Raw genomic sequence first — 144,179 nt, 5'->3', positions numbered from 1 at the left:
AATACACAGTGCAGTCACCATCATTCTTAGAAGAGAAAATTCAATTAAATCATCAAACATATACTTTGGACTCATGCAATGATCAATGCTCAGAAAGGGAGAGGACAGAGAGAAAAGAACATCTGCAAATAGCGCGAAAATATATTTACCAAGAATGGTATGAAGACCAACCCGAATCCAAAGGGCTGCTAAGGGTCCCCCGGGATAGATCAGGCGACAAACACAACAAGACAGGATAGATGACCTCTCTAGAATACCTACGATTGGGTAGCACTCCTCTCTGACTCTCTCTTCCTCCTCGAGATTCTTCCACGATCTTATCTAACCCAATTAAATTAGGCTGGAAGGTTCTGCATTCGGTTCTTCATCAGCATCTCTACCAGAAACAGCACTTCCCGCAGCAAAAGCATCCCAACTTGTGCTTCTGCAAATCTTCATCGGACAAACTAATTAAAGCTATCTCAATTATACCTTTTGTTCTTCATGTACCACCCACTAAAGTTTCAATATCGTAATAATACGAATTTTAATTGGTCAGGCAAAGGGGAAGATCATCACACCATGCTTACATGTCATTTAATTCAGTAATCCCATTGGTCGCAAACCCATCCCCTTAATTTTTATTCACAATTTTATTTCCCACCCGCATTCATGTCTCATTTGCAACAACATTGTATACAGTCTAAATACAAGACCACATTTGTTGAACTTTTCACCGTCCGTTCTCAGGCTGGGACACTTCGCGGCCTTGGCTTTTATTCAACATCTGAGTCATCACTCCAGGTTAACTTTCAGTGCCCATGCGCGATCGTAACATGACTCAGCTTACTTCCCACCAACCAACACCACCGACACAGCCGCCCGCAACCTCAGGAAATGGATCAACAACTGCACCTACACTCTCGCTCAATCAAAAATCCCTCAAACAGATGCACCAACAGAAAGGCCAGCTGGTTCACCACCAAACTCCAGTAATCCAAGCGGACTTGCCGAAGACTCGAGAAAAATCGGCGCCATGAACAGACACCGGACAACCTTGCAGCCCTCAGGAACACCAGCCGCGTGCACCAACTAATTTGAGCCACCAAAAGGACCTCCTTCAAGGAACACATCGACAACAACGCACACAACAGCAAAGAGCGGTCCAATATTGTGAAGGAACTCTCCAACCCCAACTCCAGCTCCAACGACATCCCGCCTATGCGAGACAGCAAGACCTATGCGACTCCCTACCCACCTTCTTTCGTCGTAAGATCGCAGACTCACCACTCCCCGTCTCACCAACCTCCTGCACCCACGTCAACGATAACACCAGCATCAAAACCATGAACACCATCCACTCCGGCTCACCATCCGACCCCTGCCCTCACCACATCTTCAACAAAGCAAACCGCATCTTCGCACCCAAACTCCCGAAGATCATCAACAGCTCCTTCGAGAACGCCACCTTCCTGGAATGCTGGAAGCACGCCGAGATCAACGCCCTACTCAAGAAACCCACAGCAGACCCAAAGGATCTCAAGAACTTCCAGCCCATCTCCCTGCTCCGGTTCCCGGCGAAAGTCATTGAGAAGATAGTCAACAGGCAACTGACCCACTTCCTCGAGAACAACATATGTGACCCGTCCCAATCCGGATTCCGCACCAATCCCAGCACCGAAAACGCCCTCATAGCTGCCACCAACATCAGGACCCTACTGGACAACGGTGAAACCACGGCCCTCATCCTCCTGGAATGCTCGGCCACCTTCAAAACCATCTGCCACCACACCCTGCGTACTCACCTCCACGATGCAGGGATCCACAACAAAGTCCTGGACTGGATCACCTCCTTCCTCACCGACAGAACCCAGAGGGTCCGTCTCCCCCATTCCGTCCTGAAGCCACCAAGATCACCTGCGGTGCACCTCAAGGATCAGCCCAACCCTTTTCAATGTCCACAGGGCACCTCTCGCAAACATCGTCCAATCGCACAACCTCAACATAGTCTCCTACGTAGACGACGCCCATCTGATCCTCTCACTCACCAAGGACCCCACCACCGCCAAAACCAACCTTCACAAAGGAATGAAGGCTGTCGCTGAATGGATGAAGAACAGTTGCCTGAAACTAAACTCAGACAAGACAGAGGTCCTCATCCTCGGCACCATCCCTCCCGCGAGGGACAACTCTTGGTGGCCAGCTGCTCTGGGAGCCGCACCAACACCCACTGACCACGCACGCAGCCTGGGATTCATCCTGGACTCATCGCTTTCAATGACCCAGCAAGTGAACACCGTCTCCTCCTCCTCCAGCATCAACACCCTCTGCATGCTTCACAAGATCTACAGATGTATCCCCACCGGAACCAGAAGGACGGTCACCCAGGCCCTCATCAGCAGCAGACTGCTAGATTACGGCAACACCCTCTACACAGGAACCATGGCCAAACTCCAGAAAAGATTACAACGCACTCAGAACGCCTCCACACGCCTCATCCTCGACATCCTCCACCATCCCCCACCACACCCACATCACAGCCCACCCAAGAGACCTGCACTGGCTCCCAGTCAACACGAGGAACATCTTCAAGCTCCTCACCCACGCTCACAAAACACTCCACAACGCTGGAAAAGCATACCTCAACAAATGACTCACCTTCTACACCCGAACCGCCAGCTTCGCTCCGCTGACCTCACCCTAGCCACCACTCCACGCATCCACAGGACGACCACCGGCAGCAGATCTTTTTCCTACCTCACCGCCAAGACGGAACATCCTCCCCACCTAGCTGTGACAGACCCAGGACCTGCTAACCTTCAACAGTAGCTGCAACCCCGCCTCCCCCCTCCGCGCCTTGAGACCCTCACAGGTGATTAGTGCACTCTACAAATGCTCGATTGATTGATTGACTTCAGTTACACAAGAGTCCCAAATACGCATCTCTCCCAGCAACAGCACCTGCCGCAGCAACAGCATCCCAACTCGTGCTTCTGCAAATCTTCATCTGACTAACTAAAGTGATCTCAATTATACCTTTCATTCTTCATGTACCACCCACTAAAGTTTCAATATAGTAAAAATATGAATTCTAATTGGTCAGGCAAAGGGGAAGATCTTCACACCATGCTTACATGTCATTTAATTCAGTAATCCCATTGTTCGCAAACCCATCCCCTTAACTTTTATTCACAATCTTATTTCCCACCCGCATTCATGTCTTATTTGCCACAAAATTGTAAACAGTCTAAATACAAGTCCACATTCATTAAACTTTGCACCTTCCGTTCTCAGGCTAGGATACTTTGCGACCTTGCTTTTATTCAACCTCCGAGTCATCACTCCGGGTTAACTTTCAGTGCCCATGCGCGGTTGTTACATGACTCAAAATAAATGATTTCACTGTATACCACCCACCTCTACTCTATCCCAGTTTATTTATTAGATTCATCCCCGAGTTAGTTTTAGTTAAAACCACTCGATTTAGTTCAAGCAAACAGATGCCATGCACGCGAGTCTTCGTGGCTCCATTTTAGTACCTTCTGCTCATGCGCAAGAATTTCCCTCCAAGCTTTAGCTCTTCATACTGCATAGATGCAGTTCAGGTGTTTGTTAAGCACGACTACTCACCGGGTCTCAAGGCGCTGGGGGGGTGGGATCACAGGTTCCAGTCCATAAAGGAGGGAGTCTGTCAAAGAGCCAGGTTTTGAGGTTTCTTGCGAAGATGGGGAGCGATGTTATCTGCCTGAGGTGGAGCGGAAGGTCATTCCAGGTTCTGGCCGCGCGGAAGGAAAAGGAGTGGCCTCCCGATCTGGTCTTTCTGATGAGGGGGACCACATCGTAGGAGAGCTGGGCTGGTCGTAGGGTCCTTTAGGGTGCGTGGAATTTGAGTCAACTGTTCAGGTATGCTAGTCCGGTGTCATGGAGGGCCATGTGAGCGTGTGTTAACATCTTGAAGGGGACTCTATCTTCGATGGTGAGCCAGTGGAGTGTGTACAGGTGCTGGGAGATGTGGCAGTGTCTTGGCAAGTTGAGGACCAGTGTTAGGTTCATTGGATAGGGGGGAGGATGAGTTGGGTGTCGTCTGCGTATGACACAATGTTGAGTCTGTAGGTTCTGACGATGGACCCATGTAGACGTTGAAGAGCGTAGGGCTGACGGAGGACCCCAAGGGCACTCTGCAGGTGGTAGTGTAGGGTCCAAGAGCAAAGGGGGGGTGGGGGAGTCTGACCCGCTGTGTTCTGCCGGAGAGGAAGAAGCGGATCCAGTAGAGGGCCTTGTCTTGGATCCCTGCGTCATGGAGTCTGCGTATTAGGGTGCGGTGAGAGACTGTATCGAACGCCGCTGAGAGGTTGAGGAGGATGAGGGCTGCTGTTTCTCCTTTGTCCAGTAAGGTACGGATGTCGTCTGTTGCGGTAAGGAGGGTGTTTTACGTACTGTTTTTTCTGAAGCCGGATTGGGAGGAGTCGAGGATGTTGTGCTCTTCAATAAATGTGGCGAGTTGGCTGTTGATGGCTTTCTTGAAGACTTTCGCTGGGAACTAGAGTGGAGAGATGCATGCACAGTAAAGATTTCCCAGTTTAAAGCAATTTTAGTCTGTCGTTCATCTTAGTCTTAGGAGCAAACACATAAATAAACAAGCATCACTAACTCGTGTATTGATGTGGTGTGCATTAGTTTTACACAAAACAGTTTTAATAACTTGTTAGTGAGTTAAAGGAGCAGATTGCTTCAGAGCAAGTCTCTTTTCTACAAGTCCTTGCTCCTTCAGTCCCCTCACTCATGGCATTTTGAGCCATCACAAAATTACCCATCCCAATCAGATGCCAACTTTAGCACATCTCAGTTTCTTTTCCTTTCTTAATTTTGCCTTTGTTTGCTAAATCTTTCGTCTTTTTATATATCCTTCCTTTCATTTTCTCCCTTTAAATTTACTCATATTTTCTTTTCCATTAACTTCATATCTTCCCTTTCTTTTGTTTCTACATTTGCACCAAATTATTATTACTAAAACTAATATTGTTACACCAACTATTGTAATGATTATCTAACCTAAAATACTTTCGCCTAAGTTAAGAAAACAAAGTCCCTATTGAAGAGAAACTCTTTGTTAGTCTTTCCCATACACTGTCAACCTCAAGTGGTTTCAAATCTTCTTGAAGTTTTGTAATATTCTAATTTCCTTACTTTTGTCAGGAATGTATGTGCAACAATGTTGACCTTTCAGCATTCTACAGACTCCACCCTCTTTTGCCAATAAAATATCAAGAGCAAGTCGATTTTGTAAAACCACAGACCTAATTACAACCATCTCTGTATTTATCATTAAGAAACCCCCAGCAGTATCAGTCGAGAGACGATCAACTACTGTTGACAATTTACAAATTCTATGTGAATTCAGAATGACTCCCACTGAAGGTATCAATATACCAAATATATCACCTATTATTTCTGAAAAACTAGCTCTCTTTCTTCGTGTTAGTTCATTAGTGTTGTCATTGGTTCCAGTGAGTTTTTTTTTTTACACGATTCATTTTCGGAAATTTTATCCCAAAGTAGCAGCTTCCGTACCACCGTGCAGCAACTTATAATAAGCATTATTCCCATATACACGTAGTAAACCCCAGGAAACACTGGATCAGTTCCCCCTTTTAGTCCCCAACCTCCCAAAATTAGGAAGTTTTGTTCACATTCACTGGAACCAATAAATACGTTATTATAATCTGTCTTTAAACTATGAAGGCAGGTTTTCCCTTTCTTCTCAAAGTCCAGGGACATCGCAGCATGAGCCTTGCCAGCTGTATAAGTTCCCTCTTTCCCAGCCCATGATGATACATGGGTTTTCTGTTCAACAGCTTTCTTTTGGAAATCCTGTCTCCTTCCCTCAACTAAATTCAAAAACACTTTCTCTTCTTCACGTAATATACATGTTAAATTATTCTTGTGTTTCTTGACTATATCTTTTGATTTCATTGTGAGATAAAATTCATCCGTAAACTGTGCATCTTGACTGCTAAGTACTGGATTCATATTCTTTCGAATAGGAAGCTCTGAAAATACTACATCAACGTTTGAAGAATAATACTGAAGTTTTCCCGTTGCATAAAACAGACTTGCTAGAACACTACATGATATACCATATGTCAAATGTAAATGGTGATATGTGACTCCCTCTGATACGGACACTGGTAATTTCATTCACACATAACAATCACTAATCTCCATTGTATCTACATATTGAAATAACAATTTTGTAAAAACATTTAAAGAAGTGTCATTATCGATAGTGTGATGAAAATCTGTCTCATCTGCTGCTTCAAATTCTACTGTCTCCTTTCATTGTAGCGGTCTTCTCATTAGTAACTATCATTATTTTTACTTATCATCATCAAATAAGGCAACGCTACTGTTAGAATTAACCGTCCTGCGAACACTAATAAAATGCTACATATGCAAGCTCTACAACATCTTCGTGTGAAACTTCGTTTCGGTTGCTCAGTGACTATTTTTGACCATTTTAATCTGAGAAGATAATTTTTCTTTCTTGACTTGTAGATTCAAGCTCTTATTTTTAAGGTGGTCTCAATTTGTTTTGAGAAATCTGTGTAGCATTTACTTCTTTTGATTCCTCACTCAAATCTAAATTCTTCTAATATTACATAGGTTCAATCAGGGGCCTTGTATTTATTGTTCAAAATTCTCAGTCTTGGGCTTCTTCGTGGATTTCTCACAGTTGACTGTTTAGACTGAGTTTGATTTGTAACCTCATTCACTTGCTCTGGCCTTTCATTTGTTTTTCTCAGATAGTATCTGAGTCTTTTCACTCCACCTGGCCAGTTATCACCTTTCTGGCCCTTTTAACTTGCACTGCACTTTCACCCTCTTCGTCCTATTTTAGAGCTCTTTTATTTTTAGTATGTCTAGGCACAATCTGTTCTTGTTCTGAATTACTCTCTACCTGTTCCTATTCAGGTCTTATTATTGTTACTTCGTCTGCCTGAATTTGTTGTTCTTCCTCTCTCTGGTCCTGTTCGGGTATTTCAAACTGATCTTCTTCTGCTCAAACATGTTCTTCTTCTCCTAATTAGTCCTGTTCAGGTCTTACTACAATTTGTTCCTCTGCTGCCTGAACGTGTTCTTCTTTTCATGTCTGTCCCTGCTCAGGTCTTTGAATAGGTCTGTTTGCCTTTGCCTGAGAATCTTCTTTCCCTGTCTGGTCCTGCTCAGGGTCTCGAGTAGCTGTGTTCATTTCTTCCTGAGCGTGTTCTTCTACACCTATCTGATCCTCACTACTTTCCTGTCTCTCTAGTTCTTCTTCTTGTCTGAATAACAACTTCAACCACTGGTATCCAACTCTCCTGACTTGTGCTAGGTTGTTCCTCATCTATCACTTCAGAATCTATCACTCTAGATTCTTCGATTTCACAACCTTCAGCTGTTTCAACTGGTGCAATCATTTGTTTATCAATTCAAGTCAAAGTTTATTGTATGATTAATTAAAATCTTTATAAATATCCTGAAAAAATAAAATATCTTTGCATTCACAGTAAATACCAGACATTAATAATATCCCATTGGTTGTTTAGCTAAATTGCGTGTGCTTAACCAACGCATAAAATGTTATAAATACAATCATTAAAATTAAATCCAACTTCCATGATCCTGCTAACTTAATAGACTCTTAATATGTTTTACTTTCAGTCCATATATGACGCAGCTGGTCATACTTCTTTGTTTTCCTCCAGATCGGCTTTTAGTTTTCTTAGGTTAAACTTTTCGGCAAGTCGTATAAGGGAGTTAATTTTTTGGGCCTGTGTGAGAGAGATATTCATTCTCGTAATTTGGGGGAAGTGATCACTTTCTATGCGCTGGACGATACAAAATGTTTCAGTACAAGGGAATAGCTTATGACTGATAATTGTAAAATCTATTGTTTAAGGAACAATACCACTCAAGTGTGTTATTGCCACTGGTGTTTCTCCCTTTGCGTTACCATTCAGAATTGTCAATCCCAGGTCTTCTAGCTTGTTCGTTATTATTCGTCCTCCCCAGTTCACTAGCCTCTTTCCTTTTATGCGATTTTTGGTTCTGAGATTACAAATGAAGTCTCCTGAGATGAACATAGGGCATTGCTCATGAGATCTTTGCATTGCTTTTATCAAGGTCATTAAAGTACAATATTTTTCTTTCTGGGTCTTTCTCTCTGGATGAATGTAAACATTAATCAGTAGAAGTTGCCACTTTAATTTATTTAGTGGGGACTTACCACTAATTTTAATCACTTGTACCCAATTAACCCCAATATCCAGTTCTTCGGTTAACCAATCATACTTTTGGATGGCATATATCGATAAACCGCCTCGCGGGTGCCCAAAAGTTGAACATCTTTCTGCGAGACTGTGGTGTTCTTTAAATCCTGGAATTGAAGATGGAGTCATATTCCAAGTTTCTTGGAGCAGGATTATGTCTTGTTGTTGGAAAAAGGCTAGGGTTTCATGGTCTTGGTCCATATCTTTAAACCCGTGGACATTCCATGAGGAGATCATAATTCTATCCGGCCATTTTTCCTCCTTGCAATTCGGCAACTATTAAGTATTGTGAGGCTATTCCATTTAGTTCTGGGATTTCTTTAAACAACTTTAACAAGTTCCCTCGGTTTAGAATATATTGCCTTCCCTTGGTAGGATATTCAGACATCTGACTGGTTTTGAAAGCCATCGAGAGATTGTAAGATTTCATCTTTAGCAGCTGCGGGGTTGTTAATTGTTAATGAATCGCGCACTACATGGGCTTCTTGTTCCAATTGTTCTTCATAGACCTTCTCTTTTTTCTTTTCTATTTTTCCCAGGTTTTTTGTTATCCTTATCCCTGTTGATTCAGGTTCTGATTCCAAGGGAGGAAGCATGCATCTTCAGTCCTTCCAATTATTGTGACCTTTATCGAATAATGCTGGAGTTGAGGTTTGATTTTTATTTTCTCCAGCCACCTCTTGCTTGTTGAATCTTCCCGGCTTACTTGTTTGTTCCGTATTTTACTTTCCTCATTCCAATGTGAGGATTAGTCTCCTATATCTGTGTTTGCACGTGTGTTACTCCAAGAAGAGTTTGTATCTACAATTTGAGATGTTGCTACTTGCCCTGCAACTTTAATTGATTGAGGTCTTTCAGGTACCCATGTTTCCGGTCTATACCTTTGATCCATTTCTTTTGTTGGCGGGCGTCCTACATCTGTAGGGAGACACTGATTCATCTTATTTTTTTTGAAGGGTGTGGACAGTGTAAACAGCGACACGCGAGCTTTCCTCCGTTGGCGTGGGCTCGGGAGTGTGTTTCAATTGAACTACATCAGTTAATACTGCCCCACACCTGGACACGTTCAGTGATTTTTTTTTGCCCCATCTAGATGTTCTGATTGCGAATATTGAAAAGTTTTTCTCTGAATCTATGCTTTGTTGCTTTTTAGATTTAAGCCTCGCCTTCCTTGCACGTTTTCTTTGCCTTTTTGTCGGTTTTACAGGAGGTGAGGTCTTAAAGGAAGTCTGTGTTACTTCCATTTGGTTATCTGTAGTGTCCGGTTGCTCATCAAATTCCACTTACCCTAGTTCACCATTGGCTTTGCTACTTGACTTTAATATTGATTTGTTGCATTTTGAAGTTACCTTTGTAGTGTAGTTCCTATATTCCCAATAGGCTCTGCGCATTGGAATAATATAAACAGCAGTGTAGACGTAGGACTGAGGTCGACTACGTCTCTACTGACTATATTAGACTTAATTAGTTTCGCCAGCTAGCTCAGAGGTTACTAGAAACTTTCTCGAATGTTCAGGAAAGAATTAACTCTCCGGATTAGACAAGAAGGGATTCGCTTCTGACAACTGTACAAACATGACAACTTTGCTCCCTCAGAATAGAGTGTATCTCTAGAGTCGTGTGAAAACAATAGGCAGCTATTTCACTCAGTCAATCGTGCATACTCAGTTTTACCAGAGTGCAGAGAAATAGAGAGACAGGCGTTTTCAATAAAAGGTGTTATTTTATTGAGCAGTCTTCTTTCTCATGCAAGACAAATGAATTGCCACAATTGCAATACTTATTATGAAGTAAAGTGCGTACAGTAAAAGTAGTATTACGAAATAATACTGTAAAAGCATAGATATGACTAACGTACTCAACTGGTGCTTCTAACTACGCCTACCCCGATGTACCTGACCTAAGCCTAACACTTGGGAAGGAGTAAGTAAGTAGCAGTTTAAATTAAGTTGGGTAAGATTGTTTTTGCCAAGGAACTGATTCAAGAATTCTCTTTAAGGGTTTAGTCAGCGCCGTACCTTAGTAATAGAATGTGGGAGGTCTGGTATCTCTTTCTTCAGGACTCGATCTCCCAGCAACCCGCAAGGGTGACTCGGGAACACCGGAGCTGGATTTTCTCGGCGTGAGAAAAAGTAACTTCTCCAGCGCGTCAAAGGGGAGGGGCGGCTTCCGTGGGCTCTCGCATCAGCTGGGCTCTCGGGCAAGTAGATAGCCGCTCTGCTCCAAACCACCGTGTGTTTGCTTAAGGAAACTTTTGGTATTTTATACCTGAAAGGTGAGGGTTTTGACGTAAGGTTGGACATAAGACGTCACTAACAACTAACAGTTCTTGCAGGACTCCAGGAGTTCTTGTTCAAATCAAAACAAAAGCAGGGGGGGTGAATTTCCCAGGCTGCTGGAGGCTTGGTTTGTTTAAAGAACGCGTTGTGCTTTCTAGGAGTCGATGGGAGTAGCCGTGTGGTGCTTTGGACTGCATGGGCTATTACAGAATATGGATATGATTCTTATGCCTTTGTAAGGATATTATTGATTATAACCGCACAAGGGCATGAATCGGGAATATCAAATTAGGGTCCTAGATAGAAATACAACACCCACTCCACGGATTAATGCCCATCATTACTAAAAAAACTAAGCAATAATAAACATGTAACAATGCATGTGTGTTTTCCAACCCACCCCAAAGTACATATTTCGCATTTGAAATAGTATATGGTGAATACACGAAAAATGAGTATTGGTACTGTACGCTTTTCAAGCTGTGTCATCATTCATTAAAATGCATATATATATTAGCTGAATGATTTACGAAAATTACACATGAAATGGCTCTGAATACAGAAAAGAAGGTCGAGACCATTCCATCACATATTTACGAAAATTACACATGAAATGGCTCTGAATACAGAAAAGAAGGTCGAGACCATTCCATCACATATTTATACAAAATGCTATATATGTGCTAGAGGCTGAGGTAAAATATTGTCTCTAGTATCCTAAAAATAGAAGCTCTGTTCTCTAAGAATAGTTCTACTTTAAGCAGAATACCATGTGCCAAAGAAAGGTAAATATTTTGGAAATGGAAAAAATAATTTCGTTTTCAGGGGAAAAAAATAGTTCCAAATTTTTTCAGTAGCTTTGTTTATCAAAACTGAAGGCCGAATTCAGAGTTCAGGGAACGCTGTGTGATCATTGTTTTTAAAGGATTATTCTCGTTGACTGGAGAGAACATCATATCAGACAGACTCGCAAAAAAATGGTCTACAACATCAGGTGAAAGTTCGACCAAGTTCGAAAATGCTGCGACTGTGCAGTTTGGAGCGTGATTGCTATCATCGATGTTTGGATCAGCAATGCTCACAGAAGGTTGTACCTGTATGGTGCTGCTTTCCTCTCGTACCTCACCGCCACCTACTCGTAGTGGTGAAGTCTCAACGAATGCCGTCATCAGAATAGGTAGCCGCTGGGGACAACACGATGCATGAGTCGTTACCGAACCTAGCAAAGTATCGATATCCTTTGGTACTGCTGATGCCTTTTTGTCGGTTTTACAGGAGGTGAGGTCTTAAAGGAAGTCTGTGTTACTTCCATTTGGTTATCTGTAGTGTCCGGTTGCTCATCAAATTCCACTTACCCTAGTTCACCATTGGCTTTGCTACTTGACTTTAATATTGATTTGTTGCATTTTGAAGTTACCTTTGTAGTGTAGTTCCTATATTCCCAATAGGCTCTGCGCATTGGAATAATATAAACAGCAGTGTAGACGTAGGACTGAGGTCGACTAGGTCTCTACTGACTATATTAGACTTAATTAGTTTCGCCAGCTAGCTCAGAGGTTACTAGAAACTTTCTCGAATGTTCAGGAAAGAATTAACTCTCCGGATTAGACAAGAAGGGATTCGCTTCTGACAACTGTACAAACATGACAACTTTGCTCCCTCAGAATAGAGTGCATCTCTAGAGTCGTGTGAAAACAATAGGCAGCTATTTCACTCAGTCAATCGTGCATACTCAGTTTTACCAGAGTGCAGAGAAATAGAGAGACGGGCGTTTTCAATAAAAGGTGTTATTTTATTGAGCAGTCTTCTTTCTCATGCAAGACAAATGAATTGCCACAATTGCAATTCTTAATATGAAGTAAAGTGCGTACAGTAAAAGTAGTATTACGAAATAATACTGTAAAAGCATAGATATGACTAACGTACTCAACTGGTGCTTCTAACTACGCCTACCCCGATGTACCTGACCTAAGCCTAACACTTGGGAAGGAGTAAGTAAGTAGCAGTTTAACTTAAGTTGGGTAAGATTGTTTTTGCCAAGGAACTGATTCAAGAATTCTCTTTAAGGGTTTAGTCAGCGCCGTACCTTAGTAATAGAATGTGGGAGGTCTGGTATCTCTTTCTTCAGGACTCGATCTCCCAGCAACCCGCAAGGGTGACTCGGGAACACCGGTGCTGGATTTTCTCGGCGTGAGAAAAAGTAACTTCTCCAGCGCGTCAAAGGGGAGGGGCGGCTTCCGTGGGCTCTCGCATCAGCTGGGCTCTCGGGCAAGTAGATAGCCGCTCTGCTCCAAACCACCGTGTGTTTGCTTAAGGCAACTTTTGGTATTTTATACCTGAAAGGTGAGGGTTTTGACGTAAGGTTGGACATAAGACGTCACTAACAACTAACAGTTCTTGCAGGACTCCAGGAGTTCTTGTTCAAATCAAAACAAAAGCAGGGGGGGTGAATTTCCCAGGCTGCTGGAGGCTTGGTTTGTTTAAAGAACGCGTTGTGCTTTCTAGGAGTCGATGGGAGTAGCCGTGTGGTGCTTTGGACTGCATGGGCTATTACAGAAAATGGATAGGATTCTTATGCCTTTGTAAGGATATTATTGATTATAACCGCACAAGGGCATGAATCGGGAATATCAAATTAGGGTCCTAGATAGAAATACAACACCCACTCCACGGATTAATGCCCATCATTACTAAAAAAACTAAGCAATAATAAACATGTAACAATGCATGTGTGTTTTCCAACCCACCCCAAAGTACATATTTCGCATTTGAAATAGTATATGGTGAATACACGAAAAATGAGTATTGGTACTGTACGCTTTTCAAGCAATGTCATCATTCATTAAAATGCATATATATATTAGCTGAATGATTTACGAAAATTATACATGAAATGGCTCTGAATACAGAAAAGAAGGTCGAGACCATTCCATCACATATTTACGAAAATTACACATGAAATGGCTCTGAATACAGAAAAGAAGGTCGAGACCATTCCATCACATATTTATACAAAATGCTATATATGTGCTAGAGGCTGAGGTAAAATATTGTCTCTAGTATCCTAAAAATAGAAGCTCTGTTCTCTAAGAATAGTTCTACTTTAAGCAGAGTACCATGTGCCAAAAAAAGGTAAATATTTTGGAAATGGAAAAAATAATTTCGTTTTCAGGGGAAAAAAATAGTTCCAAATTTTTTCAGTAGCTTTGTTTATCAAAACTGAAGGCCGAATTCAGAGTTCAGGGAACGCTGTGTGATCATTGTTTTTAAAGGATTATTCTCGTTGACTGGAGAGAACATCATATCAGACAGACTCGCAAAAAAATGGTCTACAACATCAGGTGAAAGTTTGACCAAGTTCGAAAATGCTGCGACTGTGCAGTTTGGAGCGTGATTGCTATCATCGATGTTTGGATCAGCAATGCTCACAGAAGGTTGTACCTGTATGGTGCTGCTTTCCTCTCGTACCTCACCGCCACCTACTCGTAGTGGTGAAGTCTCAACGAATGCCGTCATCAGAATAGGTAGCCGCTGGGGACAACACGATGCATGAGTCGTTACCGAACCTAGCAAAGTATCGATATCCTTTGGTACTGCTGATGGTAGTGTAAGACAGATGTCCAACACGCATTCTTCTCCGCATAGCAGACATCGAAGCACAGGTAAGATGCAATCCTGCCAGATTGGTCTGAATGAAAGAAACCAAGTTGTAGTTAGATCTCATAGCCGGGCCAATCCGAGGACCTTAGTGATACGGTCTCGGTATCGTATTGCTAGGATCGTTTCTTCCATCGTTTCTAGAGTTTTGTCTGTGGATTGGCATGCCATATTGGAGCAGAAGGAACAAAAATAAAATTCCTGCCATGAGTCCCAAGATTAATGGTAGGCCGCAAAAGACAGAATGGACAAAATTCGGGAAGATGCCCAGAACTGTTTCAAAGGGTGCTAACAGTCCCGAAAAAACTGTCTTAAATACATGTGCGATGCCACTGGTATCAGACATGTTTAAGATTTGGCTTAACATTTCTGCGAAATGCGCGGGGCAATTTGTCAATAAAAGAGAATGTATCTCTGCCGATGTCCTTGCCATTTGCAGATCATACGTTTCTTTAGATGATGTTAGAGGCACAGTTGTCTGTAAAAGAATAGACTTCATTATGCTTAAAGTATCAATTCGAATAGAAGATATATTCAACGAAGGCCATAACGCAGCCCTCATATCTGGATTGCTGTGTGGATACAATACTTGCATACAGCAAACGACCCTGGAAGTTACGGTCACGAGATAAGCTTTCCCTGGCACCATCCCACAACAGCTGTGGTCACTTATTAAAATGTAACTCCCGTTACTAAGCTGTTTGAAAAATGGCTCTATCTGTTTTGCAGGCGTGCCATGCAGGTGACATGAAAGGTTATTTGAAGACCCTTCGCAGGCTCCATGCAAGTTAATACCTTGACACAGAAGTGTACCGCTTAGTGATTTTTTACATTTGTTACCACTAAGGAATACATCCCTTTTCCCTTCACTATAACATCTGTGTGTATAGGGTAAATCCCATGTTGATTTGATGTATTTTTTACCCAACTTTTCATACTGGCCTGCAGGTATATACTCTTGGCAGTATTTAAACTGGAAAGTTGTTATCGGAATTGAAATTGTTCTGTGTATTATCCATTCAATGACAGGTCTCACTGACATTGTCAATGGTAATCTCTCAAGTTTTTCAATGCTCAGAATCGTATAATCTGCTCCTTTTTGTGCCAAACTGATTTGTTTATCAGTAAGGTTAAAGGTACCGAATAATGACGTTGTGTTGATGTAAATTGATACTTGTATAGCGCACTACTCACCCGCAAGGGTCTCAAGGCGCTTGTACGGATACCGCTGTGGAACCCATCCTGGCTTTCCCTGTGAGGCGTCCACTCCTGGGCACCCCCAAGGTGGAGGCCAGGCATCCTTAGCGTTGTGGGGGCCGTTGTGGAGATTAAGCAAGCTATTGCCCAGAGTTGCAGAGTGGGACTCTATGATTGGAATAGGCACCAAGGCGAGAATTATCAGGTCCGTGGAATTTGAGCCCAAGACCCGCCGAGGCGGGGAATTGAACCCTGGTCCCGGGCTGGACCTCTGCATCAGGGTCTGCCGCTCTATTCATTGAGCCACACTTCTCCACGCCATGGTACGCAGCCTGAACGCAGATTTTGCAACGTCCAACCAAGCTGTACAATAGAACGTAATTGAGACTGACCATGTTGTAACATTAGTAAGTCCTGCTCTATTATATCAATAGCAGATGATACAATGCTGTCCAATGAATATATTCTGGAGGACAGAGTAGTTAACCCATTGTCCACTGCAGAAAGTGATTTTTCCAAATTAATACGATCAATCTCTCGTATTTTTTCTGCTGTTTCAATTTGCATTACTTTCCAAGCTTCGTTGTACGCAGTGTATATACCGGCCGCTATGAAACGTTTTTGACGCTGTTTGCGTGGTCCCATTATGAAATCACGCAAGTCAGCACCGTCTTTAAGTAAAGTCAAGTGTTGCTTAATTTCAGCCAGTGTGGATTTCTGTAGCCACTCAAGGCATAACTTCCCTACACTGTATGTTGTAACTATCCCTGGATGTGGTCTCTGGGAGTATCTTGGGTCTGGCCTGGTCAGTTTGAACCCGTGTTTTGTTCAGGAATCTATCTTGACAGTTATTTGTGTCTGTTGGCCAGATCAACCACTTTTTCCAATCAGGATGTGTTCTGTTTTGGTGAAAAATATGGGTTATGTCTATCTCCACATCTGTAGTGCTATCACTGTCAGTTATGGGTTTCGGAATAGACGGTGTATTTAAGTCTTTTATCTTCGCTAAGCCAAGACAAGTAGTTTGTTGAATTGTGTCATTCAAAAATATCATTTGTTCTGGGATCATGCAGGCCCTAAATAATGCTTCTAGGCCTTGTACTTGCCATTCTTTGGTACCCCAGATCGTTTTTGTTTCAATGTTTTTCCAAAATTCGAAACCAAATGTAGACATTTTGTCATAAAAATTTTCAGAATAAATCAATTTAGTATTTGTCAACATTGTTTTCATTCCTGTCCTATTTAACATTTTAAAATAAAATGTTTTTGGATCACTGTTGTTAAACCCTGAGAAGTACTGGAATTTCTCACAAAATGTTTTTGAGGTGCCTTTTGGCGGTGTTGGACAGTGTTCCCATTGGTTATAAGATAAAACATTTCTAGGCTGTGCAGTTTTATGCAAATAGTGATCACCAAAGTGGTTATAACAGTATAACTCTTCATAATTCGATGAACCCTGTAAGTAATCATGTTCAGTAAATTTGGCTGACATTACTAAATCTGACATCATATTATTAATGTTTTCAAAGTCCCAATCATCAGAGAAAGTACTTGGTGTAGATACTTCAAGAGCTCAACCGGGCTAAAAATGTCATAATCAGTTCTGTCCCATGCTACCCCACCGGGTATTGGTTTGGCTGAGATGTTTATTGGTGACAGTTCTCTTTTCTCGATGTGGGAGGATGTGTTAGGCTTCAGGACCAAGTTGATGTTCTGACTTGCTGTGCCCAATGTACTATATTTTCCATCAATGAATTTTCCCAAACATAGAACCATGATGAGCCAAAGCAGGAGAGTAAGTACACCTAACACAATCCAAAGTTCAATCCATGGTGAAATCAGATATGTTTCTTTTAGTTGGAGAGAAAGTTCATTTATTTTGTCTTTGAAAGTTTTTGTTACAGGCGTTTCTTCATGCTCACTTGGATCTTCTGAGAAGTCGAAGTTGATGAAGTAGCCAGATGTAGTTCTGTCAATTGTTGGAATTTTTTCTGGATTTTCATTTGCTTTTGCATTTTTCTTTGTTTCATTAGAATAATCAGAGGCTACATCATTGTAGATTGGTGTTTCTTGACAAACTGTTGCAATTTGGGTTTCAAGAGGCACAAGTTCCATGGCATTATTGCATAGTCCTTTTTTATTCACTACAGGTTTATCAAATTTGATTAGTCTCTCAGCATGAGCCTCTTGTATTGTAGCAAATTTCGGTATTCTGCTATTTCTTGGGAGTCCACTGGGCCTACTACTTATTATTGGCCACATGATTGTGGTTTTACCAGGTTGATGGATACAACTCGGTTCTCCTTTTTACCAGCAAGGGACGGTAGTCAACTGATCTCGTTCCGCTGATGGCTAAGACAGGTACAGCTTTTCTGTAAGAAGGCCCAAATTCCTTCTTTACCGCGATCTTCTCTCTGACCAGATCCCCAATCTTTGGAATACAGACAGGTCTTGCTGGGACAGGTGGTTTTTCTTCAGTGGTTGTCAGCTGTAATTTCTATTTTATGTTACTCAGGCTTTTTCTTGTTTCATTTAGATCCTGTAAAACAGCCAAACGGTCTTTGATATCAAAGCATTTTTCTTCTACCACAGAAGTTTGACAGTCAAGATCCTGAATTAGCATTCTAGTACCAAACTATAGTTCGTATGGAGTGAGACCTTTTAGAGAATTTCTTGGCAGATTATTAAGACTACGTTGGACACTTGTTAAATGTTTGACCCACCCATCACCCGAACCTAATACCCTCGCCGTTATAGGTTGCTTTATGTCCCGGTTTTTTCTTTCCACTACCGCATTTTCCCTCAGGATGGAAGGGAGAAGAGTACCCAATGCAATGCCCATGCTGTTCATGGCCTCTTTGTAAGCTCGAGAGCAAAACGCAGGACCCTGATCAGAATGTAGCATGCCAATTGCGTATATGCCGATAAAGACTCGCAAATCTTTTTATAACAGTTCTGGCGTCAGCCGAATGCTGCTGGTCTACATATTCATGTTAATTTGTCTTAATAATTATTGGGACGCACTTCACTGGTTGGATTTCTGTATCATTGAAAGCCTGAAGCTTTCTAACAAAGATGTCCGGGCAGTAGTCTGGTCTGGTTCACAGCTGCGATCTCTGTTGCAGTCTGGACAATCCATTGCAAATTTGTAAATTTGCACGCTCATTCCCGGTCACCAGTACTCTGATTGTAATTCTACTAAAGATTTCAAGATCTCTTGGTGCCTCGGACCGAGTCCCATGTGTGCGCTTTCAATCAAGAAAACTCTCCGGTTCGTGTTTGGAATTACTCTATCCCCCACTCCAGGGATTTGAGCAAACGGAACGGAGTTTGCATCGATTATGTATGTATTACTGAGTGGATAGTTGAGAGGTAATGCTGCATAATTGCCTTTTAATGAGGCTTTTACCGCCAGCATGGTTTCCCCATCTATGTGTTTTTCTGAACGCTTTTCAGTGGCTACGGAAGCCGGTTGAACCGCTTCCACTGTGGCTGTGCTAGCCAATGAATTCCCTGCAACGTGAACGCCATCACGTTGATGACTCAGTGCGTGTATCGCGTGAGTCTTTTGTAGTTCTTTCTTTAAAAGAACTACTTGTTCCCAAAGCGTTTTATGCTTTATTGTGGCACCTGTGTCATCTTTGTAACCGTTTTTGCTCCATGTCTGCATGTCACTGTTGTAAGACTTGACCCAGAAATGCGAATCGCACACTATTAGTGTCGGGAATTCACGATCGGCATTTTCAAGCGCCATCTTTAACGATCTTATTTCAGCTCGCTGAGATGAACAGTTTCTGATTGATTCAGTTTTGGTAATCATCGGTCTGAATTTACCAGAGCGCCAGCGACCTTTAACAATCGCGCACGCTGCTTTGTAAGATTTTTCCACTACATTGTAGTGTTGTGCAAATCTGTCCATGTAGATTACACAAGTGTACTGTTCTAGAGGCAGAATTTCGATTGGCAGAGGATATTCTTGTTCGTACTCTAGATCATCTAGTTTCTTTAGTTTCGGGTCAAAATAGTATTTCACGTCTTCTGCAGCAAGATAATTTTCCCATTGTATCTATTCTGGATCCTAATGCTACAGCATTTAAATTGCGTGTGGACGTTAATGCCTCAAGGGCTGATTCTGCTGTAAAAACAGTTATCCTTCTGCTTTGGGCTTGGGCTCTTTCTTTTGCTACAGCAGTTTGAACCGTTATCAGATTTTTTTCGGTAGAACTGGATTTCATTTCAGCTTTAGTGTACAAATTTGGTTTGTAAGCTATAGGTACCGTTTCTCCCTCATTAGAGGTCAGGTATGTGAATCCGCATCTTCCTGGGATGACTCGGATTACAAGATTGCGGGTGTTTTCACGAGTTTGCAATTTTGTTTTAGTTAACATGTCTGTTTGTAGTGATCATAAAATTTCTGTGTGTTTGAGTCCAATTTATTGGTTTGAAATCAGCTCTTATTAATTCATAGAGAGGTTTAACTCTCTCTGCATAATTTAGTATGTATGTTCTTCCGAAATTCAGGAAACCTAGTATTGATTGTAAATTCTTCAGCGTTTTTGGTGCTTGGAGTACAGCACATTTCTCTAAGAAGTTGTCTACTAGGCTCTTGCCTTCACTTGATAATTCATATCCTAAAAATAGGACAGTTAGATGGGCAATTCGAGACTTTTTAAAGTTGAATTTGTAACCCTCTGAAGCGAACCCAAGTATTATGGTGTTCACTCCTTTTAAGTGAGTCTCCAGGTCATCATCTGTGAGATAGATGTCATCGACATACGATAATGCCTCATCGTCGTATATTTGTAGTAACTGTTACCCTTGCTGAGAATAATCCTGGGCTATTCTTGAATCCCTGTGGGAGTCGACAGAAGTGTTTTTGTGACCCCATTATTGAGAAAGCGGTGAAGTACCTGCTTTCAGGTGCAATGTTTTGACAAAAGAATCCATTAGAGATATCTAATGTTGTTTTATATTTTTTTCGCACATTGTTATTCATTAGTGCAGCACTGTATGTTTTGTACTGCAAATGTTTTACAACAGGAGTTAAGGTGTCTGTAGTCCAAAACTAGATGATATGAATCGTCTGGTTTGGAGACAGGAAACAAAGGATTATTCATTTGTGAGGTGCATGTTTCAATCACCCCTTGATATTCAAGTTGATCGAAAATCTCCTTGACTTTCTTTTTAGCTTCTTGTTTAACTGGATACTGCCTTTGTGCAGTGGGTTGATTTTTTTAACTGGATTTTGTGGTGAGGTGAATCCTCATCCCATCCTACATGGTTTTTATATAAAGCTGGAGCTTGGCTACTGCCCATTTTCTTGCAAGTGTATATTTTTTATGAATTGGTATGTGATTAGAGAAGGCAGGCATAATTATTTCTTCGCCATGAGGGCACTCCCTGACAAACTCTGGTGGCCAGTCTTTTTCAGCTAACAGGATGTCATAGCCTTTCGAAAGATTATCCCAAAAGAGACCTCTTACTTTCCTCGTCTTGTCCCCCTCTATACGTAATGTTATTTCGTATATTATGGGGTTTGCTAACCTTGGTATGTGCAGTTTCCACCTGAATGTATTCATTCGTGTCCACTGTCTCCAGATGATTCATCAGGATCTTGCGAGCTACAGTCACTTCTGCTGCGCTGTCTAGCATTGTCTGGGCCCACTCTCCGTTTTTCAGCTGTGTCCTCAGAATCCTCAGCATGTTTCATCTTAATACTTGCTACCTTCTTTCTGGGATATTGTGATTTATTACTTTGATGAGCAGGTTACTTGTCTTTGGACTTGACGTGCTCTTCTGTGTGTTCTGGTCGTCCTCTCCTTTCCGATTTCTGTGAGGAAGATCGAGAAAGATTGAGTGAGAGTGATCGAGAGGGACGTGTATCAATATCTTAATATCTATCAGGTTTTCTCAATTTATCCCTATCTCTAAGGTTGTATCTTTTTTCAGAGGGTTCCCTTTGGGGAGACTTGTTTCCTCGGTCTGGAGATTTTTCTCTCCGTTGAGGAGACCTTCCTCTGGAATGGAATCGTTTTTCCCTGGGAGTGGACTGCTTATTACCCTCCCAGCTCCTTTTTGGAGTATTCAGATTATTTTTAATAAAGGTTTTTTCAGGATTTTCAGTTAGTTGGGGTTTTACCGGTTTCCCACCCAAACTATCTCTTCCTAGTTCTTCATAGGATTTTTCGATGATTCTGGCAAGTTCAAATGGTTGTTCTGCTATATCTGTCTCCTTCAATTTCTGGCGGATTGCCACAGATGCTGCTAATTGAACTAATTCTCTGTATGCCTTTGTTAATTCTTTCAGTTTAGCTAGGAGTTCTTCGCTTGACATTGTTTCGATGTCTGGGTGTGTTGCGTAACTGGCTAGAACCGGCCCCGTTGCTTCCGGTCTACCTAGTGGACCGTGCCTGGTGATGTTATTATTATGTTTTAGGGCGCCATTAAACCAGAGCAGGTGCTCTTTGTAATTTAGTGGGATTTCAACTTCCTCGAAAGGAGTGTATATATCCGGAGGTTCCTCTATTTTGTAATAGTGGAATTCTTTTGTTATAGAGTTTGCTGCTGGAAAGTGTATCCATGAATAGAATACCTCTGTCTGCCGATATTCATGGGCCTCTACCACGAATATGACTGTACCACCACGTGATGTCAGTCCATTTTTAATAAGTTTAAGAGTTATAGTTCTCCTTACGTTTTCCAGGATGCTGATTGCATCCTGGTCGTTATCATTAAACCCTGTAAGATCTGTACCTGGTTGATTCACATTTACTGTGACATCACCGGTTTCGTTGTTGTCATGTCCTGACATTGCTTAATGAGAGTTTTTTGTAGAGCAAGTTTCAAGGAAACAAAGATTAGGTGCACAATATTTTTGGAACACTGTATCCTTCAATGTTGACTAAACCAAAAACGAATACATAGGAATCTCTTCCTACTAAGTTCCGGCGAATATTAACCTTTCACCCACTCCAGACATCTTTTGGAGTTTTTACGGAAAAAGGGTTCTGTGTGAAAAAGCACGACTGAATTACTCTAGTGTCTTGCGTTAGATTATCGCCTTACCAAACACCAAATGTTGGGCGCCATGTAGTGTAATTCCTATATTCCCAATAGGCTCTGCGCATTGGAATAATATAAACAGCAGTGTAGACGTAGGACTGGAGGTCGACTAGGTCTCTACTGACTAGATTAGACTTAATTAGTTTCGCCAGCTAGCTCAGAGGTCACTAGAAACTTTCTCGAATGTTCAGGAAAGAATTAACTCTCCAGATTAGACAAGAAGGGATTAGCTTCTGACAACCGTACAAACATGACAACTTTGCTCCCTCAGAATAGAGTGTATCTCTAGAGTCGTGTGAAAACAATAGGCAGCTATTTCACTCAGTCAATCGTGCATACTTAGTTTTACCAGAGTGCAGAGAAATAGAGAGACGGGCGTTTTCGATAAAAGGTGTTATTTTATTGAGCAGTCTTCTTTCTCATGCAAGAGAAATGAATTGCCATAGTTGCAATACTTATTATGAAGTAAAGTGCGTACAGTAAAAGTAGTATTACAAAATAATACTGTAAAAGCATAGATATGGTTTCTTAGCCATATAATCTGGTCTGGTATCTCTTTCTTCAGGACTCGATCTCCCAGCAACCCGCAAGGGTGACTCGGGAACACCGGAGCTGGATTTTCTCGGCGTGAGAAAAAGTAGCTTCTCCAGCGCGTCGGAGGGGCGGCTTCCGTGGGCTCTCGCATCAGCTGGGCTCTCGGGCAAGTAGATAGCTGCTCTGCTCCAAACCACTGTGTGTTTGCTTAAGGCAACTGTTGGTATTTTATACCTGAAAGGTGCCGGGTTTTGACATAAGGTTGGACATAAGACGTCACTAAGAACTAACAGTTCTTGCTGGACTCCAGGAGTTCTTGTTCAAATCAAAACAAAAGCAGGGGGGGAATTCCCCGGGCTGCTGGAGGCTTGGTTTGTTTAAAGAACGCGTTGTGCTTTCTAGGAGTCGATGGGAGTAGCCGTGCTGTGCTTTGGACTGCATGGGCTATTACTGAATATGGATATGATTCTTATGCCTTTGTAAGGATATTATTGATTATAACCGCACAAGGGCATGAATTGGGAATATCGAATTAGGGTCCTAGATAGAAATACAATGAATATAGACACAATGGAGCTATATTGAGTAGCGTGATTTGTCCAGCCGGACAGTGAGCACAGATTTTTACTATAAAATAAATTCAACAAGGAAAATACCTTACATTCTTTGTGAATGTAAGGTATTTTCCTTGTTGAATTTATTTTATAGTAAAAATCTGTGATCACTGTCCGGCTGGACAAATCACGCTACTCAATATAGCTCCATTGTGTCTATATTCATTTTATCTTGTACTTATCTATGCATGGGACCACTGTTGTTAGATAAAACTATGTTCCCCGAGGTCCTGTGCTGACTCATTGGGTGCCCTTGTTGTTTTTTTGCTAGATAGAAATACAACACCTTCATATCCGTCATATGTAGAGTTTCCATGTTCTGCTTGTTGTTACAGGTTAGTTTTACGGCCCCCTAGAATGTCCTTTAAAATATCAGGGAGACTTGACAATTTCTCAATTATACTCGTGCAGCCGCAATTAGGAAGTTGTTTATCTTTATTTGTTTGTTGCTCCGGGTTTCCCCTGTGTGATAGTAGGGATGTAATTAAGTCCATCTTGGAGTTTATGCCGGAGATGTGGCCAGCAATTTCATTTGTGAGATCTATTTGTACTTCCATTTTATCGGATTGATAATTCAGTACCCTTATTGCTTGGTCCAGTGTGCCTAGCAAAGACTGACTCCATTGTGTGCTTGGCTGTTGTTCACGGCACTTCCCCGAAACCCGTGACTGATGATCTATCATACACACGGATGAAATTGTTATTGGTGCTGACAAATTTAACTGGTTGGATTACTTTTGTTAAAAAACTTCTGCTATCGTCTGATGCAATCCGTTGTTGATCATTGCTGGCCAGCAGGCTTCGTGGGGTTGATGCCGCCATTCCCTATCTGCTCTGTTGAGCTTCCAAACGAGTTTCTGATAGCAAGGCATTTCCTTGGGGTTCTTTTTTCTGTGTTATTGTTTCCATGATTTCTAAAACGTTGGGGTCATTGGATAAGGAGAATGAGTTTGACTAGGGTTCCTCCCCTGGTGATTCACTTAACTTTAATATTTCCTCCGTAGGTTCCTCCATATGTTCCTTTATGTTTATGTTTCCCTCGGTTGCTATGCCTCTGATTGTTTCGCTTCTGCTTGGTTTGTTTAGTTTTACCTACATGGGTTCCTCTACGCTTCCCTGGTTTACTGCCCTTCTAGTTGTGTCCCTTGCGTTTGTTGTGGATTTAATCTGGTGCACCTGTGCAGTCACTGTTACCAGCTTCCTCGCTGGTTGATTTAGCATTGATTTCTGTGGGGTTTGCTTCCCTATTGGAGCGTTGTTGATATTTTCCAGAACCTGTACAGAGGGAGCATTTGTTCTATCTGAGAAAATTGGGCTTGGCAGTTTAGTGACCTCAACCGTTGGAGCATAAATCGGCGCCATTGGGCCCTTTAAAAAGAAGAATTTGTGAATGCTGGTTGTCCTTCTCAGGCTCAGCGTTGTTGTATCAGGAGTCGGTGCTGAGACCAACCTCTCTCTTGTTCTTGAAGCCTTTCCTTTTTGGCTTGTAGGTGAGCCTTCTTTTGTCGCCGCTTGGCGAATTTTCCCCGATCTCATTTCTATGCTCATTTGCCCTTCTTCTGTTTCACTCATACTTTTACACTAAAGTTTGAAGTGGAGCTTTGGCCCAAAGTGGTCTCCTAGCCTCTGAGACTCGATGGGGCCCGAAGCAGAGAGAAAATGCAATAGCCCGGTGATAAAAAATAGGGGGGGGGCACAGGCCCGGAGTGGCTGCAGGCGGCTGCACAGGTGGAACTCTAAAAGCTGATCACCACTGGCTCTGCTGCTTCTGCCTCCACCACTACCCCAGAATAGCCTTGCCTTGTCGCTTGCCACCGCGGCTCTACTCAGACGTGTCCTCCTCTATGGTCTCTGTTCTCCCTCTGGTCTGTTATCTCCACAATCCATTTACCCTGCTCCCCTGGCAGGGACAATGATTGTGGGTGGGATTGGGAGTTGAACTTTGTTGCCGCCTGTTGCTCTCCAAGCGATTCCCGCAATCTCATGTTCCTGTACTGCAGCTGCCTTGTGGTAGCCTTACGTGGCCTTATGGTAGCACCTGCGGTAACTCCCGCGTTCCTCCCTGTTGTCCTCCACATTCCTTCTTCGAATCCTGTGGACTGGGCCTGGATTTCCCACATCACCCACAACTACCGCTGCCCGCCAGCCAGCTTTTCCCGCAGGCAGGGGGCAGGGAGGCTTTTCCTGCGAGCAGGGGAGGCAGGTAGTCAGGCACAATTACATTTGCATACTTGGATGTTTCTTCTGAGCACTTTGATTTTCTACCTGGAACAGTTATTTGCCTTGTAAATGAAGAACTAACAGGAAAGCAGGTAGAGCTGCTGTCTACACTTCTACGCTTCTCCCGCCCTGCTTCTGCAGTAGCTAACCCTGCTGCGTTCTGGGAAGGACATGGCTTTTGTAGTTCGGACTGGACTGTTCCCATGGGGCAACAGGGTCAGAGCTGATTTGCATATCGCGATTGTCTAACCCAGGGTGGTGTGGAGTGCAAAAAAACGATGGATTTGGGCCCAGATCTTTGGACTGAGGTGAATGTGTAACATTGATCCACATTCTGTCCATCACTTGTTTTGTTTGCAATTGCCGCCATAAGTGCGCTGGGGATGCTCAGACGTGGGTCCCAGGCACTCCACACCACTGGAGTCAAGCTAGCCGGGCTGATGAGAGGTGTTACCTCGAAACCGGTCCGGTCCTCGGATGCTTGATTCCTTTCTGGGAAGGACATGGCTTTTGTAGTTCGGACTGGACTGTTCCCATGGGGCAACAGGGTCAGAGCTGATTTGCATATCGCCATTGTCTAACCCAGGGTTGTGTGGAGTGCAAAAAAACGATGGATTTGGGCCCAGATCTTTGGACTGGGGTGAATGTGTGACATTGATCCACATTCTGTCCATCACTTGTTTTGTTTGCAATTGCCGCCATAAGTGCGCTGGGGATGCTCAGACGTGGGTCCCAGGCACTCCACACCACTGGAGTCAAGCTAGCCGGGCTGATGAGAGGTGTTACCTCGAAACCGGTCAGGTCCTCGGATGCTTGATTCCGTTCTGGGAAGGACATGGCTTTTGTAGTTCGGACTGGACTGTTCCCATGGGGCAACAGGGTCAGAGCTGATTTGCATATCGCCATTGTCTAACCCAGGGTGGTGTGGAGTGCAAAAAAACGATGGATTTGGGCCCAGATCTTTGGACTGGGGTGAATGTGTGACATTGATCCACATTCTGTCCATCACTTGTTTTGTTTGCAATTGCCGCCATAAGTGCGCTGGGGATGCTCAGACGTGGGTCCCAGGCACTCCACACCACTGGAGTCAAGCTAGCCGGGCTGATGAGAGGTGTTACCTCGAAACCGGTCCGGTCCTCGGATGCTTGATTCCGTTCTGGGAAGGACATGGCTTTTGTAGTTCGGACTGGACTGTTCCCATGGGGCAACAGGGTCAGAGCTGATTTGCATATCGCCATTGTCTAACCCAGGGTGGTGTGGAGTGCAAAAAAACGATGGATTTGGGCCCAGATCTTTGGACTGGGGTGAATGTGTGACATTGATCCACATTCTGTCCATCACTTGTTTTGTTTGCGTCTCGTGGGACAGCGGCTCGTGGCACTTGCGGCACACACCGGCGACCCACCGGCTCACGGGCTCTCGTAGCCCCCTCTTGTTGCCGCCGTGGTTAATCGCAGCTCCCGGTCTCAAGCCACACTGGGTACCGCTACTGCTGCTTCCCCCGCTCAGACTCGCGCTCGTACTGCAAAACCCTTACTGGAATCAGTCCTCTCAGTTATTGTTCTTCTTCAGTAGGCCCTGGAACTCTCTTGGTACGACTCGCATGTATCCAATTAGGTAAACCTGCACATTTTACTGCTGTAGTAGTGAGCAGTATGACTTGACGTGGTTTATCCCACCTGGCTGCTAGGCAGAACTTTCTGGCGTGTTTCTTCACTACCACCCAGTCGCCAGGATTCAAATCATGCGCCTGTGTTGGCTGCCTGGCAACAGCATCTTCTCCATCCTGGTGAGACACAGAATACACTAGGCCAGCCAATCCTTTGCAATAGTCTAATACCAAGTCATAAGTTATATTTATCAATTTATGACCAGGAATAAATGCTTGTCTCATTGCCGTTCGCATGAGTATTTCATGTGGACTCAATCTTGTTTTTGAGTCAGGAATACTTCGGTGTCCCATCAACACAAGGGTTTATGTGGATGCACACACTTTCCCAAACCTGGACTTGATTGAGCTATTTAGTTGCTCAACTATTCCAGAAGCCTCTGGACGGTATGCACAGTGCAGTTTTTGTTCAATTTTGAATGCTTCACAGGTCAATCAAATTATTTAATTATTAAAATTAGGTCCTCTGATTCCAAAGTGACTGGAAAACCGAAACGAGGAATCAACTCCCTCAACAGTAATTTAGCAACTGTAAGACTGTCAGTTGTCCTAGTGAGAGAATATGCCTCCACGCATTCTGAAAACAAACGCACTAGGACAAGGACATACTTTATTCCGTTGCTTGGAGGCATCTCTATGAAGTCAAGCTGCAGTCTTGTGAATGGTCTTTCGGCTTTTCCAATTTTTCCCCAACTGACCACTGTCTTCCTGCCTGGATGCTGCTGCTGACAAATCAAACATCTTTGGCAAAGGCTCTCTGCGACTACCCTGAACTTGTATCAATTCTGTTTGAATGGTCTAATCATGGCGTCCCTCTGACATGTGTGTCCCCATGATACATTCTTGACATTTGAGAGAGTAAGCAGTCTGGTATGACTGGTTTGCCATCGGTGTATACCCATACATCATCTTCTGTCCTTCTTTCACAACCGGTCTTTATCCATATTTCCTTTTCACTTGCCTCAACTTCATCCTGTAACGGCCTCTCCTCAGCCCATGTTTCTAGAGCTGAGAAAAACGTAAGTTGGCAGCTGATTTCACCTGTTTCAACTTTTCTGTTAAGTGGCATGTTATTTCTTGCACAATATTGAACAATTTGGTCAGCATATCTGTTACCTGCCGCCACATTGTCATTTCCTGAGTGGTGAGCAGAAAACTTGACCACTGCTATTTCGTTTGGCAATTGTATTGCTTCGACAATTCTTTTACATTTTTGCCGTTTCGTATAGGAGATCCTGAAGTGAGAAATTCCCTCTGCATCCAGAGCTGGCAAAAATTGTGCACAACCCCGAACCATATTGACTGTAGGTGAATATGGTTATCCTCCAATTTTTCCCAATCTTGCATTCTTTTGTTAAGGCCACCAATTTGGCTACTTGTGCAGGCTTGACACCCGGTAAACAGGCTGCTTCAATGACCCCCAATATCTTACATACAGCATAAGCCTCGAGTCCACCTTTCTCGGTTCGCATGCAGGAACCATCCACAAATAATTCATGATCTGATTACTTTAAGGGCGTTTCTTTTATATCTGGACGGGGCTTAGTACACAACTCAGTCACATTCAGACAATCATGATCCACTTCATCTTTCACTTCTTCACAACAACTCGGGTCTGGCAATAATGTGTTAGGATTCATGATTGTACATCTTATTACTTTCACATTTTCTGCTCCCAGTATCACTCTTTCATACTTAGTCATCCGACTAGGGTTAAGGTGCTGTGTTCGAGTTCTTGTTAAAAGAATCTCTACTGAATGTAGAACGTAAATTTGACTGATTGTCCCATCATAATCGATTCACTTTGTTCCAGACTCGTACAAGTAGCAGCTACTGCTTTTAAGCAGCCAGGTAATGCTGAAGCCACAGGATCCAGAAAAATATGCTACTGGACGTCGGCTTAATCCATGCCTTTGAGTCAAAACTGAAAGTGCACAACCTTCTCTCTCACAACAGAATACTGCAAATTCTTTTGTGTAATCAGGCATGCCCAAGGCAGGGGCCTCACACAATTTCGCAATCTCACACATGCTTCCACGCACTCATCCTTCCAGGCAATCGGATCTTTTCCGTGTTAACTAAATCAATTGTTTTGCCAGAAGGTAAAACCCAACTATCCATTGCCTACAGTACCCGACTACTCCAAGAAACATTCTCATCTCCTTTTGTGACTGAGGAAGTTGCATTTGCTTGATTATTTTTATTCTTTCTGGGGTCACTTTACTAACTCCTCTTTCTATTTTATGCCCTAGGTATCCAACTTCTTGTTGACAGAACTGTCATTTTTTCTGGAGATTCCTTGTGTCCTCCATCGGCCTAATGGTTCAGTAATGCAATTGTGTCAGTGACTCAACCTTCTCGTGATTTTGATGCCACTAGTAGATCATCAATGTACTGAACCAGGACTGAATCTCTGGGCATGACCAATATTTCTAGACACTTTTTCAGGATTTTAAAAATTGGAAGGCTCTCCGTATACCCTTGAGGAATTCAGCACCATGCCAAGACACGGTCTTCAAACTTAAAGGTGAACAAATACTCGTATGGGTGCAAAGGAATAGAGAAAAAGGCTTGGCATAAATCAATTACTGTAAACCAGCCTGCATTCCAGGGTATCTGATAAAGAATCACGGCTGGATTTGGCACTACTGGGCAACAAGGCACTACAATTTTGTTGATCTTTCGCAAATTCTGCACTATCCTGTATTTTCCGCTAGGCTTTTCAAGTCCTATTATTGGCAAATTACAAGGACTACTCATTATTTCTTTTAAAACGCCTTGTTTAATGATCCGATCAATTTCTGGAGCAACTCCTGCTTTCACTTCCTGACTCATTTTATACTGTTGTGTGTTTGGATAAACTGCACCTTCTTTCACTGTCACTTTTACTGGATCTACATTTGACATTAGCCCAATATCTTTTCCTGTAGAATCCCACACTTCTGGATGCACTGTTCTCAACTCTTCTGGTAATTCAGTTTCAGTCATCAAAGAATACATCTCATCTACTTCAGTGCCTTGCTTAGCAAGCATTTTGTATAGAACATACTCATCAGGGGTTTGGAAACGACATTATCTGGTGTACAATAGATCATGCAATTCATTTTGCACAATAGATCTCTTCCCAACAGATTTACTGGACTGGAAACGCAAACTACAAACCGATGCAGGTCTTTAACATTTCCAATATGTACTTCCATTGGTTTTGTGATTGGGGTTTAATCTGTTTGTTCGACACTCTCACAACTTGGATTGAGTCTACCGAGAGGGGTCGGTTTGGGATGTCTGCTGTTCTCGCAGTAGACCAGGTAGAACCAGTATCCAATAGAAATGTGATAATCACTACTTTCCCATCAATAAATGGACCTGACTGATCTACCAGCAAGGATGCGCCAAGCACGCACTCCTCTTCCTCCCCCTCAAGCACACTCATTGTACATAATTTTCTTCGTCATTATCATTCTGTAAAAAATATTGACAAAATATCCTGTCTGCTCCATGGAACATGAACATATCACCACAAGGAACCTCTCTCGTGGGGCACAATCTCTGCTTTTTCGGATTCTTTTAGCAAGAATGCCGATGATGCTCCCTTTGCTTGTGCTTCCTCCTTTCACTTTTTCCACCTAGTACTCCACGTCAATGTCTCCCCACTTTTGCAAAATGTTCATTGACTTTTATTTGTAATCTTTTACCAGACACATTCATATTCTCCAAATCCTTGTCAGTAAACTCCACTCGATATGGTTTCTGTAATAATTTTGATCTCGCTATATCTACTCCAATCTCTGAAGCAAGCTCAGTCAATCTCTCATGAAACAATCTTGCATTCCTGGCTATAATCCTACATATAAACAACTCTTCGTCATTGTAAAGATTCAAACTTTCTATTCCCATGTTTCTAGCCATCATTTCTTCTAATTCCGCTTTCAATCCGTAAATATCTAAGATCTTTGGTGTTAAGCTTTGTTTTTCTATTCCCTGTGCCCACCTTTCTAAATTTTCTGGAGTGACCACTGTTGAGCTTCTAGTTCCTAAATGTACAATGGATCCTTTTTCTTTTGATTTTCCAGGTGTAACTCTTTTCAGAGTTTCTGTTAAAAGTTCCCTTATTGGGAGGTTCATTAATGAAATGACTGAATCTCACTCACAGGCCTGATCATCTGATATGATTATGTCTTTTTTGGGATTACTCAAAAGGAGGTACTTCTTGCGGTTTTGGGCAACTCAATTTATCTCCCTATATCGGGATAACAGGCCTATAGCCACTGGTACTGTCAAAGATTCAGTATTTAAATTCAATTGGCTTATTTTCTGTACTATGTCCTCCCTAGTTTTACTTAAGGCTTCTCTTCCATTATCTTGAAGCCACCCATTAACTAACGTATCATATAACATTTCAGGAATTAAGAGTGTTCCTATTACCAGTGCACTTGGGGTGATTCTACTAGGTCCTTCTTGGTACAGTGGAGGGTTTTAAGCTAAGATGTCCTCCAATAATTCCATCATCTGATTCACCATATCCTGACACATTCATGTGTTTTGTATTCTCGTATACCTGCTTCCTGACTGTTCCTCAGCCATTAACACTGGATATAAACCTTCTGATACCATGCTTCATTTGACCTTCGCGTGACTCATGCAAATACCTAGGAAAAAAACCTCTATAGCTCTTTTCTCGTTCAAATGACTCAGTCTCCAATTCTTCCAAAGCCTCATACTGAGGTAACCTAGGTCTTGGTTCTAAATCATTCATTCTTGTCCTTAAATTCTGAAGAATTCTCCCATTAAACGTTCCATGTTCTGGGAAAGCTAGAGTTCCATCACGTTTTGTATATTCTATCCAATTCTCCAACCGCACACAAGTATGATATCCTCTTTCCATCATCATAAAGGAAGCAGGCGTTTTAGGCGGCGGAATAGAAATTCCCTTTCTAGTCATCACAGGCTCATCTTTCTTAAAGAAATTCTTAATTTTCTTTATTAACAACATTTTTCTTTTCCCCATACATTCTAGATGAGCCATATATGAAAGAATACTCCGCAAACCCTTGAACTCTTTTATCTGTGCGACTCACACCAGCAGTCAAATCACAATCCACCATACAATTCTTTTTCAGCCAATCCTAGCGTGGCTCCTATCTATAAACCTATCAGACTCAAGCTCACGCTCGTGGTCTGACCAATACCAGCTCAGCCTTTTGCGACGTCAGTTTTGCTCCTCACTACTGACCCCTCCTTTACAATCTGCTTCCGTCTCACACCAGCGGTTTCGACCAATCCCAACGCTGCTCTCTGTGACGTCAGCACATCTCTGGCGACTGACCCGCCCTTCACAAGGTAATACGAAAACAAATTTCTTTAAAAATCTGTTAGTAACATAAAAACATTCGCTATTCAGCGTTTTCCACTAAATAAAGGATCGTTTTCCACTTATGCTGGAGTCTCAGAATTGCTCCTCTTCTACTGCAAGTAAAAACCTTTTTTTACCCTTCATTCAAGCTTGGAAGAACCGTTACTCCTTCAGTGTTACCCCTACTAGAAAATAAGGCCAAAGTTACACCATCAAACCTTCTGCTATCACTCACACTCTACTTTTGTATGAAATAGTCCCTAGTTTAATACTGCCAGCCCTATGTAGCTGCTCGGTATTATTCCAACAGACAAGTAACCTCACTGCAGTGTGGTTTCTGTCACAACCAGCTATTCATTTCCCCGGGATTTCCGAACAACATAAAACAAGATGCTAACTCTTTTTTTTCAACATAAATCAATAATCAAAAAATAAATATTTATCACCTAATTTGTCAATAATAACAATACCCCTGCCACCAGAAAACATATCCAGCGGCATACCAACAGATACTCCACTACCATTTACTCTCCTGAGCCCATAAACACACACAATTGAGTAGACCGCTGAAGGTAACATTTATAATTTTTTCACAGTTTTCAAGATTAGTTATTTAATAATCCTAACTCGCCTTTCACTGATCAAAAAGTTCTTTCCTCTGATTGATGGACCATTAGTTGAACTAGTTGATGGTGAAAATGACATAAGCTAACTTGTTCTCTTTTAATGTAAATAACCACAGAGTTTTAAATCTTTATCTAAATTTCAAACGCATGTGAACCATCTCAAATACCCAGTGCAGTCACCATCATTCTTAGGAGAGAAAATTCAATTAAATCATCAAACATATACTTTGGACTCATGCAATGATCAATGCTTAGTAAGGGAGAGGACAGAGAGAAAAGAACATCTGCAAATAGCGCGAAAATATATTTACCAAGAATGGTGTGAAGACCAACCCCCTGGTCAAGGGGCTGGTAAGTGTCCCCCGGGACAGATCAGGTGACAAAGACTTCAGGACAGGATAGATGACCACTCTAGAATACCGGCGATTGCGTACCCCCCCTCTCTGACACTCTCTTCCTCCTCGGGATTCTTCTGCGATCTTCTCCAACCCAATTAAATTAGGATAGAAAGTTCTGCATTTGGTTCTTCATCAGCATCTCACAGCATCTCTCCCAGCAACAGCACCTGCCGCAGCAACAGCATCTCAACTCGTGCTTCTGCAAATCTGACTAACTAAAGCTATCTCAATTAAACCTTTCGTTCATCATGTACCACCCACTAATGTTTCAATCTCGTGAAAATACGAATTCTAATTGGTCAGTCAAAGCGGAAGATCACACCATGCTTACATGTCATTTAATTCAGTAATCCCATTGTTCATAAACCCATCCCGTACGTTTTTTCCCACAATTTTATTTCCCACCCGCATTCATGTCTTACTTGCAACAAAATTGTATACAGTCTGAATACAAGTCCACATTCATTGAACTTTTCACCGTCCATTCTCATGCTAGAACACTGTGACCTTGTTTTTAGTCAACCTCAGAGTCATCACTCCAGGTTAACTTTCATTGCACAGGCGGTCGTCACATGACTCAGCTTACTTCATTTACACATTAGAGGCCCAAATACGCACTAGTGATAAAGTCAAAAAGACAGATATTACATTAAAAAATAAATGGTTTAACTGTATACCACCCACCTCTACTCTATCCCAGTTTATTTATTAGACTTATCCCCGCGTTAGCTTTAGTAAAAAACACTATTTAGTGCAAGCAAGCAGACGCCATGCACACAAGTCATCATGACTCCATTTTAGTACCTTTTGCTCATGTATAACAATTTCCCTCCAAGCATTAGCTCGTCATACTGCGTAGATGCAGTTGACGCATGCGCAGTAAAGATTTCCCTGTTTAAAGCAGTTTTAGTTCATCGTTCATGTTATTCTTAGTAGCAAACACATAAGCAATCTTCACTAACCCACGTATGGATGTGGTGCGCATTAGTTTTACACAAAACAGTTTGAATAACTTGTTAGTGAATTGAAGGAGCGGTTTGCTTCAGAGCAAGTCTCTTTTCTAAGAGTCCTTGCTCCATCACCGGTGTGTTAGTCTTCAGCTATTGCCATGTCAGGTGCTGAGGCGGGGTTCAGCCAGGTCTTTAAGAGGAAAATTATGTCCTGGGTGAGGGATGAGAACGTGTCCCAGATACCTGTGGCATGTTTGCAGAGTGATCGTGCATTGATTAGGATGCACTGGAGTTTTGCCGTGTAGGGCTCGGTCAACATAGTGGACGTGGTCACAGTGTCGCTAGTGTTGTTGGTTTCTTCGGTGCTGAAGCGAGGCAGGGCAGTGTCGGCAGAAGAACGGTCCTCTGGTAATGCGCGGGGACATGCAGCTGCAGTGGTTGTTGGTGCGCCCGGGAACCAGGTCTCGGAGGTCTGCTGCATATGTAACTTTTCTGGGGTGGACGAGCCAGGAGTTCGGGGTCAGACAGGCTTGCTTATGGTGCACAGCGGCCTCCATAAGTAGCCCTGGAAGTGGTCAGCATGGAGGGAGGAGGAGTAGCAGGAAAACTGGTGGGAGAATCAGCAGCAAAATAAGGTGTTTTTTTGGGGGAGTCGGGGGGGGGGGGGGAGTTTTATATATATATATATATATATATATAGCAGAGTTCAGTGTAGAGGAGGCGCACAGTGATCTCAGAAACATATTGGCTTTATGATGTAGAAGTACTACCAGTGTAAGGTAAAAGAGAAAGAACTTCATAAGGAGTGGTTGGTTAACTGTAGCACACAGGGTGTCATACCTCGAAGGCTACCTTAGCCTCCAAAGGCACATGCATTGCCCAGGACTTTGTGGACAAACGAGATTTCCATCCCCTTCTCTCCTTGGAGTTAGACAAACAAAAATGTAGGGTGATAGGTATTCACTGGCCTGCCAGAGATGTTCTTACTGCTTATGCATGAGGTCACATAGTATAGATATACTAAATTTGTAATTTTATAAACAGGGCTCCCAGTTTCCCATTTTTTACAGATTCTTTTTTTTAATTTTTTGGTAAACCTTTATTGGTACTTTAGTCAGTTACAATCAAATGCATTTCAGACCACCATGGTCAGCCATCAAGACAGAAGCGGTTAAAACAAATGATTAGTCCATTGCAGTACAAAGATCCGCTCCTCAAATACTCGGTTGTAACACAGGAGAGCATTATTACCATAAGGTAACAGGATTAAAGAAGGTTTCTTTTTAGTTTAAAATAGAAAAAACAGGATCTGTAGCATTACACTTAAGACATAACAAATCAAGGGATATTCAATAGGCAGGATATTCACAGTCAGGAATACTGTAGGTAAGGAGTTTGCGTCCCAATACATAAACAGGATATCAATAAGCAGTGCGATTCTCCCACCAAAACAGTTCCGGACCGTAGTAAGCAGAGCATTTAAAAATCCACCCTCATTGTCTGAAATAAGAAGAACATGCGGAGAATTATCTCCACGCAGATCCCAAGAAAAGGGAGAGAGAGGAGAAAAGGGAAGACAAGCCAAGAGCAACAAAAATAAAGAAGGCCATAGAAACGAAAAAGAAAGGAAGAAAAACAACACCCCTCCCCCATCCCCCACCCTAGCATATGGCTACGGCCTACCCCCCTAGCAGCGTGCCGGTCGCCCGGTATATGAACCCGAAATATAGAAGAAAGAAGAAGAGGGAAAGACTATAACACACTCAAAGGTAAAGAAAGAAAGAGGGAAAAGGAAAGAAGTTAACCAATATCCCACGATAGGAAAAATTATGTGGGGGGCTCCCGTTGCGGGTTCCCCGACCCCCCCCCACCGCCACACAGTGTTTCAACTATTACCGAAAAAGAGCCATAACATCTGGAGCACCCACATAAACAGGATAGTAGTAGTCGCTCAGTATTCTCGAACTACACGGTGAAGATGTAAATCTCCCCATACAGCAACAATGGCGCCCAGAGCGCCCTCGACTCCCACAGACCCACCAGACTCGATTCACAAATTACACCGTTCATGTAATACAAGGTCGGGCTAGAGAAGTTCTAACTGGAGCACGCAAGCCAGTCCGGGAGAAACCAGAGTCAGTGCGATGTCCCACGGCGCGGTTCACTCAGCTGCCGTCCATCTTCACACACAGAGCCAATTATTCTTTCGCCGATCCCAACAAAACTACCAGGGAGTCTCTTAAAAGACCACAGTCGCATCTCAGCCACCGTGGAGTCATCTCCACCCCCGGCAGCGGCTCCTTCACGGGGAATTGTAGCATGTGCCTCACAAAAAGGACTTACAGAGCTGGTGCCGGCTTCGAGTTGGTCATCCGGTCCAAAAGCCACCGGGAACATCCTCACGCCACGTACAGAATGTGACCCTTCGGCACACATGGGGTATGCAGTCACTACCCCCCGGTCTTTAATCCACAAAGCCATCGCCATGACCAGTTAGTACCCATCGAGGCGCCACATCCATAGGAATTGCCACATAGGCGCAGCTCATACAAGCTTCGAAGTCGCCGGCCCCCGCCAGATGGAAAAGCGTAGTTCACCAGAGCCCCAACAGTAGTGCATCGCACGAATGCCGTCCTCACTCCCCGCTGAAAGGCATATATGGGCCCCCTTAGCCCAAGAAATATCTTAGCAGCGTTTTACCTCCACCGGCTTCGGTGCACTGGAGCGTAGGCTACGGACTAGTGCAATCAGATCAAACACTGCACCGCCAAGGAAACAAAGAGCAATTTCCACTGTCCCGTCGCCGATGAGGTGCATTCGGGGGGGGGGGGGGGGGGGGAGGGTGTGGGCGGTATAAAGGGACGGTCAATCCCATAGGTAGCAGGCTCCAGTGTTCACGCGCTGGGAATAAGTTGTCGGGGGACAGGCTGACCTCCATGACGGGCGGCCGGCATCTTCCGGGTCCGTGTGGCCACTGTTATTCAACTGGCGGCCGGATTCAGTGCAGCGTGAGGTCCCGGCTGCTGGCATCGGGCAGGCCGCACCGTGCAAAGGACCACATCTCCGTCGCCGGAGCTCAGAATTTCCCCAAAGTCAGGCGCCCCGTCTCAGCACCCCCTCCGACGCACAAGAACTCCGAGTAGGTGCGGGACAAGCGGCCAGTTCGGGCGGTGAGGGAAGAAGGCCGGCGGAGCCGGGACCCGAGCGGCCATCTTGGTCGCCGGTCCGGCTCCGCCCACCCATTTTTACAGATTTTTGAAGAAAAATACAAAAAGAATACTTTTCTGGTCTGTATTTATTTTTAAATATAGAAAAATATGGGAAATAGGCCTTCTTTGGGTGCTTTTTATCTACTATCAATCATAAGTTCCCACTCAGTAGCTGTACAGACTGAGAGGTGGGGGGGGGGGAGTGAAAAAAAGACAATAGATTTCCTAATTAAGTGCAGATCTAGAGTTATGTATACTATTCTACAATGCAAGTGTTTTCAGATAACTATTGCACTGTATACGTTGAAATATTTAGGACATTCAAATGCGAGTATGCTTTTATCAGTTAAATCAATATGGAAAAATTTCCATTAGAGCTTCATTTCTAAACATAGAAAATTGATAAATTCAGTACAAATGAGCAAATAAATATGGATAAATTCAGATGGAACGTTGAGAAAAATAAATACCATATTGAAATAAATACCATAAAAACGGGAGCCCTATTTATAAATCATGTTTTTGTTTGCTAATCTGATATTTATCAAAGGTATTAGAATAATCTTCATAACCATTGGTATCTCTGCAATAATTAATATTATTAGAATAAAATACAAACGCCATTGTTCAAAACGCATCCCTAATCAATAAGGATAAAACTTCCAATCTGGCTGTAGTTATGTTATCATCCCTTGTTGTTGAGCCATACACCACCTGCCTGCCACATACATGCTGCACACCCGATCTTCAGTTTAGGGTTTCTATAAGCAGCATGCCCTCCACTATGTAGACTCTCTTTTTCTCCTATTAGGGAGAGTTTATATATCCATCTTTCCATAGCACTGAACAAGGCACATCTCACTCGGAAACCGCATCGATTGGAAAGTAGCAATAATTAAACTGAAGACAATGCTTTGAATTAAAACTATGGAAGCATGGATGGAGGACATCCTCTTCACGTGGCTGCTAAAGCTCTAACAGGTTTTACCTGCTAGCTGCAGTTACCATTAAGCAGTGCAGGCGTGGGGACATCCCCTTCAAGATGAGCAATATGGAGCAGAGGGCATATTTGTGATATTTTTTGTGATATTTGTGGGGGTATTTCTAAAGCGCAGCGTTCGCTCCGGAGGGAGCATCTTGGCGCTGAAAATCCTGATAGGTCAGTCATGGTGACGGTATGGACATTAGATGGCTGCTTTAGTGTAGTCGTCGGAAAGGTTAAAAATCCAGGTTTTTAGGAGTTTTCTGAAAAGTTTTTCGTGAGTTTGTTGTCTCAGGTTTTTCGGCAGGTTGTTCCAGGCTTTAGTGGCAAGGCAACTTAAGGTTTTTCCACCCTTGGTCTTCAAGTTGTACCTGGCGGTGAGGATGAGGTTGTCCTGGGAAGAACGGAGGGATCGACTGGGGTTATAGTGGGGGAAGAGTCTGGTGAGGTATTTTGGACCTGAATTGTTAAAAGCTCGAAAGGCAACAATCAGTATCTTAAAAAGTATTCTTTTATGGAGGGGGAGCCAGTGAAGGGATTTTAGGGCTGCAGAAATAGATGATTTTCGGGGTAGTTTTAGGACCAGTCGGGCGGCTGTGTGAAGAACACTTTGAAGCTTGTTCAGAGTTGCCTTTTTTGCCCCGGCAAGGAGACCGTTACAGTAGTCCAAGCGTGAAATTATGAGAGCTACTGTAACTGTTTTTCTGGCATCAAGTGGGAGGAAGTCGAAGAACTTTTTTAGTGATTTTATTATTCCAAAGCATCGGCCAGCCACAGTCCTGGCATGCTGGTTGAATGATAGGTCAGAATCGAATAGGACGCCGAGATTCCTAGCTGTTGTTACAGTTTGGGGAGGAGCCACTGAGTCATCCGGCCACCAGAGGGATGGGCAGAAGGAGGTATACTTTCCGATAGGGAGGATCTCGGTTTTGCTGGAGTTACACCTAAGGTGGTTAGTGTCCATCCATTTGAAAACCGCTGTCAAGCAGTTTTTGCGGTTGAGCTCGGCCTTGGTTGAATTATCCTCTAGAGGCACAATGAGTTGTGTATCATCGGCATACGATGTTACCGGTATGCCGAATGATTCAATCAGGGATAAAAGGGGGATGAGGTAGATATTGAAAAGAAGGGGACTCAGGATGGACCCCTGAGGTACCCCAGAGGAGACCTTCTTTTCTTTGGAGTGGAAAGGGCCAAGCGCAACTGTTTGGAACCTGTCGGTAAGAAATGATGTTATCCAGGATAGGGCGGTTTCTGAAATCCCTATGTCCCTCAATCTGCTGATCAGAATGGAGTGGGAGATGGTGTCGAATGCCGCAGTGAGATCGAGAAGAATGAGAATAGCATTCTTCCTCTGATCTTGTAGCATCTTGATTGTATCTGACAGTTCGATCAGAGCTGTTTCCGTCGAGTGTTTGGGGCGGAAACCAGATTGTTGTGGATGGAGTATGTTATGAGTTTCCAGGTAACATTTAAGTTCTCTGTAGACAAGCTGTTCGGTTATTTTTCCCAGAGCCGGGAGGAGCGAGATCGGACGAAGATTGGTCAGGTCCGAGGGGGATTTGTCGGCCTTTTTCATAAGAGGTTTGACTATACCCCTTTTCCACAGGTTGTACACACAAAAAGTATTGTATTATTCTGCTGGCTCCATGCAAGCAGGACAAGAATCTGCGTTAAATGAACAGGCTTGTTTTAAGACCTTCGGCAAAGTCGTGGTAAGTGAATGCACTCAACAATTTAACAAGCATTTACAATGCAATGGTTTCGCCTTTGGAAAAGTTTGAGCTATTGGCATTGTAAATGACAACATTTTTATTTAAGTGTTGGTTTTGAAAATAGATAAATAAATGGCAGTCATTTACAATGCCAATAGCTTAATCTCTTGCAAATGCGAGACCTATTGCATTTGCACCCACACAGAGCAACACACAGAGCCACATGCACCCACACAGACAGAAGCAGACAGAAAAGCAAACACAGAAAGGGCACACCACACAGACTCTCACTAGTAGGTAAGGCACGGGCAACAAAAAAGTACAGGGAAAGAGACAGATGGATACCCGAACAACCAGCGCCAGAACACACCGTGCCGGAAATGGAAGGTCCACTCTCCCCCCTGACCAGCATCCCGGAAGCAGACGGCCCCTCCGATACGGTCTATGTGTCCCTCCGCCCCTGTGGCAGCATAAAGACGAGGTCCGAGGCAGATCACTGACAATTGGCTCTCAAGGATTCCAGGAATTTCTGCAAGCTCACAGACATAATGTGAAAATATTTTGCTACCCACTTAAGTCAAGTAAAGCGATCAAACCGGCTTAAGCTTCAGTAACTCTTCCTTACATTGCGTAGACTGGAGGAGATATTCTGTTGCCTGAGAAACTAAGACCATGGAGTGGCTACGTACAATGCAGAACGCTCTTTTGAACAACACTGGGTTTAAAAAAAATGTGTTTGCTGAGACATCGACTTCATTTATAACCCTGTCTACAGTTTCCATTTTCCAAAACGTAATCCTTGCATTTGTTTATCAAAAAGTAATGTTTGTGCTTTAGTAGACTGCGCTGTGCAGGGGGGGTGGGGGGAGGGCGTGAGACGACAGCAACAAAACACGCAAAGACAGAAAATAAACACGGAGACGACATAACAGAGAAAACGTCAAAATACGTAAACATACAAAGTGAAAACATTTATAAAGAAAATGCTCCTTACCTGATCGCTTCGTGGGAACTCAAATCTTGCAGCCAACTCCAACAACAAACACTTGTAAAAAGAAGAAAACAGGCCGACTCGAAGAAAAAAAAATAACACACCCACCGCCGCGATGACAATCAGAAGTGGGTGGAGAGGGGAAATTTTTTTTTAAAAAATAAAAAATAAAAAAATCAAAAAAAAAAAATCGCAGGAACGCCCACGAATCTGGTCCGGCCATGACGGACAGATCTCTGTTCCAAGGGCTAGCCTCCATTTATGGAGCGAGCCAATGGAACAGAGGGCGTAATCCCAAGCCCACTCTGTTCTAACATCAGATTTCGCCTACGCCGAAAAGCTGCGCAGTGCGCAGCCTTCGACCAGGCGAAACCTAAAAACGAGCAATGCTAATACATCAACTTTTAAAATGTACATTAATATCATTAAAAACACAAATAGGGATTTGCTGCAAACCATCTGTACACTCAAAGAGTCAATGTGCTGCATAGTTGAAGCTAAAGAACGATCATTCCATCATACTTTACCATCCATCACTATTCTAATGACTTGATCATTACCTTGTCAGGTATCCATACTGTTAGCAAATGGATCTACAATCACCTTGGTACATCATGGGAGACATTCATTTACAAATATACATTCCGGTTGTAGTATAAGAAATAGTAGGAAATGTGCCATTACCGAGCAATACGTAAATTTTAGATGCTTGAAAATCCCTTCCCCATTTTCAATTTGAGAAGTGAGAGTAATTCTAGGGTGGAGCTAGAAGGGCTTTGAGGTCCTTGTACATTTTGTGCCATTTTTTGAGTATAAACATGCACAGAAAAAAGTATCTAGCCATTAAATAAATCAGAACTGCGTACTACACACACAGACTTCAAAGAAACAATAGAATTCTATATTTTTAAAACAGATTCTATAAGGCGAAGAAGCCAAATGCAACGTTCTACTCCTAGAAAGGAGAACACAAATCAAATTTCATATTTTTGGTTTGGGCTAAACTGGATTGTTGCTTTAAATATGGGAATTTAGCTACAAAGTCGACTGGTGGCAGTATTGTACCAGAATATTGCCTCAATAATAATATGTGCAAAACATTAAAGACCAAAATATCAACAAGGTAAACATATATAGGTCACGGAATTCCACATCTGTATACGTTGGCCATCCATATACCATCAAGGTACATAGATGTAAAGCTAAGAATAGTAAAAGTTTACTTACCTTGATTTTTTAGGTGCTCTATATTTTGCCCACAATATTCATAATTTAATATTATTGAAACGATATTCTGAAATACAGCCTCAGCCCATTGTACTTATTGATAACAAGAAAGTACCACCCTATAGTTATCTGAAACATAAAATAATCAGTCCCTGTAGCTCTAGAAACAATGCTGGTCTCTGTAAATATACATGTACGTTGTGTACAGAAGGACAGGCTTTTAAGTATGTTAGGAGTTTTTTGAAAGAGAAAGAATCCCGGTAAGACAGAAGATGTGGTACATGTATTGTTTCTGCTTGTCACAATGCCTCATATTGCTTTTGGCATTACTTGCATGTACTAGCGCTTATGAAGCATGACAAGAGTAGTCGAGACTCCATCAGGAGCAGCTGTGCATAAATCAAGTTGAACAGGGGCGTCTCATAGTAGCAGTCACCTACTTCTGGAATTGAGATTTTAGAAATCCCATCTGATCCGAAGCTTTAACATACTCTGCTGGGAAGCCCAGAAGTGGGGTTTTGTTATTGTATAGCTTTGTTATTATACTGCTGAAGTTATCTATTGGTCGATTTTAGCTTGCAACATAGTTATCGCGGAAATCTTACCTACATGAACTGTAGCTCAGGTGCCTTGATCTACAGCCAAGTTACCTTTTGAGCTCGTTTTCTCACTGTGGTGCACAAGTCTGTGCTGACAAGCGCCAACGGAAGCGGACTTCCAAGAGCAGCTATCCATGTTCAAAGCTGTTTAGCTTCAATCATTTTGATAAACATTGAATTGCAGATATAAGCTCCAATAACTTGGATTGCCTCGGAGTCTTCGTTCTGCGTGCAGAGTGGGAACTGAAGAGGCTGAATTCTGTACAAGTAGAAGTTGTGCATTAATTTACGCTACCCGTGCAGAGGAATGTCAAACTTTTTACATGAAGTGTACAATTATAACCTCCCTACCGTTCACCACAAAGCTACTTCATAAGCAGCTGAACAGCATTGTTTGGAGCCTACCGCCAGCTGTGCAGTGCCCAGGTTATAAACAGAGTGGTGCTGGTGTTTAACCTGGATATGTGGTGTACGTGCGATAGATTCAGTGCTTAATTTGTGCCGGTGCTTTCCGGTGCTTAGCACCGGCACTTAATTGACAGGGCCGGGTCTACAGCATCTTGCACGAGCGTCATTGATGTTTTTTTAAAATTACCTTAAGTAGTGTACTCAGCCTGACCAAGGAGCGGTTAACAATGACTGCGTGTGTGAGACGACTAACACACACTCCCTTTAGCTGCCGCGCACGGTGCCGTCCAAGATAGAATCAACAATTATTATGTTGTGGTCGTGGCGCTTGTGATCATGGCGGCCGCAGCCCTTCGTGGTCACTTATTCAGTCACTGAGTGGGCCGTGCGTGTGCACTGCACAGTTGACTGATTGTGCATGCTCCTTGAAGGTGGGCGGGCGTGGGACCAGTGCACAACACACACTGGCGGCAGCAGTACTGTTTGTCTGAATGACAAACTGATTTATTGGAGGGCAAGGGGCGGGCAGGATTTGGCTTCTTCTAACTTCTGATAGGGGCCGCTGTGCACGCGCTGCGTGCGCAGATTTTTGTCACATGACCTCGCGCTCGCCACGACCCAGCATAACCACCGCAGCCAGTATCACTGCTAAAGGCTCTGGTAGCATTGTTGGGTACTGCTGGGTAGAGCAAACAGCAGCAGCAGTGCACCAGGCCCACCGCCTAATCTCGTAAAAAAATTCAGTTACATAGAGCCGGACCATCCGCCCACCACACGAGTAACGGTAAGATTGAAGTTAGTTGTTAAAACTGTGAGTTTCTGAGCAAGCACTGTAAGCGGCTAAGCAAACTGAACTAACTTTTTGCCATTCCAATACTGTCAGTACTGAATACCGTGCAAAAACAAACCAACGCTGTATTTTTATTTTTGGTAGTGTGTGAGTGAAGGTCCAGTTGTAAGATCACCGGCGTGGGGGTGGGGGCGGCGGGGAAGAGGCAGCTCCATAATGCTGTTTATTTATTAGGAATAAAAATAGGATGCAAATGATGCTGCAATTCAGATTCACTAAAGGCCCCCCGCCCCACCCCCCGCCGTAGCGGTGTATAGTTGTGCTGGCGCCGCAGTACTTACTGCTGTACTGACCTGCACAGGCTGCGGGTTTAAGTAAAACTACTAGGCCCTGCTCCCCTAGCCTACCCGCCCAGCCGCTCGCTGACTGTCTTTTCCATACTGGTGCGATCCCGATGGTAATGTTTTCACTTTTTTTCTCGGGTGTGGTGTGGCGTTGTCAGCGCAACGGATAGTGATGCAGGCAGCAATATATATTACTCTTAAAATTAATTCCCACAGGTTCAGGGCTCATTGTTATTGTTTTTAGTTGTTGTCGACATCTGAGTGCAGAGTGCACAGCCTGTTGTTGATGGTATGAATAGTACTTAAAGCTCTAAGCCATCGTAGTTGTGTGCCTGCCGTCATTTGCAAGGTTTGCATTACCGAATTCTGAGTCATGTGGTGGGGCGATAGGGTGCAAGGCAGAAGTTGCTATTGAAACCTCTCCTCTTGGAGTACGTTTGTTTCAATCTTGTCAGCCCCTCCATGACCCGAAGCTCCAGGGAGCTCGCATCTTTATAGCAGCCAGGAGGGGTTGCAACTGTAGGTCTGCGCGGCTTATTCTCCGATTGCAGGTGTAAGGGGAGCAGGTGAGGGTTAAGGGGGTGGGGGGTGGGGGGGGTTGTATGAATGCTGCCATTTCCTTTCTTTGGTTGCTAGACTCTTGTTAAGCACCCTTCCTGTCACACCCTCCCGGCTGGCATATTAAGCACAGCTGGGCTCCGGCAGGCCTAGCGCCCGGGGCAGGTGCACACTGCCTCACTGCTGGGGGGGGGGGGGGCGGTGCCGAGGGTCTGGACCCAGGGCACGGCCCCCCTTACCGATCTAGGAGGCAGGGCCCACGGGGAGATGCGTGGTATGCATTTATATAGCGCCGAAGCACTCTACAAAGCACTACTGAAGATAGTAATCTACCAGGTCAATTCAAAATCTCCCAGAATTAAAGCTGCGCATTTTATTACGTGGTCTATATCTATGTTTAGAGCGAATGTACAACTTTCATGGAATTTGAAGGATGTAAGATGTGGTATTGGTAGTATGCATCAAATGCTAGCCTAACCCCTACCAAATTCCTTATACTTTGTAATAGGATGTTTACCCACACTGCTTAGAACAAGCACACGTGGCTGACACAAATTTCGATCAGCAGCTGAACGGATTTCTCATGGGAATAAGGGTATTGAAAAGACAAAAACAAGCTCCAAATGCAGAGCTGGTTATCGGTGATTCCTTGCCAAGCACTAGGGGGCCAGACTAGAGACTTCAGAAGCTACTGAACTGACCATGTATTACATCGCACAAAACAAAAATCAAAATGGTATCAAAGTAATGTGACAATGACATCAGTCAATATGGTCATTTTGAAAGCCATTTCCGTGCCAATCCGCACCAAGTTGTAAATGTCTTCTTTCAGGTCACCGGTATTTATCTAACCTCTTATTTTTGTTAAAGCAAATTTTCAATCAAATGAGGTGTTCTTATTAGTGCAGTAATTGATCTGTTCAATATTTCACCTTTACTCTAGTGTTTACTTGGCTATGGCTTGCGTGTTATGTTCAAGACAGTCCATCTTTAGCTTGGGTAAAATCAGTACTGGGTTAAATGTCTAATTCAATGTACTGAGTGAGTCTGAGCAGCATGTATAATTTTAGTGTGGCTAGAATTGTTTTCCAATTGCTCGCACGACGCACTCTGTCTTTTTGCAGTGCCAGATGAGGATGGGGTTGGAGCTAATAGAGGAAGTGGGTGGAGCCGATGGAGGAAGTGGGTGGAGCCAGGGAAAAGTAGGTGTGGCCTCCGACAAAGATTTGAGCACCTGCACTTCATATTTTACAAATTAAGCACTGGATAGATTGCTGATATCAAAGAAACTAGTGTCCTCAATAGTGGATTATATTTAAACGATCCACTTAATGCACGCAAATATTGAGTTGGTGTTTTCTGCAGCTCACAATTCTAGCCGTAAACGCTCTTAGTTCTACTATTTGTGCAAGAAATAGCTGCTGTTTGGAATTAATTTTAGGAAATAAACATTATTTGAACGACTAATTAATCAGACTTGCCTACTCTGTCTCCCAGAGTAAGCACCATACTATAGTAATGACGTGAAGAAGCTTTCTCCTCAAGTCTAGAACTACTGGTGGCGTTACACATACCGGTTTATTATGAAGTGCTGATTGATGCTGGCTTGGTTTAACATAGCATGTAAAGGGGTGGAGGGGAGATTAATTATTTTCTTGTATAAATGTGTCCTTGGCAGGAGTGGGGATTTCTATTTGCGGCCTTCCAGATTCTTCCTCTCCATGTTATATCTCTCTCCAACCCCCCATTCCAATCTCAGCCCACAAATAAAGAAGCAGCCATTCATTTGTGGTTTTGTGACATGGCACGAAGAAAACTGAATTAGGGTGCAATGTGTGGAGCACCGTTTAAAAACCCATTAGTTAGGGATTGATCTCTTACAACGTAAAAGTGTGTGGTGTTAGGACTGCTAGGCAAGCCTGTTTATTGCAGCAAAAAACATCAAGACAAACCCAATAATTGCGTAGTAATGGACTAACATTTTATCTATGATCAGCAATCTACAAGTCACTTTTTTATAGCTGGTTACACTTATGAAGAAGAAGACTTCATGTTTGCTCCATCACAAGAATTAAATTATACACAAGCAACCAGTCTATGACACAAAGAAATGCAGACAGTCATCTGTCTTCAGTTCAGCCAACTTTCCATTTCATAGCTTGTTAGCAACCTTGAGCCAATGGTTTTTAGGTGTCACCTAGGCAGCGCTTGGTCTCTTCGAGACCTGCAGTTTCCAGACTATGAGCTTAAAGTTCCGCCTATCTTTTTAATTGGCTCCTGTGACTGTTCTTCCTAAACGCTTCTTTTTGTTTGGTTAATGTGTTTAATCAGCCCCTCCTTTTGTACTGTTGTAACCTCCCATGAAGACTGCCCGTTACATGGGATCTTACTCTGGTTTTAACGGTGTTTCAGCTCTCTTCTTTTACGGACTTTTTCATAGCTTGTGTTGGAATCATGTTCTTTTCGGTTTGCGGTGACTTTTCATCGGCCCCGGAGTCTAACTGCACAGTGGGACGCTGTACAGCAGCTAACATCTTTTTAATAAGGTAGCGTGTGTTCCGCACCCACTACCCTTCCAAGGTCGCTGCTCGTTTTTAGTCCTTCTAGCCTCGATCCGCATGGGGAAGGGCAGGGGTAACAGGTAGCAGCATCTCATTTCATAGCCCATGCAACTTTTCATTCTATCTGCATGGGGAAGGATGTGGTGCAGTGTGTCAGGGCAGTGGTGTGGCTGCTTGTTTCATAGTCTGCAGTTTTTAAATCTACCTCCATGCAGAACAGCAGGGACAATGGGTTACAGTTGCAGTAAGTGCCGTGAGTATAGGAAAAAGTCAATTTGGACCTATTCATCGTACCGTAAATTTGGTTTTGTGAACTGCTCTGGTAAGAACTGCATCTTCATTCTCAGCATTTATTGTATTAAATGTGTCTAAACACATTTGATTGTTTGCCCGTAAGAAAGCTGTCTTGAAATTGTTTTTCTTTCGTTAGAGAAAAGAAAGCAAAACAAAAAAATATACAAAAACATTAATAAAACAGCATAAATGTCACCATGAAAAATTCTGTTGCCTGAATTTTGGCAGTCTTTCCTTCAATTTGGGTTCCTGGCATCAAACTCCGCCATTGCCATTTTTTCAAGACCTCTTTGTACATCTACAACCAAATGGGCGAGGCTTTAAACCCAAACCAGCGAGGCATTACAACCAGAGGCCATCATTAACTTCCTACTCTGGAAACCAATACCAAAAAGTGCCCCGCCCACCATGCCCGCCCTTTCCATGAAACAAAAACCTACCTAACCTTGCACGAATCCAGGCCCACTTTCAACAAACTCAGTGGGACGAGGCCATGTTTACGGAAGAAGGGGTGGGATTCAATTTAGACATACTTTCCAAAACGTTTCACTTAGTGTATTCATTTTAAAATTCCCATGCATAATTGGCTGCTCGCAAAAAGAAGGGAAACTCATACTTCAATGTATTTTTTTCTGTTATAAAAATAGATTATTTTTCTCTGCGGCCATTATTGGTCAAGTGGCACAGCAGTTTTTGTGCTTTAATCCATCCCTTCCTTTACCTCTTCCTACTTTTGCCTCCTCTATACCAGCCTCTGCCCTCTTATGCTCTCTACTTGTATCATACTTTTACCATGCTGTTTGATTATCCACTTTCCCTGTTCCTACACATGCTACACTAACGAGCGAAACATGCCACATTTAGTGTGAGCTTTGGCCAGTATCTATTCATTATGCCAGAAGCATGTTAAGTAGGTGCCTTGCCCAGGTGTGCAGACTGCCCTATTGAATCATGTTTTCTGTAATGTTGTGACTATTGGTATGGTAAGGCCAGCAGCACTCCCCGATGAGCCGTATGCCTGAAATTTCTGCTGCAGCCTGCACCCCGACTTGTGACCTTTGATATAAAGTAGGACAAATGTGTGCTTTTCTTTTTTTTAGCAGGGCACTATCTTATTACGGTTGTGTTCATGTTGTTTTGTATTATGATAGTATGGGTGTGCAAACATATAAGAGGGAGACTCAATAAAAAAAGCAAACCAATTTATATATTTTTCATTAACTATCCAGCAGATTTGCGGATTACAGTTGTTTAACTTTTGCTGTGGATTTAGTACTATTTTCCACTTACATCCACTCCAATAAAACTATTAAACATAAATAAAAAGCAAACAAATATACATTGCCACAAGTTCAAACTTTCAAGAATGCGACACCAGTTCTATTGCAAATGCTTGTTTTCAATATGTTCTGCCCAGTCACACAGTCTTCAGATTTTTTTGAAGCACAGTGGCTGGTGGTGTCAATCCACCAACATTCACCAGACAAGATGTAATTTTGGCCTCAAGATATTTAAACGTACAGGGGTGAGAGACCAAAAATAGGGGTGGATCCCAGTCTTGGATTTAAAAAATATTTCAGTGGAAGTGATGATGAGGGGCAGACATTGTAACATAAATACACTTTAGACAGTGTAATTAAATATCTCATTCACACGTTTGACATGAACGCAGAAATGTGTGAAATACTCCATACAGGTCCTTACATATTACAGCTCCGTATTCATATGCCACAACACCTGCACTTCCATCAAAGACAGACAGTTGGGGAACTCTTTTTTGTTATAGAGAGTAGCTCAACTGTAACATACCAGTAAAAGGTAGTAGTGATGTCGTATTATGCTAGCGGTACCCGATGCCATGGAATAAAGTGGACAAATTGACAACTGTATTTTGATAAGACAGTTTATTACAGTGAAGAAACAAGCATCCTCTGTGACTTATAATAACAGGTTTGACAGTATTTGCTATAACAGTCCCACATGCACTATGACAGACTATTATTAAGGGATGGTAAATTTGACAGGATCCAGTTTTTCTAGCAAGCTTTGAAAAAACTGAAACCAGCTTCTAAATTCATGGGCATGGCAAAACACACCAATCAAAAGACAGTCTAGAACAGTAAACCCACTTCTGCAGTCCAAGGATTCTGGCAGGAAGGCAAGAGCTTTACATTGCACACCCAGCTACTCAAGGAATGTGTAGACTAAAATGAGGAATGCTCGCCATCACTATGTAAGCACTTAAGTAATACCAGTTATGACTGAAGCACTTAGAAGTTGCATCTCATTCGACTCTTCTACACCTAAGGCAATACAGCTCTTGGTATGTAAAAGCATGTTAACTGCCACAAACAGAAGAACGCTATCCCTTAAATCCTTTTCCCGCTCAATTCTCTGTGTGCAGTACAGCACTCGAATATAAAAGGGGAAAGTGTTATAGGTAGAAAAATAAAATCATTGACTGGTAGACATGTTGTATAAAATAAAACTAAAATAAAAACCTGAGTCACAGACGTCATTCCTCACTAAACACTGCAGAGATCTTAATGAGAAGTATGTGCAGTTCACATATCTTGGCTGAAGTATTCTGAATTTAGTTTAAACAGTTTTATGACTAACCTTCAAATGCCTTATTTACAAGGAATAGCGTAAGAGAAGCTAAGGTAAGCGTTTATTTGAAAAGGCTCTTCATGGCCCCTGTTCACAGGTGGACAAAATCGATAGAGTCAACAACTTTATGAAGATTGGTCTACTTTTACCTGCTATGATATTATGCAGTGTAGCATACAGCAGCCATCACACTTCCCAGAGGAAGTTTTTCCAACACAAATCCTATTTTTTTTTTACAGCACGTCATTCCTAGAACTGTGAAGGTTAAATTATAGATCACGTTTTTTAGGAAGTCAGCTTTTAAAAGAAAAAATAGCTACTTCAAGCTCATTTGGTCGAATGCACCAATGAAAATAGTGGTTGGCTTGAGTGAGAACAGGTACATCTGTCTATGAAGTTGACAGTTCCTCATGCTTACCATATAAAACAGTAGCAGCATGGAGTCACCTTCGGATGTTCCAGGAACAATGACTTCATTAAATTATTTTTATGGCAATAGTAAGATAACCACACTGAAACCCTTTTCAAGGATTCAATGAGACGATGCCAATCTGCAAACTCCTAAACTGTGGCAAAAGGTACACAGATTGTAAGAAATTGACATTTTCCTATACTGAAACAGATCACAGCATTAATCACTGTCCTACTATTGTACCTCAGAAGTGTTATTAGATGGCGCTTAGGATCAGTACATTTATCACCAGCAAGTAACTCATACAGGAATGCCTCATAGGTCCACAAAGCACCTCAATGACACGGAGGAGACTTCTTAATTTTTTGGAGGAAACATGCTAAAAGTAGATGCTAATGTCATTTTCGTTTTAACATTAATACAGAGCACAAAACGGGATTTGGTACGAGTCTATTTGGTTCACTGATGTTAAACATTAAACCCAATTCTAAAAGAATTGGGTGGAAAATAATGTAACTACGCACAAAAGATAAATGAGGTTGAAAGCCATGTGTTTTGCTCCTTCAGAGTGGTTCCAAGAAGCAGGATAAGGTATCAAATTGCTCAGGAAACAAAAACAGAAGACGGTAACTAGATTTTTTAATACAAAGATTTTCAAATCCAACAAATACAAAGTAAGAAATACTGAATTATTCTAGCCATCACCTCCATCGTGCCATAAAAGTATTCTTACAAAGGTCTAGACTAGCATACTGCTCTGTTTTATAAACTGGGAGGATATCAGTGGCAAAAACCTAGTACGGTATTGTATACTTCACATCAGAAGTCATTAACACAACACAATTTAAGCTGATAATGAAAAGGCTTTGCCTGAATCCAAAGTACACTTTCTAGTTGTTGTCCGTGCTGTGAGGATTCTTAGAAATTATTGTGTATTCATATGCAAAAAAAATGTGGACCACAACCATGTTTCAGCACTGCATGTTTAGTGTGGTCAAGAGAGATTATACAGTGGTCCCGTCATCCCAAACCCTCTGCAACATTTCTCCACCTACCTTCCAGAAGATTTGAAATCTAGGGCAAGAGGAGATGCTTTTTATTTTTTAAACTAAATATTCAGCTCAAACTTAAACTGGAGTGTTTCTGAACATGCCACCACCATGGTTGTCAACAAAATAGCGTGCATAAGTATTGTTTACAAACATATAAAGTACAATTTTGCATACAATTAGGTTGAAAATTAGTTTTCAGAAAACCAATTAGCACGTGGTCTAGCACACTCACCAATTATAAAAACCAGTCTCATAAAGCATTAATCTTCTAGGCCACAGGCGTGTTGCATATTAATGTGCTTCCACTCTTCGTTAGTCTATATAACTATAAAAAAAACACCTAGCACACATTCCTTAGGAGTTAGGAGATGGGTGCATGCAAGCAAATCTCTTTGAACACTCATGATCAGTACTTACCATCACTTCAGACAGAGCTTACGTTGCCTGTGGAGCTAAAATAAAAACAATATTACTCTACAAATCAGATGTGTTGATGGAGGCGCAGTTAAAAAAAAAAAAAAGGTTTTGGATTTTTTGGGATTTAAAAAAAATTAAAGGCACCTATTTAAACTATACACTTTCTACGTAAGCCAATGGCTATGTGAAAGGGATAATCCATTTATAATGCATTCTATTGTATCGATAAACGCCCCATCAACACATTCAAACAATCCACCAAGGGCTAAAAGGCAGATTTTAGGAGGATACTTTTAAGCCGGTAGGAAACGTCTTATGAAAATAATTATACAACTGCTGTCACTCAAACACCATTCAACACGGTATATTCTTATCTGAATAGTGTAACCAAATTTAAAAAAACAATGTTTTAACAACTACAATTTTAAAGCAATGCAAGCACTTTTGTAGACATTCAGCAACTAAATACCTTCCTTGTTGCATACTTAGAAATTTTTTAAAAAGGAGAAATATTCCTACTCTTGAGTTATTTTCACTCAACATTTCAGGTCTACAGCAAAGCATCCGTTTTAAAGGATAATAAAGGTAAACATTTGATTAAAAAAATATAAACAGAAGTGCTGCACTTAACACATCTTAGAATGTTTGAGTGCTCTTCCAGAACCCTATTATATGCATGCATCATATATGCATCACAAAAAATCCTCTCCAATCTTCAATTCATTCCAGGGACACTGGACACATTTTCTTACATTTCCAACCAGAGGAAACAGTCTTAAAATGGGTACAGATTTGCTGTAAGAATATTCTTGTGACTGATTTGTAATACCTTCCAGGCCCAGAAACAAAGTCATAATAGACAAATTAAAACTTCTTTGGACTCTGGTAAAGTATACAGAAGCAGAGAAATTAGAATGTCCTTCAAAATAGAGCATCAGGGAGCAGATCACTTGCATTCAAGTGAGTGACAGCAAACAGACACTGATTGTCAAAGGCAGGATTGCTATCACAATGATTCGACAGTGACAGAATTACTATTAAATGTCGGCAGTTACCATCTGGAGTACAAACTATATAAAACAAGTTAACTTTCTTTCCAGTTAATAGCAACTATTACATGAGAACTGGACTGAGCATTTCAAGAAAGATAAAATAAAAAAAAAGAGGAGCTACATACATCTCAAAGACAATACTCTTACCAACTGGCTCTAAACATTTCTGGTAATCTAATACAGGCAAAAAGTGCTTCAAATTGAAAAGGAAGTTTAACTTGGCAAAATACATTTGTGTATGTACAGAGCTTCCAATTCCCTTCCTGCAATTGGGACAGAACACACAGAAAAGTACACAATTAGTTCTGCTTAAAACTGGTTCTTTGTGGTACCTGCTTTTCCACAATCATAAGCACGCAATGCAACTCTGCAGGTTTACGTTTGATAATACTATTGATAAGCAATAAAAATCATCAACACTAAAAGCACTTAAGGGCGCATGCCTGTGAGAACAAGGCATGAGTTTTATACATGGATATACATGGTAGATATAAAGTCTCTTGATATAAGTGAATTGTGTTTTGGGGGTTTTACTATCGTAACAACCTATCTGTAGTAGATATATAGGCTACACCAAGATAACACAATAACCACTAACACAATCTTTAAATAGTATGTGGAAGTTATACTAAAAAACATTGTTGTATAAATCAAGGACATCTTTCATGCCTTACCAACATACTGCTTGGGTGCAATTCTCGTTTAGTTCATCCAAGACAGAAATACCTGTGGCTTGATGCACACTTCTCTGAAAGCTAAGGTAAGATGCACGCAGTAAAGATAGTAGCTATACATGCTGACTTTAAAACTCAAGTACAACACCGCCTAACAATTAGGTATACTAAAGCTGGCTCCGTGCAATAACTGAGTAAAAACTGCTTGGTATTCTAACTGTGCAGATAGTGTGGCTTGACATTTTTGTATATTTCAGAAATCAAATGGGAATTAGCATTCAATCTGAGAACGTGGCATTCTTCTCAAACTTAGAGCATGACGATGGATTTCCTGCATCTGGCGTATTCTATCTTTCTGCCACATAAGATTTTGTGGCATTGGGTATCTTTGCGACCCATGCAAGCACCTGTATGGGATCCTTACATGGCATGCAGTGGCTCGACAACGAGGCTGGGGCATGGGAGGAAGCAGCATCCATCGCTTTCTTTCAGCGCAAAAGCGGTAGGCCTCCTTCCTGTACTGCTTGTCAATGTCATCACTGTTCTTCCAGCCACCAATAATGAAAACGTCATCCTTGTGATAACAAACAGCAGCTCCTTCAATGCTGATCACCTCGGGTGGCAGGCTCTCAAGGATCTCATCCTGTGCCTCCCACGAAACCTTTCGCTTTGCTTCTTCATTTTCAATGGGATAACTCTTTGGACAACAAGAAGCTGTGTTGTAGAAGTTAGTGTTGATAACAGACATCTGGAAAGAGCAATAATTATCAACAACGGGCAGGGACTCTACATCCTGCCACTGCCTGGTCTCAGAGTCATACCTCAAAAAGATTGTCCGAAGCCCATCTTCACTATCGCCATCAACTGGAGTACGGGCAGAGAGGTAAATAAATCGGTCCTCTACGCTCACAGCTTTCACATCCCGCAGGATCTTTGGAGCACACTCAAGGTTGTGCCACTTATCCTGGTCCGGATCATAAGCTGAGACGTCTTTGAACCCAGGGCTAAAATTACCATGCCCACCAATGCTGTAGAGATGACCCTTGACAGAGGCCAAGCCAAAGGAATGCTTTCTGGTAATTAGATTGCTAACCTGCTCCCAAGAGTTTTTATTTGGATTGTATCTTTCAACGGTCTTGGCAAAGCCAGGTTCCATGGAGCCAGCCACGTAAACATGCGATTCTGTGACCACAACAGCATGACCATCCAGATGGTTATGGATATGTGGCAAGTTGACCCACCGGTCCTCCTCAATGAAGTATCCTACACATTCACTCAAATAATCTCCTCCTTCCGAGACCCCTCCAATGACCATGATAACATCCATATTCTGCCCGTACCGAGGAGAAGATGCCAAGTGGGAAGGCAGGGGTTGGAGATTACCAGCCTGCAAGTTCTCAGATCTCAGTGCATGACTTTCCACAGCATCTGAAACCAGTTTCATGCAGGCTTCATTACTGGTCACCAGCTTCTCAGATTTCACATGCCTGGTAAGGTAAGTGGGTTTCATCTGTGACAAGCGAAGTAATTTAAACAGTTCTTCAAAGTACCTCTCTCTTTCCTCTGTATTTCGCTGGACCCACTTTAAGACGGTTTCAAATAGGATCTCTTCAGACTCCACTGTGATTTCAGCATCCGAGAGCCAATCTCGGATGAGATGGAATGGCAGAGAATAGAACTCTTCATCGAGGATCACTTTGTAGAAGTTTCTACGGATCATGTCGGCAGCTTTCAGAGCCAGCTGGTTAAGAGTGTACATGTGTGCTAGGCTGTGGATTGCCACACAGTTGCTGAGATTGAGCTTTTTCTTCAGAAATTCTCCACAAAATTCCTTCAGACGAACTAGTAGAAATCTAAAAGAAAAAAAAAGAAAAAAGTGTGATCAGTCTGTTGCAGGTAAAACAGAACCTAAGCAATAAAGTTATGTTTCATAAACTCTAACTAAACACTTATTTAGGCCCACCAAGGGTAGAAGTTTTTTTTTTTTTTAGAGAAGAATCATTTTTACAGGTAAATATGGGTTATAAGAAGATGGATAGCTCACACTAGTTAAACATAAAGCCACAGTCTTTTGGTTACGACGTAACTTATTTTATTTACAGTAACTTGTATTTTTATTGAGCGGTAAAACCTAAACTTCAACAGTCTTTAATCGCTGTAAATAACAAATGTCTTTGCAGGACACAAACAATCTCAGGAATGTATGTTGCTCTTATGTTCATTCCGAGTGATGATGGGCACAAGCTGAACAATGTTAAACACAAAGGGAAAGAAACCGCGAAAGTTCTAGAAGGACTCTGGTGGGACACTAACAAATAGTGATTAATGGGGTTGAGATGTTCCTCCTTTTAACTGAGAAGAGTTAGTGTACTACATTTCTGGGCAAACAGAACTGTTCAGACTGTAGAATGTGTGTATTTCACAGATGATGGGGGTTCTAAGGCATAAGTAGAGCATTTTACGATATGGCACAGGAAACACAATGCTACTGTGGAGCGTTTTCTTTTTAGATCCTTAGTTTGTATGGCTGTAATTATTTTTAACTAGCTGAAGGTATTTTATTTCTGTAAGCACAGAAAAAGCAAATTTTAACCCACGTTGCTTAGAAGTAAAATGGATTGCTAAATACACAACCCTGGTTTTGCATGGGTTTTTAACCGATTTAGTATTGATCAGTTATAATAACATTGGAAGAGGGTAGTTACCTTATTCTACAATCAATTCTTTTTGATTTGAAATTGGTTGAGCAATGGCGTGTAGTTACACTGCGATGTAATGAGACCTTCATAACAAAAAAAGTAGGAGTTTGAGTTGAGCGTGAAGTAAATTTCTTTAAACATTATATAGTGCTCTTTTAATCTTTGTACTGTTATATAATTCAGTCTTCAGTGTGGATGAGCAGTTTACATAAATTATGATTTTCATTGCATTTCCTGCTTCTGGCTTTAGTGTTAAGTTTGTGTGGCTGTTCTATTTTTAGAACTGTCAAAGTCATCCTCTTATGGAGCACAATTAATGAAAATAAGCATACCCATTTTATTTAAATATCCTAAAAACATTTAACTGTTTGCCAAAACAGCTTTTCAATGCCTGTATGATTCATGGTGGGTAAACATGCATTCTCATGTAATGCTTACTAAATAAAAACAAAGTTCACTGAAAGTGAGCAGTGGAAGAATGCAAGTCAGTCAATCAAAAAGATAGTAAACAAGCACTGGCATAGCCAATAGGTCTCGCCTTTGAGACCTTATAAGTTTTTAGCCAGAGCTATTGGCTTTGCCAAAATCTTGAAGCAATGTTGAAGAGCAGTATGGCTGCTGTGCACCATGTTGAAAATTTACAATAAAAAAGTGTTATAAGCATTTTTATTAAATATATATATATATATATATACACACACATGAAGAAGACATTATGTACAATTGAACGGCCCTATTAAAAATAAGAAAACATAAAAATTATTTTTTTCACTTTTTTTGTCTTTGCAATGCTGGCCTGTTCTAATGCTGGTTATATTTTTTTGGTTATGCAGGGGGAGGACAAACAACGGAAGGGTGAAGGTTGGGCACTAGTACCTAAATTACAACACGAGCAGCAGGCGGACACTAGGTGAGAATAAACAGATGCCAGATTCCGAGGGCAGACCGATGTGGTGCTGAGTGATGCTGGGGTGGTGCTAAGGTGGAGGTGTGCTGGTGCGGAGGTGATGCTTAGGCAATGCCGAGCTAGTGCCGAGTAATGCTGAGGTGGTGGTGCTGAGCTGGCATGGATTGATATTGAGTTGGTGCTGAGGTGATGTTGCGCTGATGAGGTGCTGCATTGGTTAGTGTTAGTGCTGCGCTGGTGCTGTGGTTGTGCTGCACTGATGCTGTGGTTGTGCTGCACTGATGCTGTTTTGGGGCTTTGCTGGTGCTGTGCGGGTGCATTGATGCAGAGGTGGTGCTGTGTTTTTGCAGAGGTGGTCTGTAAATAAAGACCTTAAAATCCAGTTACAGTGGAAACTCAGTGGGTTATATCAGAAAACCAAACGCTCTGAAGCTTCTATCAGTGAGTGCAGAGAGGGTGTTCGAAAGAGTTTATGAATAAAATGTGCAGAAGAGTACAAATAAAGGAAGGGGTTGAGCCAAGCCATAAAAAAAAGAGCTGAACGTTAAGAAACAAGAGCTTTGCAATCCTTTTTAGTGGTATTAAAAAACATTTGTACTTTGAGATACAATGATAAAGCATTTATTACAGACATGCTATCACTTTCGGTACTATCTGAAAAATAACAAATATGATATTTATTTGCAGACTGTTACTTTTCACAAGACAGAACACCTCCAGCTATTCCAGACATTTTGCTTCATAGTAGGTTGCATTGTGGGACTTGATTATTCACTTATATGGCTTAAGGTATCATACATAACATTGGACACTTGGCGCTATGAAAGCTCTCAATGTTTCACAAACAGAAACTGAATGGATACAGTGGGCAATTGCAAGGCATGGTGGCCAACTGCTCAGCCGGGGTAGATAAACAACAGAAATGGCAGCCATCGTGAGCATAGATAGACGAGGAGAGAGGTGGCTGAGGGATGGGGCTCCCACTCGTCCAGGGATTCATTTTGTAACAAATGTTCTCTAGTTGCGGCTCCTCATGAGGCCTCCCGCTGTGTGAGGGACCTGACATCTGCTTCTACTGGATAGCGATGCACAGGAGGTGTGTGTGTGTGTGTGTGTGTGGGGGGGGGGGCAGGAAAAGCAGCAACAGCTTGTAGGTGTTGGAGGAGGGTAAGAACAGGAAACGCCAGCCGAGATCAAATATTAAGAAGTGCAGCAAACTTACTTACATGGCCAGAGTGGAATTGCTCTAAGTAACAGGGCCAGTCGCCAGGCACAGGAACCACTCACTGAAAGGATGGACAAATGTGAAAACTGGCCACAAAAAATAAGGTAATTTAGAAAGGCACACAACGTAGCCAATTGGGAGCGACGGGTGTAAACAATGTCAATAGAGAGATTATCCCATGCCTTGCACAACAGCGCATGCGCTGCTAGAGTCGACCTAAAGAGTAAAGAACAATCACAAGATGGAAAAGCTTGGACAAGGAAAGACATCAAATAAGGTGCCAGCCAACAAGATTGACAATGCCAACCAATTGTAAACAACTGGTAAACTGTACCTCCCTAGAAGTTCTTGGTAAGTCCACAATAAGTCTTTGGCAACCACATTGCTTGTGTGGTCTGGTAACCAGAGATCTAAAAGTGCTAATTAAACTGAGCAACAAGAAAGCAATAGTTTTGTTACCACAAGAAACACACTAGTTGGATTAAAATGGTAAAAACACCTTTAACCCCTTAATTGTGGAGTCTATTTCATCCTCGTGCTGAGCCCTTTTTTTAGTTATTTGGGGTACTTTGCGCTTAGGCCTCCATACTTTTTTCCACACAAGGTATCTACGCCGAATTTGCATTTTTTTTATCCTCTTGGGGATTCTAAAGGTACCCAGGATTTCTGGCCTCCCATGGAGGGAATCAGCGAAATAACAGTTTTCGGGGGAAAATAGGAAACAAGTAATCCTGAATATGGCATAAACTAAAGCTTTGCTGTTCTAAAGTCACCACACTCAGGAACATGCAGAGCTGCATCAAAAAACCTTTGCACCACAGTTTTGGCATTTGTCACAGGTGTACCATTTTTCTAGTTTTTGCATTTTCAACCTACTTCAAGTTTGAGGTGAAACCTATGGGAAATCCCAGAAAGCTCTAGATTTCTAAAAAGTAGACAAAATTCTAAATTCAGCAAGGGGTCTTTTGTGCAGATCTCTCAGGGTTTTCCCACAGAAACTAACTATTGAAGTAAAGGAAATACTGAAAATGAGAAAAAGAAATTACACTTGTGAGGTCGTTTTAACCTTAACTTCTCGTCACGATGACCAATTTCAAAAGCAATATACCACTACTCCTGCTACACCCTTCTGATTGTGGAATATATAGCGCTTGTTTGAGAAAGAGACGTACCCAGAGCCAACAACTGAGCTGATTTTTCATAGTGTACAGAATATACAGCAATTCATATGGTAAAAAATGAAGATAAAAAAACTGGGTACCGAGGAAACCTATGCATTTCTGAAATGGACACCAGATATAGGGTTTAGGAGAAGTAGTTATTCGTACTTTGTGGGTACCCATACAAGCATATGATTCAGAACATTTTCAAAATGTCTTCCTTCTTACACACTGGTCTACATCTGGAAGGCACGTATGCAGAGAAATTCAATTGGTAATAACAAATGTTCTCTTATGTGTTCCCACGTTGAAATGAAAATGGTACCTCAATTGTTGCATTTAGTGCCCACAACAGTAAAGCATCCAAAACCCAACATAGACATATCCCATTTTCCGCCGAAAACGGACCCTATTTTGCTATGTGGGTAGCTGTGGATTTTGGGCACTAGCTCAGATGGTACCTAGGGAAACCTAGCAAATTTGCAAATTTTTTAACACTAGACATCCAGGGAAATCCAGGGTGGGGTTACTTGTGTGAATCCCACAGGGTTCTCTTACCCACAATGCCCTGTAAGCTTCAAACATTGTCTAAAATCATGCATTTTCCTTATATATCTGTGATATAAAACTTCCAGAATCGAAATTCCTACTACCCAGCAGTACTCTAATTGTCCCGATAAAAATGCTGCCCCACTTGCGTGGCAGGATAATTTAGTGCTTGCAACAGGAACGGTTCAAACTGCGGTCAATGGGGATCCCCTGCAAAGGTTCCCATTGAAACTTGTTTGATCCATTCCGTCACAGGCACTAGACTCATCCAGAAAAGTAGGTGTGGCAGACTAGAGAGACTCGCAGTGACACATACGGGACTTAGTGGGTTTTATTGGTTTTACAATCGCCTTCAACGTTAAGTGCTTCTATAATAGGAAAGTGGGCATTCGCTTTCTTTCTTCTCCGGGGAAAGACTACTTTTACGGATCTCCAGGCTTCGCCTTCTCCTCCACTCCAGGATGATCGGGACGTGTCCGGACATTCCGGGACCCAAGAAAAGAAAAGATAGACCGACTTCAGTCTGGTGTCCAATTTTTACAAGGTGTAGGGGAACGGGTAGTGAGGAGACACTCGGTGCACAAAAGCATAAACAAAAGGAGGTGCTGCAAGGTGCTGATAGTGCTCAGGGCAGGCAGTGACAGGAGCGTTCGAGTGGTGACTCAGGGAGGTTTAATCCCCTTCCTTCCCGCCAAGCCCGAGATACGCGAACGTACCTGTGTAAGCCACGCTTCCCCTGAAGCGCAGCTGGGCGATACACCTTGTCGTTGGCCTCCTGGTTTTGCTGTTCTCTCGGCTGTGTCCGCTCTCTCTCATTTCTCTACGTTCTCGTTCGGTCTTTGCTCTCTCCTCCACGCTTTCTGCTTCCTCTCCTCCAGGTGTCGAACACCCCGGCGTCTGAGTGTTTCCGGGATGATCGGGACGTGTCCGGACATTCCGGGACCCAAGAAAAGAAAAGATAGACCGACTTCAGTCTGGTGTCCAATTTTTACAAGGTGTAGGGGAACGGGTAGTGAGGAGACACTCGGTGCACAAAAGCATAAACAAAAGGAGGTGCTGCAAGGTGCTGATAGTGCTCAGGGCAGGCAGTGACAGGAGCGTTCGAGTGGTGACTCAGGGAGGTTTAATCCCCTTCCTTCCCGCCAAGCCCGAGATACGCGAACGTACCTGTGTAAGCCACGCTTCCCCTGAAGCGCAGCTGGGCGATACACCTTGTCGTTGGCCTCCTGGCTTTGCTGTTCTCTCGGCTGTGTCCGCTCTCTCTCATTTCTCTACGTTCTCGTTCGGTCTTTGCTCTCTCCTCCACGCTTTCTGCTTCCTCTCCTCCAGGTGTCGAACACCCCGGCGTCTGAGTGTTTCCGGGATTTTCTTCGTCATCGACCTGTGCGTCACAAAAGGGGGCGGGGCTTGATCCAAACTCGGCCCAATTAAAGAAACAGTGTTGGCTTTCGTCCTCCGGCACCAACACTGGTGTCTTCGCTCGGTCCCAGGTTTCAGGCTGCTGTGTAGAGAGAGGGGAGAGGGTACCGTTGACATTTGTAAGGGTTGGACTCATGCCTGCCTCGGATCTGGGATGTCTCACCCGTCACACACCATCCCCCCTGGATTCTCCCGATCGGGGAGAGGAAATCAGGAAAGAAAGTCTGCACTACCGTTATCTGTTCCCTTGCGATGACAGACTTTAAAGGAGAACGGTTGTAGTGACAAAAACCATCTCAGTACTCAAGGTTTTTGTGAGATGTTACGGCTCATCCATTGAAGTGGAGCATGGTCAGTGTATAGGGTGAATGGGTGGCCCTCCAGGTAATACCTTAATTTGTCAACAGCGCACTTCATTGCGAGACACTCCTTTTCCATTGTTGGATATTTTAGTTCCCTGGGGAAGTTTCCTGCTGATGTAGAGGATGGGGTGTTCTATACCATCAGGGGACAGTTGAGATAAAACAGCCCCCACCCCATAGTCAGAGGCGCCTTTGTGGAGAATAAAAGGCTTGGTGAAGTCCGGAGAGGACAGCACAGGGCTGGTGGTAATGACTTTTTAGGGAGTTAAAGGCTTTCCACATGTCTTAGGTGGGAGTATGATACGATAGAGGTTTGAATTCCCTTTTTAGTGTTTCTGTAAGTGGTGCTGCTATCTCGGAGAATGATGGTATGAAGCGACGGTAGTACCCAATCAGCCCGAGAAAGGCCCTCATCTCCTTCTTACTCGTAGGGAAGGGGGTGTCTGCTATTGCCCCGACCCTCTATCTGGGGTTTGATCATTCCATGTCCCAGGAGATATCCCAGGTACTTTACTTTCTGATACACTATACGGGATTTTTTTGAGTTTACATGTAGGCCAGCTTTTTGTAGACTACCAAAAATGGTTTGCAGATGGTCTAAGTGGCTTTCCCATGAGGGACTGAATATTATGTCGTTGAGGTATGCGGAGCTGAAGGCCTGGTGTTCTCTCAATATTTCGTTCATGAGGCGCTGAAAAGTCGCGGGGGCTCCATGCAGTCCAAAGGGGAGGACATTAAATTCAAATAGGCCATCTGGGGTTGCAAAGGCAGTCTTTTTCCGGTCCTCTTCTCGCTAATGAGCTTTTCGATCAACTCGTCTATCCGAGGTATCGGATAGGCATCGAAGGAGGAAAGGGAATTCAATGCGCAGAAATCCATACAAAATCTTGTACTACAGTCGGGTTTAGGCACCATTACAATAGGCGAAGACCATTCGCTCCGGGAGGGCTTGATTACGCCTAGCCATAACATTTCCTGGACCTCTTTTTGCACAGTCGATCTTTTGGCTGTAGGAATCCTGTAGGGACGCTGTTTGACAATGGATCCTAGTGGGGTTTCAATCCGGTGTTCTATCATCGTGGTCTTCCCGGGCAGATCTGAAAAAAAACTGGGAAAATGGCTTAAATACTTTGTGCAGGCTTTCTTGCTCTGGTTGCCGGAGGTCTTCATTAACCACCAGTTCTTCTATCGTTGAGGACGAGGAGGTCCGTGGGTAAGGTGAGATTAGTGGTCCACTTTTTTAGGACGTTAATGTGATAAGTCTGTCTTTCGAGATGATATCTGAATTTTATAGCTCGTTTTACCAATAGTACCGACCACTTTATATGGTCCCATCCATTCAGCCTGGAATTTTTTTTGTAGATGACGGTAGTAAGAGCAGAGCCCAATCGCCTACCTCTAGTCTCCCTTTATCACAGCACGCCTTTCGTCTTCTCTGGCTCCTCTCCAGGTTGGAATGGGCCAATTCTCAAATTTTTCCCAAGCTGTTAAGAGACCAGCTGTGTTCTAGGATGCTTCGTTCTTCCGCCTCCCAGGCTTCTTTTGTCATTTCCACTAATGTCCTGGGCTGGCGTCCATATAACATTTCAAAGGAAGAACATCCCAAGCTGCTTTGAGTCTGTCCCCTTATAACGTATAAGGCCAAGGGGAGAATGAGGTCCCAGCCCCTTCCATTCACTGAGAGCATCTTCTTGAGGGTATATTTGAGAGTTCCATTATATATCGCTCCACCAGTCCGTCGGTCTGGGGGTGGTATACCGATGTCTTGATTTTGTGGAGGTCGAAGAGTCTGCATACCTCCTGCATCAATTTGGACACAAATGGGGTGCCTTGATCTGTTAGGATCTCTTTTGGGAAGCCTATTCGTGAAAATAATTCAATAAACTTCTCTGCTATAACCTTGGCGGTAGGGGTTTTCAGGGGAAAAGCCTCAGGGAATCTAGTGGCATAGTCCACTATGACTAGTGCATACAGGTTTCCGCGTCGGCTCTTAGGGAGGGGTCCTATCAGATCCATCCCCACTCTTTCGAAAGGGGTACCTATTGGAGCTGTTGCAAGGGTACTGCCGCAGGGCGATGAGTACTTTTCTTCTGACAGATGTCACATGCCTGACGGTGTCTCTTTATGTCCTGATAAACCCCTGGCCAATAAAAATAACGCAACACGTTCTGTTTGGTTTTTGCGCTCCCTACGTGTATGTGGGAGTAGAACATTATGTGTTCTCTGAAAGAGGATGGGACTAACAACTGTAGGGGGTCCTCTTGGTTTCCCTGTCGATACAGGAGCCCTTCCTTAATAATGAATCGTGGAAATTTGGGTTCAGGGTTGTCTTGGGTAAAATGTGCCTGTTCCCATGCGTTGAACAAGGTGGCGTCATTTGCTTGTGCGAACTTAAAGCTCCTATCGGTGGCCCAAGGTTCAGATGATTCAAAAGCGGGGATACTTTTGGGTTCTTTTGAGGCGGGAGTTTTATGGTTTGGGTACACGTGGGTCTTACCCTCGGTTAAGTCTAGGGGTAAGTTTGCCACTGGATAGCTTTTTATGTCTCCATGAACACACTTAATGTATACTAGTGTATTTGGTTCCAATTGCTTGGATTTTACAAAAATCCCTTGAACCACAGACTGCTTAAACCTGGAGTCTAATAGGGCCTTGATTGTTTTCCCATTCACCCGTACACTTACATGATATGCTCCTCCTAGTTCAGCGGAATAGAGAACTGTCTTGGGGAGGTATCCTACTTCAATGGGCTCTTCGGGACTCTTTCTTTGGGGACAAAGTCGAGCGATGTGCCCCCAGGCCCCACACTCAAAGCATAGAGGGCCCTTAAAACTGGGGATAACAGGTTTAGGGGAGCGAAGCCCAAAAGTCTCCATATTTTGGAGTGGCTTCCTTTCAACTTTGATGGGTTGTTTGATGGGCTTTTCTATCTCCCAAGGGTGTAATCGTGGTTGAGCTCTAGCGAACATGGAGGCCATTTCCATTGCCTGGGTGGTCGTCCGGTTGGAATGCTGACGCAACCACTTCCGAGTCCCGTAGGGCAAGGCTTCGAGATATTGTTCTAAGTAGATTTTGTCCATGATTTCCTCCTTAGAACTAAACCCGGGAGTAAGCCACTTGTCGGCGGCTGTTTTTAATAAAAAAACAAAGTCTTCGGATTCTCCTCGGCTGCTCGCCTCTCTTTCCTAAAACGCACCCAATAGGCCTCTACGTCGAGACCTAAGTGATCCAAGATGATGGTTTTAATTGCGGCATAGGGTGCGTTCCCTGTGGCGTTCGCGACCTGGTAAGCCGCCTGGGCCTCCCCAGTTTAAAGGGGAGCCAGAAAGAATGCCCACTTCTCCAACGGCCATCCACAGGCTAGGCCGGCTCTCGAAATTGAGCAGGAATGCATCAGGGTCTTCTCCCGCCATATACTTCTGAAGGGAATTCCCTGAAGGGCTGGGGTGAGGACGGGTTTCCCGGTTAGGGGTGCTGCTGCTGGACCAGTCATTAGCTTTTGCAACCCCTCTATTTGGGCTGATATGGTATTCTTGAATGTCTGTCTGCTTGGGCTGAGTTGAACTGCTGTTCAACTACCCATCCTAATTGTTCTTGTCGTTTGACAATGTGTTGTAGCAGGTCTTCCATCTTGGGAGTACAGATCTTGGTGCCCGCATTCTCCACCACTTGTGGCAGAATAGAGAGACTCGCAGTGACGCATACGGGATTAAAAGTGGGTTTTATTGATTTTAACAATCGCCTTTGACGTAAAGTGCTTCTATAATAGGGAAGTGGGCCTTCGCTTTCTTTCTTCTCCGGGGAAAGACGACTTTTACAGGCCTCCAGGCTTCACCTTCTCCTCCACTCCAGGATGATCAGGACGTGAACAGACACCGTCCGGACGTTCCGGGACCCAAGAAAAGAAAAGATAGACCGACTTCAGTCTAGTGTCCAATTTTTACAAAGTGTAAGGGAACGGGTAGTGAGGAGACACTCTGTGCACAATAGCATAAACAAAAGAAAGTGCTGCGAGGTGCCGATAGTGCTCAGGGCAGGGAGTGACAGGGGCGTTCGAGTGGAGACTCAGGGAGGTTTAAACCCCTTCCTTCCCGCCCAGCCCGAGAGACGCCAACGTACCTGTGTAAGCCACGCTTCCCCAGAAGCGTGGCTGGGTGATTCGCCTTGTAGCTGGTATTGTGTTGTATTGTCGTTCTTTTATAGCGCACACTGTCACCCTACGGGTATCCTGGCGCTGTAACCGGAACAGATAGACTCAGAGACGGGTCTGATTGTTAGTGGAAGGTATTACTAATTTCTGGGAAAAAGCCAAGTCTTCAGGCATTTTCTAAAGCAGAGCAAAGAGCTGGCTTGTCTAATGCTTTGAGGTAGCTCATTCCAAAGGTGTGAAGCTGTTGGCCTCCTGGGTTTGCTGTTCTCTCGGCCGCGTCCGCTCTCTCCTCCTTCTCTACGTCCTTGTTCGGTCTTCGCTCTCTCCCCCACGCTTTCTGATTCCTCTCCTCCAGATATCGAACACACCGGCGTCTGGGTGTTTCCGGGATTTTCTTCGTCGTTGACCTGTGCGTCACAAAAGGGGGCGGGCTTGATCCAAACTGGGCCCAATTAAAGAAACAGTGTTAGCTTTCGTCCTCCGGCACCAACACTGCTGTGGGTCCCAGCAGTACATTGCACGCGCAAGTCATAGTGAGTCCAACTAACTATAACGTGGGAATTTCAATGGTTTTATGCGAGGAATATTTCCACCTAACTATAACTGGTGTGAAACCTATGGTTTTTTCAGTGAATTTAATAGGTTTTTTAAATGCCAATTCCTAACTATAACTCTTGTGAAACCTATGGTTTTTCAGTGCATATATATATATATATATATATAAAATTTCTATGGCAAAATGAAACCCCTCATTTTGTTCCTTTTCAAATTAAATGTATTAAGTGTTACCACTTTATTCCAATCAAGATGACTTCAGGTGTGCCATACATTTGTCATAAGTAAGACTGTTAGCGTTCTAGTTGTTCTTTAGAACACTCTGGGACATTCTGTCATTGGGCTATAGTTGGGCTACATCTGGCTGATATTTGGGCTACATTTGTTTTTTTTGTCTCTGGTGGCCATCTTTGGGCTACATTGGGCTGCATTTGGGCTCTAACATATATATAGCCCAATGTAGCCCAATATATATTTTTTCAAAGTTAATTTTCGTAAAAACCACTGGAGCACATATCTTAAGACATAGCAAAGGCACATCGGGCTACCAGTCCCTACAATTTTGCCAAGTTTGGTGGAAATCCATTCAGCCGTTCGGGCTAAAAGTGAGGTTGACCGCCCTATGGAAATTAACATGGGGAAAACACGTTTTGGGACCCCCCCTTTTATCTCGGCCCCCGCTTGACGATTTCCCCCCGAAACTTTCAGGGAAGGACCGGAGCTCCGCGAGGCAAATTTGAGGAAATTGTCAGGCAGATTTGTTAACCCGGCGCCAAAGTTATTCACAATACAATTTTGAATTGAAAAAAATCCTAACTATAACTAGCTACTAGCGACCGCCAGTAGGTAATACACACACACACACACACACATACATATCTACATTCATACACATCAACATCCTGACATCAAGTGGGGTCCCTCCCCCCAGGTGTAACCCCCCCCTTCTACCTCTGGGGGCAGAAAGACTGGTTTGCCCCTTTGGGAGTGGGTGTACAGCCAATGCCAAAATGCAATGGGCCTACACCTTTCTGTTGCCCAAAGGCAAAATCCTTAGTGTCCAGTGGGCTTTGTACTCTCCTTGGGGGTGGGGAGGGGTTGTGTGCATTTTTGTGGCAACCTCCCGAATGGGAGGTGGGAGGCAGAAAGACTATTGCCCCTTCTAGAGCTTGATGCCAGGGTAGGCCACATCTATCCTTTTGTTCGGTGCCACTTTAAATCCCTGGGTCTAGTAGACTTTCTGCCCCTGCCCCTTTGTGGGTGGGGGAAGAGGGAGAGAAATGGGCCCCTGGGCTGGGGGAAACAGGCCCATGAGCTGGGGTGGTTGCGCTCCCCCCCCCCCCCCCCCACCACCACCCAAACACAAATACTGCATAAATGTAGTTCCTAGTGTCTGAAAGGCATACTGCCTCCCCCCAGGGGAGCGGGAGGGCAGACTGGGGTGAATACTCCTATCCATCCCCTAGGGGTGGCAGAAAGTCTAATCGGTCCCGGGGTAATTGATAACACGGACCAATGCCCAGGGGGGCCTCCCGCCAAAAGAAAATACAGCATAACTGCAACCTCTAATGTCTAGTGGGCTTGTCTGCCTCCCCGGGAAGACTGGGGTGAATACCCCTAACCACCCCTCCTCCCGTGGAGGCAGAAAATCGAAAGGACCTCGGTGTGCCAAGAGATGCTGCTCCGCCTGCGGCAATCATATCCCTGGTGTCCAGTGGATGAATTCCTGCTTTGGGATCACCATCCCGCGACAACCACCAACTTAGAATTCACTAGTTATGGATAGATAGATAGAGCACCAACGTTCGTGTGTGTGTGTGTATAAAATATATATATATATATATATATATATATATATATATTTTTTTTTTTTTGTTTCTGCTTTTTCCAATGATACCTCTGCCACGAAAGTTGGTGCCAGTGGGGCTAAGTTATGCCCCAGAGCACTGATCAAGTGAATCTGATATGAGCAAAAACATGATGCTAGGCTCGGGGCAGGAAGACTGCAAAACATTTCTAAATGCCCAGACTGACTGCGATGCTTTAACTTGACTCATGTCAGTACATAGTTTGGTGGCTGTATGACAAGTTAATCAAGCTTCAGAAGACGTTTTTTTCCCTCCGTTTAAAGCTTTATCAAGTACTGATTTTTTTTTATTATCATCAGAAAATCAACTAGAGGCATCGGAGATTGAAATCTATTACAACATTTCAGAGGCCAGATTTGTAAATTGAGACCAAAGAAGAAAGAGACCCATCAATTCAGGTTCATCACTTGGGATATGTCAAACTACCAAAGTTAGGAAGGTCATTGGCACAGGTGGAAAGGATAATCTTTCCATCGCTTTAGCGAATTCTTAACAGACCATTACCTGCAGTTTCATAACTGCACACCAACTGGTTTCTTTTAGGACCTTCAAGCTTCAATACATGGAAAGTGAAAGATGTGTGTGTATATAGTCTGAACAAAAGTGCTGCTGTTGGTTGTATAAGACATGTAGGTTTTAAGATTTTATTATCTGTGACGTACGTTGGTGCAGTATCAATTGTCCAGGAGGAAAGCAATACATCCAGAGTACAATATGCAAAAGAAAAAGCTGCATATCAGAACAGAGTAGAACAGCTGCCTGATCGCCAGTGGCCACACTTTTAATGGAGGAAAACAGGACCGAAGAGGTTTGTCGGTCTACAGCCACACAAATAGGGAGGCCCTTGACTTGGCACTGAATGTGCCTGGCTTGTAAATCGATAGACAGGTTGGTCAAATCTGGACGACCACAGTATTGTTGGTTCGGATTAGAGTGGTGGATGATTCTGAACTAACATTTCTTACAAAATATGAGAAGTGAAAGATTAAGGGACTATCCAGTGTTTTTTTAGCTTTCAAAGCACAGACTCCCGTGTTCTACCAGTTCATTTATTAACATTTAAACTTTATTCCAATTAATTTCCATTCTTTATTTCCATTTCACAATTCCAACAGCATCACTTTTTTAAAGAAATTCTATTTATTAATTGTTTCCTTGGCATGCCGATGCCAACACGGATTTCATGGCTAATGTCGCTTTATTAAGGCCCACTGGGGGTGAATCAAGGTCATACTTCCGTAAACTTTGTGTTAACGATAATTATTGATGCTCCTTGATCAGGACTATCTGCTTGATAATCCACAACGATCAATTTGAGCTTATGCATTGCAAATAAAATAGCATCTTTATTGGTCGTGATGCAGACGGTTCTGCATGTGCTGGACTTGTAAACGGATTACCCAAACTTTGTCTGATAGTTGTAGTTATTACTCATATCTGTATTATGGACAGGCTTCCATAATTTACTGATACATTGCTCAGGTGCTCACAATTGATGCAAATTATGTGGTATGAAAGAATATTACTGTTCTACAAATACCAGCAAAAGCATATGGATTGGAGGAGTAAAAAATAAACTGAAAACATTATTTTGGACCACTTCTGGAAGTTGCTATTGCTGCAAAGAAGCACGTGGCCTTGGATTAAGTTAGCTTGCTTTAATGGATTAAATAAAATACAGCAATTTTGTGGTTGCAGCGAATCGAGATGAGCAGGACTTTTTAGCTTTTGCACAAGTGTCTTTGTTACGAGTTAAAGAGCAGCTACACACAACACAATAAGGGCATTACTCTTGTCAACCATAATAAAATTAACTATTCCAGCCAAGCACAACCACAGTATTAGGGTGCTACCTATCAACTAAAATTGGAAATAGTCCAACCTGGACGTATCTAACCCTAACAACTATCGCCCGATAGCCAGGCTGCCACTCCTAGCCAAGATAGTGGCGAAACTCGTGAACCGTTAGCTCATTTTATAAAAGAAAGTGACTTAATCGGTCCCTCTCAATACAGTTTTTGACCTGAACACAGTACAGAAACAGCACTAGTCAGGCCCGTCGCGGAGATTAGGACTGTGATGGACAGAGGGGGCACTGCCGCCCTCCTCCTCCTCGACCGGTCGGCGGCTTTCGACACTGTGGATCATAACCTACTGCAACTACGCCTGGGAACTTTAGAGGTTAAGGGTCTGGCACTGGCCTTGCTATCCTCCTCTCTTAAGGAAAGCAAGACTAACAGTGACACTGGACCAGTTTAAATTAACACCTTACGTCCTTCCATGCAGAGTCCCACAGGGTTTATCACATAGCCCATCCCTTTTTAACGTTTATGTATCAGAACTTGCCCCTTTGATCTAAGACTTCGGCTTAAGTCTCACTCCATTTGCCGACGACACCCAGATTGTGGAGGCAGCGTATATAGATCATGCCTCCCCAACATTGCAGTTTCAAAACCGTATGATGGAAGTAAGCAGGTAAAAAGCACTGTCTCAAACTTAACTCTGAGAAAACCGAAGTAGTGATCTTTGGGAACTTGCAACCCAGATGAGATGACCTCTGGTGGCTGGCGGAAATGGGGGGGCGGGGGACTGCCAAAACGAGTTCAAAGGCAAAAAACCTAGGGGTGCTGATTGATAAAAAACTTACCTTAGCTCAGCAGACCAAGGCTATTGAGTCCAACTCCCATTTTCTGATCAAGAAATTGAAGATTCTACCTTATATCCCTGTCAACTCCAGAAGGATGGTAGTGACTGCACTTGTGCAGTCAAAGTTAGACTTCTGCAACTGACTACCTGAATATGCAGAAACAACAGAAACAATACCAAAAAAAGCTTCAGAAGGTACAAAACGCAGCTGCAAGACAACTACTGAATGTCCCTAAATAGGAGTTAGTAGCTAAGGAAATTCGAGGACTCCACTGGCTTCCGGTGGCTCATTGTATCAAGTTCAAGGCGCTATGCCCAGCATACAATGCCATGAACAACAATAGACCAGTGTTTCTTAAAAATATCTTCTCTTGGTACCATCCAGCCAGACAGTTACGTTGCACAGGCGCCAGACTTATGAGGGTTCCAAGGATCCAGACCTCATGCTGGGGAGGCCGAAGCATCTAGTATGGCACAGCAAAATTATGGAACACGCTTTCAATTGATATCAGAAGCGCTAGCTCACATACCTCCTTTAGAAAGGGTCTCAAAACATGACTATTTCAGAATTAGATGCTCCTTGCTGGGCTTACCAGAGTCTTAGCACCAAGACACCTCCGAGTATTTGTGCGCTCAATAAATGTTATTGGTACAAAAGGGGGTGGTAATGGACGGAGCATCTGAACCAATCAAACACTCGCACCCAGTCAAAAGATCTGGGTTTAATCCATCACCATTCTTTAGCCCACTCTGCCACCCCAGTTCAGACATGGCTATATGCAAATCAGTCTGACCCTGTGCCTCATGGGAACAGTCCAACCCCTTTTGTACCTCAATAAATTTTATTAACATAATATAACAGTGTATGAGGCACTTCACATTGATGACAATCGAGGAAAGCAATCCAGACTCCACAACATGGGCGTCATCAATTTTGCTGTTAGCCAGCTAGAATCTGAAGTGGACAGTAATGTTATCTAACCAATCAATCAAAACCTTCATAGTGCGCGCTACTCACCCGTGGGGGTCTCAAGGCGCTGAAGGGTGGGGGGGGGGGGGATGGGGGCTGCTGCTACTGCTCGAAGAGCCAGGTCTTGAGGTGTTTCCTGAAGGCGAGATGGTCCTGGGTCGTTCGTAGGTGTGAGGGGAGGGAGTTCCCTGTTTTGGCTGCTAGGTGGGAGAATAATCTTCCTCCGGTGGTGGTTCTACGAATCCGTGGGGTGAGGACGACGCTGGCGGAGCGGAGTTGGCGGCTGGGAGTGTAGAATTAGAGGCGGTTGTTGAGATATTCGGGGCCCATGTCGTGGAGTGCTTTGTGTGCGTGGGTGAGGAGCCTAAACATGATCCTCTTGTTGACGGGAAGCCAGTGCAGGTTTCTTAGGTGGGCGGATATGTGGCTGTGGCGAGGGATGTCGAGGATGAGTCGTGCGGAGGAGTTTTGCATGCGTTGTATTCGATTCTGAAGTTTGGTGGTGGTTCCTGCGTATAGGGCTTTTCCGTAGTCCAGTCGGCTGGTGACGAGAGCCTGGGTGACTGTCTTTCTGGTTTCGGTGAGGATCCACCTGAAGCTTTTTCGGAGCATGCGTAGGGTGTTGAAGCAGGAGGACGAGACGGCGTTGACTTGCTTGGTCATCGTAAGGGATGTGTCCAGGATGAATCCCAGGTTGCGTGCGTGGTCCGCGGGTGTTGGCACGGAGCCCAGTGCTGTGGGCCACAAGGAGTCTAACACAAATAAGTGCATGCAAGGGGCTTAGCAAAATCTTAGTGGCTTGCTTTCAACCAGCAGGGAAGAGTTAGGAGCACAGAGCATCAAGATGGTGAAGAGTCAAAATAACAAGTTAAGAACCCATGGCAGGCAGAGAGCTGCTCTTCCAAAAGGTGTCTAAAGTGACAAGAATAGGTTTTGCAACCTGCAGATAGGAGCATACGCCCCAGCCACTCAACTGGTTGCATGTCACCAGTGCTAATGATGGCATTTAAGTAATGCTATGATCAGCGGTGTTAAAAGGAATCAACAAGTTGAGCTTGTATACAATGGCTAAGGAGATGTCCAACGAGTGGACAATGAGCTTTTGGAAAGTAAATCACAAGATATTGCATCACCCCTCACTGTAATGCTGAATCTACAGCTGTAAGAAAGCAGGGCATACTGTCCAGTTAGTCTAGTTTCACATTTCTTCTCTATACCCATCTTCTAAATGAAAAGTCTTTACAGGCCTCCAAAACACTGCATAAATGTTGCCAAATGGTTCCAGGAGGCAAATGGGGAATTGGGGGAGGAAGGAAGCTACATTCTGCAGAAGTTCAGTTGAGCTCCATGCCAAGGATTTCACGGAGGGCCACTACTCTGGCCTTAGGGTCTGAAAACAAATCACTGAAATATTGGTCACAAAAGCACAAATTATGGGAACAACTAAATCAACACACTGCACCAAAAATGATTACAGCTTGAGGCAGAGCCAACGCCTTAAAAGGCTACCTCTGTCTATTAGAGCAACACTATAGAGTTGTAACAATTATTAAGGCAGCAAAATCTCTTCAAATTTTGGTGGGGAAATTCACAAGAAATAGGGAACACAAAGAAACAATGTAATGAAAAAATGAAAAAATTATGGAGGAGTGGGAGAAACAACACAAACAGTTCTAGTTAAGATTAGTATATTTCTTTAATGGCAGATTTGAGAAACGTGAACACCAAATTGTATCCATGCTATGCTGTATAATACCTGGAAAAAGATTGGAGGACACCACAAGTAAGTAATATTTGTAGTGGTGGTGCTAATTTTGCTTGCTGATTTTAGTTCAACAAGGAGGGTCTATCCACTTAGTCATTACTTTGATATCCCGCTTTCGTATAGCTGGTTCATTAAGATCTCATGGTCGTCTGGGTCACATACTGCTCACAGCTTTTGAGAACAAGCATTTGCAATGCAATGGTCTCGGCATCATTAAAGGTAGAGCTATTGGCATTGCTCATGACATTTTTTTTTCTTTAAATCAAAAATAAATGGCATTGTCATTAACATTGCCAATACACAGCACTCTGCGCACTCACTACTCTGCGCACTCACTACTCTGCGCACTCACTACTCTGCGCACTCACTACTCTGCGCACTCACTACTCTGCGCACTCACTACTCTGCGCACTCACTACTCTGCGCACTCACTACTCTGCGCACTCACTACTCTGCGCACTCACTACTCTGCGCACTCACTACTCTGCGCACTCACTACTCTGCGCACTCACTACTCTGCGCACTCACTACTCTGCGCACTCACTACTCTGCGCACTCACTACTCTGCACTCACTACTCTGCGCACTCACTACTCTGCACTCACTACTCTGCGCACTCACTACTCTGCACTCACTACTCTGCACTCACTACTCACTACTCTGCATTACAACTCTGCACTCACTCTGCACTCATTTAATAGGTCTCACCGTTTTCTGCATACTTTTGTGAGAGACTGTTCTATTTCCTTGTCACTATTTCGTTCCATACTTCGTCTTTTGTTTGTAAAATTCGGGTACATTTCCTGTTTGTCTCCAATGCCGTCGTTTTGTTTAGTCTGCAAATTCTTCTTTTAAAGAGATCTTTTAAAAGTTTACATCATAAAAACGTCTCGCAAAACATAATTTCAGGCCGCCTTTCACATTACACAGTAGGAGGCACTTTAAATATAGAATTGAGTATGCCCCCGGAATGCCGCCGCGGCCGCCCCGGAAGTCAGGCACGGTCGCCTGTGACGGGGGCGGGGCCACGTTCAGACCGGAAGAGGAGGCAGGCGGAGTCGTTGCGTCTCGCGGCCCGGGGCTCCTGTGAGCGGTGTGGAGCCCCGGGGCCGCGCCAGCAGGAGGTTGGGCGCCGCGTGCTGAGCAGAGTCCCCGACATTGGCCAGGTAAGTTCAAAAAAAGGCTGGGGGGGGGGCTTGGTGCACTTGTGTGTGTGTGTGAGTGTATGCTCGTGTGTGTATGTATGCGTGCGACGGTGACGGCGGGGGAGGGAGGGAGGGAGGGAGGGGGGGCCTCGGTGCACGTGTGTGTGTGTGTGTGTGGGTGTGTGTGCGCGTGTGTGTGTATGTGTCAGGGGGGGTGTCTCTGTATGTATGTATGTGCGTGCGTGCATGGGCGCTTGTGTGTGTGTATGCGCATGCGTGTGGGGTGCTTGCGCTTCCCAGGAGACCGCGCCTGGCCACAGCGCGCGTTCCAGTTACAAATGGCCTGGAAGGATGCGCGTGGCCAGGACTGTCTCCTGGGAATGATAGTCGCTGACAAAAGATCTCGGCGGAGACGCGCTTCCGCGCGTTGACGCCGAGACCTAAAAAGCTTTCTGGCTGGCAAGGTCATAGCGATGGTAGTTGCTGCACCATGAAATAATCAATAACAGAGGTACAAGATGGCTCCGGCAAAATATACTAGATTTTGACATTTACAGTTTTTGCTTGAAATCACAGAGATAAGCAAGTATTACCCAATAACAGCAAGTCTGGCTTGTTATGTATGTAGTAACTGTGGTTTTGTTGAAAGAATAGGAGCTTCTTATGTTGTTTAGCTGTGCAATATGTCGGAATTGCAATGCCTATATTTACAATTGCAACTCTGGAATACAAATAATTAAAAAAATGGATTATAAGACTTTCGTAATTAAAAAACAAATTAAGTTGTATTTTTATAACTAAGTATTAATTAGTTATGCATTGGTTTGGTTCAAAATTAAGATCTTCTAACTGTACAGAACAATGGCGGAAGTAAAAATAGTGGTCGATCTTAGATGCTTTATCATTTTTTACTGTTCTAGTTACTTTTTAACGTAGCCTAGAAATGTTCATAGGTGTTGAAGTTTAAAGAACTACAATTTAATGTATTTAATGTTTTGAGGTGAAGTGCTCGTTATGAGAGTGCTGATATGCAATTGGAAAGCGGATTGTGGGCGTTTCTGAAAATAGATATACTTGTTGCATCTCAGTAGTTGCATGTTGTTGATGCCCTTTTACAAAAAAAAAGTACTTTCTTACACAGCACTTTCACCCCATTTTTAAAAAAATGCAGGATTTTGACTATTTTCTTGATTAACTCAAGGGGAATCAACAACCTGGGTACTATTAGAATCCCTAGCAAGTAGGAAAAGGGAAGCACATTTATGTAAATGTGTGTGTGTGAATGTGCTTCGATTTATATAGCGCGCTTTAACCCAGGGGTCTCAAGGCGCTTGCTTAGGGAACCCGTCCTGGTATTCCCCTGTGAGATACCCCGGCTGGGTATCCACAAGGTGAAAGCCAGGCATCCCGCCGCGTGGGGCCGTAGTGGAGATTAAGCAAGCTATTGCCCAGAGTCGCAGAGTGTGACCCCGTGAGCCGAGTAGGCACCGGAGCGAGAATTGTCGACTCCGTGGAATTTTTGAGCCCGAGACCCGCCGAGGCGGGGAATCGAACCCTGGTCCACAGCCGATCTCAGCTTCCGGGTCTGCCGCCTCTAACCACTGAGCCGCGCTTCTCCACCATACCATTTGTTAAAATAAGTTATGCAGCATTAAGCAAAAAATGCCTCAAACATCAAAGAAAAGGCTTGGCACCGTAGGAGGGGTGATGCAAGCCTCAACAGGTTTGGGGTTAATAAATAAGTGTTGGATGGCTACTTCAATGTTGTCAAATTCAACAAACTTAAAATTTTTCACCAAACTTCCATTTCATAGCAGGTGTAAGATTTGCACACTATGGAGTCATGGATAGGTTAGGTAAGATTAGCATTGGAGGTTAGGTAAGATTAGCATTGTAGGTTAGGTATGTCCGGGAGGTTAAAAAGTCATGTTTTGTGGTGTAGAGTTTAGGTATGCCAAACGAGAGATGACCCAAAATCCCTTTCTAAAGGCTGTGTATTTAGCGATTTATGTACTGTGACATGGAATCTTGTCAGAAAGATAAAGCTTTCTGTTGCTAACACTATACCATCAGAACGAGTGCTATGAAAAGGAGTCAGATGATGAAGTTTGCCTTCTAAGGGCCTGATTCTGATGCAAATAGGAAGGCCTCCTAACGGCATTTGCTCTGTCCAAATGGGATCCGGAACATGTCTTTCTAACCGAGGGCCCGGTAAGGAAAGCATTCCTACCTAGGGCCCGATTACAATGCGGTTAGGAACATAGGCTGCCATTGAAGTCAATGGGAGTCCAACCAAATCGTATCTGGATGTATCATACTCAGTCAGTTGGACTCTACCGATCGGATTCGGTTGGAAACCATTCCCAAACCCATTCGGTCTGGAAGCTTTCCAAACCGTATCAGAATCGATTTCCATACATTTGCTCTCCCCTCGCCCCTTTTGTCTGCCTCATGCTATTGTAATCCTCACTATACGAAATTAACACACGATCTATTCTATTCATTCACCTCCCAAATCTGAAACACTGCTCATTTCCTACTAATGCTATGCTTAAAACTACTACACAGCTAATAAAACAATTCTAACTACATACAAGTACAACATATCTCAAATATACAGTACATAATGCAAAGCTAGAATACAATACCATTAGCAAAGCAAATGGCTTTAACTTAATCAAAGGCGAGACCTATTGCATTTTCAAAGCTTGTTTACTCTGGTGTATACCAGGGGGCCGAGGGACGATGATGGCTGGCACGGCAAGGTCTGAGAGGGACAGTTGCATACAAAGCTGCCGTCAGGGCGGAGTTAAAGGACTCCAGTAATTTCGGGACCGATTGATTGTGGTCTTATAGCTTGTAGTTTAGGATGTCCCCTTATGTCAGACTTCTTCAATTTGGGGGGGAGGGCGCCATCATCTCAGGGGGGGGGGCACGAACTCCACAAGAAAATCTCACCTGTTTTTAAACGTAGAAAATACGTTTACTTCCTGCATTTCTTCCCCCTTTCAAATGGGGCTTTTGGGTTGGCGAACTCCTCGCAGCAGCCAATCAGCACTCAGTAACGTCACCACTGATGACGTTACACCAATGAAGGGGACAGCTATACCGATGGCAGGAAGTGCAGCGAAATCAGGAGCATAAAGCTCCTGAATTAGTCTACTTTTGGGTAGTGTGGCGTTTCTTCACTCCTGCCGTTTGCGGCCTTTTACTGCCTTCGTTGGTTCCTGTCTTGTCGAGTTTATCCTGGTGGATCTGCAGTTGACTTCATCGAAGTGAGGAATTCTAGTGCTGATGCCCTGGCGTTCTCCTGCTGCTGTCGGAAGATTGAAACCAGCAACAGGTAAGTTCATAACTTATTTTCTCCCTGTTATTTGTAGCCTTATTTGCGAACATTATCCTTTCAATGATGCCTAATTTTCTCAGTAGTGCGGAGGTGGGCGAGGGAGGAGGCTGGGGGGGGGGGGGGGGGGGGAGGGGGGGGGGAAGAGAGGGAAAATTGCACAGACAAGACATGCCCAAGTTCTCAGTAGAGCGGAGGTGGGCAGGGAAGGAGGCTGGGGGGGGGGGAAGGGAGGGGGGAGGGCAAAATTGCACAGACAAGACATGCCCACGTTTTCTCAGTCAGGCGGAGGTGGGCAGAGAAGGAGGCTGGGGGAGAGAGGGGGAAAAAAATCGAAGAGACACGACATGCCCATACTAATTTTAAGTATCTTGCAACAGGACACGATGTGCTCATAATTTTGTAATTTAAAGACACCTCAAGGTCAGAAGGACTGTCAGTAACAGAGGAGTGTTTATCTTCTGGGAGACTTACAAATCTGTTCTCTGTACCCCAAATGTGCAAGGTATTGTAATCAGAAACTGCTGTTGAACAGTTCTCTCTGAAGGTTTCTGTTAATGTGCAAATGGGATTTTTTTCTTGTTGGAATAGGGTGCGACATGTAAAGTTGATGTGGGAGAGGGAAGGGAAAGGAAGCTTGGAACAAACGACTATTCACCCAAGCTAGTAAACAGTTACCAGCAAACTCTAGCGCTTGTGTTCAGCAGATTATGCAAATAAAATCTATTTAGAAAGGGCCTGTGGCTATCCGTACTCCCTAATGCTGCAGCTACTCTCTGCCTGGATGCCATCTCCATCCTTCCTCCCTCACACACACATGTATGCCCATGGACTTTCCTTTTACAAATCAGCAATGTAATTGTCTTCAGAATACATCATGGAATTAATGAAAGTGAGCCGAGCAGCGCTGGTTACAATGAATCACCTAATAATTTGAAAAATATGGGCTTTGAAAGTATACGCATTTTCATCTTAAAGACTCACTTTTCCATTTAGGTATATGTATAATAATTAAACCAAGCAAAGGCTTGTAAGCTGTAGGCTGGGCTGAACACAGGAAAGTTACTCACAGGTAGGTAAAGAGCTACCAGTAGCTTGCAAGCTACTTTTTGGAGAAGCCTGATCTACGGTTACATTGACTTGGTATGCTATGAAAATGTGCTTTTGCTGGTGCTGTCACGTTGCTCAAATGGGTGCAATTTCAGATATTTATGTTTCCCTCCTCTTCATTGCTTGATTTGTGTCACTCAGTCGTTGAAATGTCAGTCATAATTATACTGAAATTATGAAAATGTCACACATTACAATGCAGAGCAAGGTTATTTTAAATAAAATTGCAATGGGGCAGGACGTGCCTATTCTTCTGTAGTGTAAAGAAACATCTCTGGGGGTTTCAGCAAGGCCTGTAGGAACAGAGCAAGGGAGAAACCAGCTTTGTGTGCCCAATTATAGACCATTAAAACCTGGAACACGGCACCTTCTGCTGTTCAAAGAGATGTTATAATTTTTGCATTATTACAAAAATGCCTGCACTCACAAGGGAATCAATAATTCATTTTTAGGCAGCCACTTGTTACCAGACAACAGAAGCACGCAGAGAATTAAGACGTTTTATTTTCAGGAAGCAAAGCAAGAGTGCCTCATCCTCACGGAATCTGTACAAACAGCACAGAGTAAAACACACACGCAACCATGCACCACAAACACATGAAGGGAGTGAACAGATGTAATATTTCATGAGAGGCTGATAAGAAAGCTTTTGAAGAACTTCACTGTAGTTTTGCGCATGCAAGGTGTTCTTTCTTCAGCACACTGGTGCCTTCTTGCTTTGATTCTAGTTGCACAACTATACTGCTATCTAATGTGGGTTATTTTCATTGGTTTCTACAGCTTTCACTTGGGCGTTTAATTCACCCCCTCCCATGTCCCACGCCCTACCAGTTTTTATTTGCAGCAGCCACCACTAGAACCAGGGCAACAAAATGGACTGGCGATCAAGACCTTGCCACCACAGTCAGTAACTGTGCACTGTTCGAGGAGCCCGTCACATATTTTGCAGTCTCTCTTTACCATTGTTTATCCAATGTGAAAAGCCATTTAAATTTTGGCAGAGATATTTTTTGCCAGGAAGTTGCAGGACATAACTCAGCAGAAAGAAGTGGTGAAACAGGTGGCAAATACTCCAGCAAATGCATTAAAAGCTTCATACCAAGTAGCATACCACATTGCTCAAAACAAAAGGCCCTTTGTAGATGGAGAAAAAGTGATTCTCCCAATCAAGGGGCGAGCAACAGGTTCTGATTTGTTTGACATTATCAATGACTTCTTGAATATCCATGGCTTAAAATGGGAAAACTGTGTTGGAATCTGCACAAATGGTGCTCCTTCAATGTGTGGTGCTAAGGCTGGCCTAAAAGCTAACGTGTTGAACGTGGCTCCACATATTCGGTGGACCCACTGTATGATACACTGGGAAGCCCTTGCTGTTCGAAACATAGACAGTTAACTTGAGGATGTACTTAATTCTGCTGTAAATAGTACATTTTATAAAGACCCTTGCCACAAGAGCTCGTCTTTTTGCAATTGTATGTGCAGAAATGGGAGCAGAGCATGATGGCTTGCCGTTTCATACAGAAGTGCGGTGGTTATCACTGGGGAAAGTGCTGACTCGCATCTTTGAATTAAGGAATTAAGTACGGCAGTTTCTTCTGTATTTGGACGCAAAGCAGAACAGCTATGCAATCCCCGCTGGCTTGTGCTTTTAGCATACCTTGCTGACATTTGAGAAATTAAATTCCCTGAATCTGTCTCTGCAAGGAGCTGACATCGCTTCTTTTACCATGAACAAAAGAATAACTGCATTCAAGAAGAAGCTGGAATTATGGAGAAGACTAGTGGAAGAGGGCCTGTTTGAGTCGTTTCCATGTTTAGTAGATGCTCTTGAGGAGACTGAATATGTACTTCCAAGTGTTGGTGAGATAATAAAAAAAAAAAAAAAAACTCGACATCTCTCAGGAACAGTTTAGAAAAGTATTTTCCTGAGGACAGCGATCACTTCAATGACTGGGTCTTTCAACCATTTCTGGCAGAGGTGGGGAGCCATCTCCCGATTCGGATGCAGGAAGAACGGATTGATCTCCAAAGTGACCGCACTTGCAATTCAGCAAAGTCTCTTTGGGAGAGTTTTGTCTGAAAATGTCTGCAGAACATTCAGCTTTGATGGAAACTGCTATCAAAACTCTCTTGCCTTTCAGCTCGTCCTATTTATGTGAGGTTGGGTTCCCAGCACTTGCAGTGTTAAAGACTAAGTACCGGTCAAGACTAGATGTGGAGCAGAACCAGAGGATGGCAGTAGCAAAAATCCATATTGACCGCCTCAGTGCCAACAAACAGGCACACCCATCGCATTAACGTTAGTGGTTTTATTATCAATCTATAATCTATGTCAAATCATGTGTTATATGTGTAAAACAAAGCTTCATAGTAAAAACAATTTGCACACATTTCATCTTGGAAATTTTGATTTAAACTGTGTAATAAGCCTCTGTCATTTAACCACACCCACTCACAAACCTGCAGTTTACTAAACACTCTTCTTGCGTTTAACATTATTTGCCAGATATGGCCCGTGACATGCGGGTGGCAGTTGATTATATAGTGTACCAGATTCCAGAAATTTCAGTCGGGTGGTGGGGGGCCGACATCTAAGAGAAATTAGCTGGGGGGGGCTCAGCCTACAAAAGTTTGAAGACCTCTGCCTTATGTTTTTCATTGCACGACTATACCGAAGTACCTATTCCATGAGAGTGGTTATTTTACAAGAGTTTACAGGTTTTTATGTGGGCTTTAATCACTACAGGGACTCATTTTGAGTAGCCTTATCACGCTTGGATTAAAAAGAGCAACAAACAGCATTTTAACACAGAATGGGCAAAGCTCAGAAAGTGAAGAAATCACGCACTGGCACATTTTCCGTTTTTTGCGCTTTTTTGTGAGTAGAAAGGGTTAATTATTGTGGGTGGGTTACTAAGCGACAATTTAAAGTACATTTTAAGCTGTATTTGAAGTGGCAGCTGGCAAAGCAGGTCTTTTATTGCCCCACCCATGGCCGACCTCATTCCTCCATAAATAATTTCAGTGATGATTTTATGGGCCAGCGGGTTTAGATTTAGCCGAAATAGAAGAGGAGGAGTCAGGCTGTCGGGACACTCATTAATTTGCCAAAAGTTTGAAGGAGCCAGGGTAATAAATCAGCCCCAGGATTGCAGACATGAGCGAGAAACAAAGCACACATCTGGTCAGTGGCTGAAATACAGCCCCAAAACCACGAGCTGGCAGCACCTTTCTACAGGAGTCGTGGTCCGGGGTGTTAACAAATGTGACCATTCATTATCTATAACACTAAAAACAATGAAGGATTTGAGGGAATAGAAAAAGATGAAACATAAAACATATGATTTTTCTAAAATCTCCCTGTGAGGCCGTAGCAGCCGGCAGCGTATGTAGCAACGAAACACTGTCCAAGAGCAGTCCACCAATGAAGACACACAATGCCGTCAGTGGCCAATAAAACCACAGCAATGAAGCAGTGTCTCGAAAGAACGATCCACCAATAAAAATGCACGACGTAGTTAAAAAAGCCAATAAGGCGGCAACTTAATAAACCCAAGTCGTTGTTCAACAATAATGGCCAAATTTCAAAAGTTCGAAAGTTGCTCCAATGAGAATATACAAAGCTCCAATAAAAATTGAATAATAACCCAGTGTCAAGGAATATCCAATTTCGGCAATTTCTTCATGTTAATCTGTACCTACTCGTATTCAGTGTAAGAAAGCAGAGGTAAGACAGGTAACTGATAATATTAACCGCCTGCCCCACGTATATATATACAGCCCACCCATCCCCAGATCCTCGAATGTACACTTGCCTTTCACGAGTACACCCAGCTCATTAACCCCCAGGAAGGCATCATCTGAAATAGGCATGAGCATTATACGAAGCATGTCTCGATCGTGTCTATTTCATTTTATTACATTAGATATGAAAATAAACAGTAACGGCCGAGCGTATCATTTTTGTTCTCCTGGTTCGCGCTCTAAAAAAAAACCCGCTAAAATAAATAAATAAATAAATAGATTTACTTTTGAAGCGGCACGGCATCCGCGCATTAGCTTAAGTTGTTTATAGCTAAAGCAGGGTGTGCCACGATTGTAACCGTAGGGGATTTTGAAGAGAAGCCTGCAAGTCATCCCCTGCATCACTGGCATCTGTAGTACCATGGAGGCGGGGCACCAAGATGTCGTCAGCCCCATTTGTTTGTTTAAAGAGTGAATTGAAAGAAACCCATTAGCCTCTCCTAAGTAGACAGCTTCGTCTCTCACAAAGAACCATTGGAGCCTAAATATCTGAGCACACCTTTCTCTTTAGACCGTGTGATTCCAACATGATACTTCCTCGACGAGGGAAATGCGAAAAGTAAAAAAAATGCGGTTTTCAAATTATTTCCCTTTGAAGCGTCCTGCTGCGGCTATATTTACTATGTGCTATATGGCCAAAATAAAGTTTTTAAAAACACGCGTATATGTTCGTAGCTGAGTAAAGGTGTAGGGCCCCTGGACGCTCTCCAGTACCAGTACAGTTGCAGGTATAATACCCGTAAGCCCTTCGTGAGAGCAATAAACAAAGTTCAGTCGGGTGCAACAGCAGGGTCGGATTGGCAAGGCGGGCATTCGGGCATGGGCCAGTGCCTCAGTGCCCTCTGTGGGCCGTTTTTTTTCTCCCCTGTCCCAGTCCACAGAGAGTGGACTAGGAAAGGGGAGAATAAAAACCGGCCCACAGAGTGCACAGAGACAGAGACAGAGAAAATGAAAGCAGCCTCGCTGTGCGGCCAGACAGCGATTGTTAGCTGTGGCCTCTCCTTCACCCCTACCCTGCCTAGCAATCAAGCTAAGGCTGGGCTGGGGAGGGGTGATTGTTTGCAATAATCGGCCTCCCTGGGGGCCAGGTGTTTCTCAGGCCTTTGAGCCATTTGCACCTCGGCCCCCTGGCGCCCATGCAGCCCAGAAACTGTGTTAGTCTTAACACCTCGCCCACAGCCCTTCACATTCAGGGAATAGTGGGCGAGGAAGAATGGGTCTTGCTGTGGGGGCCTGGTGATGTTTGGAATTTTTTTGTTTTATTTATTTATTTATGCGATTTTATATAGCGCGGACTTTACCCGAAGGTGTCAGAGCGCTTCACACTATGAACAGCAATAATACATGAGGAGAAAATTATAAGTGGACAAATTACAAAAGCAAACGTTAAGTTACATGAATCAAAAGTGACAATAGTGAGCAACCAAAATACAAGAGGAGCAAACGATAAAACAACAAGAGGAAAAAGTGATGTGTGCAGGTTACAAAAGCGTACAAAATACAAGTAGAGGTATAATACTGCAATTAATGGCAGACACTCCAGCACAAGAACAAACGTTACGTAGGCAATGGTGGCACTTGTGCAAGTATCTAAAGCAAACAAAAGTGAGAGGTAGCAAACAGTGTGTTGCAAGAGAAAAGTGACGTGTGCAAGTTACAAAAGGGTACCATACACAGTTACAAGGGTAATACTACAGTAAATGGTAAATACTCAAACTGCCAGAACACACTGGGAAGGCACTTCCCATGCACCAGCTTCACCCCAGCCTCCCCCTGGCTACCTTGGATGACCCAGAAAGCTGTGTTTTGTGCTCCCCTGCCAGGACATTTTCCCAAGGCCTGGAGGGTTGATTAATTTACTAATTCCAGGGCCTTACCTCTGTTCATGTGCTCCTGAGCTGAAGGTCTGGGGAGGGCTAAGTAGGTTAGTAATAGCAGGGGCTTAGGCTGCTTTTCAGGTGCTCCTGTGCTGGAGGGCTGGAATAATTTTGTGACAAAAAGGAGCCTTGCTATTTTTTTTAGTTGCTCAGCATGTAGGCCATTGTCACCTTGGCCCTGTGTCCTGTGCAAGAACAGTATCCTCCCACTTTCATTCCTTGTCTGTGCAAATGGTGTTTCATGAAAGGGCACGCCCCTTGAATGTGGGCCACGCCCCTTGAATATGGGCCACGCCCCTTGAATGTGGGCCACTTATTTCCTCAGTGCCCGGGCCGAATTGTGATCCCAATCCGACCCTGTGCAACAGTGATTCATAACATACCTTTAATGCAGGCAGTGGTCATTAGCGCAAAGGGGGAACAAACCATGCCTTTAATGCGGGCAGTGCTTATTAATTCAGGTGCAAGGAAGCCAAGTAAGCCTTCCATTTAACGTTAAACAAAAGGTAGCAAAAGAAATGCATCAGAGAGCACGGACAGGGAGCAGCTGTACGTGTACAAGGGGCCAACAAGGCGGCTTGACAGAAGGAGGCGGCAGTTGGACTCAGGTGCTGCGCTTTCTCCCGAAAAAAAGTTTCTACACCTAGCGATAAAGGGGATAGTGTCACGCCGCCTGTAAAGTATCCAATCGAGGTGGGCGGGGCTAAAACTGCACAGAGTGGTAACCGGGAGGGACTTCAAAGGCTCACAGAGAATAAAAAGCCAGGGTTTAGCATATAGAATGATGCTAGTAAATCAAAATAAGGGGAGGAGCCTACACTCCACTTCTGTAATCCATGCGCACTGCTAACGCCAGGCGAGACCTAACGAGAAGCCAACTTTGGCAATCCCAGCCTGGGTGATATATCAGGGACCCTGTGCATAATACATGAATATGTTTGGTTTAGACTTTTTCCTTCCGTTTTCATCAATGCCTGATACTGGAACCTGCACTTAAGATTTTAATAATGCAAACTGTCTCATGTAGTGCTGTGTGGTAAGGCATAGTGTGTACCATTTGATGTTTAAGCACCAAACAGTCTGAGTGATCAAAGTGCAATTTAATAAACCTGAAGGTCTACTGTTTTGTGCAATACTGGGACGTGTTACAGCATTTCTAACCACTTTTAGTCTCAGCTATTAGAATGCAGAAAAGCCCAGCTAACTAGCATTGGCAAAGTCATGCTTGAAATCATTTTAGACTGAAATCACAACTTTATGTTTAATGGAGAGAAACAACATGGTAAAGTTGGAAATTTTGAGAGTTCACGACATGATTGACATCACAATTATTTGTAGGTTCTCACATAACACCTGGAGGCTGAACCTTCCCAGAAAGGAATTTAACTACTAGTGAGAGCAAGCAGAAGCACCATATTTCTGCTGTGGTGCTTATGACTTTTGTGAAGTCGGCCGTCACTGTGCAGCTTTTCCAAAACTCACCAGCCTCTGATAGATAGAGCCTGGTTTACAAACTATGTTTAACAGGAGTAAGACTCTTGTAATACACCCAATCAAATGTCAATTAAAAGGGCAGTACAAGGAGTCACCCGATCAAATGATCCTCTGCGCCAACCTAGATCATTGTATGCTGTTCAACAAGTTATTTTATTAATTAAGTTTAACTGGTGTTTTTTTTAACTAACGTAAACAGACCAAATAATACAAGTTTTAAGGAGAAACGTTTATTTTATTTCTGAAGGAGCAGCAATTTGGAGACGTTTGGAGGGCAGACTAATGAACTGCAAACCGAGGCCAGTCCCACACAAAGGGGGAAGATCACAAATTGACTGCAACAAGATAAGTTGCTGCAACAGGCGGGGAGGGGGTAGATCACCAAAGCAGGCTTACTTAAAAAAACAGCAACATTTAAAACAAGCACTGGCGTTGCCAATAGGTTTCGCATTTGGAAAGTTGGAGCTATTGGTTTTGTAAATGACATTTTATATTTATATATCGTTATTGGCAATGTCAATAACAATATATAAATATAAAATGTCATTTACAAAACCAATAGCTCCAACTTTCCAAATGCGAAACCTATTGGCAACGCCAGTGCTTGTTTTTTAAATAATCACATTAATAGGTATCATACAGTGTGTAGTGATGCGGTGCTAATATTCAATAACCAGTTTAGGCCGAGCCGTGGTGATATGTTATGTGCAAGGGAATTATTGGGAGGGGGCGGGAGTGTGTGCAGGAGGAATGGGACGACCTGAGAAGAGAGAGGCAAGATAACGGACAGTGCCCGACTGTTGTGCCCAATAATAACACGAAACTTGAAAAACGGGTTTGTGGGAAAGGAGGAAAAGTAGAAAGTTGGAAGGGAAAGGAAAATGCACCGGGGAGGTGAAAAAAATAACAAAAGGGAAGGAAGCGAGGAGAGCGAGAGTACATATAGAAGGGAAGGTGGACAGAGAAGGAAGGAGGTGAGGAAAGGCAGTGCGAGTGAAGGAAATGGTGGGAGGAAGGAAGGAAACTGCGAAAGGTGGAGTCAAGCTAGGGATGTGAGAAAAGAGAACAAGGCGAAAAGTGAGAGGATAATCTAGAAATAACGAAACAACCCTAGACAGAGAGAAGGAAGGGGGCTGAGTAGAGTGGGGGAAAGGACAAGAAGGGCTGAGGTGAAAGGCCAACGCGAGAGAGGGGAGAGAGGTAAGAGATGAGTAAAGAGAGAAAGTAGGGCTCACAGAACAGAGGGTAAAGAGTTAGCAGGGTTAGCCTGTGTGCGAAAGCGCGATGCGCTTGGAGAGTGTATGCTGGCAAATGGCCGGAGGGAAGCCGGATGGGGGCGGGAGAGCCTGGTGGGGGGCGGGAATGCGAGCGAGGGGAGGAGGCGGATTAGGGAGATGCGCAGTCTAGGTAGCATCAGTGGAAACCTAATTCACCACACACAGAAACAAGAGAAGACTCGATCCAATGGACAGGGGCCATCCGTGTGCCAAGTTGTTTGCAGATGATACATGTATACGCGAGTAACTCGTCAAAATAGGTCTTGAGCTCTAAACATTTACGGGTGTCAATGAGACAACGAAGCCCATTATAGATAATACACAGATTCAAATAACCATCCAGTCAAGTTACAGTGAAACAAAGTAATGAAACGTGGAAAACACCTGTGTGCTGCTTGCTGGTGTGTTTCACAGACGACAGGCTTTTTATTTTGAACTATATACTTAGGTGTATTAATATATTTCCGCAGTCTGCCTGACATACTCACACTTACCAATGCACTATTTTTTATGACAGCAGTTTCCAAAAACGTCAACGTTATAAACTGATTTTGCACTGAGCACTGGTCTATTACGTCTCGGAGCAACATATCACCTTACGATAGACAACGGTATAAATGTTTTAAAAACATACCGCAAACACACTGTGGCTACGCTGGACAAAGAATGACCTTTCAAAACGAAGAGTTTGCTTTTCTATAGTCGCTCAGCACATTGAAGCTTGTAATACTCAAAAACTATTGAAAAAAACAATCAGATAACCGCAATACACAAAAGCAACAGCCTGCAAAACAGAAGTACATATAACCTGCGCCAGCCACAGAATAAATGATGTACCAAAAGTTTGGAAATAACTATTCTGGCATCATTAGCCAACAGCTAAGAGAGAAATAACCAGTGATATAACAGTAAATTGTTAAGGAATGATGTTGGGTGTTAGCACAGTGACCCGTCATCAGAGAACAGCGACGACAGAGGACACTGCAATGCATACTTGCTCAGGCGGACGAGATCAACACAATAGCTTTAAAGAGGCAGCTGGACAATTAATCAAGACGTACTGAACAGAAAATGGTGACTACAAATAGAGGAAGGAGATGCCAGGGACAAGCGGCTATCGGAGGCTGAGATGGATGAAGCCAGGTTGTGCTGAGAACAGAAACATCTAAGAATGAATGCGGCATGGCGATTCTAGGGTTGTTGCAAGCGACTCAGTGATGTTTCAACACTAACTGTAAACAATGACCCACACGATCATATTAAACAATTTAAAACCCGTTCCAGAAAGGGGACAGCACAGTTCTTAACGTGAAGCCATTCCTGAGAGAGAAGCCTTCGTTAACTGCTACAACTGAAAAATATAACCACTAACTTGCTAGAAACAGCGAATTGGAGCCTTCTTAAACGGGAGATGTGCGGAGGGAAGCCGGATGGGGGCGGGAGAGCCTGGTGGGGGAGCGGGAATGCGAGATTGAGGGGAGGAGAAGTCAGATGGGGGCGGGAGAATAGGGAGAGGAGATGCGCTTGGATGGGGGCGGGAGAGCCTGGTGGGGGGGGCGGGAATGCGTGCGAGGGGAGAAGTGTGGCAGGCAGATGCGCGGAGGGAAGCCGGATGGGGGTGGGAGAGCCTGGTGGGGGCAGGCGGATTAGGGAGATGCTTGTGTGGTCACGTGACCCGCTTTTGTGGTCACGTGACCTCACATGCACTGTGAAGAAACCGCAGTGGTTTCACTAGTCGATCGAGCCCTTGAATTTTCGCCTATTCCATTCGTAAGCGAATGGTAATAGGCGAAACCTAAAAAGACTACTTCACTATTTTATTAAATTATTGTACACTGAAATATATAGACCCACCATCCTGACAGCCTGCTGATCAGGTGAAAGCTTTGGGAGATAACGTTATGCTATGGTCATTATTGTTACTGCGTACGCATGAGTCCAAGGGCTGCTTCATGGTACCAATCAGCAGGTTATGGCTACAGATTATCAAGTTGCTATATGCAAGGACCTGTCAAGGCAAATTTATAAAACTCCAAAAGGTTATTTTAAACAGTTCTAAGTTATTAGTGTCTGACATTCGTTGCTATATTCTTCATGCAATTCCTGATGGCCCATTAAAAGGTTTGGAGTCTGGATTCGTGGAATCTTCTCTCCAGATTTCACTTACTCTAAGGAAAGGCATGGGTCATTCAAGATCGGGGGCGGGGGGGGGGGGGGGGGGGGGTGATGGGGAGGAAGGTCTTCAGCCTCAAATGCACTTGTGGCTACTAAGTAAATATTACAGGTCTAAGCCCAGATCCAGTGTCCAGCCCACGGAATGAATTGTGGCAAAATACTGGCAGCCCGCCCAATGTATTTAAAAAATAAATATCTTGATTTAAAAACAGCACTGGTAGTACTATTTTTATACAGGTTAGGTTACTGTACATGTTTTTACATGCCTACAAGTGATCAGCCGCGATTGGTGACAGTAGCGCGAGCTAGGCGCTGAGCTGCGTGTGGTGATTAATGACATTTTAAACTGCACTGTGGTTGATTGAGAATCTGCAGCTGCACGTTGAGTTTTTAGGTCGAGCTCGACCTGCATTCAATGCAAAGCATTGATTGTTGTCTGCTCGACATCTATTGTCAGCCGTTTCTGGGAATGTAGACACGAGTCAGACTCGCGCTTTTTCCTAGTCAGTTTTGACCGCGGGAGCGCGCTGCTGGCCGTGTGTGCGGTGTCAGTTTCGCTTTCATCAGTTTCGTTAGCTCGAGTCTAGACGTGCAAGCAATGCGAAACACAGCCAGCCCCCACCCCCCTGCACACACACATACACACGCTGCCACCCCCCCTGCACACACACAGACATGCGCACACACACACGCCGCCACCCCCTACCCCCCCCCCTGCACACACAGACACATCACCCGCCCCATGCACCAGGAGATCCGCTCTGAGCACGACACTCGGGGCAGGCGGCATCAAACCCACCCTGCTGTGGATAGTTACAAGCATGGTGGAGGGGACACAGGGAGGCTGGTCAACCGAGAGTACACCAGAGCTGCACTTACTCTACACTATCGTTTCCTAAGGCCACACCAAGTCAGTATCTCCCTCGCAAGCCTTTCTCGCTGAATCTGGGCGAGCGAGCTCAAACCACTCCCCCCGCCGCAGCCGGCCCCTTTCTTCCATGTGAAGGCCGGGCTGCTGGCTGCGAGGCCTGGCGGTGGAGGGAACGGGAAGGCGCGCAGGGGCCGTCTGAGGGTTCCGGCCGCAGCAGCAGCAGCACCGAGGCAATGCATCCTACCTGTGCCAAGACATCGCCGGGTATTGCAGTGTTGTTCACACGTTATTACAGTCTCATTGTCCTTCCGTGAAGAAGTGTTGCTGATAGTGCAGGGCTGCTGAGAGAGAGCAGCGAGCCCGATAAAAAATCTGTATCAATGTGCTTTCTGTTTCAGTGTTTGCCGGTGGGCGGGCCACTAATTGGGCTTCATTTGGTAGAATGCTTAGGAAGGCAGCGTGTGCCGTGCGTAAGCTTTTTCCTTCCATGTATGGTGGACCACGCCCCCACACACACACACACACACACACACACTGCAACAATGGACGAGTAGCACGTTAGCACAGCGTCGAGGCAGGCGATTTGAAGCAGCTGCGTAGCAGGCCTCTTAATTAAGGCTGCCACTGACACCAGCAGTAACCGATCACAGTAAGTAATAAAAGCCCAATGCCGCTTTTTTTTTTCTTGCACGTGGTGACTCCGGTCACCTGTACTGAGTCAGAGGCCTTGGGGCACCACGCACCACGGACCCCAGTACCAAGGTCCCTGGCTACACACCATGTGGCCCAATAGTAACAGACGTCTGGGTGGGGGCTTTTGATGGAGAGATTAGTTCCCCCAGTGTCTGACTTTGTCCATGAGCGATATATTGTGGGTGTCAGTGTAGGGGGCAGTAAGGGACAGAGCACTTGCAGGGCGTCAGTGAAAGGAATAGTGTCTTTCCTACAAGGGCGCGCTCTCTCTCTTACTGCACCTCTATTTGAGACTTCCCCAAGACTCTCTTCTCCTCTGCAGCGCCCCTCCTATCACACCACCTGCCCACCAGCAGAGCCCTTCCTTATTCATCCGGGCCTTTCCTCAGAGACCTCATTCACATACACTTGTGAGGTTTTCCTCTTGCTCAGTGTGTATTCCTTATCGACCTCGTAATCTATGCCCCTAAGGGTCTCCCTCATTTAGTATGCCAGTAAAAGGGCCTGTTCTGTTCTATCCATGAGGCACAGGGTCAGAATGATTTGCATATAGCCATGTCTGAACTGGGGTGGCAGAGTGGGCTAAAGAACGGTGATGGATTATACCCAGATCTTTTGACTGGGTGTGAGTGTTTGATTGGTTCAGATGCTCAGTCCATTACCACCCCCTTTTGTACCGCTTGAGCGGAGGGACGCGACTCCTCCCACTCGCTGCATCACTTCTTGGGCACTCCCCTATTAGTACAATGTGTATCCGGCCGCGCAGCAGGCGCGCCTAAGGCAAGCCTGTCTGCGCCCGTCCGCAACCGGACAGCGGCCGGGGCCAGCCATGCTGCCGGTGCTGGCAGAATCGCCTGGTCAAGCGCGGACCTGCTATCTCTCGATCTGGCAGGGCCTTGTAAAATCGATTCACCGGACTTGGGGCAAGCGCCCGTCCCGATCACGTGTCCTGACTGTGGGAGTTCGTGGTGTGATACTGGTGCCTCCCAAGAGGTTAAACCAAAGGCATACAAAAGCCAGCCTTGCAACAGCTTTAGAGCAGGATTGCTGAACTGTAGATCTATGATAAGGTATGCAACTGACATCTGGCTGCTACTAGAGAGTCAGGAATGGAATGCCTTGTTTCTAACGAAACCTGGCTGAATGAGCAGAATATGGCCGCCATTGCCTTAGCAGTACCTGACGGCTTTAAAATGAGCTTCTCCAACCGGGAGTATGGCAGGAGAGGTGGGGGGTGGCCCTCATTTTCAAAGAATGTCACACCCTTACATCGGCCCTGCCACTCACGATTCCGGGGGTAGAGGGCTTACACGTTTGCCTTCTAATTAACCCGCAAGTGGCTCTAGCCGGGCTAGTTATTAATCGCCCCCCAGATTGCACAGAATGCAGTACAACGGCACTAATGGACATTATTGTCCAAAGTTCCCTCTTGTATCATCATTTTATTGTAGTAGGGGACTTTAATATTGTTGACAGATCGGATAGCTCACAGGCGGAGCAATTAGTTGCCTCATTGAGCGCGTCAAATTTGATATTATCCTCTAGGGGTTCTACGCATAGGGCTGGCCATACGCTTGACCTGATATTTTCGAATATAAATGGCTTGTCAGTGGAAGATGCACAGCCACTGGTGTGGTCGGATCATGCATTAATCCCTTTTGTGGTAGTGTTAGAAGGGATTGGGCTGGCCAGGGGGAAACGCTCCTTCATTCAGAGGCAGTGGAAAAAGCTCACCCCGGAGATTATGGGCCCAGTTCTGGCTCGGAATCCTCCACCTTTAACCACAAATGCTAGCAAGGATGCTCAGGCGCTTAATCAATGGATAGGGGACATGTGCCTCAGATTGCTCCCGCCAAGCGGGCAATGTCTCAGAGGGAATCTCCCTCGGCCCCGTGGTTCTCCGCCGAACTCAGGTCGGAAAAATCAGACTGTAAGAGGTTGGAGCGCCTCTGGAGGTCAGACTACTGCCCTTTAGCCAAGGCCCAATACAAAGAAGCCATAAGAAAATTTCACAAGTCAACAAAAAAGGCCAAGAAAATGTTTTTTGCGTCTTCGGTCCAACAAGCTGAGCACTCAAGTAAAGAGGTTTTTAAAATTGTACAGTTGTTCTTCAAACCTCGCTGTATAGAGAGGGAGGTTCCCCCGTCCATAGCACTCTGTGATGACATATCAACTTTTTTTGATAATAAAATACAGAAAGTTTATGATTCCTTTGTTCATTCAAGGCCCACTGTAAAGGCTGATACAACAGCCAACGGCTTATTTTTAGTGCCCCTTGGCCAATTTCAGTTAATATCACTGGATATGGCTAGGCAGGAACTAAAGCGCTGTAAATCAGGTTCGCCAGACGACCCCTGTCCACCAAAGCTCTGTGGGTTGATGGCGGAATCAATTGCCCCTACTTTGCAGCATATCTGGAATACCTCCATTAGTACGGGGGAGGTCCCGGAGGGCTGGAAGCATGCCATGCTTCTTCCACTGAAAAAAAAAGGTCGAATGGGGACCCGGAGGACCTGAACAACCTCCGCCCAATCTCTTTATTGGCGGCTCCGGGTAAAATGCTGGAGAAATTGATCCAGCGACAGTTAAATAGCTATACTGAGGCCAACAATATACTACATGAGACCCAATCGGGTTTAGACCCGGTTTTAGCACCGAGACAGCTTTGATCGAGGTGGCGGAGTCAGTGAGGTGGTCGTTGGATTCAGGGGACTCAGCTATGCTAATGCTCCTGGATCTGTCGACCGCTTTTGATACGGTCGACCATGGTAGACTATTACAACGGCTCGCAGCATCGGGCTTCAGGATCAGGCACTCGGGTGGCTACATTCTTATTTATCCAATAGATCGCAGAAGGCGGCGCTGGGGGCGTGTTCCTCAAAGCCTAGGGATCTGAGCTGTGGCGTCCCGCAGGGGTCGGCATTAAGCCCTTTATTATTTAACATTTACTTGGCCCCGCTCTTCACATTAATTGCCAACTGGGGGGGGTCACTGCAATATCTTATGCAGATGACACCCAGCTGGTTTTCCCCTACTCAGAGGTGTCAGAGGCAGCCTTCGCCAGCTTTAAGGGCTGTCTTCGAGACGTGGCAACCTGGATGAATACGAATAAATTAAAGCTAAATCCGAATAAAACAGAGGTGATCTTTTTCGGGAAAGGCATTCCTCCCGCGGCAGAGCTATGGTGGCCCGCTGAGATGGGGCCTGCACCTCCTCCCAGTCATCTAGCAAAAAATATAGGGGTTAAATGGGACGACAGTCTATCCTTCTCTTCCCATATCCAGCAGGTGACGGGGTGCTGCCTTAGTAAACTGAGGAACCTGCGAAAAATTCTCAAGCTGCTGCCAGAGAATTGTCGAAAAACGGTGATCCACGCCACAATTACATCTAGGCTGACCCAGCGCTTGCAAACCGCGCAGAATGCTGCGGCTAGGCTGCTAAAGCATATACCGTTTAAAGATCACGTTGCTCCGCACCTCCGATCATTGCACTGGCTGCCGGTGACCAGCAGAATAAAATTCAAGGCTCTCGCGCTCGCATTTAGAGCTCTACATGGAAACTGCACGCATTATTTAAGATCTCGGTTGCCTAGATACTCCCAGGCCCGTTATCTCCGTTCGAACTGCTGGGTCCTACTACTCGTGCCGCGAGTCAGAAAGGCTCGACTGGGGGGCCGGACGTTCTCGGCAAATACGGCACGGCTCTGGAACACCTTGCCACCGGGCCTCCAGAGCGCATCCTCGGAATCCAGCTGCAGAAAACAGCTGAAGTCTTGGCTCTTCACACAGGGAAGCTAAATATCTTCTTCTCTGTGTTTCTGGCTTTGCTATTGCTCTCACAGCGCCGGGACACCTCCTAGTTGAGGTAGCTGTTCGCGCTATACAAAAGTCTGTATTATTATTATTATTACTACAACCAACATAATTAGTATGGCTACAATAAAACAAACTGCTAAGAAAAAAGTCGTCTGATAGAATGTAGACAAAAATGGGGCCATTATCCTGACCAAGCAGAGGCGGAAATGTAGGCTTTCACCACGCTTGGCCTCACAACACAGAAGTATAGGACCCACTCTTGGCCTCATCACGAGATTTAAGAAAAACCTTCAGAACAGTGGCCCAATTTTACAACAAAAAGATGGTACACCCAAATGTACACTTCTCTGATAAATGCAAACTTGTATAGCCTCTTCCCATGTCCAATAGCACCACCATGCTGTCCATCATTAGCTTACATCTGGAATAACAAAACAGACGTTACAATGACCACTGAGTGGCAAGATATAGGCATAAAAGATAATGCCCTTGTGAGTTCCCTGCAGTGAGGCATCTGAGATTGACAGTACACATCACACTGTGCAATGCTGTAAGATCCTGCACAGATCTGAAACATCTATACCCAGTTAGCGTTTTGTTTCCTTTCACCCCGCTTCAGTTTTCCCACCAGGACACAACTACTATGAGTCAGGGCCGGCGCTAGCCATGGGCAGCTGCCCAGGGCCTCGCACTCAGCCCACCAGCATGGGGCCCCGAACCGATTGTGTGCCCTGTTTCACTGTCTCCTTGCAATTAGGGTCTATTGCATGGGTCCCCTAAAACTACTACGAGAAGCACATTCAGGGATTCGGTCTCATTCACGATTGCAAAAGTAGAATTGCCATCTGAGGACAGATCGAGTGGCAATCGAATGTGTGCCAAATGGTACCAAAGTAATTATATCCAATACAGATTTGTTTTTTCTAGACGTGTTAAAGATGGAAGCACTCTGGCCATACGGGGACTCGCCCATGCCCAATTGACCTGATAGGGCCAACTGACTTGAGCCTCGCCATTGTATTCGGTCACTGGCACACAGGCTTACACAGTCGCTATCTTGACTGAACTGTTGATGCATTCTGTAACCAGCCTATGAATCATTTTCTTACATGACAAACATTAAGTTTTCATGCCATTTTTATATTCACACACCATTTGATTGACAGAAAGATACATAACATGATGGAGATAATTAGTGAACTAATAAAGCAAGTTCTAGTTTTGAAATAAGAACGAAACAAATAAAATTAATTTGTGTAAACATCAATGGAAGTCCTGTGTATTTAACACGAAGTACAGCGCCACAGCAGATACATCCGCACAGCTTCAACCCACATCCGCACAGCTTCAACCCACTTCCAACAGTGCCACTGGATTAAGGCCCCAAATCGGTACGGGCAGCCAAACATTTTTTTTTTTTAAAGATGTCCCTTATTTGCAGATCAGAACCTTTTGCAATACACTAATTAGTTAGGATAATGGAGCTAAATAATGAGAAACATTTGTGGTAATAAAAGTATTTTAAAGTTTATAGGGCCAGTACCTAAATAGGAAATTAACATTCCAATATAAAAAAATATACTTTAGAAGCAAATAATCAAAAATACTAGGAACTAATTTGAATTGTTTTTCATCAAACGTTTGCTGTGGATGTTTCGATTAATGTTAACTAGGGAACATGATATGGCATAGACGTAAACTGCCTTTTACACTCACTTTATGATATTCATTTTATTTTTTGCAGTACTCAAAACGCCCTCCAATGTTTAGAGACTGGTGAAAGGTGCATCTGTATTTTTTGTTTTACTTGCGGCTAGCATCATATGTACGTTCAGAGAAAAGGAATGAAGTTAGTGTGAAAATGAATAGTGTCACAATCCTTTTATGCAGTTTTCAAAATCAGAAGAACATGGCGGCCGCAGGCTAGTGCGGCGTGCGTGTCCGACACTATCTCCGATGCACCGCGGTGCTGGTGCCTTTCTGGAGTCTTACTGGGGATGTACCTGTGGATTTTAGCCCACCTTCCAAAAATAGAAGTGCCCCCCTCGTTCCGTGTTGATGGTAGCAGCGGATCACCGATTCCCAACTGTTTGGTCTGCTCGGAGCCTTTCCCTCGCTGTCCCTGCGAGCTTGTTGGATGTGCCGGGCTGAAGACGCCGTTTCCCGGCCCCTCCCCCCTTACCTTCTGCCTCTGTGGAGCCGGTGGCGAAGAGCAGCCGTGGAGCTCCGCCGTGGTCGCATGGCTCGGGGGCTCTTACGAGGTAGGCTGGGCTGCAGAGGGGGAGTTGGTCAGCAGCAGACCCCTTCGGTTCTGTCCAGTAACCCCAGTGGTGGAGAGAGAAATCAGGGGAAAGATTGCACGGAGGTGAAGATTGACTGTATTTCCACTACAACAGTGGAGCTTACAAGGAAGGTTGGGAGGAGGTGGAAGACACGGAGGCAGATAAATCCAGCAGCGGGAGAGCCCCTAACAAGAAAACAAACTAAGAGCGTGAGCAGGAAACAGGGGAAAAAAAATCAGAATTCAGGAAAAAAACTACAAGCCCCAGAATCCCCGACTATAGAGGGTGTTAAGTTCGCGGAGGGAGCTACTACTGAAACTACTACTACCAGCATAGAAAGTAGTAAGTTTAACCAGAGGGCAAGTAGTAGTAGGGGTAAGGCGGTGGGTAAGGGCACAAAAAACAAGGGTAGTTCTCAGAAGGGGGCTAACACTAGACTAACACTTCAAATAGTGCCACCGGAAAGATTACCCCCTCTTTGCGCTCATATTTTAAAGTTTTGCCCCAGGTGTTGGATTTGCTACCTGCTATAGTTCCAGATACATCTGTACAATCGCCAAATTTTTCCCGAATACACCTATGCCTTCAGGCTCTCTCACTGATAGTACCATCACTAATACTTCCACACTAGCCTTAGAGATGGCTGAGTTACCCCCTCTCCCTGAAATAGGAGTTGAAGGCAATGTTGGCCGTGAGCAAGCTCCAACGGGTCAAGAGGAGGGGGCTGATGCAGGTGATAAGAGTGAGAAGGCAAACAGTGCCGGGAGCACATTGGAGGCCCTTGTAGTCTAAATAACATCTATGAGGGAAGAAATCAGGAATGATTTCCTGATATCTAAGGCTAACCAGAGCGATATACGAGCATCATGCGAGGTCTTGGAGAGGAAAGTAGATGGGCTGAGTGAAAGGACAGAGATACTTGAGGGCTCCGTGGGGATATTGAAGGCTAGTCTAGAGGTTGCTGAATCTAAGATCCAAAACCTACGGAGAGAAGGAGATGCTATGAGAGAGAGAGAGTCGAATCATTGGAAAACTACTCGCGGCGAAACAACCTGCGACTCCTGAAGATACCGGAGTGAAAGGAAGGGAGGGATGTCAAGGCCTTCGTGATTAAAGTCTTGAAGGACTCTCTTAATCTCGAGGAATCCATCGAGGAACTTGAAAAAGATATTCAACGAATACATCGAGACCCGTTCCGCTTGAACCCTGGCAGAACAAAGCCTAGGAAGATTCTGATTAATTTCCTTACGTACACTCTGAAGGAGAAAATCTTAAATCTTTCATTAAAAGCAAAATCGTTAAAGGGCCCCACCGTCTCTTTCGAAGTACGATCTGACCTCTCCAAATCCACTCTGGACAGACAGTGGGAACTGGGCCAGAGGATGGACAAGTTTAGGCCTTTCGGTGCAACTGTACAGATGAGGTTTCCCGCATTTTTGCGGGTTATGTACAATAAGATGCACAATGTCCGATCCCCTTTGGAGGCCGATGAATTGTTGGAGTCCATTAGTAGCCATTATCAGGGTGGAGTTTAGCGGTGCAGCATTTAGAGTGGGCTTTGATCTTGACAGAAAGGGAGAAATAGGGGTGTTTTAAAGGCACGAAACATAAATCTTCTCCTTCCTCTCTTGCTCACACAAAACGGGGCGATGTATTGGTGATTAAAATTAAGGTGGGGAAAAAATAATAAATAAAAAGTGGAAGATATGGGTTTTAGTTGGGAGTTCTCTGAAAAATATCCAACTGTGTTTGTTTGCTCCAGGAGGGTCCAAGGAGCACTAAGCAGTGCAAAAGGGGAAGGGTGTCAGAGGACGCAAATCCGGCTTTACATCTGGTCAGAGCAAGAATGGGAGGGTTCTTCAAGGGTGGGGAGGGGGGGGGAGTGAGGGAGGGTAAAATAAAATCTAAAAATCCTCAGGAGTCAGGCCTTCTTATTTCAGTTCTGTGCCCTAGCTGGGTATATTTTAAGCCTTGGGAAAATAAGATCGTTAGGAGGAAGGGAATGGGGAGGAGAATAGACATCAGACGATGACCTCTGTTCAATTCTTGTCCTGGAATGTCAATGGTCTGCGCGTGAGGGGTAGAAGAGAGCGCATTCTACAATATCTAAGAGATTCCCCCGCGCAGATCATTGTCATCCAGGAGTCACATCTTCTAAAAGCAGAGGCCACTATTCTTTTAAAAAAGCAGAGATGGATAGATTCATCTGCACTGACCACAATGCTAATATAAGCGGAATACTCCTACTATGTAAAAAAATCAGCGAATGCTCTGATTTTAGAATATAAGGAGGATCAGAGTGGGAGATGGCTCTTGGTGAAAATGTCTATTGATGGTTGGGTGTGTATATTAGTCTGGTATTACGGGCCCAATATTGATGAACCGTCTTATTTGGAGACAATAAGGAACCATCTGATGACCTCCCAAATTCCTATTATTTGGGCGGGGGATTTTAACATCGTGCTTAACCCAAATCTTGATAAATCTACTAACTCTAGAGCCTGCACGTCCTCCAAATCCAGACAGTCCCTCATAGGAATCATGACACAGCTGGGTTTGGCAGACCTGTGGAAGGAAAGGGCGGGCAATAAACTGGGGGTTTCTTTCAGGAACCTCAAATATAAGCATAACTCAAGAATTGATTATGCGCTATTCAGCTACTGCCTTACGAATTCCCTGTCTGGGATAAACTATCTTCCCTCCCATCTATCTGACCAATCATCTCTCTTATTCATTCTTAAACTCGAAGCACAGATTAAACATCCATCCTGGTCATTAGACCGTACTATCCTATTGGAAGAAGAGGAAGTCAGTTTTCTGGTAAGCGAGACCACCTCATTTCTGGAGAATAATCTAGAATCCGCGGCACTAGATACGGTCTGAAATCCTTTTTGCGAGGATGTATTACAAACAGAGCCTCCTACCGGCACAGTATTTATCGAAAGAAGATTAAGAACCTTGAGCAGGAAATGGAGTCGATCGAGCAGAGGCTTGGGGCCTCAATAGGGTCACCCGACGAACAAAAAAAGCTGGGCGCGCTGAAAAATCAATTGGAGAACATATTACAAGAAAGAGTCACTAAGAGATGGGAGGCGAGTAAGATCTCCCATTTTGAGTTTGGGGAGGCAGCGGGCAGGCTACTAGCATGGAAGGTTAAGGCAGACCAAGCCCAAAATTACATCAGAGAAATCATGGTTGAGGGTGAGAGTGTAGCCAGGATTTCTAACCAGGAGATAGGTACTGCTTTTAGAGAGTTTTTCTACGGGGATCTATGGGGAAGATATCCCGAACGATCAGCTGATAAGGGATACATGGTTGGACCAGATTTCCCTACCGTCTCTCTCATCAGTACAGAGCAAATGTGTGGAGATGGAAATATCTGTGGCCTAAGTCAGTAAAGTTATTAGGCAACTCAAGCATGGGAAGGCGGCAGGCTCTGATGGGCTACCAGGTGAACTATATCGCGCCATGGGTGATGTTTTCGCCCCTACACTGACTGCCCTTTTTATGGAATCCTTGGGAAGGGGCAAGCACCCCTAAAATCTTGGGGTGAGGCGACCATAGTTCTGATCCCCAAACCAGGGAAGGACCCAACTTTGTGTGGGTCCTACCGACCGATATCGTTATTGAATAGCGATTATAAGATCTTCGCTTCCATCATGTCAGCAAGATTGGGGTCAGTAATAGGGGAAATTGTCCACCAAGATCAGAGGGGTTTTATCAAAGGGCGTCAGTTATCTGACCTGACGTATGATTTGGTGGGGGCAATAGATATTGCTTCGACTTTTTCTCTTCCATTGGCTACACTCACCCTAGACCCAACTAAAGCCTTCTATAGGGTCAATTGGCCCTATTTGGCTGCAGTGCTGAAGAAGTTTACTTCGGCGAGAAATTTTGTCGGGCCGTTACGCATATGTATAATGCCCCATCGGCAAGGCTGCTAATTAATGGTGCCTTGACAGAATCTTTTAAAATAATGAGGGGCACGAGGCAGGGCTGCCCGCTCTCTCCCCTCATCTTTAATCTGTACATCGAACCGTTTGCTCAGATCTTACGGGGAGATGAAAACATTCCATCATTCAGATTTGGGGAGTGGGAGAGGCGGGTCGCACTTTATGCAGATGATATTCTCATTCTAACGTCTGATCCGGAGACATCATTCCCTGTGGATATCAAGAGGGCTGAAGAGTATGGTCGCATCTCGGGGTATGAGATCAACGCCAGCAAAACTGACATCATGGCATGGAATATCCCTAATTTACAGCTGGATGTGACCAACTATGCGATATCTAGGAATTCGGGTGACTCAAGAAGTAGGAGGCATCGCTCAAGCCAACTTCGAGAGAGTCTACAATGAATGTAGGAAATTTCTAAAAACTTGGTCCAATCTCCCACTTACCATACTGGGCAGGGTGAGTTTGATAAAGATGTCTATCCTCCCTAAATTTACATTCATTTTTAATACTATCCCCCTGGCCTTTGATGGTAAAACCTTAGATAAGTGCCAGAGAGAAATAAATTCTTTCATTTGGAATTATAAATCATCGAGGGTGGCATGGAAGAAGTTGAGGAGGAGGAGGGAAAAGGAGGGGCTTGCCTTGCCGGATTTGCAGTACTATGCATGGGCTTTTCAGTTGTCCCATTTTAGAATGCTGTTGAAAACACCATCAAACGCATCTGCTGGGACAATGTTTAAAGCCATGCTAGTAGGGGCTGCGTTACCAACTGACGGATACCTGTTTAAATTTGGGGACCAACATTTTTTTTAAAAAGTCAAGTTAAAAATTCTTATGTCCCAGGCGAAAGCCTGGGTACAGATAAGGAAAAGATTAGGTTTGCCGTATTTTTCAAAATATGCACCTATCTGGGACTCCCCGGGCCTTCCACTATGTCTGAAAGACAGGCTAGCAACCCCTGTGAGGGATGGAGGAATAACAAGATGGGGAGAATTGATGGCAGGCGTTGAGGTCTTGGGAGGAGTTACGGAAACAGCTGGGCACTGGGTTCTCTAGATTTAAGTTCCTACAATTAGACAGCTGGGCCAAGGCTCTGTGTAGCAACGGGGTACCACTTGGGAAGATTAGTAGCCTGGAACAACAGTTGGTGGAACGACAAGGGGGGGGGGGTTAAAGAGGTGGCTCAGTGGTACTGGAGTTTGCTGGAGGAGGCTGATGGGGAGTTTACTCTTCCCGAGGAACTGTGGGGGGGGAGAGTTAGGCGCCCAGTGTGTAGAAACTTGGATAAGATCTTGTACCCTCCTATACAAAATTGTTAAACCAGCATGGCTGAGACGTAATCATTTGTTTACGATACACCGAGCCTACCTCTCACCCCTGAGATTGTCTAAATTCCTACCAGGCAAGAAATACAATAAGCGTATTTACATCGAGGCCTCGGACGAGCATATGTTCAAGGCCTGCCCTTACATTGCCCAGTTTTGGGAGGAAGTGAAAGTAACTTTAGATGCTATCTTAAATATATCCTGGTCCATCACACTGCCATTAATTACCTTCGGCTTGGATGCTAGTATAACTGGCCAGGCAAGGTCTTTTCTATTTTATGCAGTTTTGCTGGCCAGGAGGCAGATATGTAAAGTCTGGGCAGAAAATACGGCGCCATCACACGCAAGCTGGCTGTAGTTTATGTATGAAACATCTAAGGTGGACATGGCCAGAACCTGCAGTAAACGTAACTTGGCTTTTTGGGACCTGTTGGTCCAATGGAAATAGTTGCCTGGGTTTTTTTTTTCCCTGGTCCTATGATTATGCCTATCTTCTCCAAGGACCAGGGCCCCTCTTCTTTGTTTCATTGTTGGTCCTACAGGTTATAAGTACCAAGATGGAAGTACAAGCCTATTCCCATCCGCTCCCTCTACCTCTCAAAGTCCATCTACTGCCAATCCTCATAATTCATGTCACCGAGTGGGCGATAGTTAAAATCTCGAGTACCTCAGAGTGCGACACGCTAGGTGGTTACTTGACAGGAGGGCAAGGCAAATGAGGACAAAAAAAACAAAAAAAAAAAAACCTTTCATGCAGTTTTAAAAAGCTGGAATTAGGCCCAGAGGCATTGAAGCGCTTTACGTGAGTACCAGAAAACATTACATAGGGATATATATATACATATACATACATACATACATATACATACATACATACATATATTCATGTAGATTAAGTGATTGCCCAGAATCACAGGATGTTGAATTGACGCTAAACTTGAACCTAGTTTCCCAGTTTTAAAGTCAACTATGGCCACAACATGTCCTAGTTGACTAAAGTAATTGTTATCTGGCAGACAAAGGAGAAGCGCAGAGCCTGATATCCACTTTGCTTGCATGGAGTGGATGAGTACAAAATTAAACTGAGGAGGTCTCTTGCTGGCCCTCACCAACCCCCACCACCCATTGCTCCAGTCCTCTCCCCTGCTGCAATCCCCTGAAAAGTAAGTGCTAAAGGCTTCCCTTTAGCAGCTCTTTGCAGACATTCACACCTGGAGGTAAGGGAGGCAGGCACAGCTCACGCTGTGACAGTCGGAATGGAGCAGCCCATTGTCATTCTGCCTCGGACATTGGCCTGCTGGCATGACTTCATGGGCATGAGAGGGCCTGTTTGCGAGGGCAGTAACAACAGCCGTTGACGCTGTGCACCAGGGGTGGAGTCCATAGTAGGCCAAAAATACACTTCACCAACTGGCCTCAGCAATAGTCCCATCAGCCGATGCCAGACTGCCTGCCTTGCCAATCCGAGGCTGCTCTTAGAACTCTATTACCTCATTAAGATAGACCATACTCACGAGCAGGGCTTTAAGCAGGATGAAAAAAGCAATGCCCGATGCAATTAAAGGCGTGACTTAAAAAAACATAAGCTAAAAATCTCAGGGTAGTGTGCCGCCCGACTGGTATTTTGCTTTTTCTGCATCCAGATATATGATACTACAAATAACATTATACCTACAACAAGTCAGGGCTATTGGCTATGTCAGTGGTTTTTTGTTGCATAAGATAAATAAGCAGCAACTATGGCTTTGTTGTATATAATAATGACATTGCTTCAGTCCTCAAATGATGAGACTGTGAAAGACTAAAAAGCGTTTCTGTGAAGTTACATCAAAGGTTTTGAGCAGTGATTCTGCAGCAGAAGTAAGTTTTTTTTCATCCAGAGGGTGAGGGCAAAAATGGAGAGCCAATAGGGACCGGTCTCAGCGCCCACTTTTAAGAAGTGCCGGTGCTGAGCACCAGAATGGCCCGGCCCACTTACAGCCCTGCCCATTAGCACTTAAAAGAAGCCCCCAACATCCTGCACTGTAAAGAGAAAAGAAAATACACACGAAAAGGTGAAATGTTATGAAGTTGTTTCTACCATATGCCTAGTTTTTTTTTTCTGTTAGCAGCGACATCAGGTCAGTACAGTGTTTTAAATAAGCTGGTACATAGTACTGGCACTTTTATTTATGAGGGAGCGTACCTGCACTGCTCAAGAAAAACCTAATACTTTTAGTTGGAGAGTACCGGCACTTCTCAGAAACAGACAGGTACAGCACTTCTATTTTTCCATTTCAATACCTGCGCTTCTATTATTCCATTTCAAGCACTGGGTCAGTACTTAATGGTAATGTAAAATTAAAACATTGTATCCCTTTAATAAATAATTGAAGGTTTGCGTTTCCAAAAATAGCCCGTCATGAAAAAGACTCCAATTTTGAATAAGTTGCATTTTCCCCACATATTCTACTACTGTTAGAACATGCCTCCACCAAATCCTCTGAACGGAAATGAAAGGTAGTGTCAGATTAACAATAACAGTTACTTGGGGGCCCAGGAAAAAACATAATTTTCAACCAAACCACCACAAACACCTGCGCCACCGCTCAGGCTGAGAGCATCACAAGGACACGGTGGTACCAGCTGACAAATTTGCACACCATTCAGCGTTACTGTACAGTCTCCTGATAGGGAAAGCCGCGCGGTTATTCCAGTACCTGTCAGCCAGCTCCAGCACCTCGTGCACATTGCCGGTGCAGACGCGGATGCTGCCGGTGTACATGTACTGGATGACGGCCTCAACTGTCTCCATGTCGGGGCCAGTCTCGGAGCTCCATTTGCGCATCTCCACGCGGCCGGAACGCGCCTCCTGGAAGTGGCCAGACAGCAGCGGGCTGAAGTAGTCCGTGGCTGCGGCAAGTACGGACCGGTGCGCCCGAAACTCCCGACCCTCTTCTCCAAAGGCCAGCGTCACGTCGCAGAAGAGCCCCTGACGCCGCTGCTCATTCTGCCGTGCCGAAAGCTCAGCGCAATGCCGAGGGCAGCGCAGTTCCTCCGCCTCGGCCTCTGCCCCGCCTGGGGCTTCCGCCTCCTCGTCCATGGAGGCCGCAACTTGGCCTTCGACGGCCCCCGGTCCGGGACTCTGTGGCTTCGGGGAGCCTGAGGCTGCCACCGTCGCCATCTTTGCTATCCTGTCAAATCTCTGCACCGCCCAGCAACGGCGGGTGCCAAGGAAGTGATGTCATGACGTTACGTGCAGTGGCGAGGGGCTGAAGGCCAAACACAAGTTGAAGTGGCATAGTGTGACTAGGTACAACAAGACATGGCAAAGACAATAGGTCTACCTTGGTAGGCGTACTTTTTATTTTTTACATTGTTTCCAATCTTGTGAAAATAAAATTATTTGGAAAAATATACAAATAAAGAAGTAGCACTAAAGCACAGGGACACTCCGTCAGTTTATTTTATTTTATGCGTTTTTATATAGCGCGGACTTTTCCCGAAGGTGTCAGAGCGCCTCACAATAGAAACAGAACTGATACATGAGGAGAGCATTACAAGTGAACAAATTACAAAAGCAAACGTTAAGTTACATGAGGCAAAAGTGACAATTGTGAGCAAACAAAATACAAGAGGTAACGGTGCATTACAGGAGGAAAAAAGTGACAAATGTGCAGGTTACAAACGTGTACAAAGTACAAGTAGAGTTATAGTACTGCAATATAGCTCGTGCATGCCCGAAGTAACAACTGATTAATGATTTACTTGTCTCTTGCCTAAAATTGCTTCCACTTCATTGTAAGTGTCGAAAAATATTTACCCTGATTTTTTTCTCCAAAATCTCCCCCTTTGCTGGTGTTGGCATGTATGCAGCTGTGCATATTTGATCAAAACAGTGTGTCACGCAACGTGCACGGCAACCAGTTGATGAAGTGGGTTGACCCAAATCCCCTCCCTGTATGTGTATATGCATGTCTTTTCTTATGCATTATTGGAAAACTTGTGGTTGTCACGTTTCATAGAGAGCCCAAAAAACTGTGATGCGACAAAAGGAGCCTCCTTTTTGAGGGTGTCCTACCATCACCTGAAAGTCACTCTACAGGTTTTTCCAGGCAGCTTTGCTGTAGCACTTTACACCCATGAGTTGCAGAAGAGCACAAACCTATCAACGCTTGTTTTGGAAGTATGTACAGGTTTATTAGATAAACAAAGGAAAGGGCAAATATTTAATCAGAGCAGCTACATGACCTTAATGAGCACCTAATGTCAACTCCATTCCTATTTGAATGACTTTTACCGGTTTTGTACATACATTGTTTTGAATGAGGCACACATAAGAGGAATTTAAATGAGCAAGTACACCGTTTTTTCATGAGAATAACGTACAAGAACCTTGAAAAAGATACAAAACTGTATACTCTCAAAAGTTAAGTAAGTCATTTGTGAATCCTCTCTTGGAGAGGCCAAACACGAGGTGGTGTAGCTGATGTAGATAATCCTCCTTTTCTGAGTGGTCGTCCCAGATTTTTTGCCTTTTGCTGGACATTATATTTTTGCTGGTTTTAGAACTCTGTTCACTTTACTCCTATTAACCAGCAGTAAAGTGCTGGTGCTCCCCTTTTAAATATGGTCAAATTGTGATATTCATAATTGGTATATTTAACTTACCTATACGTCCCTAGCATATGTTACAAGATCTACCCAGAGCCTGTAAGTTAAATCTCACTAGTGGACAGCAGCAACTATTGTCGAAAAACAGTTGCACCCTCGCCAACTAGATGGAACGGAGCTCAACAGACACCCAGATGCTCAGAAGCAGATGGAATATATTTGCAGGCACCAATGCTTGTTGTCCAGACAAGGAAGACGAGCAGCAGCACATGTACACGGTGCATACAGTGGGCTCCTTCTTCCCTGAATAGTCAGTGGAAGAGCCTTCTATTCAGTGCAGATCAAAGAAGGCACAGAGCCAAATATTACCATACATATAAAATGCTGTGATGGCGTAAAGAAAGGAAAACATCCCTTATCTGTAACATGATTCATGTCAAGAGGGCTGGGGCCAAGGAAACAAGCATTAGAAATGCAATTGGGCTCGGATTTATTTGAGTTTGAGCTAATGGCATTGTAAATGCCAATGTCTTTTCGCCATGTGTTATGGAGTGTGTGCATGTGGTGTGAAGTGGAATTATGTGGGTTGGATTGTAATTTTACCAATGGTGGCATGCTGTGTTTTATATGAATATGTTTAAAAGTAAAGTGTACCATACTGCGATTGCTTGGTGGAAAAGTGCACTGCCGGCTGGAGGTGTGTGTGCCTGGTGGAAGGGTGCACTGACGGCTGGTGGGTGTGTGATTGGTAAAAGCGTGCACAGATGGCTGATGGTTGTTGGTGTTTATGCATGGTGAAAGCATTCATTGACGGCTGGGGCTGTGTTGTTCTGTGTGTTGTATTCTGTGTACTGGTGAGTGTGTGGCGGTGAGTCTGTGGGGGTGAGCCTGGGGAGTGAGTGTGGTGGTGAGTGTGTTGTGTTGAGTGGTGACGAGTGTGTGGTGTTGAGAGACTGAGGTGTGTGGTTTCTGTGTGCCTTATGTGTGTGTGGTGTGTGTGTGGTGTATGTGTGTGTGGTGTTTTCTGCACAATCACACACTGCCCCTACACATTCACACACTGCTCACCCGCACACTCCCAATGTCACCCTGCATAGTCAAAAAATACAAATAATGTCACCGGGTCTAAAGAAGAAATGTGGTACTACTAACAGTATGTGAGTGTACTTACATCTATGTGTTTGTAAGATTAGGTGGGCACCTTGTGATCCTTAACAGGGTACCCATCAGTCACCACTCGGAACCGCCCTTCATCATTTGGGATTCCTGTATAGCCATTTGTTAGGAAACGGCACAGTGGAGAAGATGTTAAACCTCTGATGTTACTGATGCCGTCCTTGATGGTCTGAGTCTCACAGGCTATTATGAAGCTGGAAACAAGAGTGAGAGTGACTGAATGTGCAGTGCATGTAGTGAGAGTGAAACGTGAAACTAAAATTGGGTGAGAGGGCAAAAAAATTACTTTATTCCGTATTTTGCTCGCTCCTCCAATGTTAAAAAGCAGTGGGGTAAATTAAACAAATATTCACCCAGATGTATTGGTCAACATGTTTCTGCAATTAGTGGACCACAGAGTCCGTTGCATTCATCAGGACCTATCTTAAACTTAAGCTACTGCAATAGTGAGAAATAATAAGAAGTGACTACAAGTATTAATCTGCGACCTTAGTGGAGATCACCTGGATCCTTTAGGTGTCATCTGATTCCGCAGTTGTTGTATGTCACTGGTGAAAAAAACAAACATAACAGAAAGTAGTAACCACATTAATTTGCGTGCAGTTAGAATGTGATGAGTACATATATAACTATATAGCCTATTCCTTTTTCAAAGGAGTCTTTTAAGGTTTTTCAGTTTATCTAACACATAAAGACATCTAATGATCTTTTATGGCAGGTTACTTTATCTTACCATTGTAGACAAAGTGGAAGGCTGCGCCTCGCCTGGCAACGGCTCAGGATTCGAGGGAAGCACCGCTCTAAAAGGGGAAAGGAAGCAAAGAACAGGGGATGTCACTGCTCCTTTAAATCGTCCAATACTGGGGCAAAAGGCAACACCAAGGCTTTGTCAAAGTATTTAAGAAATGAAGTAAAGAACAGCCGACCGCTGCGTCTATCAGCCCTGTGCAGCATGACACTGTTGGTTCTGTTGGTTATTACTCGGTGCAGTGGATTTGTTAAACACTACACACATAACGTGCCACCGCGTCCTGCACGACTGGTTTACAGTCGGCGAGTAAACCCTCAATATGAGAGTCAATCGATAAGGCACGGTTGAAGCGCAATGATCTGCCAAAGCTGCACGGAGTCAGCAGTCAAAAGTTAAGTGTTTCCGTTCAATCGTAGTGCTCACCTGTCCGTCGGTACCTCGCCGCCTTCCTCTGAGCCGATGGGGAGGTAGCGAGGCACCGCGGGCTCACTGGTTAAAAGCGCTGCAGCGATTGGTCCGGTGACGATCACATGGTGTTCACGGACCAATCGGCGTGCAGCTCTTCTCTTGGTCTTGGATAAGGCAGTACCCGCGCCATGATTCGCTGGTAGTGAGTCACATGGTCCGACACTATGGCGAGTACTTCTATTGGTCATGCCCTCGTTTCTATGAGAACGAGGGTTAAACATAAACACTTGTTGTTTATCATCGTTATGTCGGAACGAGAGGGTTTAACCATGGTGATTAATGGAAGCTGCGAGTCTTGTTGGCCGAGAAGACAAGGGGACAGTTACCTCGTTGTGTAAATAAGGCTCACACTTAAGTGTTATGTAGAATGTTAATGTCAGATCTAGCCCTGAAGTAGCATTGAATGGAGTCACGTTTCTGTGGCTGAAGTCACAGTGTTTATCCACAATGTAGGGTTTTAACTATAGGGGTATTCAGTGAAATCTAATATGGCCCATGGTTCAAGTAAGTTAATACTGATGTAGAAAGTGATTCATCTTGATGAGTCTCTGACCAGTGTGTATGTACAGATAAGTGTGCCAGTAGTCCCTCATTTAAAGAGAGGACCAAGGAATCTCATCATTAAGTCCACTCCTATTCGTGCCCAGCCTAAACACCCACTTTTGTTCCCTACGCATGAGAAAAGTGGTGCGGTCTGTTACATGTGGTGGAATATATGGCTGTTCAAGAACGGTCCACACGAATGCTGTGGGGTCATGTTTTCTCTCTAAAAAGTGATTTGTCAGCTTGGTGGCTTGTCTTTTCCGACGGATAGTGCTCTTATGTTCGGAAATTCGAATTTTCACTTTTCGAGTAGTCATTCCGACATACTTGAGACCACACGGACATGTGATCAAGTAAATTAAGTTGTCACTGTTGCAATTTGTGAATTTTTCTTGTCTCCATGGTCTGTTAGTGCCGATGTCGACCTCCATTGATTTGGTTGTTTGGGGACAGGCTTGGCATGTACCACACGGATGGTGGCCTGTTACTGGTGGTAAATTCCAGATCGTTCCTAGAGCCATAGGTGTGTTGTCCCGTGGTCTGGTATGGACAATACGATCTTTTAAGTTTGGACCTCTCTTGAAGGAAAAAAGCGGTTTCTCAATGATGTCTTTTCCTGAATTGAGAATAGACCAATGTTTTTTGATTATCTTCAGGAGGTCATTTGATAGGGTCCCAAACGTGGTGACACATGTGAGTCTGTTTAGTGTGGTTTTTTCTACGGGAGGTTCTAGAAGGGCCATTCTGACCCCACAGCATTCGTGTGGACCGTTCTTGAACAGCCATATATTCCACCACATGTAACAGACCGCACCACTTTTCTCATGCGTAGGGAACAAAAGTGGGTGTTTAGGCTGGGCACAAATAGGAGTGGACTTAATGATGAGATTCCTTGGTCCTCTCTTTAAATGAGGGACTACTGGCACACTTATCTGTACATACACACTGGTCAGAGACTCATCAAGATGAATCACTTTCTACATCAGTATTAACTTACTTGAACCATGGGCCATATTAGATTTCACTGAATACCCCTATAGTTAAAACCCTACATTGTGGATAAACACTGTGACTTCAGCCACAGAAACGTGACTCCATTCAATGCTACTTCAGGGCTAGATCCGACATTAACATTCTACATAACACTTAAGTGTGAGCCTTATTTACACAACAAGGTAACTGTCCCCTTGTCTTCTCGGCCAACAAGACTCGCAGCTTCCATTAATCACCATGGTTAAACCCTCTCGTTCCGACATAACGATGATAAACAACAAGTGTTTATGTTTAACCCTCGTTCTCATAGAAACGAGGGCATGACCAATAGAAGTACTCACCATAGTGTCGGACCATGTGACTCACTACCAGCGAATCATGGCGCGGGTACTGCCTTATCCAAGACCAAGAGAAGAGCTGCACGCCGATTGGTCCGTGAACACCATGTGATCGTCACCGGACCAATCGCTGCAGCGCTTTTAACCAGTGAGCCCGCGGTGCCTCGCTACCTCCCCATCGGCTCAGAGGAAGGCGGCGAGGTACCGACGGACAGGTGAGCACTACGATTGAACGGAAACACTTAACTTTTGACTGCTGACTCCGTGCAGCTTTGGCAGATCATTGCGCTTCAACCGTGCCTTATCGATTGACTCTCATATTGAGGGTTTACTCGCCGACTGTAAACCAGTCGTGCAGGACGCGGTGGCACGTTATGTGTGTAGTGTTTAACAAATCCACTGCACCGAGTAATAACCAACAGAACCAACAGTGTCATGCTGCACAGGGCTGATAGACGCAGCGGTCGGCTGTTCTTTACTTCATTTCTTAAATACTTTGACAAAGCCTTGGTGTTGCCTTTTGCCCCAGTATTGGACGATTTAAAGGAGCAGTGACATTCCTGTTCTTTGCTTCCTTTCCCCTTTTAGAGCGGTGCTTCCCTCGAATCCTGAGCCGTTGCCAGGCGAGGCGCAGCCTTCCACTTTGTCTACAATGGTAAGATAAAGTAACCTGCCATAAAAGATCATTAGATGTCTTTATGTGTTAGATAAACTGAAAAACCTTAAAAGACTCCTTTGAAAAAGGAATAGGCTATATAGTTATATATGTACTCATCACATTCTAACTGCACGCAAATTAATGTGGTTACTACTTTCTGTTATGTTTGTTTTTTTCACCAGTGACATACAACAACTGCGGAATCAGATGACACCTAAAGGATCCAGGTGATCTTCACTAAGGTCGCAGATTAATACTTGTAGTCACTTCTTATTATTTCTCACTATTGCAGTAGCTTAAGTTTAAGATAGGTCCTGATGAATGCAACGGACTCTGTGGTCCACTAATTGCAGAAACATGTTGACCAATACATCTGGGTGAATATTTGTTTAATTTACCCCACTGCTTTTTAACATTGGAGGAGCGAGCAAAACACGGAATAAAGTAGTTTTTTTGCCCTCTCACCCAATTTTAGTTTCACGTTTCACTCTCACTACATGCACTGCACATTCAGTCACTCTCACTCTTGTTTCCAGCTTCATAATAGCCTGTGAGACTCAGACCATCAAGGACGGCATCAGTAACATCAGAGGTTTAACATCTTCTCCACTGTGCCGTTTCCTAACAAATGGCTATACAGGAATCCCAAATGATGAAGGGCGGTTCCGAGTGGTGACTGATGGGTACCCTGTTAAGGATCACAAGGTGCCCACCTAATCTTACAAACACATAGATGTAAGTACACTCACATACTGTTAGTAGTACCACATTTCTTCTTTAGACCCGGTGACATTATTTGTATTTTTAGTCTGAAAGGGAACATGTCACTGCTAGGTCTTTAAATTCCCTGTAGGCCCCCCCCACCCTATTTTGTTTACCCTGCATAGTCACACACTGTTTATTCTGCACCTGCAGTCACCGCCACTCTGCACTCACCGCCGCTCTGCACTCACCGCCGCTCTGCACTCACCGCCGCTCTGCACTCACCGCCGCTCTGCACTCACCGCCGCTCTGCACACACCGCCGCTCTGCACACACCGCCGCTCTGCACTCACCGCCGCTCTGCACACACCGCCGCTCTGCACACACCGCCGCTCTGCACTCACCGCCGCTCTGCACTCACCGCCGCTCTGCACACACCGCCGCTCTGCACTCACCGCCACTCTGCACTCACCGCCACTCTGCAGTCACCGCCACTCTGCACTCACCGCCACTCTGCACTCACCGCCACTCTGCAGTCACCGCCACTCTGCACCCACCGCCACTCTGTACTCACCGCCACTCTGCACTCACCGCCACTCTGCACTCACCGCCACTCTGCAGTCACCGCCACTCTGCAGTCACCACCACTCTGCACTCACCGCCACTCTGCACTCACCGTCGCTCTGCACACACCGCCGCTCTGCACTCACCGCCGCTCTGCACTCACTGCCGCTCTGCACACACTGCCGCTCTGCACTCACCGCCGCTCTGCACTCACCGCCGCTCTGCACACACTGCCGCTCTGCACTCACCGCCACTCTGCAGTCACCGCCACTCTGCACGCACCGCCACTCTGCACTCACCGCCACTCTGCACTCACCGCCACTCTGCAGTCACCGCCACTCTGCACTCACCGGCACTGTGCACTCACCGCCACTCTGCACTCACCGCCACTCTGCAGTCACCACCACTCTGCACTCACCGCCACTCTGCACTCACCGCCGCTCTGCACATACCGCCGCTCTGCACTCACCGCCGCTCTGCACTCACTGCCGCTCTGCACACACTGCCGCTCTGCACTCACCGCCGCTCTGCACTCACCGCCGCTCTGCACACACTGCCGCTCTGCACTCACCGCCACTCTGCAGTCACCGCCACTCTGCAGTCACCGCCACTCTGCACTCACCGCCACTCTGCACTCACCGGCACTGTGCACTCACCGCCACTCTGCACTCACCGCCACTCTGCACTCACCGCCACTCTGCAGTTACCGCCACTCTGCACACACCGCCACTCTGCACTCACCGCCACTCTGCACTCACCGCCACTCTGCAGTCACCGCCACTCTGCACTCACCGCCACTCTGCAGTCACCGCCACTCTGCAGTCACCGCCACTCTGCACTCACCGCCACTCTGCATTCACTGCCACTCTGCAGTCACCGCCACTCTGCAGTCACCGCCACTCTGCAGTCACCGCCACTCTGCACTCACCGCCACTCTGCAGTCACCGCCACTCTGCACTCACCGCCACTCTGCACGCCTCATGTCCCACGAGCAACAAAGACAGACGTAAACACACTCACAGCAGACGACTTCCGCATTCTTAATGAGGTAACAAGCAATGGAAAGGATGTATGAATGCAGCCTTGTGCTGATGAGCCTGGAGGCATAGCCTGGAAAAACCAAAAAGTTTACTAATATTCTATATTGATTTTACAGGTGACAAAACGTAATTAATAGTACAATTTTTAAAGAAGACACATGCAAACACACAAATTGTATTGCCGTTTTCCAATTCAAACTCAAAAGAAGAATGGAAAGTTAAGTGATAGACCTCTGCTACCAGCGCCTAACCCACTGAGCTAGCCTCACAGATGTCAGCTTCACGGTGATGAACTGAGCTAAAACTTCATGCTTTGCAGATTGCATCACTGTGGGTTTTTAATGTAATGTACTTTGTTTTTATGAAGTGCTGTATTCAAGGCTGTGGCTTTACAGCACGTAGGCAGATGAGGCGGTGTGCAGTGAGGCAAGAAGGGCCGAATAACTCAGACTAGTTCTGGAAGAGTCGAGTCAGTCTTTACCAGATTTTGGGAGCTGCCGCAGTGGAAGTGCTGATGTAAGATGAGGGCTGGTCAGACGAGCTGAACTAAAAACAACTGCCAATGTTGAGATAAAGTGACTCTAGTCTCTTCCGTGCGCTTGCGGCTTGCACAATAAATAAAAGCAGCACTGAGTGTCTGCCAGCAGAGCAGAGGTGAGGCTGAGGCTGCAGTGCAGAGCGAGCCAGCGCGCGGAGCGCTGCTGAATGGTGAACGCGCCCCGGCCATCTGCATTCACTTAACGAGGCACCCTGACAGCTCCTAATTGATATTTATGGACGGCCGTGCGCGAAACCGCACAGAAAATGCCCAAAATGGCGGACGCAAATCACATATAGCCTATCGCGTCAAGGCTACTACAAAGACAGCACAGCGAAGACGAATCACTATGCAGATGCCATAAAACAACCACGCGCACTAAGGAATGTTTCTGGCCCGAGCCCTAAAGAAACCCTTTTTTAAATTTTTTATAACAATAGAGCTCGGAGCTCCGCCCCACTTCGTGGTGACGTAGGCCGAGCCGTAAAAAGGGAGTCAATGCTTCGTCTTCATCTTTGGAATGTTGTAATTAGTCTGAAGCACATAGGAGAGCAGCCAGCCGAGGTTTCCCTGGATTAATTGGAGCCAGATGTTTAGGGTCCAATCAAGGGGAGGAGAAGGGGAGGGGGCAGTCTGAAAATAGTGAGTGCTTTGATCCGGGGCTGGAGCAAAAGCAGAAAGGGAGGGCATAAACTATGGAGGGCTTGGGTTTGGGGCAGCAGCAGCCCTTGCAGTGAGAGGCAAAATAACTCTGTGGGTTGGGATAGTGCGGAGGAGAATTGGAAATAGATATATAGCACATACATATCGATATATATATATATATACTTTTTTCTATCTTTCCTTTTTGAGCAAAAGCTCAAATAACAGTGTAAAATATATGCAGTAGGAAACATAATACTAAATATAGAAAAGTAAAATACACAGCATTTCAGGGGCATTACCCAGCGATAATTCATGATATATATATATTGTAATGTAATGTAAGTTGTTCTTATATAGCGCAGACTGCCACCCTACGGGTATCCTGGCGCTCAGACTAGAGAAATAACCGTCATGTGAGTGAACCTGAGAAAGTTGAAGAAAGAAGGATCACGCCTTGGGGAAGAGCCAGGTTTTCAAGCTCTTTCTGAACTCAATTAGGGAGTTAATTTGTCTGATATTCTGGGGAAGATCATTCCAAAGATGAGCAGCAGTCACACTGAAAGCCCTCCCCCCATCCTAGAACGCTTGAATCTAGGAATTACCTGCAGGCTTGCACTGGAGGAGCGAAGCTGCCTCTTGGGGAGGTACCAGGTGAATGTTTCCTGTAGTGGGACTGGGCCCGAATCGTGTACCACTCTGTGCACCATACAGAGCGATTTAAAGTGGACCCTCTCCTTGATAAGCAGCCAATGAAGATCTCTCAGGGCAAGAGTAGAAGAGGATCTACTTTGCCTATTTATCACCAATTTTGCTGCTGCCGACTGGACTCTCTGCAACCCCTGCAAGGTATACTGTGGTGCTCCCAAGTACAGGGAGTTGCAGTAGTCCAGTCTGCTTAGCACAGTGCTTCTCACAACAAGAGTGCGTAAATCCTTGGGAAGTATTGGGAGTATCTGGCACAGCATGCGCATCAAAGAGAAGCACACGCTGGCTGTCTTATTTGCCTGCGACTCCATTTGGAGATTGTCATCTATCAGAACCTCCAGATTGCGCACCGTGCTGACAGGGACCAAAGGTTCCTCCTCAGGGGTAAGCCTAAACTCCAGTGGTATGTGTTTAGGCATCTTAGCAGAAGAGCAATACAGCACCTCCGTTTTTCCCTCATCAAACTACAAGGAGTTTCCAACCTGCGGTCTGACGCATACACTCCTGAAACGTCTCCATGGAAACTGCGTGTTTTCCTTCCAGGGAAAACGCCAGTTGCATATCGTCCGCATAGTTGACCAGGTCAACCCAGAACGATTTGATGATGGGAAACAGAGGCTGCAAATAGATATTGAAAATAATAGGGCTGATCGCAGAGCCCTGTGGTACCCCAAAGGCTACCGAAGATTTCCAGGAAGAAACTGCGCCAAGGTTACCATCTGCTGTCTCCCTGCCAGATAAGACTTCAACCACTGCAGAACCCGTCCCTTCACCCCAATCTTCTCTAATCTTTCCACTGGAATTGCGTAGCTCACCATGTCGAATGCGGCCAACATATCGAGAAGTACTAGGACAGTAACATTCCCATTGTCGGCCCGCATACGAAGATTATCCAACATGGTGGCCAAAGCAGTTTTGGTCCCATGACCCGACTGGAACCCAAATTTGTCCTTATCCAGCAGATTATTATCCTCCAAGAAACAAGATAAAATCTTGCTTACGGCCTTTTCCATGATTTTAATTGGAAATGGCAGAAGAGAGAATGGTCTAAAACTTGCTGGGGTTGTCGGGTCCAGTGAGGGCTTATTAATCAAGGGTGTCACCACAGCCTGCTTCCATCCCTAAGGATATATACCTTCTTCTAAGGACTGGTTGCATATCTTCCCCAACCAGGTAAAAATGTGGCTTGGCCAAAGGTCTTCCAGTCTTTGTGGGGGAGAGGATTAAGGGGAGACCCTGAGGACACGCTAGGCACCAGATTGTTAAAAGAGAGGTCAGTGAAAAACTGAAAATTATCCAAAGTGGATATCTGCTGCAGATCCTCGACCGCCATCTGCACAGAATTATCCTGTTCACCATTATCATTAGTATGAAAAGCACCGACAATTTTAACAACTTTATCTGCAAAATAGAAGGCAATATCATCGCACAATGTCTGCGATGCCACCACTTTATTACTCAAGCAAGATGGGGCAGAGAGATCCTTAACGATCTTAAATAGTGCTTTTGTACCATTGGGTGCTTGCGAAATAGAGTTAGCATAGAAGTTAGCCTTGGACTTTAGGATGAGCTCCATGTATTTAATCTGCGCTAGTCTCAGTTCTTGCTTATCTAGCTCTAGGTACTTCCTTCTCCATTACCTCTCTGCCTTCTTGCAAATCAGACGCTGTTGTTTAAGTTCATTATTATACCAGGGTGCTGTCGTTTTATTTCTATTTTTTAGCTTCTTTACTGGGATTAATTGATCTAAGGCATCAGTTATATAATTATAGTAGGTTTTATAATTCTCCTCTACTGTATCGGTAGGGGCAAAGAGATTTGCATTAGGGACGGTTAGATGGATATTAGCTTTTCCTAGTTTTGCCCACTTCCTTCCTCTCCGGTAAGTCACTGGGCATTTGGAATTATCCACTGGGCAAGGTAGCATAATGTTAAAATTAATTAAATAATGATCCGTCCAATTTTGTGGTATTATATTTAGCACTTCAGTTTCAGATTGACTGGCAAACAAGAGGTCAAGAATATGTCCCCCCTGGTGGGTGGGGTGTTTTACCAGTTTTTGAAGGCTGAGATTCGCGCATGAATGCCTCAGGTCCCGCAGATGACTACTCAGATTCCCATTCTCCCTCAAATTAAAATCTCCCAATATGATTGTTCTAGAGTGTGCTAAAGTTAGATTAGTAATGGTGTCTAATAAGGTTTAGTATTGTGTAGCACACCCAGGGGGTCTATAGCATACCATTCCAGTAAGAAGGCTACCTCTGAGTTCCTGCAGTGTGAACCCCAGGAGTTCTATCCCCATAACATCGTCAATCTTCAGAGGCACAACATTTAATTCTTCCCTAAAATTCATCCCTCCTTATGCAAAATGTTATAGCCAGCAGGACAGGCAAGTCCAAATTCTACCACAGACTCTGCGCTAATCCATGTTTCTGTTAGAAACAATACATCCAGGTTCAAATCTTCAAAAATCGCTAACACCTCCACATGGTGTTTAACTAGCGAGCGACTATTAATCAGGCCACAGGTGAGGGATTTACTCCCATGGCTCACAGTGAGTAAATATATAAATATATATATATATATATATTAATGTCATGTTGCTTATCTCCTGTATGTATATTATATAGCAGAAAGACACATAGATATTCTATATGTTGATGTCCTTTACATCTAAATTGTTCTTGTGTGTTTCCTCTCCTTCCTGTTGTACTCCACAAGATCTCTGTCCTATCTCCTGCTCTGTGGGAGGGAGAACCTTAAGTGCGGACAGTGAAAGGACGCCTTTGCTACACAATTGTTGCACCATGGAGCAACAACACTGATGGCAACACAAACCTAGAACAATTATTACAACAATACCTAGAAGTGCAAGAAAAATTGTGTTTTTAACCATCCCATTGGTAGCCAGGACCAGTCCATGAGTTCAGTGGCCCTATCGGCTCTATTGAAGGCTTTAACAACGTGTTTTATTTGGGCAACATCCATTGCAATGTTTCCACGTCTGTTGACATAGTAACAGCAGCTGCAATTCCATAAAAAACAAACTCCACCCTGCTGGATGGTCAAAAGGTCAAGCGCAATTCTATTCTAAATAGTCATTGTAGGAGGCTGGCTTAGTATATGGTACTCACTTAAGTAAGTGTAGCACCCTGGGCTAATCCAGATAACCCTTATGGTGATGTTAGTGGTCTTAGACAACCTTAGAAAGCTCTCTAAGTGGTAGCTGTGGAGAGCAGCCTTCAGGCTTAATCCAGAACCAGTGTAAAGCAGCTTGTTTTACTAGAATGTAATCTTATTGGTATAGATTAAGTGAAAAAGAACCACACAGTGTATTTATAAAAAATATATTTTTCTTTTAAGACACTCACTAATACATACAAATATCTGTATGCAATTCACACAAAACTTTGCAAAGAAAACAGTAAGTAGCACAAATATACAGTAGTTACCAGTGGGGGACCAAATCATATACTAAAATAGTAGGATGCGAACTACAAGTCAAGTCAAAACTGTACCCAGAGGACGTAGAAAGGCTGTGGACACAAGGAACCACCCAAGTTAAGTAACCAGGAAGCCCACGCAGGCCATGTGTAGTGTGTGAACACGACCTAATGCTTAATTAAAGTTAATTGGTAAGTCAAGGTTCCAATTTTAAAGAAGGACCCTTGCCAGTGGACCCTGAAGAAACCCTGTCAAAGACAGAAGGTTGGAGTGCCACCCCACCTACGGTAACCCTAGAAACCAGGATACCTACACCATGGAAGCCGGGTGCCTCGGTGCGAAGTGGCGATGGAAACTGCAGTCAAACTCAATGGAGGACTTTAGGAAGATGCCACTAACGAAAAAGGTGAAAGCTTCCGGTGAAACCGAAAAGTGGATTCAAGATGAGAAGTACCTGCAAGCAGAGAGGATAGAGTCTATCCCATTCAGGAGTGACCAGGGGGCATGGAAGTTGAATGCCAACCGATGTTGGGTGTAGGAGAGTAGGGTCTGCTTCCTATAGTTAACCCCCACTTTTTGCTGTGATTCTCTGGTTTTTTGACTTTAGTGTGGCTGTGGACCTGCTTATCAGACCCACAGCCCAGCTGTTCTCTCTCTAAATTGATACCCTGTACTTTAGGTATATTCCAGATTGGTTACTGGGTCACCCTTGTGAGCCCCTGTATAGTGTACCATAGGTACCCAGGACATAGGTGCACCCTAGGCCTACCAGGGGCTGCAGCATGTATTGTGCCACCCCTGGTTAGCCTTCAAAGACTGACACCATAGGTCTGTTCTTACAGCCTGGGTAAGGTGGTGTAATCACCCCTTACTTAGATATAGTATACCTATATTTATATACCTATGTAGACACATATACACCTATATGCCACTCCTAAGGCAGACCTCGACAATCCTGGAGGTAAAGTGCTTGAGTTTATGTGAGAGGGTGCCCTAGCATGAGCGGAGCCCCTCTGCAGCTTTTGGAACCATCTCCTTATAGCTGTTCTATGATATAGCCATACGATATACTCTTAAGTGCATTATAATACTCGCGGTTAATGCTAACTTTGGTTTGGCTTTATCAAAACATGTCGTGTAAGGTGTCAAACACTTTGGAATACTATCCCGCCAGTTCTGGCAGCGGGGTAGCATTCCACCCTTCTAGACGGAGAAGACATGTAGTTACTGGTTTACCCGGTTAAAGTTAAACAGAGCCCCAGCATCACAAAATGGATGCTGCTGCCACAGACACAAGTCTGCCCTCCTGCTGCTGGATAAAACTCCAGCAGGGGAGGTTTGGACAATAGGTTTCCTGTCCAGGGAGGTGTTGGCACCTCCCCAGACAAGCTTTAGTGTATTGGGGCAGGGTGGGTTGCATTCAGTGAATGCTTTTCAGACACTGCCTGGGCCGCACAAGGTGCTTCATGCATTTCCCAGTTCAAACCGGTTGCTGGGGCACTCAGCCCCAGCTCTGGACAATGGGGAATGGGTGTAACCACCCCCTCCCCAGGTCCACCCACAGGAGGGACCCGAGAGTTAGTCCAACCCCTAAACTTACTATGAGTATAGAACCTCAGTCCCTAGGATTTTAGATTACCCTGGACGAAACTCTGCAACATATATCCTGGACCTTCGACATTTCATTTCGACTGGAAGATGGAAGATATCTCCCTTGTGGTCAGTGGCGTCACTAGGGTTGGTGTCACCCGGTGCAGGTAACTCATGGTGTCACCCCATCACGACTTACCACATGGACCTCCTCCGCTCCGAGTCCGCCAATTTCCATTTGTGTTTACACTATCAATTCTGTCTGAGAATTTTAGTCTTGGTGTAAATCAAATCAACCATTTTCACTATCACACCTGAAAATTGTGAGGAAAAGTCTAGAACTGGAAAAGTTATGTTGTTGTGGCATTGAATCATATAGCACTGCACTCTGTGTGCCTGGTCTTATTTCCTTTCATAGCGCAAAATCCTCTCAAGCATAGTGTTATGAAATAGTGTAACATCGCCTGTGCCTTTTTAAAATGTTGCCAACATGCCTAATTAATGTGCGCGATGAATCTCGGGATTACTAATGATAGCTGGACTACATTTCCCAGAATCCTCTGCTGCAAGTTACAAGTTTAACGCGTGTTTGCCCACAAACAGCAAAAGCTGCAGCAGCTCTTACATCTGTAACAGCCGGTACATGCCAGGCACTTTAAGAAAAGTGTGCGCCCTTGGTTCACATTGCATAGAATTTGAATCTGACCCCTAGTCCAAGAGAACCAACTAAAAACTCCCTCTATGCACAATGCTGCGACATGAAAGTCCAGAACACTGTGATCCGATTAGCCAGGGCTTTAAGTGTGATGAAAAAACTGGAGGGTCTCTCAAAGGGGAGGGAGTGGTCGATATAATGAAGGGTGTGGCTTAAAAACACCTGAGCTAAAAATCTTTGCTGAGCATAGTGTGCCACCGCACTGGTATTTTGATTTTTGCTGTCACTGCAGTGCATCCAGATATATGACAAACCAAGAAACATTACACAACAAGCCAGTACTATTGGCTTTGTCAATTGTTGTTAGTTGCATAAGATAAATAAGCAAAAACGATGGCTTTGTCCTTTGTTGTATATAACTTTGACAATGCTTCAGTTCTGAAATGATGAGACTGTGCATAACGAGTCTCTTTGAAGTTACATCAAAGGCTGTGAAGGATAGCACTGCTGCAGAGTTTTGATTTATTTTTCATCCTAAGTGTGAGGGTAAAAAAGGAGAGCCCGATAGGGACCCATTTTTTGGCACCACACCTGCTATTTAGAATCGACGGTGCTGAGCACCAGCAGGACCCGGCCCACTTAAAGCCATGCGATTAGCACATGTGTTTCATTAGGATCATCTTTCTCGTCAGACCGTATATCACATTTAGAAATACCAATACCAAGCCAAGCAGATAAATGATTAACTGTAGCTGTGATGACATTTTACAGCATGCTTTCTTTTAATGCTGCTTTAAGAGATTTCTTCTGAAGGGTTGCGGGGACGGCCGGGTTGGGTAGCAATTTATGACACAGGCGTACTTCTACTTCCTGACGTGACGTGTCAGGTAAGAGCTGCGAGATGAGCATTAGAGGAGCGATCAGCGATGGTGTATGCTACGGGGGCAGTGAGTGGACAGGGACGGACCCCCTGATGCGAGAATGGATCACCAATAAAGTTGTAGAGGGTAGGTTTACACAGCCTTACTGCAACCACCAGAAGCAGGGCTGCGGTGCCCCCCTCCCGCCTTCCAGGGACAAGAAAGTGCCCCCGGTCGTAGCGCTCTCTCGCGCACTGTTGATGGAATAATCCTTGTCATGCCAGCTCTCCCCTTGCAGGGACTGTTCGACTGCCAACTGGTTTATCCCGTAGAATTCTCCTTCTGGAAACTTCTTCCACTGACAAATTAACGGGCAGTTCCATTCCTCCGAGGTGTCTCTCGGAAACATCAAAGAGCATAACCCCTTGACCCTTTCCTTTAAAGTTTTCTTGCCTTTGCCCGAGCCCTGTAAAATGTGGAAATGAATGACACCAACCGGGTGGGTTTGCACCTTGCACTAATAACTGCATGTAATGTGTGCACTGTGCCACTGCCGCCCCCAAAATAGTGCCGCCTGGCAGAGCAGAGGCGAGGCTGCAGAGCTGTGTTACACAGCGTAAACAGATTGGTGTCACCCCGTGTGATGGTGTCACCCAGTGCGGTCCGCACCCCCCGCACCCCCCTAGTGACGCCACTGCTTGTGGTCAAGGAGTGACCACTCTGTTCAAACAGGCACCAACAGCAATTTTGCCGGTCAGCATTTTCGAGGCTCCCGCCAGATCCCGAAGAATCTGCGACAGAAGACATGGACTTCCAGACATCTCTGACCCCGACCTTCGCTCACAGCAAAGCTGAGACCCGTGGCGGACACGAGAGACGTGGGACCGGGACTCCTGGACATCCTGCATTTTGCAAGCTGCACCTACTTCCCGAGGTATCCCGAAGTTGTGCATTGGGGTGCTTGAAGCCCCAGCCCGAGCACCTCTCGCAGTGAAGCTCAGGGGCCCACACTCCACGAGTGTCCCAAGGGCCCGCTTTGTGCATTTCAGCTCGACGCGTCTTTGCGGTTCCTAGCCCGTTGGCTAGTGAGCCCCCAGGAAGACCACTCTTGAAACTACTTTGCTTTCCTGGTTGCTCCAGCCTTGCTCCAGCTTCCCTGCAAAGGAGAAGCACCCCCGACCTTGCTGGTCTGCACCGAAGCCAATCTCAACATATTGTGTGGATTGCGTTTCCCAAGGCTTGTTGGGTCCCATCCGGATACCGACACCGCAGTCAACTAGATCGTTTGTGGGCCAGCCTGAATCCAGCTCCTGGTTGTCGTCGACGTCTCCTGGTCCTCGTGGCTGAAGAGACAAACTTCACCTTTTCACCTGAAATCACCCGACATCAGGTGGAATCTTTCTATCGCCGCCCTGGTCACTGGTTAGTGGCCCAGACTCTGTCTCCTCTGCTTTCAGGTTGTTCAGATCTTCGATCCACCCTTGGATCCACCCAAACACTTTTCTTCTGGTCGCCTGCAGCACTTCTAGGCAGCTCTCCATTGGAATCGACAACGAAACTTCGACACCAAAAGACACCTATGTACCCGGCTTCCGTGGGTGAGGTAACACGAATACTCTGGTAGTCTCAAGGGTATTGGCCCTCCAAGTGTCTAAGTCTAAAAGGGCTCCATTGTAGTTATCCTAGAAGTGTCCTTAAATTGTAAATTTGTACCTTGTCCGTTTCCCATAGAAAGTCCATGGTAACCCTCGGCTGTGTTGAGACACTGCATGCGTCTCCCGTTGGCCTCCTACATCCTAACCCTTGGTTGTTCCTAGAAGCCCCAGCGATTCCCCAGGCCCTAGGCCTGCTTTCTATCCCTCACCTGGTTCTTATACCACTATTTTAGTATACGGTTTGTGAAGCCCCTACCGCAAAATGTATACTGTGCAACTTATCGTATGCTAATTAAGTTCCTTGTATTCTACGTTCACCTCTGACCTCATAAAGAGTCCAGAGGGTTTTGTTTAGGATAAATACATATATATTTGATATATACCTTGTGTGGTATGCTTTCATTTGGTAATCAAGGGTTTATAACTGGTAAAACAACTATCTTAATTCGCTCTCTGAAGTCTTAGCCTGAAGACTGCTTGTCACTGCTACCTCTAGGATAGCTTTCTATAAGGTTGACTTTACAATCATCATCAATAAGGGTTGATTGGACTGGTGCAAGGTGCCCACTAGAATAGTGGACAGCATATACTAGCCCAACTTCTCACATTAGTGTGCAGCGGATGGGATAAGAGCTTGCATTGTTTTTACCAAATAATCTTGAGAATATCATTTGAAAAATCACATCAAGGTAACTGTAGGTACATATAAATCAAGTCTTATAATACATAAGTTCTACTGAACTAAGCAGTTGTAGGTGGTAAGGGCTTAGCACACCCTGAGTACAACTTCTAGAGAGGTTCTAGTAGGTAACAAGTAGTGTAGGTAGGTGCACACACCACACCTCACTAGTCATGGCTTTAAGGGCAGGAGCTAGTGCCTCTCTGCCAGATGTCAGCAAAGAGCAGACATCTAAATATGACACATTCACTTTTCAAGACTTAAGAACCTTGTGTGTCACAAGAAAGTTAAAGCAAGGACAGAGTCCCACCACCCAGCATCTGATAGATATCTTAGCGGCAGATGACTTAGCAAAAGTATCAGAGCCAGATACTCAGAGTAATAGGGATGGGAGCCATCCTTCATCAGAAGAGGATCCTTGTGGGGGAGCCCCACTGGACTCTGATGATGATGAGGATGTAGGCCAGGATGAGGTTGATGAACTTGACCTGGGAAACACAGGACTACCTGAGGGTAGAGAGGGCCTAGGAAGGCCTCCCTCTATCCCTCCACGTAGGCCTAATGATGTCCCCAGAAAGCACAGGTCTCTCTCAGGAGAGTTTGGGCATTCTGACTCATCAGTAGGGTCCTCTGCCTCAACTCACAGGAGGAGAGCATCCCCTGAGAGAAGAGAGCATGAAGCTAGAATGAGAGAAGTCAAGCTTAGGATCAAGAGGCAAGAAATTTCCCTTGAGAAAGAGACCCTAGCTCTTGAAAGAGAGAGAAAATTGTGTGGGCTAGAGCCCACTGGTGTCAGCAAAATCCCTAGTGGTCGGGATAGGTCTCATGACCATAGAAACCTGAACAAGATTGTCCCTCCTTGTCAGATTGAGGATGACATCCACAATCAATCAATCTCAATCAATCAATCAATCAGATTACTTGTAGAGCGCGCTACTTACCCATGAGGGTCTCAAGGCGCTGGGGGAGGGGGTGCTGCTACTGCTCAAAGAGCCAGGTCTTGAGGAGTCTTCTGAAGGCGAGTAGGTCTTGGGTTTGCCGTATGTGGGTAGGGAGGGTGTTTCAGGTCTTGGTAGCGAGGTAGGAGAAGGATCTGCTGCCGTAGGTTGTTTGTTGGATACGGGGGACAGCGGCGAGGGCGAGGCTGGCGGAGCGGAGCTGGTGGGTGGGGGTGTAGAAGTTGAGTCTGCTGTTAAGTAGGCTGGTCCGGCGTTGTGGAGTGCTTTGTGTGCCTGGGTGAGGAGCTTGAAGGTGATCCTCTTGTTGACGGGGAGCCAGTGTAGGTCTCTCAGGTGGGGGTGATGTGGCTGCGGCAGGGGACGTTGACGATCAGTCGGGCGGAGGCGTTTTGGATGCGCTGTAGTCATCATAGGTGTTTGGCTGGGATTCCTGCGTAAAGTGCGTTGCCGTAGTCCAGTCTGCTGCTGACGAGGGCCTGTGTCACCGTTCTTCTTGTTTCGGTCGGGATCCACTTGTAGATCCTGCGGAGCATGCGGTGGATAACTGCTTTCGAGAGGGCCTGCAAAGTACAGCAGGTACCCCAGAGTCAGTGGGCAGCAATCTTGTGGCTCTCCTTTGCAGACAAAGGTAGAGACAAGCTCCTCACTGTCAGAGAAGAGGATGCTGACAAGTACACTGTCCTGAAGAGTGCTCTAATAGATGAGTTTGGCCTAACCACTGAGCAGTACAGGTAGCTGTTCAGAGATACCCAGAAGACACAGATTCAGGACTGGACAGACTTTGTAGATTGTGCTACTAAGGCTCTGGAAGGCTGGTTTCAGGGCAGTAAAGTATGTGACTATACAGGATTGTATACCCTTATAATGAGAGAACAGATTCTTAATAATTGTCAGAACCAGTTATTGTATCAACACCTGGTTGACTCTGATTTGACCTCTCCACAAAAATTGGGTAAGAGGGCAGACAAATGGGTCAGAACCAGGGTGAAGCAGAAGGTACATAACCAAGGTGGTGACCGAAAGAAGCAAGACCAAAAGGGGGGGGGGAGAAAGCAAAAATCCAGGGGCCCGATGTAGGTCACCAAATACCGGTCGGTAACGGCCGAATTCGGCCGTTACCGACCGGTATTTGGTGATTGAGATGTATGGGGCATTATTTTACAGAATCGGTAAATTTACCGAATAGGTAAATTTACCGATTCTGTAAAATACCGAATCGGTAATTTTACAGATTCAGTAACTCCCAGATGTAGGTAGCACTGTTTACAGTGCTACAGGCCTTCAGAATTCGGTATTTTAGCACCCAATACAATTGGGTGGTAAAATACCGAATTCAGGTGTACATGCACATCTGTGCATGTACACCTGTGCCATGTGACACACAGACATGCCCTTAGGGCATGTATGTGTGCCACATGTCACACAAGCCTGTACTTGGGGTGCTAGAGGGTGTCAAAGTGACACCCCCTGCACCCTTGCAGGATTCGGTATTTACCGATTCGGTAAATACTGAATCGGTATTTCCTCTTGATTCCTATGGGCTTCAAGGCCCATAGGAATCAATGGGCAATACCGATTCGGTATTTACCGAATCGGTAAATACCGAATCCTACCGAATCGGTAATTCTAATATTAGAATTACCTACATCTGCTTACTTCTGATTTACCGACTCTTAAATACCGAATCGGTATGATTCGGTATTTAAGAGTCGGTAAATCGGATTTACCTACTTCGGGCCCCTGAAGTCTTCCCAAGGTCCCCAAAAAGCTTCTAATGGAGGGGGCTCCCAAAAATTCAAAAAGAAAGAAGGTCCAAAGAAACCTTGGTGCAAGATGTGTAAAGTTAATACTCACTGGACCAGTGATTATGCCAAGAAGGAGACAGCTCCAACCACCATTGCCCCTAAGGCAACTGTTCTCCCTAGTTCAGCTCCAAGTGGTGGTTCTCAACAGAAGGGTATAGTAGGGTTAACCCTGGGAACTGAGATGGACTCTGGCCTAGTCAGAGTACCAACTCAAGTTATTTTTATCTTGTTTGGAGGCATGGATATGTCCTTCCCTGTGAGTCTCAATAACGTGGGCAAGTACAGGCAAACTCCTTTAGTCAATGAGAAAGAGGCTCAGGCCTACAGGGACACAGGGGTTAGTGTCACCGTGGTGATACCTGACTTTGTGGACCCTGGACAGATCACACTAGGTAAAACTTACCTAGTGACCAATGCTAGCAACATCACTACCACACACAGTATGGCAGTTGTTAATTTCTTCTGGGGAGGGGTAACTGGCCTTAAGAAGGTTGTTGTTAGTTCAGACCTCCCTGTAGAATGTTTGCTTGGCAATGACCTAGAGACTTCAGCCTGGTCTGAAGTGGAGTTTAGGACACATGCAGAAATGTTGGGCATCTCAGCACATGTTCTTGCTGTGACTAAGTCACAGGTCAAAAATTGCAACACTGAACAGGCACTGGATTCTGGAATAATGGACCAGTTGCCTACCAGGAAAAGGAGCAGTAGGGTTAAGGCTGTGCCTTCCCCCCTGCCTCAAGATGAGGATCAGCCTTCTGATGAAGCTGATTGTGGCCTGAAGAAGGAACTGTCCTAGAAGAGCTTGAGCCTGATCAGGTTGAGTTTCTTGGGACAGGGGGACCTTCCAGAGCAGATCGGAAGCAGGCGCAGTTGGATTGCCCTTCTCTTGAACCCCTCAGACAGCAAGCTGCTGCTGAGGCTGCAGAGAATGCTAGTGGAACCCATAAAGTTTATTGGGATGAAGGGCTTCTGTATTCAGAGGCTAGAGACCCCAAGCCTGGTGCTTTTAGGAGGTTGGTCATACCTTTGGCATTCAGGGGTTTCCTTTTGACGCTAGCCCATGATATTACCCTTGTAGGACATCTTGGCCAGAACAAAACTTGGTAGAGGCTTGTCCCTCACTTTCACTGGCTTCACATGTCAGAAGACACCAATGAGTTTTGTCGCTCCTGTTTGACCTGCCAAGCCAGTGGCAAAGCAGGCAGCACTATAAAGGCCCAACTTATACCACTACCTGTGGTGGGAGTTCCCTTTGAAAGAGTTGGGATTGACATTGTTGGACCAATGGATCCCCAAACAGCCTCTGGGCATAGGTTTATTCTGGTGGTAGTGGATCATGCCACCAGATACCCAGAAGTTATACCGCTTAGGACCACTACAGCACCTGTTGTGGAAAGAGCCCTCCTGGAAGTTTTCTCAAGGGTGGGTTTCCCTAAGGAGGTTGTATCAGATAGAGGTGCAAACTTCATGTCTAGTTACTTGACTGCAATGTGGAAGGAGTGTGGAGTGAACTATGAGTTCACCACACCATATCACCCACAATGCAATGGTCTAGTTGAAAGATTCAACATGACCTTAAAGGGTATGATTAAGGGTCTCCCAGAAAAGCTCAGGCGGAGATGGGATAGCCTGCTGCCCTGCCTTTTGTTTGCTTACAGAGAGGTTCCTCAGAAGGGGGTTGGGTACAGTGCTTTTGAACTTCTGTTTGGGTATCCTGTAAGAGGACCCCTTTGTCTGGTGAAGGAAGTATGGGAGTTACCTCTCAAACCTCCCAAGCAAGACATTTTGGACTATGTACTTGGTCTCCACTCCAGGATGGCTGAGTAAATGAAAAAGGCATCCAAAAACCTCGAAGCAAGTCAGGAATTGCAAAAAGCCTAGCATGACCAAAAGGCTGTACTGACTGTTTACCAGCCAGGACAGAAAGTGTGGTCGTTTGAGTCTGTGGCCCCAGCAGCTCTCCAAGACAAGTGGAGTGGACCCCACACTATTGTTGAACAGAAGGGAGATGTCACCTATCTGGTTGATCTTGGAACTCCCAGGAGCCCCCACAGGGTGCTTCATGTCAACAGACTGAAACCATATGTTGACAGGGCAGACATGGGCTTGCTCATGGCTACTGTTGAAGGACAGGAGGAAGAGAGTGACCCTCTCCCAGACCTACTCTCGCAGAACCCTTACGATGGCTCAGTTGATGGTGTAGACTTGGCAGGCAGCCTCACTGACCAGCATCAGAGTGACTGCAGAAAAGTTCTGCAGGCATACAGACACATGTTTTCACAGACTCCAAGTCAGACTACCTGGTGCACATATGAAGTGGACACTGGGGACATGCTGCCTGTTAAAAGTAAGATTTACAGGCAACCAGATCATGTCAGGGACTGTGTCAGGACAGAAGTCCAGAAGATGTTGGAATTGGGAGTAATTGAACCTTCAGATATCCCTTGGCCTAGTCTAGAAGTCCTGGTGCCAAAACCTTACACCCAAGATGGTAAGAGAGAAATTAGGTTTTGTGTAGACTACAGAGGTCTCATTGCTGTCACTAAGACAGATGCCCATCCAATACCCAGAGCAGATGAGCTCATAGATAAGTTGGCCTCTGCCAAATATCTGAGCATATTTGATCTGACAGCTGGCTACGGGCAAATCAGGTTAGCTGAGGAGGCCAAGCCAAAGACAGCATTTTCAACCCCTGGTGGACATTATCAGTTTATGGTAATGCCCTTAGGTCTGAAAAATGTACCTGCCACATTTCAAAGTGGGTGAACAAAGTCCTCTCAGGCCTGGATCACTACTGTGCAGCTTATCTTGATTATATTGCTGTCTTTAGCTCCACCTGGGAAGATCACCTGACCCACCTGGAAAATGTTTTGGAGGCCGTGCAAAAGGCAGGCCTAACTATCAAGGCTACCAAGTGCCAGATAGGGCAGAGTCAGGCTGTGTACCTGGGCCACCTTATAGGTGGAGGCCAGGTTCAAACATTACAGAGCAAAATCCAGACCATAATGGACTGGGTTGCTCCAACCACCCAGACTCAGGTCAGAGCTTTCTTGGTCCTGACTGGGTACTATAGGAGATTTGTCAACGGGTATGGTTCTATTGTGACACCCCTGAATGACTTAACTTCTAAGCAAATGCCCAAGAAAGTTCAGTGGACAGTCAGCTGTCAAAAGGCATTTGATGACCTGAAGCAGGCCATGTGCACTGTTCCCATTCTGCAAAGTCCAAACTACTCCAAAGAATTCATTGTTCTAACAGATGCTTCTAAGTTGGGGGTAGGGGCTGTACTATCACAATTGAATTAAGACGGTCAAGACCAGCCAGTAGCTTTTATTAGCAGAAGGCTAGAGAGAAACGTTGGTCAGCTATTGAGAGGGAGGCCTTTGCTGTGGTTTGGGCGCTGAAGAAGCTGAGGCCATACTTGTTTGGTACTCACTTCACAGTTCAGAGAGACCATAAGCCCCTCTTGTGGCTAAAACAGATGAAGGGTGAAAATCCCAAACTGCTCAGGTGGTCCATTTCCCTACAGCGGATTGACTTTACAGTGGAACATAGACCTGGGAGTAACCATGCCAATGCAGATGGGCTCTCCATATATTTCCACTTAGAACATGAAGACTCAACGGGTCAAGGTTAGTTTAATGTCCCTTTGGTGGGTGGAGGGGCGGTGGTTGTGTAGGAGAGTAGGGTCTGCTTCCTATGGTTACCCCCAATTTTTGCTGTGATTCTTGGTTTTTCGACTTTAGTGTGGCTGTGGACCTGCTAATCAGGCCCACAGTCCAGCTGTTCTCTCTCTAAATTGATACCCTGTACTTTAGGTACATACCAGATTGGTTACTGGGTCACCCTTGTGAGCCCCTGTATAGTTTACCATAGGTACCCAGGGCATAGGTGCACCCTAGGCCTACCAGGGGCTGCAGCATGTATTGTGCCACCCCTGGTTAGCCTTCCAAACTGACACCACATGTCTGTTCTTACAGCCTGGGTAAGGTGGTGTAATCACACCTTACTTAGATATAGTATACCTATATCTATATACCTATATAGACACATATACACCTATAAGCCACTCCTAAGGCAGACCTCGACAATCCTGGAGGTAGAGTGCTTGGGTTTATGTGAGAGGGTGCCCTAGCATGAGCGGAGCCCCTCTGCAGCTTTTGGAACCATCTCCTTATAGCTGTTCTATGATATAGCCATACGATATACTCTTAAGTGCATTATAATACTCGCGGTTCATGCCAACTTTGGTTTGGCTTTATCAAAACATGCCATGCAAGGTGTCAAACACTTTGGCATACTACCTCCGGCCAGTTCTGGTGGTGGGGGTAGCATTCCACCCTTCTAGAGGGAGAAGACATGTAGTTATTGGTTTACCCGGTTACAGTTAAACAGAGTCCCAGCATCACAAAATGGATCCTGCTGCCACAGACACGAATCTGCCCTCCTGCTGCTGGACGAAACTCCGACAGAGGAGGCTTGGACAATAGGATTCCTGTCCAGGGAGGTGCTGGTACCTCCCCAGACAGGCTTTAGTGTATTGGGGCAGGGTGGGTTGCATTCAGTGAATGCTTTTCAGACACTGCCTAGGGCTCACAAGGTGCTCCATGCATTTCCAAGTTCAAACTGGTTGCTGGGGCACTCAGCCCCAGCTCTGGCGCGAAACTGGACAAAGGGGAAGGTGTGTAACCACCCCCTTGCCAGGTCCACCCATAGGAGGGACCTTAGAGTTAGTCCAACCCCTAAACTTACTATAAGTATAGAACCCCAGTCCCTAGGACTTTAGATTACTATGGACGAAACTCTGCAACATATATCCTGGACCTTCGACATTCCATTTTGACTGGAAGATATCTCCCTTGTGGTCAAGGTGTGACCACCCTGTTCAAACAGGCACCAACAGAAACTTTGCTGGCCTGCATTTTCAAGGCTCCCGCCGGATCCCGAAGAATCTGCGACACAGGACATGGACTTCCAGACATCTCTGACCCCAACCTTTGCTCACAGCAAAGCTGAGACCCGTGGCGGATACGAGAGACGTGGGACCGGAACGCCTGGACATCCTGCATTTTGCAAGCTGTACCTACTTCCTGAGGTATCCCGAAGTTGTGCCTTGGGGTGCTTGAAGCCCCAGCCCGAGCACCTCTTGCACCGAAACTCAGAGGCCCACACTCCATGCGTCTTTGTGGTTCCTAGCCTGTTGGCTAGTGAGCCCCCAGGAAGACCACTCTTGAAACTACTTTGCTTTCCTGGTTGCTCCAGGCTTGCTCCAGCTTCCCGGCAAAGGAGAAGCACCCCAGACGTTACTGGTGTGCACCGAAGCCAATCTTGACATCTTGGGTGGATTGCGTTTGCCAAGGTTAGTTGGGTCCCATCCGGATACCGATATAGATGTCAACTTGATCCTTCATGGGAAAGCTCGAATCCAGCTCCTGTTCATTGTTGACGCCTCCTGGTCCTCGTGGCTGAAGTGACAAACAACACCTTTTCACCTGAAATCACCCGACATCTGGTGGCATATTTCTATTGCCGCCCTGGTCACTGGCTAGTGGCTCAGACTCTGTCTCCTCTGCTTTCAGGTTCTTCAGATCTTCGATCCACCCTTGGATCCACCCGGACACTTTTCCTCCTCGCCTGCAGCACTTCGTCGCAGCTCTCCATTGGAATCGACGACGAAACCAGACACCAAAAATAGGTACCATCTCACAGGGAAAGCCAGGACGGGTTCCCCAGCGGTCTACTGCGCAGAGATACTCCTTCGGGAGTCGATTCTAGTGCATTACAAACCCACAATTAATTAAAAGACACCTATGCACTTGGCTTCCGTGGGTGAGGTAACACGAGTACTCTGGTAGTCTCGAGGGTATTGGCCCTCCAAGTGTCTAAGTCTAAAAGGGTTCCATCGTAGTTATCCTAGAAGTGTCCTTAAATTGTAAATTTGTAACTTTTTCCTTTCCCGTAGAAAGTCAGTGGTAACTGGCAGCTGTGTTTAGACACTGCACGCGTCTCCCGTGGGCCTCCCACATCCTAACCCTTGGTTGTTCCTAGAATCCCCAGTGATTCCTCAGGCCCTAGCCTTCTTTCTATTCCTCACATGGTTCTTATACCACTATTTTAGTATATGGTTTGTGAGGCCCCTAGGGCAAAACGTATACTGTGCAACGTATTGTATGCTAATTAAGTTCCTTGTATTGTACGTTTACTCTGACCTCATAAAGAGTCCAGAGGGGTTGTGTTTAGGATAAATACATATATATTTGATATATACCTTGTGTGGTGTGCTTTCATTTGGTACTCAAGGGATTATAACTGGTAAAACAACTAGCTTAATTCGCTCTCTGAAGTCTTAGCCTGAAGACTGCTCACCACTGCTACCCCTAGGATAGCTTTCTATAAGGTTGACTTTACAATCATCATCAATAAGGGTTGATTGGACTGGTGCAAGGTGCCCACTAGAATAGTGGACAGCATATACCAGCCCAACTTCTCACAAAAGCTTTTGTGTTTACCTTAGTCCGCCCCTACCGAGTTGATCCACCGGGAATTGGACACTGATTTCTTGACTGATTTAATTTCCTTATGACCCCTTATGTTATGGCGTCCCATTTGGCTCCAGGACGAAAAGTCTTTTAATAGACTCATCATTGAAGATTGCCTTTTTTTGGATAGGTATAGGAAAATTCCCTGGATAAAATATGTCGCCAATTGTTTTGGAAATATTAAAAAAAATAAAATTCTTTTTTTTTCCCAAGACTTTATTGACAATTGGTTGATCTACAGTAGTTCGCCTACAACCCTCGGGCCGGCTACTACTAGCACATAATTTATCATTCATAAAGTACACAGCTATTCAGCCGACAACCAACGGTCCGGCAGCGGATCTTTCAACGTTTATGTCGTTTTTATGCTTCGTTCTTATTTCAAAATAATTACAGTCCTGCTTTTGTAATTTTTATAACATAACTTAACTTATGACTCAGTAGCTAAATGAGTGACCACTACCATGGGCCGTTTACCATCAGCCCCTGCAGCATTTTCAATTACTCTCCCATACATCAGACACGATTCTCATCTGGAACCAGCATTGTAGGAAAGAACTGGGCCGTCTTCCGCCCTCCCTCCACCCTCCACCCTCCCTAACTGGTCAGACCCCGTGCATTAAACATCGTCCACGTCCTCCCCCGAGCTATCTAGATCCTCTTCTTCCAAGGGGTCACATAGATCGCCCCTGTAGGTGTTCCATGGCAGCCATACTTTATTCCACTTTCGGGGATTCGCTCTTATCTGGTACACCACTCGCTCCGTAATCATAGTCGCATCCATGTTCCTACACCACAGAGGCAGTGTAGGCAGTTCTGCCGCCCCCACCTCTGTGCAATGTCCCTCTTGGCTATCATAATGCCTACCACTACCCACAGTCTACCCTGATGTGTTAGGTCATTTGGGCCCCATATGTGCAATAAGCAAAGATGCGGGTCGGGCGTCAGGGACACCCCCAGTGTCTGCGAAATGGTGCGCATCACCTGTTGCCAGTATCTTACCATAGTGGGACATTCTCAAAGCGTGTGTAAGAAGGTGCCCTCTTCTCCACACCCTCTAAGGCAGAGTGGGTGCGGTGTTCTGTGTAGTCTAAACAGCATTGTCCGGGTGTAATAGATCCTATGTAAGATTTTTAGCTGCACCAGGGGGAACCTAGCTGAAATACCTGCTTCGCGCGGGAACGCCAGCGCTGCGTTCCAGTCTGAGTCATCTATGTCCCCTATTTCTCCCTCCCATTTTTCACGCAGCTTAAATAGGGGGTCTGGCAAATTATTTAACAGTTTACGATACGTAAGGGATGTGGCGCCTTCCTGCATAAAATCAGTGAGTAAGCGATCTTCAAGTGGTGAGGCTTCCGGCAGCGTGGTATTCGCTGGGATAACCGCCAGTAGTGCGTGCCTAATCTGTACATATCTATATGTTTCCGTAGGACCTAGATTGTAGTGTAACTGGAGGTGTGTGAATGGGACCACTCCCTCCCTTGTCCACATGTCCCCCACCGTTGAAATCCCGATATTGTCCCATTGGGTGAAACCTTTAGTGTGTCGCAAGTGTCCCAGGGCCTTTGTGTCCCACAACGGTGTCAGCTTTGTTATGACTCCCTCCCATTTCAATCTCACTTGGGCTTGGTGCCACAATGCTACCGTGTGTCTGGTAGGTCCTATTAATTTGGCTGCTATTCCCTTATGATATAGAGGTGCCAACAAACTATGTGTGCCCAATTGTGCCCTGTCAGCAAGGTACGCCGGGTCATCCTGCGGAGCATGCAGCCATTGATTAATGATTTTAATCTGTGCTGCCCAGTAGTACAGTTGGAGATTTGGCAGGGCGATTCCACCGTCGTACCAGCTCCTGTTAACCACTGGACGCTAAGGCTTGGAAGGCTCATATAATGAGATTTCCATTGAAATGAATGGGCAGTGCATGACAAGTTACCCTTGTCATTAGCATCCAAGTGGTTAAGCTTGACATGTGCTATTCGCGCGGGTCGTTCTCTCCATAACAGGCCTGTCAACGTTCCGGTTACCTTCCGGAAATAAGCCGGAGGTACTAAGGTTGGTGTATTCTCGAGCACATAAAGAAAGCGCGGCAGCGCCATCATTTTAAATAACACCGCCCTGCCTAGCAGCGTCAATGGAAGGGTTTTCCAATGCTGGACATCATTCCGCAGTCTAGTCAGCAGGGGTTGCAGGTTTTTTTCAAAAAATTCAGCAGCATCCTGGGTGACATAGATTCCCAGATACTTGAAGGAGGTCGTCACCATTGTTAATGGGCAGTTTTCAGGCAAGGTCAGCGAGGAGGTGTTTAATCCGAATATGACTGACTTCGCCCAGTTTATAGTATACCCTGATGCCTCCCCATGTGAGTCACATACTTGCAATAGATTGGGGACTCCTTCCACCGGGTCCGTCAGATAAATCAGCATATCATCGGCATATAGGGAGACTCTGTCCTCCCAGGCGTCGGTCCAACGGATCCCCCTTAGCAGCGGAGATGTCCTAATTTTCACTGCCAATGGTTCCAGGACTAGCGCGAAGAGCAGCGGAGAGAGGGGGCATCCCTGCCTGGTCCCCCTCACCAGTGGTATTTCACGGGAGATATGTCCATTAGCCACCACTCGAGCCGTCGGGCTCGTGTAAAGCAGCCTTACCCATGAGATAAACTTGTCTCCAAAACCCATGTTAGTCAGCACCGCGAGGAGGTACTGTCATTCAACCAAGTCAAACGCCATTCTGGCGTCAAGTGACAAGATGACCGCCGGTTCTTTCAGCAACGGTGCACGCGCCAGTACCCCATGTACTCTACGTAAATTGAGTGCAGTGCTTCTGTGCGGCATAAAGCCTGACTGATCGGGGTGGATCAAATGTGTCATATGGGGCAGTAACCTATTCGCCAGCACCTTCGCCAGTATTTTCGCCTCTGCGTTGATCAACGATATCGCCCGATAGGAGGTGCACGCGTCTGGGGGTTTACCTGGTTTTGGAATTACTACAATAGTTGCCACCCGCTGATCGGGTGGCAAGATGCCCACCTCCCGGCTCTCCTCATACATTGCCAGCAAAGGTGCACACAGGGATTCAGACATCGTTTTATACCATTCAATTGGTATCCCATTGGGCCCGAGAGCCTTGCCTGACCGTATCGCGTTTATGGCCAATTGAATCTCCTCCTCTGTCAAGGCTGACGTCTAGTTCTTCCAATGCTTCCGCCGATAAAATCGGTGTTGGCACCTCGTGGAGAGCCGCCGTCGCCATTTCCTCAGAGACCTCTATCGTTGGGGAGTATACTCCTTGGAAATGGTCTGCCAATGTGTCAACAATGTCTTCTGGACGCGAGTGCAATACACCATTTGGGTCTCTTAACTGTAGTATAGTTCTACTTCCCCCTTTTTTCTGTTCAGCCATGCCAGAAGCTTACTAGCCTTATCCCCTATGTCATACACTCGCTGGGCTGTGGCCGTCACATCTGCCATCGTTTGGCGTCTTAGATGACTATCATGGAGCTGCTGACGCACCTGAAGGAAATGCAGTGTGTCGTCTGTGGGGTCCCCCATGTGAGCCGCATTGGCTCTGTCGAGTTCCAGCTCGAGCTCCACTAGTTCTTCCCTCTGGGCGCGCTTATGACTCGCAATACTAGATATGGCCTGCCCTCTCAGGACCGTCTTGTACGCTTCCCACAGTATCGAGGGAGAGTCAACTGAGGTCCGGTTCTCCGCGAAGTAGAGTTGCGTTGTCTTTGCAAGGTGTTTGCGCACCGACGGTACTCTGAGGTACCCTGGGTAGATCGGATACACACGTTTACGGGTCTTCTCTGGACTGGATAGGGTTAAAGTCAGCGGGGAATGGTCCGAGATGCCTCTTGGCCTGATGCGTATCTCATCTATTGTGAGACGACCGGCGCCCAGGGTGAAGAAGTGGCCAATTCTGGATAGGCTACTATGTGTAGCTGAGTAGTATGTATATTGCCGTTCAAGTGGATGGAGGTGTCGCCAAATATCAATCAGCCCCTGCGCCTCCAAGAAATTACCAAAGCGAGAGGCCCCGAGCGGCTGCGGACGAAGTGGGAACCTGTCATACTCGTTGTTAAGAACCGCGTTAAAGTCTCCCCCTATAATCAACTCGCCCTCGGGCAGTTCCAACAGGAACCTACCTAAGTCCGGCAAGGCAATTGCATGCAACGCTGGAGGGATGTATACTGATACTATATTTAACAGCTGACCCTCCCACTGTCCATGCACGGCTGCGAATCTGCCCTGATCATCTACCTTAGTGGTCTGGACTATAAATTGTGAGGACTTACGCATTAAGATTCCAACCCCCTGTGACCCAGAGGTGAACTCAGAGTGCGCTATCATACGGTAACCCCTCCTATCCAGGGCTTGCCTGGCAGCGCCCGTAAGATACGTTTCTTGGAGAAGGATTAGCGTAGGCCCCACCCTTTTGATTCCCTGCAACACCAGCCCCCGTTTGATCTTGTCCCCCAGTCCCCTAACATTCCAAGACATGATCTGTAGTGGGGTCACCGGAGCTGATCGATCGATCCCACTAGTCGTGTCTGCCTGTCGTGGAACCGCCATTTAGGAAGTGGGGTGGCCTGTCCCAACCACATGCGTGCGGGAACCGGTAGTACTTGAGGAACCCATGTCCGTGTGGTGTATGGTGCGTAATTCGAGTTTTGTGAGGAGCGTGTGGTATATCGACGCTACTTTTAGGTACCGTGCTACAGCTATACACCCCTCCCGCGGGAGTTGCGTGCCATGTTATGTCACTCTGAGTCGAACCAAAACAATACTGAAAAGCAAACACAACCCTCTCCCCTGCAACCCCCCTCCCTGCCTCCCTGCCATACGGACCTTGAACCGCCCGCCCCCCCAACTTAGCAGAGTGCTTGTTCCCCTCCCCACATTTAAAGATACTTGCTCGCTGGGGTGAAGGGCTCCCCGCCGACGACGGCCTCTCTTTCTCTCTGCAGAGTCCCTCAGCCAGTGTCCAGGGCAGTCCATCAGGCAGTCCATTAAGGGATTACGACGTCCTGTGCGTGCCGGGCCATTACTGTTCCTCCTCAGTCTCTTCTATTTCGGTTCTTCTCGCTGGCAAGCGTTCCCCCATGTCATGCCCCGATGCTTGAAAGTTCGGCGAGTGTCCGGCCCTTTGATGTTTGTGCGTCCTCTGGGATCGGCGCGGTTGACCTGCCGGCCTCCATCCATCCAGCCAGTCTCGTGCTACCTCGGGAGTATCAAAAAACCAAGTCTTGTTATCCGCCACTATGCGCAGTCTGGCCGGGAACAGCATTGAATACGGAATCTCTTGTGACCTGAGTTCCTTTTTGACATCCAAAAACGTCCTCCTGCGACGCGCAACTTCGGCTGTATAGTCCGAAAAGAAGGCCACCGTTGAGTTTTGGATTTTTATCGGCGGAGCCACCCGGGGTGTCTGCAGGATGGCGTCTCGATCCCGGAAGTTGAACAGTCTAGCCAGGATCGGTCGCGGACTGGCGCCAGTTTTTGGTTTCCCCCCTGGGACTCTGTGCGCCCTTTCGACGGAGAAGAAGGTGGACAGGCCCTTGGGTTTGAGTTCGTTCTTTATCAAGTCTTCAACATAGAGGTCCATGGCCTTCGTACCTTCCGATTCCGGAACCCCAAGGATCCGTACATTGTTCCTCCGAGAGCGCCCTTCCTGATCGTCCAGTCTTTCTCGCAACACTTTATTCTCCATCGACATCTTCTCCATCGCCGTTTGCAGCTCTGAGACGTCTTCTACCAGAGATTTTGTAACCACTTCCATGGAGCTCACCTTTTCGGACATTTTGTGGAAGTCCGCCCTGATGAGGGTGATCTCGGTGGAAATAGTGCCCACTGTTGCCTGGACCTGTGCCAGGGCCTGCATCACGTCGTCCAACGTCGCCTTCTTTCCGCCCTTGGCCTCCGCCGATTTTCCAGCCCTTCCATCCGTCGAGGGAGAGACAGTTTTGTCACAGGTGAACCTCTCAATCCAGGTTTGCGTAGTGCCTCCTCTCCCACCTCTGCCTGCCATGATGAGTGATCTGGGTCCCCGCTGCAGATTGTACACCGTGGGCCGATTTGTAGGAACAGCGTGGGTCACTTCAAGCGAGTCTGGAGTGGCACACGAGGAGTCTGTACCGTTCTCGTCGCACCTTAAGTCACTTGGTGTGCTAACCGGTATGCACACCGTCAAGCGGGCGTTGGGTGCCAGGAACTCATTCACCGATGTGTTGGCAGGCCATTAATCAGTGGTCCCCAAGCAGAGAGACCATCAGCGTGAGACCCACTTATCAATGAGTGCACCGTTGCGCCGCCACCACCTGGGCTCCTCCTCTCGGCAAGTGTATTTACTGTAAGTGTGACAAGCCACACACGTGATGTTCGCAACTGGCAGCCCCAGGGCGTGAGGGGCTCCCACGGACAATTGCAAGGGCCCCACGTTATTTTCTTTGGTAGCTACTGCCCAGTCTAGCTTTCCAGAGTGGTCATGGGGTACCGCGTCAGTTTATGCCTCTTATGTCCTCCCCTCTCACTTTGCAGCCACTCCGGTCCGGGCTCCACTCTATCAAACGGGGGCCAGTCGTGCCGTGTTTGGGTCCTCCTCCTCAATTCGCCCTGTGAGTGTTGTGCCTTTGTGTGACCCCGCAACTTTGGGGAGCAAGGGTTCACCCGACCTCACGCCGCATCCGATCTCCCGTGTGGTGCGCTATGAGCCCACCGGATCCAGGTGCGTGTAATGTGCTCACCGCCGGCTCACCTCAAAACAGGGGTATTAAAGTACTCCAGCCCCGGGGGTCCGTCTCAGTCGGCTCCAAACCGGAGACCCGCCTTCTGTGTCCGCCGGCCTCCGGTTGCATACGCTGGCGCCGCGGAGCTCCTTCTCGCCTCTCAGTAGCCTTCCACCAGGCTCGGAGCACTCCGGTCACTGTTACCGGCCGTAGTTCAGGTGTCCCTCTTCCCTTCTTCCTCCGACCGGGCGCTTCCGGTTCAGGGTGGCCGGATCGTCGGCACTTCCGGACGGGCACTCACACAGGAAACTCCCCTGTTCCGCACCCACAGTTAGGCCGCCGTCGCCGCCAGTCCGAGCTTCAGTGTCCGGCACCGGATTTCAGCCGGAGTTGTTGCCTTCTGTTCCGCCCGGTCCTGGGCCTCGGGCCTCTCTCACAGAGACCGTAATGAGCACGGATCAGTACACGGATCTTCGGAGAGGCCGTTTCTGCAGCAGAGCTAGCCTCTCAAGCTGCCGCCATGTTCGGCTGCAAGCCACGCCCCCGGAAATATTTAATTTAAATGTTTTGAATAATCCAAGGGCTGCCTCCATGATACCTAAAAATGAGCTGAAAACAAAATTTTTGGCTAACAAGGCGAGCAAGCGAGTTTTAGCCAGTGGGCTATGTCAACAGTTATGTTTTTTAACAGATATTCCTCTACTGAAGGTTTTCCATTATACTTAGCCATGGTGACCAGGCCATCCCACAAGTATGTATTAACTAGACTGAGGTTTGGAGTGGCACACCATTTAGTTGCCTTACCAAATCTTAAAAAACACCCTAACGGTCCGTGTTTGTGTAATCGCATTTCAAAACAGATCACCTTGCACTTTTTATTATATGCAAACTGCACATGAATTTTCGTATTACTTATTTGAAACTGTTGTTTGTTAAATATGGTGTACGTACAGTTGATGAGGCAATGAATCTTATATTTAGCCTGAGAGCTGCTGACATCTGCTTTTATACTGCTATGTTTTTAAATCAATCGAATAGTGTATGCAAAGGCATGTTATTTTCAATTCTCTGCCCGTTTTTAGGTCGAGCCTATTCCATTCCGCAGGAATGGATAGGCTCGAATTTTAGTGAGCAAAAAAGTTCTCAAACCACGGGGGGATTTCAGCGGATTTCCAACATTTCACGTGAAATCACGTGACCACAAGCACGCGCATTTCCCCACATCAAAGCCATCAGCCTCCCTCCCTCAGGCTTCCCCAGCGTGCGCAGTGCGCGCTGGCCTCCCTTCTCCTCCCCCCTAATTGCTTGCAATTTCATGGCCGCCAGGCCGTGAGCAACATCAAAGGGTTCCGCTGCCCCGCCC

The 144,179-nt window shown here is 45.1% G+C and overlaps 1 protein-coding gene across 1 annotated transcript; it reads right to left on the bottom strand.

Annotated features, from left to right (window-relative positions):
• Window positions 1–50,414: 50,414 nt before the first annotated feature.
• KLHL11 (kelch like family member 11) lies at window positions 50,415–107,384 on the bottom strand. Its single transcript, XM_086924156.1, has 2 exons — window positions 106,886–107,384; window positions 50,415–56,595 (listed from the first exon to the last, which is right to left on the bottom strand). The coding sequence occupies exons 1-2, from the start codon at window positions 107,347–107,349 to the stop codon at window positions 55,014–55,016; spliced, it is 2,046 nt and encodes a 681-aa protein (XP_086780282.1). The 5' UTR covers window positions 107,350–107,384; the 3' UTR covers window positions 50,415–55,013.
• Window positions 107,385–144,179: the final 36,795 nt, after the last annotated feature.

This window comes from Lissotriton vulgaris, chromosome 5, assembly GCF_964263255.1.
Source record: "Lissotriton vulgaris chromosome 5, aLisVul1.2, whole genome shotgun sequence".
Classification (NCBI taxonomy): Eukaryota; Metazoa; Chordata; class Amphibia; order Caudata; family Salamandridae; genus Lissotriton; species Lissotriton vulgaris.
Note: the sequence above shows the minus strand (reverse complement) of the source record. Positions and strands in the feature narration are given on the sequence as shown.

Excerpts from the sequence above, each read along its gene's own strand:
- KLHL11 (XM_086924156.1), bottom strand. The coding sequence starts at position 107,349 with ATGGCGACGGTGGCAGCCTCAGGCTCCCCGAAGCCACAGAGTCCCGGA. Across the intron at positions 56,596-106,885 it reads GTGCTGGAGCTGGCTGACAG|ATTTCTACTAGTTCGTCTGA; the intron begins GTACTGGAATAA and ends TTTTTCTTTTAG.